Raw genomic sequence first — 143,255 nt, forward strand, 5'->3', positions numbered from 1 at the left:
TTTGGACATACTTGCCAAAATAAAGATGATTCTGATTCTGAATCTGCAAGGACCGCAAACTGCCAGTACCCCAACGGGGCCGGGGTGCGAGGGCCCGATCATAGCTGCTCGCAGCTTTAGTTCTCTTTGGATTTTGTTTGTTTTGACAGCAAACGTAAAGTGAAAGAGGCATTAAACAGCTCAAAGGCTCATTTTGGAAGAATTGTTCACTATCTGCCAAACTGCTGCTTGTTGTCAAGCGAGTCAAATTCACTGCCACTACACAGTGCTTGTATCTCAAATTTTTGCTAGCTAGACAAAAAAAAATAATTCAAATCTGCCCAACGAATGCTCGTATATCAAAACTTTCGTCTCCGTATCAAGCGGCACCACTGGAATTGTTTGACACAATGTGTAAATTGTTTGTTTGTAATAAAGTAAAAAGGAAAGACATCTCAATATTAGTGGATTGATCTTTTTTGCATACTTTCCATATATTTATATATTTTATGTTTTATAAAAAATATTCTTATATACTGTATTGTTGCACTAATGTATTTAATATATTAGTACATAGTACACTATATATGCTGTATAGTTATCATACTGTGTAGTTGTCATACTTCAGTACTCATAATCATAGTCATAGCCTGTACATACAGTACTTTTAAAAGTAGACACTCAGTTGACATACTTATAAATCATCCCTTGCCTTAAATGCTGTCCGTAATAATAGTGCACTATACGGTATTTAATTACTGCGTTTGCACTTCTTGCTTGATGTAATCTGTGTTTTGTTGCCTTTTACTTATGACACATGAAAAGACAATAAAGTTGAATCTAATCTAATCTGATCATTTGTTCACTGATATCAGTGAATAGCAGGAGAAGGGGCAAAGGAACTAGGTAATACATCTGCTTGACTTGGAAATAGTGTTATCCTACCGAGAGAAGAAAGAAAAATAAATATTATTGCAGAGTTGTATGTCAAATTTAGCCTTTAAATAATCTAACGATGGTAACATAAGCATAGCTATACTGTATTTGAGCAGGTTTAACATTCATGATTTTACAAGCGGCGGCACGGTGGCGGCACCAGAGAACCACTCCTACCACTATTTACTGTTTTTTTAATTTTTATTAACTTTATCTAGCCGCTATATCTGATTAATATAATGATGTCTTCATTTAAAAAAAACCCAACAACAATAATTTTCTTTCAAAAATAAGATCATTTCTAAGTTACCCCAAATTATTGAGCCAAAGTGTGTACCGCATGTAGTGGAGCTACACAAAATGGGCAAATAATTACAATCTCCCATCAATATGAAGTGCTCCAGCACTAAAAACCACAATAACAACATAGTAAATGAATACCTCTAGGCAGTATTAAAAGCGGTAATAAAACCTTACGATCAAGCTGCCTCTCACATTTCTGGGCTAACTGAATAAAACGCGAACACTAATGAAGTGTTCCTAAACTAATGAATAGTTATTACATGATAACGACCAGTTGCCTTCTGGTTCAGCCTCTGCTGAGCATGTAAAACACAGTCATGACTTGTTGAGCTGAGCATTTAATAAGCATATTATCACTGTCACATGTCTTTTTTCCCCCCAGGTTGACTCTCTTGGTGAGTAGAATGCATTCTAAACAATAAGGAAGGGCGAAGGAAATGAAGAGGGGAAAACTGAGGAATCCCTGTTTGAGCTTGTTTGTTCGGAATGTCGTGGGGCCGATGTCGAAACATGTTGAAGGTATTGTTGCTGCCGCTCTATAGAGTGTATTACGAGGTCCGTACATAGACCTAAATCGAAATAAGTGCTTTCATTTCCCTGCACTGGACAGTATTGCTCATAACATGCAGGAAATGTGCACCTCGACTGAATGGCTAAAAGTAGCAAGTTTGATCCACATATATGGCATACAGTAATCGCCGCTATATCACAGTTCACCTATCGCAGCCCCGCTATGTCGCAGAATGTTTACTTGTGTTTGAAAAAACAATTAATAATGTGTGTTACAGCATGTGGGAAGGGTATTATAAGGCTTAAACTAAAAACAAATGTTTTAAATTTTTATCCCATTATTAGTGTTTTTATTAATACCAGTCCAAGTCAAGGCAAGTTTGTATAGCACCTTTCTGACAGAAGGAAAATCAAAAGTGCTTTGGACTAGCCTAGGGGGTATCCCGCATTCTTCCCAAATTAACCTTCCTCCCGCACTCCAAAAACATGCATGTTCGGGTCACTGAAGACGAAATTGTCCATAGGTGTGAATGTGAATAGTTGGCAATTGTGATGGTGATCAGTCCAGGCTGTACCCGACTCTCGCCCAAAGTCAGCTGGGATAGGCTCCAGCTCACCAGCGACCCGAATGTGGCCAACTGCTACAAAAGCAAAACAAAACAAAAATGGATGGATGCTAATGTAGGAGAGGTGGCAGTGGAGGGGGAGGGGGTGGTGGCACAGCACTGGAGGTGCCAGTGTGTGGTGGTGGTGGTGGAGGAGGAAGAGTGGTAGCTCCCATCACAGATGGAGGAGGTGGGGGAAGAGGAGCCGTTCCCGCTACAGGAGGAGGTGGGGGAAGAGGAGCCGTTTCTGCTACAGGCGGAGGTGGAGGAGGTGGGGGAAGAGGAGCCGTTCCTCCTACAGGTGGATGTGGAGGAGGTGGGGGAAGAGGAGCCTTTCCCACTACAGGTGGAGGTGGAGGAGGTGGGGGAAGAGGAGCCGTTCCCACTACAGGTGGAGGTGGAGGAGGTGGGGGAAGAGGAGCAGTTCCCACTACAGGTGGAGGTGGAGGAGGTGGGGGAAGAGGAGCAGCTCCTGCAACTGGAGGAGGTGGAGGGGGAAGAGAGACGGGCGAAAAGAGGTTGCTTGATGGTGGAGGAGAAGGTGGAGGTGGTAGTGGCAGACATGTTGGTGAGGCCAAGAAAGGTGGAGGCGGCAAGCCGCTGTCCATATTGGTCGGAGGAGGTGGTGCAGGTGGAGCAGACGAACCGGCGTCCATCGAAGCTTGAAGAGGAGGAGCAGGGAGGTCATCAGAGAAGTTGGAGTCAGCAGGCAAGGTGGGGACAGATGGCAGAGGCACAGCAATGCCTTGGCTCGTTCTACAGCAAAAATGAAAACATACAAAAGACAAAAACAAAAAAAAGTCTGACAAATTCGAGCCACAGCAGGAAGTCCAGCAATGACGGATGGGCAAGTATGGCCCACTCCGATGTTTAATCTAACCCACCGAGCATTTACATCATCAAGAGTCATTTGTTACATTCATTTACCTATTTTGTTCTAAAATTGGTTCATTAAAATTCAATTTTTGGGGCTGATTTTTGCTTTCATTTACCTCATAAATGATTGTAAAATTGTATATATATATATATATATATATATATATATATATGAACAATTTTGTATTTACAGGTACTCAAATAAATTGTGCAACAGAAGCCTGCAGATGGTGGGGGGTTTTGTACTAGATGTGATCTATTAGTTGGAAAATGCAATAAGGACATAGCCTGAAGCCTCACACAGTTCCACTATAAAGTTGAGAACAATAACTCACATCTACAGTCAGCTGCAGGCTTCTGTTGCACAATATATTTAGGTATGTCATCTCAATAAATTTAAATATAGTCCAATTTCTTGAGCTGTGCGTGTATTATTTAAATTGGTTAATCATCCATCCATCCATCCATTTTCTGAGCCGCTTATCCTCACTCGGGTCGCGGGCGTGCTGGAGCCCATCCCAGCTGTCATCGGACAGGAGGCGGGGTACACCCTGAACTGGTTGCCAGCCAATCGCAGGGCACATACAAACAAACAACCATTCGCACTCACAGTCACACCTACTGGCAATTTAGAGTCTTCAATTAATGCATGTTTTTGGGATGTGGGAGGAAACCGGAGTGCCTGGAGAAAACCCACGCAGGCACGGGGAGAACATGCAAACTCCACACAGGCGGGGCCGGGGATTGAACCCGGGTCCTCAGAACTGTGAGGCCGACGTGCCGCCATTGGTTAATCAATTAATTATAAATAATAGAAATGGAAAACAAGAATTTCAAATATTTTATACATTTTACATTCCCTTTTTAAAAGTATTTTTCTCATTAAATAATTGGTCAATTGCTTTATTGTCAATAATAAACTCAATAAATAAAAATAGATGTCGCCATACATAGGGGCCTCTTCATTGCTCTGCGTGCTGTCAGTGGTCCTTGTCCTGCTTCTGAGGGTCTCCTGGGAGACCTGTGGGGGGTGAACAGAGGATGACACACTCTTCGCAGCAATCACATGACACTCGACATCCGACCTTTAAGGTGGACTTAAAAAACAAAACACTGAAGTCCGATCAACCTGGAAGCTGTGCCCAGTGGCGTCCAAGATGGAGTATGATATCGGCACCCGCGAATAGCTTCTGGCTGGCTCCCTGCCCGAAGCGGGCGGTGCCACACGATTGACGCCTGCGTTGCTTTTGGATGTAGTGAAGGTGCTGATCTCTCTCCTGGCCACTTTCTCGCAATGCATACAAACAGCCTGGAACAAAAGGTGGCTAAAGTACTGTGTACTTAAGTAGGAGTACAAAACAGAAGTAATGTAAAGAAATAGACCCTCGAATGAGGTTTCGCTTCTCACCAGCGACATGAGGTTGACCGAGGACTCCATGCTCTTGACCTGCACGGCCTGAGAGTCCAGCACTCGGAGCAACAAAGTGGCCACGCTGTTGATTTGATAAGTCACGCTGGCCAACGCCTGAATGGCCAAAGCCTTGGCCTCCTGGAGCGCCTCGGTCGGGTCATCCGCCTGCAGGATTTCATTCGAAACGAACTTCATCCGCCTTCCTTTGCAGCACGAGGCCAAGGAGGACCCACAAATTCTACTTCACGTCGACGAAATGTTGCCATTTTTAAAATACATAACGTTTTAGGCGCAATGCTGAAGTAAGTAATGCACAGGGAAAATTATGCATGAAGAAAATACAAATATATAAATGAAGTACAGTATCCTGTATAACATAAAAAGAATAGTTCAAAAAAAAATCAACCACGATGTGCAGTTGCCTTTATAACGAATACAGAGCAGTATGACCGTGGCTGGTGACTCTACATATACCTTTCAAAAGTTGTATTTTATTTATTTATGTTTGTTTGTTTCACTTTTATTTAAGGCAAAAGAGAAATTCAGAAATAGAGCCTAGACACCAGTAATGTGGTAAAAAAAACCAAATGCTTTTCTTTCAACAATATGGACTTTTCGAAGTGACCCCAAACATTTGAACAATACTGCATTTTTTGTTAATTCAATTTGCTTTCATGATTATCGTAATTAGGGATGCATTTACTGTAATTTAATTACTTAGTATTTGTTTATTACCGTATTGCAGTTGTCAGTAGCCGATCAATTAAGACGAAGCATCATTATGTCCATTTTGATTGATATATTGTGTGTACCTAATGAAGCGTCCTGCATATTTGAGTAAACATGAGCGCGTGGCAAAAGTTGATTTGTTGTTTTGTCACCTGCAGAAAGTTGTTTTCGCAGTAGTCTGCAACTTGATGCAGGTTGTCCTGGTTCTCAATCAACTGCTTCCTGGCCGTCGGCGCCTCCTGGAAAATCTGAGAAATAACCTGCGAAAAGTTCTTCTTGTCCTCCATTGCTATCTAAAATCGTTTGGAATTTTTTTTTGCTGCTGTAGACTCGTTCATGTTGCCACTTGAAGGAGGAGGATGGTTTTGGTTCTGGGATCTGACTGAGGCGTTGCTCCTGGATGAGGAGGGCGGGACGAGGGGGAGATTTGAGTTTATGCTCCTCTTCTCAAATAGCAAACTTTCTCTTGGGTGGATGCATTTATCATGCACAGAACGAAAAGTTGCAGCAGCACGAGTAACTTTGGTGGCGTGCCAGAGAGCTGCAGAAAATGCACTAAAGAGGCTGGCGTCACTGACAAAGTCTGTCCACTAGAGGTCAGTGTAAACTAAAAAGACAGAGCTTTTGGCAAGTTACTTTAGAGATAATAACTAATGGCAAGTCTGGTACTAATGAACAAAACGCATAACAATATATAAGTCCATCTAAATACATGACAAAAAATATTAGCAATGATACTAACTACAATTCCAGTGAAATATTTTGACTTTATACTTTTAGATTCCTTGTGCAAATCAAAGGCAAAAAACATTGATGATACACTAAAATCATAGCACTTCCAATTTCTGTGATGCCATCCTTATCCTGCTCACAGACACTAATTTGCATCATGGAGACTGCTATGATATACCATGATGCCTTAAAAAGCGCAGTAGTCTGTACAGTGGATTCCCCCGCGAATACAGAAAATCCACGGATAATTGGCGGCCATTAGAATTGCACTGATAAAAGAAAACACAAAAAAAAAACCATTTTAAACCCAAAAAATGATTGAATAAGCAGGGGTAAACCGCAGTTGCATAATGCCATCTAAGTCGAAACGCTTCACGTTTTCCACGAAATTCTGTCGAAACAGTTGGAAGTACACAACATCCCTAATTACAGAGTAACAGAAGGTGTGTCTATGTGTCACTGTCGCTGTTTGGCCATTTTACTCCACAGCTTAAAATAAGATTCCACTACAGTTGGACAGCAGCAGTGCTGTTCACCTGAAAAAGGAAAAGGAAAAAAAAAAAAAAAAAAAAAGGAAAAAAAAGCCATGAATGGACAAATCATGAGCCAGATGGAAATATATTCCCATGTGGGAGTTTATCAAATGACTATTTGGCATCAGGTCTGAATTGAGCCATGTGACAAAGTGCAGTAAAATTTGGTTGGCTAAGAACCAGGGCCACAGGTGTTTAAACACATGGATATGAAGTGCAAGCCGAAAGAGAAAAACAACATAAATGTGTCCAAATGTAATAATTTTCAGAATGATTGCATTCACTTTGTGCTATTCAAGTTTTACCAGATGCATTTTGTGACTACTAACTCCTTGAATGCGCATGCAAATGCCGAACAAGAACTGAAAACCTCTATTGACCTTTTGCTAAGTCACACCCCAAAACACAGACTGACCTAATCACAGCTCGGACGCAGGCTACGGATAGAGTTATGCAACCTGTTGCATAGTGTTGAAAGAAGGCAGTCTTTTTTTGTCTGCTCCAAGGTAAGCTCATTTTAAAGTAATCAAATAACATTATTCTGCTCTTACTAGTGCCATTGCAGTGTACATTTGTGGTCATAAGACTGACGTTAAATGGGTGTCAGTGCACAGCTGCCACCATTTAAAGAGCCTCTGATGAACCCTTAATAAAGTTCAGCCGTTCTCGCAGGCTTTTCGTGACATTTCTGTCACCACATCTTACAGCACAAGCCATGCTACGCTGAGAACTGCCACAGCATCAGACGATCGCCGTTGTTCCAAGGTATCAGTCAGGAAAAAGAATTTACAAGGTATTACCATACCATGTACCATAGAACACAGTGAAGTCAGTCAGCATGAAGGAAATTATGAAGAGTTCCAAACACCAGTCACTCCCTATTAGCACAAATGATTCAGGCTTCTGCTAGAAAGGGAACGCAATTGTCAGGAAAAGCCTACTAGAACAGCTAGAACTTTATTCAGCATTTCAAGCAAATTTTTACTTCCCACCTTTATTTTATTTTATTTTTTAAACTTTTTTTTGTAGTTTATCAACAACACCCAGAAACGCCGCCGGCTTCTCTGGGCCCGAAATCATCTCAGATAGACTGATGCAAAGTGGAAATGTGTTCTGTGGTCCGACAAGTCCACATTTCAAATTGTTTTTGGAAATTGTGGACGTCGTGTCCTCTGGACCAAAGAGGAAAAGAACCATCCGGACTGAAAGAATTCCACCTACAAAGCTCCGACAATTAGTGTCCTCAGTTCCCAAACGTTTATTGAATGTTGTTAAACGAAAAGGTGATTTAACACATTGGTAAACATGAGCCTGTCCCACCTTTTTGGGAATGTGTTGCAGCCATAAAATTCTACGTTAATGATTATTTGCTAAAAACAATAAAGTTTATCAGTTTGAACATTAAATATCTTAGTCTTTAAAGTGTATTCAATTAAATATAGGTTGAACATGATTTGCAAATCATTGTATTCTGTTTTTATTTATGTTTAACACAACGTCCCAAATTCATTGGAATTGGGGTTGTATGTGCAAAACATTGTAATTGAATCATTCATTTTTGTAGTGTTTTATATTTTCCTATAGTGTTACTCTTCAAATGTTACAGTGGCTTACAATAATATCAAATATACCTTTTTACCTTGTTTTTGATCAAAACGGACTTACAAGCTACTCCATTTTAATGTTGCCCGTGATGGTGGTACTTGGAGAGCTAAGTATTTTTTGAGGTGGTACTTTGTGTCGAAGTTTGAGCACCACTGCTTTAAATCATTTGGCCAATGATGAATTATAATAGGTTGTGTTCTTTTGTGAGGCGTGTATTCCAACAGGAACATTTTTGATTATTATTATTTTTTGTCCAACATTACATTTCATCAATGTATCAATGGCATAATATGCTTAATATTCAGAATGGATGTTTCATATTCTGTAATTTATTAAGAGAATTATAGTAAACATGCGCAGCAAACATTGGTAGCATGCTGGCTTTTGAGTATAGCAGCACAGCACAGCAAGTTTTATCTTTAGACTTTAACCAAATTGACCCCTGGTCTATCATCTACTCTGTCTGCGGCTAAAGATCAAACTAAATGGTCAAAAGCACTTTTAAAAGTCACATCTCTTGGTTGTTTGTTCCTTTTTGGGGGGGCTTTTCACCCTAATCTAATCTAATCTAATTTTATCTGCCTCCTCTCTGAGATCAGCGTTGAAAGTTAACCTTTTACCTGAGCAGATGAGACGTTAGACCGTCCGAATGATGTTTAAGAACATTCAAAATGTTTCTTTTAAATGCAGAAGTTCTCCTCAACGCTTTAAATATCTTTACAGTTTACATATTACTCACACTGTATGACCTCAGACGTGACGTCAACCCTGTCAGAGCCACAAATACACAAGCAGAATGTGGTAACCATCAATCATCATTTCACACTCACAAAAAAGCGCAACACAAACGCTGCATTTGTGGAAAATATTAACAAGAGACTGAGCGATCATATGGTAAGATGTTTCCCTTCTTTACTGCCCTGTAGAATTCCCCATAAAATGAATTACAACATACATGGATGGGTCAAGATGGGGTTGAATGGCCACCACAGTCACCAAACCTCACCCCAATTGATTTCTTTTAACCAACAGCAATTTGAACAAATCCCCCGCGATAGCAACGAACGTCCTTTGAGAGGATTTTGCAGACCGCTTCAGAAGTACGATTGCTGCTATTAGATCCAGTCTTTCATCCCAACAAAATGTAGTTTTTGGAGAGTTTTGCTCCGGTTGACAGAAGCACACTTGGTGAAGATGTCTCCCAAGTAAACCTAACAACCCCTCCTATTTACACTTGTGATGCTGGGCAGCCGGCATGGACAAGTTTGTGTGGTCGGCTTCTCTGCTGTGCTGAAAAATATCAATGATGTCATCGATTCATTAACTTTGACCCGACTTGTAGCACATTTTAGTTGGGCAACAAAAATTCTTTAGTTGCACAGCCCCGAGTCATTTGAAGGTCATTCCAATTGCGACTGAAGAAAGCTACCGCATTGCTTTTTTAAATAATAAAATGTACCTACTTTTGCACCTTGTATCCACTATGTACTGTATGATGGCAAACGGTGGATAGATACACAGGTCAATCGTACCTACTGGCATCTCATGGAAGAGCCTTTAGTTGTTTGCCTGTCACTATACGTGGCTGGCAGTACAGTACAGTACAGTACAGTAGTACTTATGCACTACATTACAGTACAGCACTTAAAATCAAACCTCGAAAGACTAATTACTCCATAGGTGTGAATGTGAGTTTGCCTGGTTGTTGTTTCGATACGTATGTGCCCTGCGATTGGCTGGCGGCCAGTCTTTGCGATAGAAAATATAAAGATAAAATAAAAAGAATCGAAATTACAAACCAGGTCATAACCAACACCTCCATGCCAAGGCTCATAAAAAAAACAAGCTGACACGAGGGGCGCCAAAATGACATATGACTGACATCCGATATACACGCACACACGCACACACACGTTATACAGCAGTATCCACGGCCAGCGGTGTGCGACTTACACCCAAGATTGGCTTTTCGAGGCTATCATAGTCTCTTCACACCTCACAGAATTCCATTACAGGGGAAGCCACATTCAATGATTTGGGGATTTGGAAGACTGCAGGAGAATGACTTGGAGGGCAAACACAGACCGACACACACACACTCAGAAAATAAAGCAGCAGTGGACGCTTTATTGTAAGTGGATAGATAAAGTTTTATCATAAAACTTTTACCACATCCCACCTGCTGTTCTGTTCCCAAATGTCAACCCAGATGGCTCCGTTGAACATATCACTGCACGTGTAGATTGAATAGATTGTCTAAACATTTGCACATGATCCCACTTTGAAACGGAAACCGTAAAGAAGTAAATAATAACAACCCAACTCAGCAACTTCTCTTAATCACTAGCCTATCAGCTAAACATCTCTTTGTTATCAGTCACGTAGATTGCGCTCTGTCAATGAGTTGCCATTTTGATGGTTCAAGTGTTTCCGTAAACATCAGCAAGTCAGTGTAGATATCGATTATCTTTTAAATGTGCGCCATATAACATGTACAACTTTACACACATCCAACGGGATGGATGGTCAATGAGTTTTCAAGCCAAAGATAAGCCGATGTGACCATGAACAGCCGAAGGAATATGATAACTTGACACCCCAAAAGAGAGTGAGTACTTCCACAGGTTCAGTTTTAACCAGTTCGTTATCATTTTAAGCACGGCAGAGTTAAATGAATTATACTCGACTAACCAGCGTTTGGCTCCGAAGACAAAATGCCTTAATGATTAATTGTGACGCAGTTGAACAATATGGGCATGATAATTGGAGTCATGCCGTTGTCAAGGCCAGGAAACACTGAGGCTGACACGTGCGCTGTCATCAGTGATATAAATCCATCCATCCATTTTCAACCCCACTTATCCTGGTTAGGGTCACGGCGCGCTAGAGCCTATCCCAGCTGACTTCGGGCGAAAGGAACCATTTTTGGTCACTTGAAGCCAGTAGAGGTTCTCGACCTCTAGGTTTAGTTAGGTAAGTATGGTAGTATAAAGTACATTACAGTTTATGGACAGTATTTAATCAAGGTGGAGCGAAGTAGGACCAGTTCCAAAGTCAGTGCAGTCAGTGGAAGAACAAAACCTTCAGGCTTCAGCTAGGAAGCAAAAAAATAAAAAAATAAAATAAAAAACGCTTACTAGAACATCCGAACATCCATTTTCCGTACTGATTTATCCTCACAAGCGTCGCGGGCGTGCTGCAGCCTATCCCAGCCATCATCGGGCGAGAGGCTGGGTACACCCCGAACTGGTCGCCAACCAATCGCAGGGCACATATAAACAAACCACCATTCACACTCACATTCACACCTACGGGCAATTTAGAGTCTTCAATCAACCTACCATGCATGTATTTGGGATGTGGGAGGAAAGCGGAGTGCCCGGAGAAAACCCACCCAGGCACGGGGAGAACATGCAAACGCCACACAGGTGGGGCCGGGATTTGAACCCCGGTCTTCAGAACTGTGAGGCAGATGTGCTAACCAGTCGACCACCGTGCCGCCCCTACTAGAACACTTGGACTTTATTTTGGGGAAATCAGATGCACTTTAAATGGCAGGTGTGTGCTGACTCCCATTTAACATGAGTTGATTAGTTAATTCTGAACACAGCCACATCCCCAGTTACAAGGTGTGCACACTTGTGCAACAACATTATTTCAGTGTTTTTGTTTTACTTCCCTTCTTGAAAAGATTAAAAACAAACAAACAAACAAAATCAATCGAGTTGCACAGGTTATAGGTCACATTAATGGTGGAAAACCTTTGGAAACGATTCATCTTGCTCTCATTTATTTGTAGCACCTGGCATTTGAATCAGGGGTGTGTATACTTTTTCTGCACACTACAAGTGCTTTTCTTCGAAAAATAAGGACATTTCTAGGTGACTCCAAACTTTTGAGCCCCAGTGTATATTTTTCAACACCCTTTCAAAAAGGAGGAGCTTTTGTAAAAGCTGGTGAACATCTAGAAGATCTCTTCAGCTGGAAAGACAGACTGTGAAATTCAAGGTGTCGTTTTAGTGTGTCTGACGTTTCTAATTACGCCAAGCCTCTGCTCTCTATCCCCTCGCCCCCTTCCATGTCTACGCTCCCCGTTCTCCCCCTCCTCTTCTTCCCTCTGTGAGCAGTGTGTTTGTGTGTGTGTTTGTGCTGCGAGAGGCACCATAGAGCAAAGTATGTCGAGTCCCTTCTCGCGGCGGTCAGGGAGGCGCTGAAAAGTCTCTTCTCCGCTCGGCCGCCGTGTCATCTTATCTCCCCGTAGCCCGTCGTATCTCTAGCCGCTCGGATCGGACTCCAGATGCTGATGCTGCCCGGCTGGAGGAGAGACAGACAAGCAAGCCGTCGGTGTGCGGTGTGTTGAAGGGTGGGGATTACGTTGAGTGTTGTAAACGGGTGCAAGTGCAGGCTGAAGAGGCATGTGGGCTGGCTCATGCTGCTACTTTAAAAGACACTTGCTGAGCTTGGTGACCAGTCCTGGCAGAGGAGCCTGAGGCCACAAGTGGAAGGTGTTCTCTTCAATTTTCACATTTTCCTCCCAACTTTTTTCCCCCTCCTATTTACACTTGTGCCGCCGGGCAGCCGACATGGACAAGTTTGTGTGGTCGGTTGTGATTGTGCTGCAAGCGGTGCAGCGCTGTGAAGCTCTGCCAGCGAGCTGGCAGCCAGGGGAATATTCCAACACGGCGGCTGACGCGCTGAAGTTCCTCGGCGACTACAACAGCACCGCCGAAGAGGTTTTATTCTACAGCGTGTCGGCCAGCTGGAACTACAACACCAACTTGACAGTGTACAACTCTCAACTTCAGGTAAGAATATCCAATCACCAGTTGTAGTGTTTGACTGCCAATATTGCACACTCCAGTGCATGCAAACTGAGCACGGCTCGATTATGAGAATTATATGCAGCCAAGCCAGCTTGGACGCACATGAAGGAATACGTGTGCCGCATCAAGCTTTCGTTTTTGCTGCAGCAGCTCTTTAAAGGCAAGTCATGACATCAAAGATAGAATCCAGTGATTTGCCCTCACATAGTGCCCAAGGAAGATTTCCGTTCAGGAGCAGAGGCACGCACCAATGAATCCAAAGAGTTGCCAAGAAAGATTTGAATGGTAAAATGAAAAATGATAATAGTAATAATAATAATAAGGACTTACTCTGAGGCTTTTATTGTGATGTCCGTGCTTGTACAGCTGTCACAACAGGAATTCTCTATAACATCCAGGATTGGAGAACAGGTGGAGATGCAGGCCCCCGCTGTGCCCGAGGCAACAGGGTCAGGCGGCAGAATGTGTCCAGCTCTTCTCCATGAACTGGAAAGTAGAAAGGATCATAAAGTGGGATACAGGGCCCATTTGGAAACCGCAATAAACTGCAGTTATGTAGATTACAAACATGGAGACTCATCAATGAAAGAGTGTCGTGGCTGCAGCATCGGAGATGAGAAGGATTTGGTTTCAGGGCAAATGAGGTTCCGCTTGGCATCTGAATAAAAGCCATTAACAGGAAACAAATAGATGACAGTGGACATCAATGAAGGGCTTCAGGGCTCACAAATAGAAATGCAGTACAATGGGCCTACAAAGATTATTGTAATAGCGTTAGTTGATTGGCCGTTTACATCTTTGCATTGGGTGCTTTTCCACAGAGATTATACGGTAGGTTTTGATGGAGTATTTTCCTGTGGCAAAAATCAACAACAACAACCTTACGGTTCACGCTTCGCGGTCCCTCTATAGCGCAGATTTTCTTTTGTAAATCTTATTAGCAGTTATTACTCGATTTTTTTTTGATACTGTGTACAATATTTTTTTGTTATCCATTACTCTTGGTCTCTCTCAATGTATGTGTTCTATGTTTAAATATGTTTGTATTGTTTTAAAAGTATGTTTACAGACAAAAGAAATTTAAGAGCTGTAAATGCGATTGCTGGGGTGGTCTGGAAACAAAAACCCAACAATGGAGGGGTAATAATCTAAGGTAATTGCGTTCATTTATCTAAAATACCGGCGAGACACAAAGTCCAAATGTTTATGAAGCTTAGTTGACTAAATAGTTGACTGATTACAACATAAACGCACCAGCCACTTCGTTAGGTACGCCTCAAGAATGTAATGAGAGTCATTACAAGTGCTGTATTCTGCCTTTAAGACAATAATGCAATTGTGGATGCCGCTTTAAGACAGGGACATTATTAATTTTAAAATTCAATATACTACACACTGCATTATAAGATACAGTATTACATGGGTTCCTTATTTTGAAAAAGTCAAAATATTAGAAACAACTCTCAGTATGCTCCAGTGCAGTCCACCACAACTCTAAAGTGTAACCCATCCATCCATCCATCCATCCATTTTCTGAGCCGCTGCTCCTCACAAGGGTCGCGGGAGTGCTGGAGCCTATCCCAGCTATCATTGGGCAGGAGGCAGGGTACACCCTGAACTGGTTGCCAGCCAATCGCAAAAGAGGCTTAAGAGTTATTCTTTGCAACTCCCAGTTGAAGTTTAATTTTCACACAAAACATAAAAACAAAGACAATTACCTCCACATTATGTATTTAAAGGTCCCTTTTTTTCTAGTATTTGGGATGTTATATGGCTCTATGGTCCCTCAGTAAACATGTGAAATATGAGCTAAAATTGTCCACACATTCCTCAGTACCAGTTTTCTGCCGAGATGCCTGAAATCAGGTCATTTGAATTTCTCGAGCTTATCTACGTCACGAGCGAAGATAACCGCCTACCTCTCCGCCCCGAGCCAGCGGTGTCAACATAACAAACGTGTGCTCTCACAAGTGGGTCTTCTACACGGAACCAACCAATCAGAGGAAAGGGGGCGGTCTTAGCCAAATATGGACAAATGGATACAAAACTGGGTCAAACAGAAGTAGCTGTCAAAGGAGCCTTTTCTGGACACTCGTATGACAAAACCAAGGTGTTATTGAAATGAAATTGACACTTTTATACTAAGTCCATGTTAGCGAGTCACTCTATGGAGGCCTAAATAGCCAAAATATGGTACCTTTAAAACAACCACATAGCTTTGTTTTAGTGAAGTATGTTTAGCTAGACGGGCTAACAAATAGCATCGGAGCCACGGTGTTATAATCTTTTCAGCAAACAGTGGCGCAACACATGTAGACAGACAATATAACAATACTCAAAGGCATACAGTATATTATTTGTCCTCTGCAAAGAACAAATAATATTGCTGCAGCTTAGCACTGACTGTCTCGATGTTTTTTGTTTGTTTGTTTTTTTAGGGAGCCTGGAACAGATTAATGTCATTTCCATTCAATTAAATTATCATTTAGTGTATGACCCTTTGCAGTATATTGTGGTTACAAAAATACAAATCGGCAAAACCTGCTTCCTTAATCTTTACTGTCCTACCTCGAAAGACAATGTGCTTGTATGGCTGGATAGAGGCCAGCTGAAAAAAAGTGATCAAGAAAAAAAGACAAAAATGGAGGGGAAGTGCACAAAGGTTGGAGTTAAGGCTTCATCTTGGCGTCACTGCTTTTTCCTTCCAGCCGTCTGCTGAGAAAACCACAGATAAGAGTGCTCGCAACAGAGCTGGCTGGAAAGAAGCTACAGTCCAGCTTAATCACAGTGTGTGTGCAAATATTTTCCCATTTGTGACCGGCCCAGCCAATGTTTGTCACATTTGACCTTGAGCAAAACGTGAGGTGTTGCAACATAGCGAAACATTTCTTTGGCACAAAAAAAGCCCCCGTAAATACAGCATTGGAACGTACAGCGTAATGGTCTTGTGAGAATTAAGGAGGGAATTGAAGTATTGCACCTGCGCAAGCTCCTTGTGCAACAGCAATGCAGTCCACAGACATTCTGGACAAGCAGAACTGAAAATGTTATGTTCTGCTATGAAAATATGTTACTATTTTGTAATAAATTCAAAGCGATTAGTGTTAGGGTGATCGGGTCATATTATATCGGAACATGGGGTATCGGCTCAGTTTGTTCGGAAAAATCATTGCGGGGGATACATTCCAGACCAACCCACTATTCAGTAGTTGTAATCCATTTAAAAACACCCAAAATAGTGAATAATAATAATAAATACTTTTACCCCTCCCACATGCATTAAACACATTTAAACTTATTACAACACACGTTTAAACACATTTTAACGTATTTGAACATGTAAAAATAAAATGCAAGCATAATATGAATCGAAAATACTGTGCTGTCTGTGTGTTAGGTATGTGCCTTTAAGAGGCGGGGCTTGATGGGGTTGCGCGTGACGTAGGCAAGTCTGCGTGTGAATGTCTGGATGTGAGCAGTGGTTGACAGCAGCTCCTACGTGAATGTGCTCGTTTTGTTTGTGTTTTACTTTTCTCCCAGCATTCAATAAACTGTGGCTCTCCTTTCCCATATGCGTGAGCATGACAGTAAGTGCTAATACTGTAAAAATGTTTTAAAACCTCTCTCTATACACCATGGTTTTCCGCGACAGTCAGACAGATACTTTCCCAAAAAATCTGCAATATTGCTGAGTAAGTGAATCACTGCATATTCGCAGGTCTTGTCATGGATTTTTCAGGGGGAACCAAATCTCCGTTATTTTCTGAAAAATTCACCTAGTTGCTGTTTTTGTACTCAGGCCAAAGCCAGGTCTAATATATAAATGTTGCTTTGATGCCATCTTGGTGCTAACCAAGTGAGGAAAGGAGCTTCATTTGGTCAGATCATAGCCTAAAATTTCTGTCATCATGGACGAGTACCGCCATGTTTAATTACGGTTGACTTTGGCTTTCGTGTCTCTGTTATGTGGACTTTTGATGTGCGACCTGTTTGATTTCTTTCTTAAAATATGCTGCGGGCTAGTAAAAAAAAATTTTTAGTGGGACAGAAAGGTCTTTTCACACCCCTTCTGTACTTTATATTATACTGCATGTGTCCCTCCCGGTATGATTTAGGTGAACGCATCCTTGGAGGAGCAGGCCTTCACTGAGGCCTGGGGGCTCAAGGCCAAGCAGGTGTTCACTCGGGAGTTGCTTGACACTCTTGACCCCAAAGATAAGAAACTGATGAGCAAAGTCATGGTCCTCGGATCTGCCAACCTGCCTCCCGAACTAAGAGAAGAGGTTTGTCTGGAATGGTCTCGATTCATCTCTCCTGTCACTGCTAAAAGAATGACCTCAAATTTCCTGTGTGTGTGCAGTATAACACCATTCTCAGCACCATGGACAGTATTTATTCAACCGCTAAAGTGCATCCGCAGCCTAACGTCTCCTGGAGCCTGGAACCCGGTGAGTAAAATCCGAATGATTGCGGAAAGAAGGTTGTAAAGGGGAGGTTTACGGAGCAAAACCTTGTAAAAGTAACAGGATGTGCAAAGTTACTTCACGGAGGAAGTGTTATGGAGGTGATTGTGAGTGTTGAGTAAAAGCCTGGAACAACAGCAGGCTAATAGATTTTAACTATGGAGTGTGTTGGGAACAATGGCCCTGTGTTTTGTTTGCAACATAGTCCAGTGATTCCCAAGCACAATGTAGGAAACAATCCAAATTGCACTTTTCTTCCCGATTAAATTTTTTATGGAAAATATTATTGATTTACGCCAAATAATTTATCCTTGTTGTTACAACTGATCACACTGATTGTGTATAAAGGCACAAAAGTTTGAGTCATAGGTATTCGGAAAGGAAAAATATAGCATTGCAATATTTACTTTAACTCCATTTTCTATTTAAAACTCTTCCTCATGTGTGTTTCTATGCCTGTATTATCTTGCCCCCAAGCGGCCAAGACGCACACCAGAAGGAGCAGCACAATGGACGTTTAATTGAGGCAAAAAAAAAAAAAACAGAGAGAGAAAAAGGTGGAAAATGCGGTTGAATTCTTTGCATTCTAATGGATATTGTCACACAAATTTGTTCTGTTTCCTTTTGGGGAGACTGGAACGGTTTAATGGCATAGTCATTCATTTGAAGAGGGAAGCATGATTTGAGTCATTATGCTAACATTTGTACATAAACATATTATTCAAACATACAAATTACATAGATTCATTTTATGTCAATGGGTGAACAAAAAGATTCCATCAACCCACTATATTGCAGTGAAACTGTTGACGAACACTTAATTACATTTTTTCTTTAAACTATTACCACAGCAAGGACTCATCCTCACAGAAGTGAATTCTTTCGCAAAAAGTTTCAATTTTACAGGCGTCAGTCTAATCGAAATGAAATTGACTGTGCGTTTGCCTTGATCACAGTTTTGCATGATTGGCATTCATTACTCAGAAAACCTGTTCACTGTTCAAACAGCAGGTTGGTAAATACCGAACCACTTTTTGACGTATCATTACACCCCTAGCGATAACACATTTACAGTACAGTACTTTTATCATTATAAAGGAGGACAACCATAACTACAAAGTTGACCTGTGATGAAAACAAGTTTAACAGCCCAGCTTTTTCAAAATGTCACTGCTGTATCATGAGTCCGCTTTTGGTCTTTTCCTCTCATTACATCCTCATACATTACTTTTTGTTTGTGTGTGGTCTTTTGCAGATCTAACGCACATCATGGCGACCTCAAGGAGCTACAAGAAGCTGCTGTACGCTTGGGAGAGCTGGCACAATGTGTCGGGTGTCCCCCTCAAGGGGCACTACCCAAGGTTTGTGGAGCTCAGCAACGAAGCCTCTCGAGCTGATGGTAAGACATTCACACTCAAATACAACAATGTTCATTGTTTTAAAGACAAAGACAACATGTTGTACGCCAATATGAGACAAGGCACCCAGCGGACTTTGGCCGAGAGGCGGGGTACACCCTGGGCTGGACACCAGCCAATCACAGGGCACATAAATACATACAACCATTCACTAACATTTACATCTATGGATATTAACATTAACATTAAATTAACCTAACATGCATGTTTTATGGATTGTGGAGGGAAAATATTCACACGGAAACCCAAAACCTTAGAATTGTGAGGCAGATGTCCTTACCACAAAGAAAGCATACGTTTAATTTTTTGAATAAGACTTGACGTGCCTCACTAAATGAATGAGAAAAGTTGTTTTTATAAAACATTTGTAAATATCAAAACAGCCATTGACTGGCAACTAGTCCAGGGTGTACAGCGCCTCTCACCTAAAATCAGCTGGGTAGGCTCCAGCTCACCCGTGAGACGGTGTAAGTGGACCCCCGCATATTCACGTTTCAACATCTGCTGATTTTATTTTATTTTTCAAGCAAGGCCCCGTTATTTCACTTTATTTTTATTTTTTTGCACTTATTTGCATTTTTTTCACATGGCAATTATAAGCGAGTGTCAATTATTATTTATGGATTTTCGCAATAAACTCTCAGGCTTGGTTCCTCACCCGCATAACTAGGGTCCACTATATACAATATATAATAAGTCTACACTGTATGCTTAATTGTATTAAATATTATTAATATTTATATAATAAAAATATTATATTGTACAGTATTAGTAACACTATGTTGACATTAATAATAGTTACTTTTGTTAATTTTATATATATATATATATATATATATATATATACCCATGCATACATACATACTGCCGTTTACTTTTTTAAAGAAAAGCAGTTTTTCTCTCACGAAGATTAAATTAAATTGATCAGAAATAAAGTCTAGACGTGAATGTGGTATATGAGTAATTCGTTAGTTTTTCAAAAATACAGACACTTCTAAATGCTCCCCATACTTTTGAAAGGGAGTGTATAGCTACAACGATGTGTTTCATGAAAAACATGAAATTGTCTGGGTTACTCCAAACTTTTGTATGATAGTGTATTGATATTATATAGTAAAATGGATTAATTCCTTTACTGATCAGTCCAGAATCCTGCCTCTTAGCCAAAATCAGCTTGGATAGGCTCAAACCCGTGACCCTGATAAGAAAATAGATTGAAGGATGGTTAAATATCTGAAAATCGAAATATTTGCTGCTTTTGTTTTGTAGGATTTAAAGACACAGGGGATTATTGGCGCTCTTGGTACGAGACAGACAACTTCCAGGAGGTCATCGAGCAACTGTACCAAACGATCGAACCTCTCTATCAGCGGCTGCACGCCTTCGTGCGCCGACAACTGTACAACCAGTACGGCCCCAAGTACATCAACCTCAGAGGACCGATCCCCGCTCACCTGCTGGGTACGATTATTATTTATTTATTTATTTTTACACGTTTCCGGCGATCTGCTTGGAAACAATAACCAACGCACTCTACTGCGTCACTTTGTCAGTTTATCTCATGACACTGGATGTTCACGCTTAAAGCAGGCATTTCCTATGGAGCCTGCGAGCCCGCTATCCCATAACGAGGTTGGATTGTTGCTTAAGTGTGTTTTCTTCCTCACCCTCAGGAAACATGTGGGCCCAGACCTGGAACAATATCTACGGCTTGATGATACCGTTTCCTGACAAACCCAACATGGACGTGACTGAAGAAATGGTCAAACGAGTGAGTGAGGGGGGGGAGAGTGCAATATTAGGGGACATTATTCAGGATTACCTCTCACACTATAACTGAAATGCTTTCACACACACTTCGGAAACGTCCTCAGATGCACTACCGATTTTTTTCCCCACTCACATTCAATACTCAAACCCTCTCACACACAGACACACACACACACACACACACTAGTGAAATGCTTTCACACACAATACTGAAATGCTCTCATACCCTCAACTGCAATGTTCTTACATACACTACATAAATCCTCTCTCACAAGCAATTCAAATAGTCTCACACAATAGTGAAACGCTCTCACATGCATGACTGAATTTATTTTGGTCACATACACAGTACAGAAATGCTCTCACACAATACTGAAACACTTGCACACACACAAGTAAAACCTCACCACACAACTAAAATCCTCTCAGTCATCATACTGGAAAACACTCATATAAAATAGCGAAATGCTCTCATACATTCTACTGAAAGCTCTCATGTGATATACTCAAATATGTGTTTCAGTCGTGTGTGTGTGAGGGTGCTTCAGTATTGTGTACGCGAGGTAATCCAGAATTATGTCCCCGACGGCCCCTCAGGGAAGACCCAAACCCCTCCAAAAATCGATGAATTTAACTGTGATTAGCACTGTTTTCTGTTTGTTTGCGTTTGCGTTTGACAGGGCTACAACGCTACAACAATGTTCCGTGTTGCAGAGGAGTTCTTCACATCTCTGGGTTTAGCCGAGATGCCTCCAGAATTCTGGGAGGAATCCATGCTGGAGAAACCCGATGATCGAGAGGTGGTGTGTCACGCGTCTGCCTGGGACTTTTACAACCGCAAAGACTTCCGGTAACCCCGCTTTGACTTTGAAAAAAAACTTTTGGGGTCCGTGTAATAACGCAAACTTTATCACAATCAGTGTAAAGAAAGATCGTGGGGCGCAATACCTTTTTTTTGTCAGTCCATATGTTAGCAGGCTTTTCTTTCAAAAGGAACATTTCTACTGATATTTCGATCTCGTTGTCACTGTCTTCTCCTGTAGGATCAAACAGTGCACCACAGTGACAATGGAGCAGCTCTTCACCGTCCACCACGAGATGGGCCACGTGCAGTATTACCTCCAGTACAAGGACCAGCCCGTAGGCTTCCGTCGCGGGGCCAATCCCGGATTTCATGAAGCTATCGGCGACGTACTGTCTCTGTCCGTCTCCACGCCGAAACACCTGGAGACAATCGGGCTGCTGGATTCCGTGACGTCTGACGCTGGTAAAGAGACACGATAGACATTCGGCTCATGAGATGGAAATAGGGCTGTCACAATCGAATTTCCTTAGAATGGATTATGCTATCGATATTTCCTCAAGTACTCCAGTAATCGCTGACGTCCCTCCACCTGTATTTTATTCTCATTTCTGAGGACTGGACCTCTATCCTTAAACTTGATATGTTGGTACCGGGTCTATGTTATAAACTCTGTACACAATTTGACACAACAAAATCAGCCTTTGCTAAACGGTTAGCATACGCGCTTAGCATTAGCGCACTAGTTTTTAGGTTAAAAAAAAAAGCTAACTACCATTCAGTTCAGTCATACACCATGTTATATGTACATAACGCATCGAATAGTGTCTTAAAAATCACTTACAGACGCTCCTCTGTCGCTTTTTTGTTTATCAGTGGCCCAACGCAAAGTCCGTCTGCAAAACGGTCCGAGCGAACCATTGATTCCTGCTGCGCAAACATGGTTCCGGGCAGAACTTTTTTCTTTTCTTTCTTTTTTTTTTTTTTTTTTTTTTCCTGCGTCGACCTATTTTTGAAGTCGATTTAGCCGAGTTATTAGATTTCTTTCCCCCCCAGCCCTAAATTGAAATATGTTCCACTACACATCCACATTGTGTTCCTCCAGAATCCGACACCAACTACCTGTTAAAGATGGCACTGGGGAAGATAGCCTTCCTTCCTTTTGGCTACCTTATCGACCAATGGAGATGGGGTGTATTTGAGGGCAACACCCCCCCAGAGCGATACAACTCGGAATGGTGGTACCTCAGGTAGGTTTAAGCTTAAAGTTGGCTTTTACTTTCCAAGCCATGTCATGAGTATGAAGCTACAACCTTTGATAGAGAGAAATAGGATGAATACATTTAAGAGAATAGCATCTCTTTCATTGCCACGGCAACTCCGGAAAACCTACTTCTGAGGTCTTCTTTCGTGGTCGGACCAGCCAGGACACCTCTCATGTTGTAGTAGTCGTAGCATCAGTGTTAAAGTTATTTTCCCAAATTGATTGCAGTATGTGGACAAACTTTACCACACACTCACATAATCACAGTATATATTTCGGGTTATATTTTTGTTATATGGGCTTTAAATTTTAACATTTAAAAAAAAATAGTTCTGTTTGCGTCATTAGCTTGGGATCTTTAGCTTCTGACTGTTTATTGCTGTCTATTAATACTTATCACAGTGGGTTGAATGCAAATTTCATTTGATAACTCGGTTATTGTTACTGCACTTAAGTAGTATAAGTAGTTAAGTAGTTTAAGTACGTAATTTAACTTTTTACTTTTACTCTGTACATTAGAAATATATCTGTACCATCTCCTCTTTACTTTCTCAAAATGGGCTTGATACTTCTTGTATGGTTTGCTGTTATTTAAATCATAGCAGAAAGATAATTTTTATAAACCGAGTAACTTTCCATGACTTTTGTCTTGGTTACATAAGCCATGCGATCCATCTGTTTCTGATTTCTTCTCTTAAGGACAAAATATCAAGGCATCTGCCCACCCACCAAGCGCACCGAGGAGCACTTTGATGCCGGCGCAAAATACCACATTCCTGGAAACACGCCGTACATCAGGTAGCATCTTGTTTGAAACACAACAATCTTTAATAGTCACAGGGAAGGCAGTTAAGTTTGCATTGATATGCTGCAACGTGCATCTCGGCTGTCTGATTCATGCATTCATGCTGTCATGCATTCACAGCCCAGCAAGGCAGTACAGTATATATAGTATCACAATTGGCCGCCTGTGGTTTTTTTTTCAGAATGTTACGAGTGTGTACACCTTCAAAGATATTTCATGTGCCTCCACACAGAAACGCACGAGGCAAGATGGGAATTAACACAAACAATGCATTCGAGATGGGAATGAAGGCGTTATTGTATACTGTGATGGCGGGAATGGGATTTTCAACAATACGAAAGCTTTACAATAGCAGGAAACTCGCTGCATGGACACCAGCTGTACTTAGTTAACCACAAAAGAACATGTCAAGTAGAACACAGTTTTATTCCGACCTTGAGGGGACAAGTTTGTTTTGATCCAGGCGGCATGTTGGCGCATGTGGTTAGCCACTGAGTTTGCACATCCACCCTGTTCGCAGACACGAGTATACTAGTGGTGGGCCTTTAAAATGTCTTCTCTGCTGGCCGAAAGACTGTCAGAAGCACTCACCTACATTTGCAACCTAAATATTCATATTTGTTCTATGAAACTGTAATAATTTATTTGAAACAGTATCCTTTTATTTTGTAGCATTTTGTGTATGTGGATGTTAGATTTTTTTTGTCCAATCAGATTTCAGCCTCCATGTGTTGCCATGTCAATTTAATCTGCCCGGTGTCTTCAGAATTAGTAGTGCTGGCGGATGTAACTTCAACTATATTAGCAATAGGACTTTCTTTCACCAATCACATCTCAAATTTGCCTACAAAACCTCTCTCTCATGTTTTCGTCCTCCAAAACTGTTCAACGTTTAAAAAAACATCTGTAGAGATCTGCACACATTAATAAATGAAATTAAAAAAAAAAAATAATAAAAGATCCTGCTTATTAGCAGGATCTTTTTTTCTTATTTTTTTATGTTTTTTATGTTTTTGTCATGTTATTCAATAAATATTGATTCTGAACTGCTCCAGCTGATGTTCGTGGCACAATTACGTGCCATGATATTGTGTTTTTGTTCAGTAGTGATTGTTTCTCTAATTTTGATGTGATGTGTGGTGGTATTAAGAGGCGGATTAAGTTGGGCAAATCCCCACTGAATACACTCAATGCATTTTAAAATCCCGCATTTGTAGTACAGTATGCTTGTAGATTTGCAGGACAATTAATCGGGCACATTCCAATGACAACCAATACGACAATAGCTATACAAAAATTCTGCTTTGACAAATATTGATATTGTCCGACATTGTAATCTACGTAATTCTTTTCTACGGAATTAAGTCCCAATTTTGTCTTCTACAGGTATTTTGTTAGCTTCATCCTGCAGTTCCAGTTCCATGAAAAACTGTGCCAGGCAGCTGATCACTCTGGACCCTTGCACACATGCGACATCTACCGCTCTGCAAAAGCGGGGGCTATTTTAAAGTAAGTTTTATATTACGTGGGGTCAAGTTCCGATGAGGTGGCGATGTTAAATAAACAGTCTTTGTTCTCCAGAAAAGTTCTTCAGGCAGGTTCCTCCAAGCCCTGGCCTGTTGTGCTCCAAGAGGCTTTAGGTACTAACATGATGGATGCAGGCGCACTAATGCGATACTTTGAACCCATTATCAAGTGGCTGGATAAACAAAATGTTAATGATGTGCTGGGATGGCCTGACTTCAACTGGGTCCCACCCATTCCTGAGGGCTACCCAGAGGATATTGGTAAGACGTAAACGTAAATCACAGCACCGCACTACATAGGAATGCTTAATGGTAGCCTTCCTACATCCTGCATTGTAACTAATGTTGTCCTTGCCCGTGCAGATAAAAATACAGACGAGCTTGATGCCAAGAATCTTCTGGATGAGTACAACAGTACAGCTGAAGTGGTGTGGAATGCTTATACAGAGGCCTCCTGGGCGTATAACACTGACATCAATGAAGCCAACAAGCAGAACATGGTGAGAACTTCAACATCAGCACTGCAACACTGTTGACAACCGTCAGCTAAATGAAAGTCATTTTTGTTCACCAGCTTCAGAAGAACCTGGAAATGTCAGCCCACACTTTGAGCTACGGCCAGCGGGCACGGCGGTTCGACACCGCCGACTTCACGGACCCCGCGGTCAAACGCATCGTTAAAAAACTCAGCGACATCGAGAGGGCCGCATTGCCGCAGGCGCAGCTTGAAGAGGTGTGGGGAAGTTTCTTTGCGCCGCTCACAAAAAGCTACTGCTAAATAGGCTTTAGCTAAGCAAATGTTGATCTTCACTATTTTAGTACAACAATATCCTGTCCAACATGGAGACCAAATACAGCGTGGCAGAGGTCTGCAGAGAAAATGGCCAATGCCACCCACTGGATCCTGGTAAGAATGAAAAAAATCATACAGTACATCGTGACATCTGTGACTTGTTAGTTTTGAGCCATAGTGACCGTGTTATGTATGTTTCAGACCTTCAGAAGATCATGGCAGAGTCCAGAGATTATGATGAACTGTTATTTGCCTGGAAGGGCTGGCGAGATGCAGCCGGCAAAGTACTTCGCTCGGACTACAAGACATACGTCGAACTGGCCAACCAAGCTGCCAGACTCAACGGTATGACCCGAAAAATCTTTTGGATCTCAAATTACGCGCATGACTATATTCAGGATATGATAGTTATAGCGATCTACTCTTCTTTATAGGTCACAGCGACAATGGCGCTCTCTGGCGCTCTCTGTATGAAACGTCGACCTTTGAGGAGGACCTGGAAAGTCTTTGGAAGGAGCTGGAGCCGCTCTACCTGAACGTGCACTCCTACGTTCGCAGGGGTCTGTACAAAAAGTACGGGCCAAAGCGCATCAACCTCAGGGGACCCATACCTGCTCACTTGCTGGGTGAGTCAGTACAGACGTTTGGAATACAGTTCCCAATAGTCAGCTGCCTTCAATATTTGGCACTGTGGAAATGTTTCCTTGATTTGATCAGCCTTTTATAACATCACTCAAAACCACAAGCCAGTCAGTACTTCACTTTGGAATTCACACACACACGGACACACACTCCAGCCAAAATGTTTCTTTTGTGTGGTAGCATACCCCACTAATATTCTACAGCTGGCTGCAGATGCCTTTGGAAATGGGAAGGATTTCATTTTCTTTCAAAAGCGTCAAGCGTAAAATTGTGTGTGACACTTCAACACGGTTAGGAATTAAACTTGTCCTCCAAGAATTTAGCTTGTTAAATAAACACAACAGAGCAGAAGTGAATTCTCACAGTAAAATCACATGTCTTTTGTGGCCTCAGGCAACATGTGGGCGCAGACGTGGTCTGGCATCATGGACCTGGTCATGCCTTATCCACACGCCACGCAAGTTGATGCCACGCCGGCGATGGTGGCAAAGGTGAATGCACTACATCCAATCTTATAGCAGGTTAAGATTTAGTCACGGAAATAAAATGATGAGCAGAATGATCTACGACGGTATAATCAAGACGCAGTAAAAAAAATAAAAATAATAATAATATGAATTACAGTAGTAAATGGATATCATGAGAAGTTGTAATGTTATAAGATTAAAGACATGTTTTCCAGAGAATAAATTAGAGTACAAGGAGAATAAAATCTGAATTTGAAGTGAATGACGGGTTCATCAAAATTCTAGCCGCAGTCTTTATCATATGTTCCTCTGCTAATGATAATATTTGTTAAAAATACTTCTGGTTGGTCTCAAGAATAGACACAAACATTTATTGTTGGCGCACTGAAAAAAAAATTACTTACTTTGGACGTGGACAGTACATTAGTTGCACATGATTAAAATGTGGTAAACCTACGTACTTAAGTTCTAATTATTCCTGTGAAATTATCGGTTGCGAGTAATATGAATTTATTATCGTGTAATCCCAATTTTTTTTTCCAAGTAATCTTTTGATGTAATCGTTTGCTATACAGTATTTGTAAAAATTTAACTTTTGAACATAATTACTCAACCTAATTGTGATTTATGTTCTCCTAAAATGCTGACTTTTTCCATTGCATTTCAACTTAATTCCATTAAAATTATGACTTCATTCTCATTGCAATGTGACTACATGACTTTATTCTTGTACATTCCTGACCTATTTTTATTCACTGATTTCTTGTACTACTAAAGTACATTGATCATGAAACATTAAGGCTTTTTATGGAAATTACACACCTGTTTTCATAGAATTACAACTTCATTTGGTATCAGTCTATTTATCCTTTTGTTTAAATATACCTTCATAAGGATAGGTCTACAAAAGAAATTATGTTTGGACTTGATGTAAACAGCAATGCTATAATAGTACTCTGCCAAGGTTGACCTGTAAACAAAAGGGGGGGAAAAATGATACGAAGCCCTGTACTTGTGTTGGTTCGTTTGTCCTTGCGTGCGCAGGCTACCTTGTGAATCAAGGAGAATGATATAAATTGTTAGGAGTAGACAACCGGGCCGTTACCATACTAGGACGTGAGATCATCGTGACTGAAATGGTGAAAATAAACTCCTGGAGTCACATTGCATGTGGGTTTGCACCAAAATGTAATAAACAAATGGCCTCAAAGGCATTAATTCGGAACTTTGCGCTTGGTAGAGGTAATGAGGGAATTAATGTGTACAATATTAGTTAAGTATGTGATGGAAAACGCTTTCCATTTTAGAGCACATATAAAGATTTAACATCTTCACTAATATGGCTTCTTTATTATTATTATTTTTTACCTCCATCAAGGGTTGGAATGCCAAACGAATGTTCCAGGAATCAGACAACTTTTTCACCTCTCTGGGGCTGCTGCCTATGCCAAAAGAGTTCTGGGACAAATCCATGCTGGAAAAGCCCACCGACGGCCGCCAAGTGGTCTGTCACGCCTCCGCATGGGACTTCTATAACAGAAAAGACTTCAGGTTCAACACCATTTTTTTCCTACGTTGAACAGATTATGTTTGAAAATGTTTTTGCAATGTGTCTAAGTGGCATCGTATCTAATATGCAGAATCAAACAGTGCACTGTTGTGACCATGGACGACTTGATTACCGTCCACCACGAGATGGGCCACATCCAGTACTTCCTGCAGTACAAAGATCAGCCCGTGGCGTTCCGTGAAGGCGCCAACCCTGGCTTCCACGAGGCCATCGGCGATGTTCTGGCCTTGTCTGTGTCCACACCCAAACATCTGAAGAGCATCGGCCTCCTGGACAAAGTGGAGAACAATCACGGTGAGTATTTGCACACACACGGCTGACAATGACTCCTACCCGGAAGGTATACTGTATGTCAGGCTGGTGATTTGGTATCAGTGCGTGCGGTAACGGACAATTTTCACCAGTACCGATTCTGTATGTGTGCATCCCTAGTTATAACTCCTTCTTTTGACGTTTCAGAGAGTGACATCAACTTCCTGATGAACATGGCGCTTGATAAAATCGCCTTCCTACCTTTTGGCTACCTGATGGACCAGTGGAGGTGGAAGGTGTTTGATGGACGCATCCCGCCGTCTGAGTACAATAAAGAGTGGTGGAACCTCAGGTAAAGAGAACACCCAAGAGTTAAGAGATTGGGAAGTGGACCGCAGTTTGAGAAGCACTGAGATACATAAATGGATTCGTTGGTTGTTTTAAATGCAGAATGAAGTACCAGGGCCTGTGTCCGCCCGTCACCCGCACCGAAGATGACTTCGACCCAGGTGCAAAGTTCCACATCCCCGCCAACGTCCCCTATGTGAGGTGAGTGCTGTTGTTTCAGGGGAACAAACAACACATCTGATAATTAATCACGGATGAACTGAGACTGTACAAACACATGCACTGTGATTAGAAAAGATAAATAAGGCGGCATGAAGAGTAGCTGACAATGTTCTTCACGTGTCCCAACAGATGCAGTCATCATCATGAGTTGGTTTAGCAAGCACATTTATAACAGAGATATTATATTTATCACCCCTCAGGTATTTTGTAAGCTTCATTATCCAGTTTCAGTTCCACAAGGCCCTGTGCGACGCCGCCAAGCATGTGGGGCCCCTGCACACATGTGACATTTACAAATCCAAGGAGGCTGGGAAGCTGCTGGGGTGAGTGCACACGACAAACATGAGTGGGGATCATAAATTAAGAAGTCACGTGTGAGACAATATCACCATAAAGTGCCTTTGAGACTTGGCCAATTCGCAGAAAAGGTTTTCCCATTGAACTTCATATTCATTGCATGTAGATGTTACGCTGTTACATTTTATGTGACGACTGAGTGATTCTGATGAGGACACCAAAGTCGCTTTACAGTGCTAATATATTTTGACCCCCTGCCTGTGTCTGCAGAGACGTGATGAAGTTGGGCTTCAGAAAGCCCTGGCCCGAGGCCATGACCATGATCACAGGCCAGCCCAAAATGAGCGCTGAGCCTCTTATGGAGTATTTCGAACCTCTTACTAAATGGCTGGAGGAAGAGAACGGCAAGAACAAGGATATCCGCGGGTGGCCCGATTACGATTGGAGGCCTTTGAGTAAGTCTTGCATATTCCTGCGTTGAAAGAAGTTCAAGAGTGAGCACAACATATGGGAGGCACATCTCCAAGTTAATCTCCTTCCAAGAGGAAATACTAAAAGTATTCACTGGAAGACCTCCTTTTTTTCAGTTTACAGTGAAATCTTTCCACTGCTGCTTGTTTTCCTGATGAGATCCAGTTGAAAGGATTTGAACAGATTAGATTGATGAGAGTGAAAGAGAGAGCCAGGGAGCGACAACAGCAGCTGTTGTTTGGAAATGCACACGCACACACACACACACACACAGTTTGAGGTTGGTCAACACACACCCAAACGCATTATTACCTTGCCTTTCACACTTTGCATGGCAAAGCTACTCAAAATATTAGCCATTTAGAATGCTTGCCCCAATTGTGTGTAGGTTGTCTAACTTTTTACTCATTTAGCATCTTACGTTTACTACAAAATGTTGTGATGCCCTCTTGTGGAGGATTATCTTTTTTTTTTTAATGCTCCTAGTTAGAGATTACATTACATTAAAGAGGGACTCAACTTTTTTTTTTTTTTTTTTTTTTTTTTTTGCAAGAATACCTGGTATGTGCTCACACTATTCTAAACACAGTATTCTGATTACTACTGCGTTCGTGAAGTAAGAATTAAACATTATTTAATCAATTTTCATTCATTTTGGTGGGCCGCCGTGTTGGCAATATCGCCCTCTGCTGTCCAACGCAATTTAACATCACAACGTCTCTCGCGCTTGCGTTGCAAATGTTACCAACGTTACCAAACCTCGAAACCTGACAGCGGACTCCCCGTGTATGATGCGATAACAAACAGAACTACAAGCTGATGACATGATAGTTTTTACAACATTTTATCAAGTTTGGTTTCAAACCAACATGTAATGAATTTGCAATTTGGATTTTCTTGCTTTGACTTGTGAACAAATATTTGAGATACGAGTGCTGTATGGTGGGAGTTACTCAACTCACTTCACAACAAGAACTTTAGCAGGTAGTACCCAATTACTCAAAAAAAGAGGCTTCAAACTCTTTAATGTCATTTCCAAGTGACCACATAGGTAGCGTTGGCTTGAGTCTGCTTAGCTTAATGCTAACGAATGATGCAAAAAGCCATAGACAGGCTAATGAATAGCATTTGTGTGGCGATGATATAACGCTTTAAGCGACGGATATTTGAACACAAATGTTGCATCAACACGTAGACAGACAATATACTCACAGGTAAGTATTCTTTATATGCTGCAAAGAAAAACTAATATCACTGCAGCTTACTGAGTCAGTTACAGTAGTGGTGAAACTCTTCGTTTGTATCTGAATGACTGTACTATACTGCCCCCAGTGGCCAAGTCGGGTTAGGGTTAGGGGGCGCTGGAACAGATTCATGGCAATGGCATTCAATGGTGAAAGACGCTTTGAGAGACACGTGATCAAGTCGCATCTCGAGGCACCACAATATTCCTATTAATTGTCACGGGTCATGTCCTGGTATTTTTGCAACCCCAGCGGTGCATAGACAAAAATCAATCATCATAAATGTGTCAAATGAACGGAAATCTTTCCTGACAAAGACCACAGCTGAAGCTTACTTATTGTTCCTTGCAGGTCCACCAGGTGAGCCTGAGGTTAAGAGCAACACTGTGGACTTCCTGGGAATGAACGTGGACAGTGCAGCCGCCATTGCGGGCCAGTGGGTCCTGCTGGGCCTGGGCCTGGTCCTGTTGGTTGCCACTATCCTTCTCGCCAACAGATACAGGAAGTCAAAGAGGTCCAACAGGTCGTTATCAACGATAGAGCTCAAGCAAAAAGACTAAATGGCAATTGCAGCTTGCACAACCCTAATGTGAATCTCAGTGTTTTGTCATTCTGTACAGAGCATCTGATCACATTTGCTTTTACAGTATTTGTTTTGGTCTGCCTCCCTATTAAGTCGTGTATATTTATTGTATACACCCATTCTACTTTTGCCTATGCAAAAAAAAAAAATAATAATAAATAAACATTGCAATTTTGTAATTTATTTGTAATAGGGAGGAAATATTTGTAAAGTCATTGATTGTGTAAGGATTTTTGGTTTTGTTTCTTATTTCTACAATAAAAAAAATGTAAAAATGTCTAACTTTTGCATGAGACATCATCAAACATTTGCAAAGAATAAAAGACGTTCTAAACAATTTAATCACGTTAAAACTGCACAGTATATTAAAAAAATAAAATAAAATCAGAGCACAGATTGTGCATTTTAGGCCTTTCCCTCTCCCATCCTGAGGAATCAAAGGGGCCTCTGTTAAGTTCTGCAGTTCTCAGTGTCACAGAAGAATACCTGGCAGCTCTCAGGTAACAGGAGCAAAAGCAGCGAGGCAACATTTAGTCCCACCAGAGACGACTGAATCAATGTCTTCTTAGTCCAAGCTGCTTTTTAGTGCTGAAAGCCACCCAAAAGCCTTGGATGGCATCCCAAAGTCCCGTACAAATATACACAACAAATGACATCCACTCACTGACCACTACATTAGCACAATGCCATGTAATTTTTCTGTTAACATACTTGAAAAGAGGCAAAATATCAGTATAACACAGTTCTGTTGTCAACGAATGCAAACTTACATCAACAATAATAATTTACACTTGTGTTGAATGGATTTAGAAGTGTCCAGTGAGTAGTCAATGAAAGGTTTATAACATAGCTACGCATTGTCCAGTTGATCACAACATGAAGCATGATTGAATCCAGTGTTGTGACTCCCTGCGTGAGATCATCCGTATAGTTAAACGGATCTCCTGCTATGTTTGGACAAGACTTGTCATAAATAGTCATCAAGTCAGGGCCTCGCGATTAAAAACATCCCCAGCCCAGTGAGACAATGCAATACTCGGTTCCCTCATTAGTACCGTCTGCAGTCCCTGAAAGAAAAACAAAAACAACAACAACAAAAGCCATTGAAAATGAACTCATCACGTTCGGCATAAGTAAGTGCAAGAGACTGATTATTTAAAAAAAAAAAAAAAAAAAATTTAAACTGCAGCGGGCAAAAAAGACATTGCTTACAACTCATAGCAATGACAGAGAAGCACAAATACAGTAGTGCTTTGAGATACAAGTTTTTTTTTTCCCCCCATAACCACCTCTCAAATCAGCTTTCCCCAGTGAAATGAACGGAAATGCCATTAATCCATCGGGCGAACGATGGCTCGTATCTTGAAAAACTTGTAACTTGGGTCACTCGTATTGCAAGGCACCACTGTATTTACTAAAACAAAAAATTCACGGGTGATTGGTGTAAAAAAAAAAAAAAAAAAAAAAAACATCAACATGTGGAAATAAAAAGAAAGCCATTAAAAGCTATCGCACCAAATTCATAACATCAAAATGACGTCCTGACAGTGACAATATTCAATTCACAACACTGCAGTCAGTAAGAATACTCAACATTTACAATCGCCGAGACAAAAATGTTCAATGTATTGCACTGAGAAATCGACGGGAATTTTGTTTTAAATAAAATCTACGCATTTTTATCCACAGTTGGTCCAGACTTGTTCCAAATGTTATTTCGTTTCGGACCATGTCAGTCAGTGGCTGAGGGATGTAAAGTAAAGGCCTCAGTAGTAGAAATGCTGCATTTCTGTCCAGTTGGTGGTCCAATACTTTTTGTGTGGCTCCTCTGGCTCAAATCCAGTGTTGAACCGATAGCGATCGGTCTTGCAAATTTTCACCCCGCGGTGCTTTGGCATTATCCGGTAGTAGAGGGATCGCTTGAAGAATCCAAGCTGGGGAGAAAAGAAGTGACATAAGAGACTAAAGCACAGCAAAGATTTAATGGCGCCTCGAGAACGACATTTAGGAGATTTAGACTCTTTATAGAAACAGAGTTGGGAAAGAGCGAGGGGGGCCTCCAGTCGCCCACTGAGGAAGACGTGGAAAGAGAGCACAAGCAAGGTATACAAAACCACTCTTTGCCATAGAAAAGGCACATAAATGCTGAGAGCTTACGTTTATTATAAAGAAAGAACTGAACGTGTTAATATAGCACAGCATAGCGGCGCAATCCTCTGATACCGATGCACAGAGGTGCAATCTGATTGCAGTCATGTTTTGTATTTTCTAGAAAATGGCAAATATTTACACTCATATGGATAATACAATTAAAATATACAGACTGGGCACAACATTAGGTACCCCTGCACAACCAAAATGAGATCCAATACACGAGCTGTAGAGAATTAATAGTGAATTGTGATTGATACTCTCAGAGAGGTATTCATTTGACCATGAGTTCATAATTATGGTTGTAGATGACATTGGGTAAAACAATGCATCATACCGAGATCTGTTTCTAATATTTTGACTGCCGCGAGATACGAGTGTTTCCTCAGTATTTACTAAGCCGTAGAAAAAAGTACATGCAGTGGTGCCTTCAGATAAGAGTTTCATTTCATTTCATTTTCAGTTTCATTTTCAAGGAAAATAGCAGTCTATAATGATTGTACTTTATGTCATCACATAGTGATAAAAATTAAATAGAATCTAAAGAAAGAAACAATTTGCGCATCATGATTAATTCATTGCGGCTGCTTCTGGTGTGTGCGACCTGGCCGCTAGGGGGCAGTATAATATAGTCATGCACACAAATGAAGAAGTGTTTTACAACTACTGTAACTGCAGTAATTTCAGTCGTTTTTTTGCAGAGGTTAAAGAATATATGGCTGTGAGTATTGTTATATCGTCTGCCTACATGTGTTGTTCCACTGTTTTGTGTTCAAATATGAAATATGTGTCACTTAATGCATTATAACACCACCACATAGATGCTATTCATTAGCCAGTCTATAGCGTTTTGCCTTGTGTGTTAGCATATTGATAAGTGGACTTTAGTTTAAGCTACGTGGCTATTTTAAACACAGAATCTGTAATTCTCTCTCTTTTTTCTGTTTCGCTTGACAGTCAACTTCAACCGGGAGTTGCAATGACTATCGTGAAGCCCCTTTTTTTTTTTTGAAGAATTATTCACTTATCTCCAATTTTTTGCTCGTGAGTCAAATCAAATAAATCAGCCAAGTGATGGCTTAAATCTCGAAATCTCACTCATCCATCCATTTTCTGTACCGCTTATTTGACAAGATATGGAGCTCCCACTGTGGTGCATTTCTACACCAAAGTTGAACACTATACATCTCTATTGGATATCATTAGAGAGGTGCAAGGCTGTTGTTTTAGTGCATTATAACAATACTCTCAGCATTCACACAATGATAAGGAGCTCAAGGGAGAGCCTGAAAACAAAGCAAGATGTTAGACATATTGAGCAAATACCAAGAGGCAGAAAAAGAGAGAGGCCACACCATCACTAGTCAGAGTTAGGGTAAATCCATTCATTTGGTGGGGTGTTGTTATTGTTACCCCAAAAGCCCCACTGGTGTGTGCAGTTGTGGACCCATAGTGGGTCTCAGTAGTCCTCAGTGAGCCTCTCTGTCTCAGAGGGCTGGATCTTCATCTCAGCCTTCTGGGCTTTGGCCTCATACATCTCCCTCCTGCTGGCCCTCTGGAAGAAGCCACACTGCACGGAGGTGGAGGAGGATGTCAAAAGTTAGACTAAATTGGTCAATGTGAGTATCCAGGCAGGGTTTTATGGGAGTGAGAAATACCACGCGTGGACACGTTTTCAACTGCTTATTGTCACGCATGTGCAAGTCCAACTGTGCTGTATACGGTGTTGCCTCACCTTCCAAAGTATAATAATGATGATCCCTAGAAGCAGAACTCCAGCTACGACGGCAGAGATGATGATCCACACCGGAAGTTCATAGGGCGTCTCTACCCGCTCAACTGGTTCTATGTCCACTGTGAACTACATCAAAGTGGAGACAACCATCCTTAGCAGCCATTTGTAGCCACTGCGAAGCTATCAATAACATTAAATAATAATAATAATAATAATAATAATTTGATGTGTGTTACCATGGTGGTCTGCCTTTCCATTTTAAGGGTGGGTCTGTCTGTATTGAGTTTGAGTGTGGCTTCACCTACAACTTTAACCCACAAAGCATTGGCGAAGTCCTGTAAAGGCAAACATCATGTGTCTAAAATTCCTCTTTCACAAAGATAATACTCAGTTTTAATTCCCTTAAATTGTGGTTTGCAGCGGTGAGAACTGTGCTTGATATTTTGCTACCGTTTTGTACCTTAGGTCTTGATTCCTTTTCATTTCATTTTCAAGAACAATTTTATTTATTGACTTCAACTAATGCATCTCTGTTCACCTATCTTTTCTTGCAACATATAGTGACAGGCAATGCCAATTAAATGCCATTAGATGGCTGAAGGTACAATTAACCTGTGTATTTACCTGGCATTGTGTTCAACTAAACAGGTCCAGCGTTCACATTGATGAAGGACATTTGTGAGTAACATTTGAGACATCATCATCACTATTTCAGGATATATACTTTTTGTTTGTTTGGTGGTGAGATTTTCCTAATATAAAATATGTGCCTTGGCTCAACAAAAGTTGGGAAACACTGAGCGCAAGGGAACCAAAACATCAAAATCATCTCTCAGTATGATGTCGTTCAAAACTGGAACATTCTCTTTACAAAATCAACCATTTTTATCTTTGTAAATGTAAATTTGTATCACATCTCTTGTATTTGTGAAGTGAAGATTTACTGCGCCTGTGTAATTATTGATTATTATTGATCCTGAGCCGCGTAGTTGCAGCTGGTGAAAGCACCTCGAGCATAGTGCTGTTCCACAAACGAGCGCGGACATGAATCTTGGCAGAGTTGCTCATGTTCAACAAAGGACACGTAAAGGTCACGCATCGCGCCGTGCCCGAGGAGCATTCCTGCACACACAAAGAGGGTACATCACTACATGGGTTAAACACACACAGGCACACTGACACACACAAACCCACGCACATGCACGTACGCACACACTAAATAACAACAGCGTGCTGATAAGGTGGTTGCTTATGTGCTCACCAACAGATGTGATTCTTTTCGCGGCGTGAGCAGCGTGAGGGTGGCCTGCGGCTCAACAATCTGAGGCGGGGTCGTATCGTCTGGATGGTCCGCCCCGATTTGGCGTTTCACACGTTTGGATGTACTTTCTGACAGCTGCAAGAGGAAAGCGTGGAAGGAAGCAGAGCAGACGGAGACGTGACATCAGAGGCAAAATGAAGGGGTTTGATCAAGACATCAGACTCAGAATAGCATTGTTACTTCTATTTTCGATTTGCGGCCCACTGCGGCTTATATGTGGTGGATCCGACACAAAGTACTTTAACACAGGCTTTGTTTTGCAGTATGAAGCACATTCAAAACCACTGCTCAGACCGCTGCCAGTCACACATAATGCAGTGACATTGCAGATGGGAACCATTGCTAGCTCCAATACAGGAGAGCCTGTCAAAGAGGTGTTCATTTCATAATATATTTACAGCGCCGACATGGAAAGAAGAAGAAGGAGGCCATGCAAGTATTCGCAGTTTACTATTCACAAATTTACCTATTCACATCTTTACTGTGAAACCTTTTCTCAGCTGTTCGTGAAAAAAAAAACAACTTTTTGTGCTCTTTCTATAATGCTCTAAGTGCCACAAGATGGTGCTAAAGCCCTGTCTGTTTGGAAAGTAGTAATTGACCATTGAAAAACATTGACAAACTTTGAGGCTCTACATACAGTACAATATACTATATATACTTTTTTATTGAACCACAAAAACGTGGTGCCATTGTCAAAGAAGAAGCAGATGGCCACAGAGAAGAGGAAACTGGCGAGACAAAAATCTAAGTTTGAGAGACTTTGAGAGATTGCTGCCAATGATCGATAACCCCATTGACTGAGTGCATCCGATTATTTATTATTATTATAAGAGACTACACGCTTGGCTTTCAAGCCACAGGTGCATATTAAATCATAAATATAGTTAAATATTAGCATACTATAAACTAGTTGCAGAACCCTGCACACTGCGCGACAGTTCAGTCAGTTTTTGCCGCGTCACTCGGTGAGTGGAATGGATAAAAAAAAATCAAAATAGACTAACTGTTACTGGGAGAAAAAAGGTGCATACTGTGTCTGTAACGCAAAGCCAAAAAGAAGCCTCACAGTTAGGTTCAGAGGGTTGATGACATCTCCAGGCGGTCGACATTCACTCTCAGACTGCGCCTGAACGATGATCTGAGTCAGGTACAGGAGCCACTTCCCGTTGGACACCTCAAAGGGCCACTCAAACTCCACAGCCAGGGTGCCCAAGTCCCCTAGGGGCGGCCCCCTCATGTTGACCTAGTGACGGGGGGGGGGGGATGGCGTGAAATTGTAGCCACTGTGATTTTTTATTTTATTTGACTCTAAATAGCATCCACCCCCGCATTCGGCTGCACCACAACCCATGACTTGTTTCCCAAAAATAATAATAATCATCTGAAAGTAAAAGGCGTCAACGAGAGAGCACAGCTGAGTGGTGGAGGTGACTCACATTGAAAGTGAACTCAAGCAGACTGCCCACGTCGCTGCTGTTCACCATGGCCGACTCACCCATCACCGTCCCGCCAAATTTGGTCTGAACGAGCGCGTTCTCTCTGCAAGCGGAAGAGGTGAAAAAAAATTAGGGTCAGCAAAAATGCAACGTTTTTCTATATGTGGAAATAAAAGCAACTCACATGGAAAAGGAAGGAATGATGGTGTTCTCGATCAGCAGGGTTACAGGCACAGGAAACAGGTCACTCTGCTCACTGAGACTGAGGGAACCAATCAGATGACAGTTTAAAGACAGTATTTTCAAAAATACACACGCAAAAAATGATTAAAAAATTGCCAAAAAGCTTTATTATTTGTGTTATTACATATTAAGAACATCAACATTTAACCCCTCACGTGGACAGAAGTAGCTGAGACTGGATCTCCTGCGTGTACAGATCTATGCCTGACGTCTCTAACCTCAAGGCGAGTGACACCTGTTGACAAAAAAGAAACCATTTTCATTTGCAGAAGATGCTCCCCCCCAAAAAACAAAATAGAACTAGAAAGGAATGACATATAGATACCGTACCTTTTCCTTGCCTTTGAGTGGATTCCCCAATTCACAAAGGACATTGCCTTCAAAACGACATTCGACATCATGGTCCTAAACCAAGAAACAGTTATTGTACGCTTTAATGAATACTAGCACCAATTTTAATTATTTTACTATAATTTATATACTGCAGATGCACCGATACCATTATCGATATCGGTGCCGATAACTGGCAAGGTTACATGGCATTCGTAGTCCTACTTTTTTACAACCACCAGACTCTACATTCTTTTATTTATTTTTTTTTTCCCCCTTCATCTCTTATCTGTAGTATGTTCATAGTGCTCAACTCCGCTTTATTTTTCGAGAGCAATCTAATGGAGAATGGGAGATGTAGCAAAGTGCTGTACATAATAACGATTAGACATATCAAAGCATAAAACGCAAGATTAAAGTGAAAAGTGAGGCAAGACTGTCAGAGAAATACGCAGTTGGATGTTAAAATGTCAGTAATGACGTTGTTAATAAAAAAAAAAAAGTGTCATGTTTCGAGTGCAACTGATGCCATGTTCAAGAAAAGCTTGTTTTTGTGTTTTTGAACAATATTTGATAACATGAAAAAATAAAATAAAACAAAGTTTCATCACAAGTGCAAGACGTAATGGCATTATCAAGTATCTGAACTTGGTATTGGCGGATATTTAAATGTAAGTACTTGTACTCTTTCTGAAAACAAAAAGTGGTATTGGCGCATCCCTAATAGTTAGGGTTAAACTTAAATTATTATGTTGCATCATTTACAAAAGTGTATACCAACATATGGGGACCGGAGTGCCAATAAAACAAACACAATAAACCAATTACTCCTCCCTACTTTAATTATGTGCCAATTAAAAGCTCTGATATGATTTCGATGCATCACATTAATCTGACATGTGTACGAATACAATAGATTTTATATACTTTTTTAAAATTCTAATTACATTCCAACTTTTTCTACAAAAAAAATAAATGTGATTTTTTTTTTTTTTTTTTTTTTTTTAGTTATTTAGTGGTACACATGGTCGTTATGTCTAATTGGCATTAATAACTATAAGGGGGTCCCTCGATGCCAAAAGTTTGAGACTCCCTACTTTAAAGGAATTCGACCCATTTCCTTAGGTACACATGATCTAGTTTTAATATTCAATCAAAGTTGACGGGGCAGGGGTTAATATTTCTAACAGCAGGAAAAGTGTAGGCGTTGATACAACCACATCCCTGTATGTGTGTCATGTGCTGCCCCCTACTGGTCGCACCTGGGACCTGACGCCAGAGTATTTGAGAGCATCAGGGATGGTGACGTTGAGCGTGGCCTGGTGGGCGTCCTCAGCCACTTTCCCCCTTGTAGGAAAGTTGGTCACCTCCACCATCAGCCTGATTATCTTCATACTGCTGTTGAATTGAAGGACTTGGGATTTGTCCTGCCTGGACACAGGAGCATACACAACATAGCATATACAACATTATCCTTCCATTTTTGGAAACTCTTTATTCTGACCTGGGGAACGGGTTTTCCTTGTTGTCAGCAAAATGAGCCGTCAGCTGCAGGTTACTGCTGCACTTGTTGTCCGAGCCACACTCCTTCTGGAAGTTAATCTGGAAGCAAACCAGCATTGACGCGAACGCATGCACAACTCATTAGGTACGGAAATAATGTAACACAGCCTGTATGTATGCACTTTGACCCCTACCTCGGTTCTTTGGGTGAGTTTCTGGTCGTGACTGAGAATGGGGAATGAGTCCAGGTTCTGAATGGAGCGTCTCAATTTGGGTTTTTGTTCATCTAAGGACATGTTGACGGAGAAGACCACTGGCTCCAGTTTGTCCCTCACAGTTCCCTTAAAACACATCCAAGAATCTTAACATAGCCTGAGATTACCTTGATTGAGCATTTTTTTTATTTACACACTCACTGGCTCATACATTAAATAACATACTGTCTAAGCTACAGTATCACACAGCAGGGGTTCTCAAACTATTTTGGTCCCTTACAGCGGCGATGTTATTTCTCGGAAGCCCTCATAGACCTCTAAGGTCGGGCCCGCAGACCCCCGTTTGAGAACCGCTGCTTGAGACAACTTACCACAACATTCAAGTTGAGACGATGACACTGGGACTTGTTGGCCGGCAGGCTCAGCAGGCCTGTATATGCGTTATCATCGTTGTCCTGGAAACGAACCCGCGGGCTTCTTCTCCTCTCTATGTCGGCCTCCACTGTGTACTTCACCGCTGTAACCGGTCACATGGTCGGAAGTTCATGTGAGACGCACGAACAATCTGTGTGTTCATTTGAATACGGAGGACCGACTTACTGATGTTTTTCTTGAAGTTTTTGTTGCCGTTGCTTAGGGTGAAAGACATGCAGAGAGCGGCCACGATGCTGGGAAACACAAACGTCTTCATAAACACCATGAAATGAGCCACTTTGAATATAACACCTCCTTACCACGGTGTATTCCCTTGGCACTGATTAGGATCCACAATTTTTGGCTCCACATTAAACTCCTTCGTTAAGTGCACGACTGGCCGAGTCCTGTCACAAACAGAGACAGTTTTAATTGAACAAGTGCGCACGATAACGTATGATTTCTGTTCCTTTTGAATGCTGAAAGGTTCCTAATTAAGTTTGATGCGCTAATCGTTCCCTCGTCACTCACAACTTTGCCCGAGAGAAAATAAACTTCAGACGATCATCTTGGTTCTGTTGTAGAGTTTAGTTGAAAGTCAAGCAATGATACAAGCATTGTTCCATGATAAGAAAAATATAATAATGATAATAATAATAATAAGAAGAAGAAGAATAGAAGAAGAAAAAGATGAATAAACCAACTTAACTTCTGTATTTTTATGTATGTATCACTATTCTATAACTTTATGAAGAACTTTTAGATTTATTTTTGTGAAAAGTGCTGCATAAATTAAATGTACTCTCTTACAATATAAAATATTAAACGTTACTAATGATACGCAGACGTTTTAACTGCGATGAATCACACAGTAACATATGACTGACTGTAAATATGAATGATCAACATTTCAATGTTGTTTATACTATAAATAATGTAACACAAATGATCAGAATAAATGCCTAACTTCACTTCTTAACATATGAACTTAAACTGTTATCCAAATATTAAAAATATTAATAGTATTTACGCACCAACAAAGACTATGACATATCACAGAAACTATGACAGCATATCACAGAAACATCCAGGAAAAAAAATGAAAATATGCCCTGTAGTGGCTGTGAGCAGTATAAGCCTTTGATTTCATTTTCTGAGTAATAATTCATTCCCCCCGCCCGCCCCCCCACCCACACACACACACACACACCCTTATCAATACTTACGTATTAATGTGAATGTTTTGTTTCTCAGCATTGAGCTATACATTTTCTACACAACGGATTCAAACCCACAACCCATCCTTCTTAAAAATCCACATCTCTCATATATTTTCTTACCTGAGCAGGGCGATGCGGTCGTCAAGCGAGCCCACCAAAATGTCGGGATAGTTGTTGTCATCCATGTCCATCCCTCCGTTGATGGAGTAGCCAAATGTTTTGAACCCTCCGTTATCCACAGACTTGCCCTCAATCACCTGTCGAGGGAAGCAGTGAGACAAAAATGTTGACACCAGTGAAGAATATAGCTTGAAGTGTTCTAGACACCAGGGGATGTGTCACCTGGCTGGGCTCCTCTGAGATTCCCTCTTTACTTCCCATCCATATGTAGACCTTGCCTGTGCCATGGAACGGAGCTCCGACTGCGAAGTCTGCAGATATGAAGACATGTAATGACGGCGCGAGCCCTGTAGTTGGCAACCTGACACTGTGTAGCACAGGGGTGGGTTCCCCATAGTTTCAAATACAAACCAAAGGTTTATGTTGATCCAAAAATAATTATCTATTCTCATATGACATTTAACTATTCATAAGTAATTAAATTTTGATGAACACATTATTTAATCAAATAAGTAGGAAATTGCTAAATGTGTGTGCGTGTATATAAATATATATGATTGAATATTAGGCCTGGTTCCTATGCTCTCCTACTTCCTTCTGCGTTACAAAAAAAAAACCAAAAAAACATGTACGGTAGGTTCATTGAAGATTCTAAATTGTGCATAGTTGTGAACTACTGGATACAAATTCCTTGCGTGTTTTTAACACACTTGGGAAATAAAGAGAATTCTGATTCTGAATGCTTGTTTGTTCATATGTGCTCTGTGATTGGCTGGGGACCACTCCAGAGCCCCGCCTCTAGCCCAAAGTCTCCTGTGACTTTGATGAGGATAAGAGGTATAGAAGATAGATGGATGGACATATAAAAGATACAATACATGCACATTTTGCCTTTTTTTTTAACCTAACCCAAAAAAATAAGAATAAAATTGAATGTGGCCCTTGAGCTCAAATGTTTGCCCACCTCTGAGCATATAATATAAAACTCAATATTTACTGTGTGTGTATCTGCTCACCTTGGAATCCATCCTGATCGACGTCACCGATGGCGGCCACCGCGTTGCCAAATGCAGACGACGCAGGGCCCTTGAGCATCATGGTAGGAGTCTTCTGGAACGATCCGTTCTCGTTCATATAGATATAAACCGCTCCTCCCTCATCCTTCATGCGGTCAAAATAAAACGGGGCACCCACAATTAAGTCGTTCCAACTGCAGGCACAGGAAACACCAAAATTAATTGAAATGTGAACACGAAATCTATTCTATAATATCAAGGTTTTTCTTAGTGTCAGATTCCATAAAATTTCAACCATGCATTAAAGGGAGAGTCAGAAGGTGATTTAGCCATGATATCATAGCAAACACCTTGAACGGGCTGCTGACAGCTTTTCAACTCTGCTTAGATATACTTCAGCGCACATTCCATAACACAACAGCATTCAAGCGTTGCGCCAGCTTGAAGCTCCGAAATATAACACAGCAGCACGGCCGCCCTTCGTCTGCCTCTGGAACTTGACCGTTTCAAATGGAGCATTTGGGAGAATATGAGCAAAAAATATTAGGATATATTCAACAAGATTTAATCCTCATCATTGTTGACTTTAGACGGTGGTTGGGTAAAGTAGGCTCCGAGGGCCACATGTGGTATTCTACATTCTTTAATTGGGCCTCTAATTTGTTGTATTAACTTTTCCCTAAAAAGCTGTTTATTAAAAAAAATATATGTACATATATATACATATATACATACATATATATATATATACATATATACATACATACATATATATATATATATATATATATATATATATATATACACACACATACATATACATATATACATATATATATATATATATATATATATACACACATACATATATATATATATATATATATATATATATATATATATTATTATTATCAATAATAATAATACAAATTTTATTATTATTATTGATAATAATAATAATAATAATAATAATAAAATTTCTTGCATATTTTACATACATTTAGATGAAGTGTCCTGTAATATTTGTTGCATTTATTTACCCTTTTTTTAAATTCCAAAATGTATTAATTTAAAAAGTATTTATGATTTTATCTGACTAAATAATTGTTTAATAATGTATAAATACATTTTTAAAAAAATTACAGATGCATTTATCCTGTTTGTTATTTTATAAAATAATTGTTTAATTATCATAAAATCAATTATGATTATTATTATTATTTACTTATTTTATTTATGTTATGTATTGTATTTATTTGAATTTGTATTTATTATTAATAAGAACATGAACAGTTATTATTATTTTATTTTTCTAAAAAACCTGACATAACGTTTCTTTTCTTTTTTTACCTCACCTACAAAAGTCCATGAAAAAATAAATCAAATGTGGCCCTTGCCTTAAGCACAAAACCTTGCTCACCCCTGCTCTTGTGATCATTTTATCCATCTGAAGTCACTATTTACATTTGAGTCCATTTTTGTCCTTGTGATACCGAACAGGGATTATGTGCAGTAAAGAAGAAATACTTTTTCCGGACGTACTTGTCGTTGTTGAGGTCTGTGACAGCCAGACTGCAGCCAAAATACGAGCCCACTTGCTCCCCGGGGATGATGAGCACCGTCTCGATGTTGTTGTCAGACTTCACCGCGAGGACAACAGAACCCTTGGACTCATACCTGGGAGCGCCCGTCACCACCGTGTACTTGTCAATGCTCAGCAAGCCCTTCTCTTCAAGAACGGAATAACCTGTATGGGACAGATTTTAATTTGAACAGGTACCTAAAACCTGGCGTCAATTATCCGCGCATCTTCGCTGTTCGCGGTCGAGCCCGGTCCCTATTCCCCGTGAATAGCGGGGGTCCACTGTAATTAGCTTCATACTAATATAGAATAAAGACAAATTCTATAAAGTAGAAAGAGATATTTACCCATGTAGTAGAGTTTATATTGTTTTTTCAACGATCCAAAGTCTTTGTTAAAGGAGTCCCATGAATTGGCAGGATCAGGATTTCTCCATATTACGTGGACATTTCCTATATAAAGAGAAAAAAATGATAATCTGCATGCGTAATAGCGTGAGAATAATTCATTTTAATCCCAGTGCCCACCTTGCCACACGTAGCTGCCCGGACTGCCCATGTACATCTCATTCTCCGTCATCCCGCCCGAGATGCCCATGTTGCACATGCCCTCAACCTCCATGTCGAAAGTGGGGTTGCACACTTCGTAGGTGTGAGTCTGCCAGTCATCGTTGGGGTCGAAGGTCAGGTCATTGCTCCTCACGTAGCACTTCCCTATCATCCGGCGCTGCTCCTCGGTGCCGCTTCGTACGATCTTGACGTAGCGATGGCCGCATGCCTGGCCCGCAGAGAAGATAATTCATCAAACCAGTTTCCAAAGATTCTCTGAATCAACAGCCTCGAGTAGAACATAAGAAACTGAGTCGCAGAAATACTGCAGAAAATTGGAAGTTGTGAGCACGACATTTTATAAAGTAAAATACATGAAATCGAGGTCATAAGGACCCTGAATGCGTCCACATTTCTTGTATGCGGAAGTGTGTTTGAGTGGGACTTTGGCTGAAATGGGAGACAATCAAACATGGCGGCCCTCTCACCAGTATGCGGCCGGCCGACCGTAGTCTCTGACTGGCCACAGTCACGCCCAGCCACATGCCCTCCACCATCTCGGACGGGTTTGCTGGAAATGTGTCATCAAAGTCCCACAGTTAAAGGGGCTTTAGTCAGTCACGTTCACACAAAATGGCAAACTAGAGACAAGCACATGCACGCATGTAAAGTGAATCACGCCTTGACACACAACCACCAAAAATGCAGAAGCACTCCAGCCTTGATACAAGATAACGATGAAGAGAAAGGAGCATCGTTATTTTCATCGGCGAGGATTGCGTGGCAGTCGGTCAGTGGCGGGAGGTAACAATATTTTGTCTCTGTACTTTTGTGTGCAGTTACTGGAGTGTACTTTTCTGTGCAGATACTAAGTTTCGCACTAACTTGAGCTGACAAGGTCCAATCTGGAACAGTCCGAGGCATCCGTGGTAACGGGGCAGGAGTAGACAGCACCTGTTTCACTGACGTTCGTCAATGCTAAGGCTTTTTCTTTGGGCGCTCCCGCTAGAAGCCTGCGCACACACACACACACACACACACACACACACGCACACACACACAGGAGAGTGGCAGATAAAGATTACAAGATTATATCGCAGCCTCCTCATGGTATGTGATAGCGCACAAAGATGGTAGCGGCATGAAAAATGAGCTAACATGTAAAAGAATGCGAAAGAATACCACACTAAGTAGTACAACCATGTGATTTCTTCCCTAATTAGTGAAGAAAGGTAATGATAATGAAAAAGTAATAAGATCACAAAATGTTTTTTTTAAATAAATCATCTGCTAGTATAGAATTTATAATAATAGTAAATAAATATCATGCTTGCAAACTTTTTGTTGTTGTTGCTGAAATACATTCAGGTGTGTTATAACACATTTCAATGTGTTTAAAGCATGTGTGTGTGTGTGTGTGTGTGTCTGGGGGGGGGGGGGGGGGGGGATTAAACTGTGAGGGATAGTCAGAGCTTGACCCTTGGCAGGTATGAGCAATGACACACACTGTGCACACTCCCGGTTGTTGTTAGTGAATCTCAGTCTTTTTTGTCTTGTACATAGGTATACACACGCCCTGTATCGGCACCTTTCAACACAGCGACCTTTGAAGTGGAAGGATTAGGTCTTGGTGCCGCGTGCCGGGGCACACTATTGACTGTCAGCAACAGATTTATTATCTGCACATGTAGGCGGAAGGCGTGGACAAACCTGTTTACGGTGGCTGACTGTTTAATCATGCGTGAAGAGGAAAAGAAGTTGCGCAACCAAAGTTAAACGTTTTGAGACAAAAGCCTCCACTTGTACACCATATTTTCGGTAATTCATTCCTCACAGTCTATTCTCCACATTTTGTCATCTCTGTACTGCACTGCTTCCAGTACATGTGGCTGTTATATTTTTTGTCCACTCAGTTTTCAGCCTCTATGTGCTGTTATGTCAATCTAATCGGCATAAGGCCTTCAGAAAACGTAATGCTTGCCAATGTAACTTAAATGATCAGGTTTTATATTCCATCCTCATAGGGTCAGAACACTGGCCCTCGATGACATCGCTATTTTTCCGTTCACTGATTGGTTGGTCCTAGCAAAACTTGTTCCAGCCAAGTTCAACGATCAAAACGTGTCTGGAGCGAACGACACATATTGAAAAATGTAATCATCGGGATTACTGGTGACTTTGATGTATTTCAATAATTCTCAAAGCGTGATACGCATACCATTACTGGTAGCCGGGCTCCCTCTGGTGGTATGTGAAAGAATCGCTGCCTATGTGCAGTTTAGTTGTATTTAACTTTTAAGTTCAATACATTTGCATTCAAACTTTAATAACAGTTTTTAAACATTTATTGAGGTGACATTTTTATTGAACTTTTATATACATTTCAATTGAATCGTTAAGTAAAATTTTTTGATTTTCCTATATATAAGGGCACGTGTTAATGTACAAACTGTGCATACATAATGTTACATTGGCTTACAATAACTATATAGTTAATACAAGCTTTATGATGGTGAGAATTTGGATCTAATTATTTTCTATGGTAAAATTGGTTTCAGATTAGGATTCAATCAGAGGACCATTGTCCCATAGTGTTTTTGCTTACATGTGTTAAATTTTCAATGGACACAGTGAGGTTCTGTACTATGCACTAATATTCCATCAGTCTATGTACAGTCTTAAATAAAACTGCCCCCATAGACACCTGCAAGCTTATCAGTTAAACATCAACATGCCGCCAGACACAACTACGTCCTCCCTGATGTCTCCCCCTTGCAATGCTGTGGGAAAAGAAACAAATGTGTTAACTTTTTGTAATTAAAAAAAAAAACAATCAAAATCAAAATCAAACAGAACCCATTTGCTGTAAACACATAATGCCGTCCTATTTGAGTCATTTGATTCAAAACGGGACAATTATCCTGTCACTCTGCCAACAGACGTATATTATCAGCTCAGAATCAATTATCTGACCCGAGTGAGTGATGACAACCAGCTGGAGCCGAGATGGCTTCGAAAGGGCCGCCAGTGGTGATAGGAGCGTCCGATAAATGAGATTCCACAAAGGTTTGTGGACATTACTAAAAGTTACAGTTTGTAGAGCGTCAGAGCCACAGTCTGCGCATGTACGTGTATAGTTCTGTTTAATAAATTCTAAAGAAAGTGATTGTGTGCTTTACTCCTCCTCTAGAAGCACAATGTGCCTCACAGCACAATGTTATGTATCAAGCATTAATGTGGTAGATAATCTAAAGCCCTAAGCCTTTTCAATTCGACACTCAAATTTGACGTTTGCTTTGTGCCAAAGACAATCATGTATTAACAATAGCGATGTAAAAATACAAAGTAACCATAAAGAACACAACAAGATTCATGACTCAAGTAGCCAAATGTGTACCAGCATGCCAAGCATTTTACTCTGGCAGTTAGTGGCCCAATAAAAGCTGACCTGGAACCAGTTTTGGTTCCCCACCCTAACTTTGGGAACCCTGGATCCAAAGCATCCAATGGGAGCACAAACAACTGCCTTCTTTGTAAAAAAAATTATAATTCTAACATAATGCAATTTCTGGTGAATAAAACCTTCAAAAATAGATTTGCTTCACTTCAGGGAATCCGAGGAAAGTCCTCACGCTGTTGATCAGGGGTGGGCAGAGTATGGCACGTAGGACCGGATCTGATCTTACATTACATCATTTACATTACCAGCCCTGGAATATTTGTTGCGTTCATTGAGAAAGGTTTTTTACCGAGAATTTGGTAATTATTATATTTTTTATATATATATATATATTTTTTTTACAATTCTTTTACCACATTAAATAACTTTTTGTTGAATTATTGAAAATAATTCAAAAAATAGCTAAATAAAAACATTTACATATACAGTAAATGAATTTTTATTTTACCAAATAATGGATTACATTTTAGTTTAATTAATTATAACTAATACAGTTTAAAATGAGCAAAATCTGTTATTTCTTAAAATAAATAAATACATTTTCTGTACCATAAATAAACAAATACATAAATAAATTGTTGCATTAATGTTGTCGATTTTCCCCCTTAATTTGATTAGTTAAAGTTAGTTTGATTAGTTCTCATTAAACAATTTGTTATTTGATCCATCCATCCATTTTCTGTACCGCTTCTCCTCACGTGGGTCGCGGGCATGCTGGAGCCTATCCCAACTATCTTCGGGCGAGAGGCGGGGTACACGCTGAAATGGTCGCCTTCTTAATTGACTTTAAATATCAATACAAGGATATTAGTAAAATAAACAATTTGTTTTATTTCATTAAATTAAATTGACTATCCATCCATCCATGCTTCCATCCATTTTCCGAGCCGCTTATCTTCACAAGGGTCGCGGGCGTGCCGGAGCCTATCCCAGCTATCATCGGGCAGGAGGCGGGGTACACCCTGAACTGGTTGCCAGCCAATCGCAGGGCACATACAAACAAACAACCAGTCGCACTCACATTCACACCTATGGGCAATTTAGAGACGTCAATTAACCTACCATGCATGTTTATGGGATTTGGGAGGAAACCGTAGTGCCCGGAGAAAACCCACGAAGGCACGGGGAGAACATGCAAACTCCACACAGGCGGGGCCGGGGGTTGAACCTGGGTCGTCCGAACTGTCGTACAGCGTTCCGCCTTAAATTGACTAATTAATTTCAATGAAATGAATTAGAAATAATACAATTAAGTATGCATACATTATGGACAGACTCTCATTTAAACTGGGATGTAAACATGTTTTATGAAATTCTTACTATAAGGCTTGATTTATATGTATAGATAATAGTTTGCCCCGACATGGAGCTTATCTTCAAACCTTTTTGCAAAGAAGAGAATTGATCTGGTCATTTCAACATAGTCATGTGTATGTGGACTAACTGTCAGTTGAGAAATTGATCCTCCATTGGGGTTTGTTCTATTATTGTTTGTTTTTGTTTTGTCTTTTTGAAAACAACAATAAAAAAGTATCTTCAAAAAGGGAAAAAATACAATTACAAACGAGTATGACTTATTTGTATTATTCAAATAAAATATTTGACATATTCCACATACCCATTTTAACATTTTCTTTTTCTACAAATGAGCTCGCTCATCCATCCGTTTTGAAAATCAGTCCAGTCTGTAGACTCATCACATCAATTTAACACGTAAAGGAATGACTCTACTTTACCTAATCAGACCCACATACCTTTTAAAACCATACTCATAAAAGGCTCTGATAATCTACTTTTTTTTCAATAAAAGTAATAAGCTTTTCCTAAGCCCTCTGCGGCAAGCCTCTTTCTACTTCCATAGAAGTGCCTGACTCAGCCATGACACCACAACTCATTTCCTACTCGGTGCCAAGTCCAACAATGTGCGTTCACCTCCCGTGTCCTTGCCAGCTCATCACCCCCCCTCATAAACATGCTGACAAGGGCCCACGGAAGGCATAGCGGGTGGGCACCGAGCTTCTGCATTCCAAGTGAGCGTACAGGACATGTTGAAATCTGCCCTCTTTTACTCAGCAGGTGATGTGAACGTCTGCTGGAAGCTTCTATTTAGTGTGGCTAACACGCCCAGGTGAGGTGAGCGTGGCTGCATTCGTCACATCAGGAGTAAGAGGACTTGCATACGACGATACGACGATTAACCTTTGTGGAACACGTAATCGGGTAAAAGGTGCTTCTTTTCAAACATAGGAGTAGACCGCACTGGTTAAAATGAGATAGCTGGGATAGGCTCCAGCCCGCCTGCGACCCTAGTGGGGAGAAGCGGTACAGAAAATGGATGGACGGATGCTTAAAATGAATTCAACTTCACTTTTCCTCACTGATATCGTTTCTCGATGGCGAGTCTTGCTGATGAAAGCCTCTACCGTAAAATTGCGGTAAACTTGGGCAGGAGTAACCTGTGCTAAAGGTTGCATCGAGGCACCATTTGGCAGCATTTTTAAATTTCGAACAACCTTTAATCCAAGTACGTGTGGGTCATCTCGCTCAGATAGGAAAGGAAAGGAAAGTTCCTCAGCAAAACGCAGAATTAGAAGATTTTTCCGTCTCAGTACGGCCACACATCACAAAACAGATGAACAAAACAACTTTACTCATCATTAATATTTATCCTGCCCATCTAAAAATATATATTTTAAATGATTTCCATTTTAATATTTCAGCTGTATTATTATTATTTTTGTGTGGCAATTGGTGGGGTGGCGCCCCCGCACCCTCTATTGGGCAGCCGCCATTATCTCTAGATAAGGTAGAGGAAGCAATGAACAACAGTTAAAAAAAATAAATAAATAAATTTAAAAAAATGCTAACGACGCACAGCAAGCTTCCACACAAGTGCAAACAAGGAAAACCACAATAATTCCTAAATGCTCCCGATACACACCCAGATACACAAGACTTTCTTGCTTGATTGTGCTTGTGTTGTTATTCGTCAGTGTTTAATCATGGACTCTCATTAAGCATACCCTGTACACCTGTACATTGAGATAATAATTCTGTTCTTAATAAAGAAGAGAATGACTGGGGTCATAGGCATTGTGCGTGTGTTTGATGATTTGACTGTGTATTCAGGAAACAGTGTCATAAAGCAGCAGGAGAAGGTAAATAGACACATTGCTATCAGACTAGTCAGAGCAAGCATGCCTCGCTGTTAACGCAACGACTGTGAACGCACACAAATACAGAACATGACTCACACACACACACACACACACTTGTTACCATGGACAAACAGTGACGAAGCAAGCAATGGAAATGTAGCAATGGAAAATGTTCATCATAAATATTAAGCATAATTAAATCTCCAATATCATATTCATTAAAAAAAAAGAAAAAAGCCTTCCGAGAGCAAAGATTTCCACCGAAGCTGAAATTAATGATTGAATAACTACAATCTATGACTAAAAGGAGGTCAAACGTCAACCACATCCTGAATTTATTCTGGATCAAAGATAAGTACATGTATTAAAATCATATTTGATCAGATCTGGCAGAGACATTAAATTGTCTTAATTTGGTCAATCTGATGATCCATGTTAAATTTACATTGGATTGGTTCGTTTGAGATTTCAGAAAATACTGAGCAAATTTATTTCAAATTGAAGTTTTGACAGATGTTTTGTGTGCGTGTTTGTTTGAAACGTTTATCGTTTATTCTGACATCATAAAATTATAATATAATTATAATAATTATAATTTGAAGAATAACTAACCATAATAAATACCGTACATCAAAGTTCATATAACATATTTTCATTCATAATGAGGATCATGAATAATTACCCATCATACAAAAAAACCCAAAACAAATTCATGCTGGTACGTATACTGTATGAAAACTTGTCAACAGGAAGTTGGAAATAATACACAAACTCACGGTGAGTGAAAACCTCAAGCTTAGAGTTGAAGATATAATCTTTAGAGTGATTCAATTCAGTTGAAGGTCAGATAAACAATAACAAGGGATTATCGCACAAACAGCAGCATTCAACTACAAAAATATAATCTTTCCGGTCATCGGCGGAAAAAAATAAACTGAATAAAGTAGGGGTGCGAAAGAGAGCTCATAAAGTGTAGATCCCCTTGTAAAACTGCCAGTGTAATCATCAAAACAAATCTGCACAAAAATGACGGGATGTAAGTACTCAACTGAAGTTGTGTGTGCACTCAAACTGTGTACAAACACAACAATAAGTAGTGAGATACAAGGTAGCCATCACCAAGAACAAACTTAAAACCATGGTCACAAGCTAAAGAAAAAAGAAAACTACCCAATTATTGCCATTATTAAATGAACTTATCTGTGGTCATCTAAAAATGTAAGTTCCAAGTACAACAAATGAAAATATATATATATATATATATATATATATATATATATATATATATATATGCATGTGAGTATTGTTGTTTTCAATGTCTGCATGCGTTGCTATTTTTTGTGTTTAAATATGTTATTTAAAGGTTTATAACAACTGCGATATCAATGCTAGTTTCGCTAGCCATCTGTGGCGTTTCTCATTATGTGTTCGCATTCAGACTTTCGTAAGGCATATTTTGGTTAAATATGCAATGTGATATGTTTTGTTTAAACGTAACATTCAACTGGGATTCGAAATAAATATCTTGAAGGAAGCAATTTTTTTTTTTTTTTAAAGCAAAAAGCTGTGGAAAGTTTCCACAAAACGAAAAAACAACTAGGAGGGGGGTTCACTGTATTCGTGCCAACGCCAGCAGCCCAATACGCGTCCAGGCTGGTCCACCAATATTATAAGTGACCTGTGGTCAGCCATGAAAACAATAGTGACGCTTTTCTACTTTCAAGTGATCCACATGATTTTTAAATTGCCATCCTGAGGTAAGGGTACAGTACCTCTGTTGCGTTAGAACAGAAGGGAGATATAACCCTATTCGAATAAATTGTGGTGCCAAAATAAATCAAATCAAATGGAAATTTTTTTTTTACGTAGAATTGAATTCTAGGATTAACAGTTGAGCACCGGTGTTGTTCCCAGCCTTTCATACAAGCAGACATCTCAGCTGGCCAAACATCCTCTTTGCAGACCACCACCTGCCACTGGTGAAACAGTAACAGGTGAGCAAACTCATTTCGGGCCTGGGCGACATATGAAACATGGCGGGTTTCCCCCTGATAATAAACTAACTTGCTTTTCATTAGCAACTAGTAAAACCTTGTCTTACAGGGCTGGTTAATGTTTTTTTTTTTTTAGGGGGACTCGAAGGGAAATACTCCGAACTGGGTGCATATGATCATAAATGTGCAAACAAACATTATAACGTGTGCTTGAGTGTAAGGTTGACTACATTATTAATGGGTTTTTCAAATCACATTATATGCACATATAAACTGCAGGTCCAGAGACACATATGGAGTGTAAGCTAACACTTGTGGTTCATTTCCATGTCAACGATGAAAAATGGTCTGAAAGGTTATGAAGCATATAGTTTTTCTCGAGACAGGTGACCCTCATCCACCCCGGAGGCCAGCCAATTTACACCAGCTTCTTTTCCGCACAGGAGCGAAAAGGAAAAGGATCTCTTACAGTCGTGAAAACTTTACTCTACAGGTAGTGGTAATGAAAGCCCTGCCAGAGAGAATCTTCTCCGTGGAGAATAGCAGGAGGCGCAACATCCTGCTGGGATTCATTTCAACAGGTTATTAGAGGCCGTCATTCATTCTGTGCTGACACAGAGTGCAGCATACTGATTGGACACACACAATAAATACCATGAGGGTGAGCAGCAATCACCATGGACAGACCTACACTTGCACCACCTTTCACAGTTGGTCTTCTTTAAACCATATTTGTCTCTTTAAAAAAATAATAATAATAAAATTTAAAAATCTGTAAGCCTTTTTTTTTTAAGGTTAATCTTATAAAATGAGTTGAGGGAGGGTAGAAATGAAAATCAGATTGTGAAATTTAACAATTTACACTACAAACAAAATATTTTTTTGCCAATGGATTTTTACATTCTAATTCATTTGCCAGCAAATTTGGCTAACAGGAGCTCATATCACGCCCCAGTCATGTGAAACACGAATGAGGGTGTAATCAACAAGAGTGGATCGTTATCTTAGTGTTTCACTGAGCATGACAGTAGCTCTCCAATAGGCCTCCTTCTGGCACAAGGACCACCAGCACTTTGGAGATAAAGAATGTTTGGACCTGTGCCATGTTGGAAATCTCAGTTATTTACTTTAGTCTGGTAAATCATTGAGGATGCTGGATGACATTCTTAAAAGGTTAAAAGTTTGTGTTTGGCTTTGTTGGGGAAACACATGTAGACCAACAGACCGACAGACATATTGACAGACCGACAGACAGACAGACAGACCGATAGACCGACAGACAGAGTCACATTTGACCTTATCCATCCATTGGACCTTGTTGAATTGAAGTGCAAGTACACCTAATGCTGTGGCCCATGTGCGTAGACTCTAAAGTGCATTCCCAGTCAGTTTGAATTGAACTGAAACTTCTTGATAGAAAAGATGCGCAGAGTGTTACTGCACATGTTGCACAACCATCATTGTCCCAGATGATCGCACTACTCGTCACTTTAAACCGCATACACTCCTTGAAGTCTCAGCGCCCTTTGCACAATGGTCATTGCACCGGTCTACTGCAATATTAGTCATTCGAACTGCTAAGTGCTAGAGGTCTCTGCATCTTTTTGCACAATTGTTTTTTGTCAATGTCTTTATGTCTCCAAAGTGTTCTGTAAATTGACTGTCTGTTGTACTAGAGCGGCTCCAACTACCGAAGACAAATTCCTTGTGTGTTTTGGACATACTTGGCAAATAAAGATGATTCTGATTCTGATTCTGATGTTGGAAACAGTCTGCTTGAGGTTGTTTGTGTTGGTAAAGCTCACAGCATAGTTTGACCTTCCTAATCTGTTCTCACAATAAAACGGGGGCGGCACCGCCTAATTAAGTGGCGGACTTTCCTAGCCTGGGGCTGATACAGTCAGACAGAGGTGGGGGGGGGGGAAAGCAGAAGAGCTTTCAATTTGGATTCTATATTCATCTGTCAGAGGAATTTAATTTGAGTTTAATTAGGCCACTTTGACTCTTGACTACAAATTGAATGAATTGTCCCTCCTGGAATATAAAGTAAATTCCAGATTTGAGTGGCTTCGTGAATGTTTCCTAACAGATCATCATCCTGACTCCTGTCTTGTCTCAACCTGAAACCCGGCAGGTTGTGACTGTGCACAGAAGGCTAATACATTCCGCACATACCGTGGGGTCAGGGGACTGGAAGAGCCAATAGGTGGCCAGCTGACTGCCCAGTCCCTCCTCCTGGCTGCAAGAGAGAACAAAAAAGCCCTCAGAGGGACTCAAATAGCCAACTGGAAATGTAGTAGGTAGTGTAGTAGCAACCTGTACAATCTAACCTCAGGTAGATTCGTATTCGCTCAACCATGACTTCGAGATAGTCCAAAATTTGCGACTCCGACTGAGCCAAGATACACTACTAGATTCAAACTAATTGGTTGATGGTGCCAAGGGTTCACCACGTTATTGCATTTACTTTATCGCAGAAGTGGGAGGGGCAATCGTCTCCCTTGACTTTCATCCCATCGTCAACCTGACTCATGCGTGCACAAAATAATGCCCACTTTAAGCGCCGGGACTTGTTGAAGCTGGTTCATATGCTTTTATTTTTCAAAAGTGCACTCACTAGTATTGAAAGAAGAATGTGACTAATCACAACTCTGGCACAGCCAGAAGACATTTGTGAACCCCCTCAGCAGACAGAACACGAAGCATGATTGTAAAAAGTCAAACATGGGAGACTGTCAGTGTGTTCTAATGCATCTTGAGATGAGACTGAATGTGTTGGTTCACACCTACAATTAAGAATTGCTAACAAGCATGAAGCGAGAAAGGGTTATAAAATATCTTTAACATATTGGCGGCACGGTGGTCGGTGGTTAGAGCGTCTGCCTCACAGTTATGAGGACCGAGGTTCAATCAGTGAGCTTTACATGCGTAGTTGCACAGTAACACAGTAATCACAAACGAGAGTGTGGGGAGGAAATGGTTTTCTTTTTGGAGACAATTCTCTAAGATGTTGGTGAGTGAGTGAGTGACACTTGTTTTTGAATCACCAGTAACAGATTGCCATTCAAATCAGTCTTCGTATATTATTTTATCAAAGCTAAATGTTTGTTAGTTTGATTGTTTGAAAAAAAAAAAAAAAAACATAATAATAATAATTTAATCGTTTTCCATGACATTTGAAGATGGGCCAAGCAGGAATCCATTACATTTTCTGAAAAACAGGATAAAGATACTAATCCAGGAAAATAACTTTATGTTACAATTAAACTTGGGTTGATATCGATCGATGTCAGAGACATTTCTGACCACATTACACAACTCTAAATCCTTATCAAATATCTTGCATGTCTTTAAATCTTGCTATATTTTAGCATACCAACAGTTAGCATTGTATCAATTCGCATTGGACACATAGACAGAAATGTAAAATCCTTACCAATGTGACGTTGACTCTTGCTATATATTTGCATACTATTAGCATCTGAACCACAATTTTAAATCCTTATCGATCTGTTTTGGTGTTCTGTACTCAGGTTGCTATCTTGCTAAATGTTAGCATACCAACTGACCTTCAAATTTCCAAATCCAAGTCGAACCTCCACTAAATTTCAAGCCAGTCGAGCGAAGTCATTACCTGCGTAGATGCAAGTCTTTGCTGATGTCAACATATATTTAAGTCTCAGTCCAAGAAAGGCTAAAAAAAGGCAATTTGATGTACCTATAGACAGAGAAATACAGTAACGAAGGGATATGACTGAAAAGGTAAAGGGGAGTAGTAAGACCCTCCTCAGTGGCACAAGCATGTGGTCCACTTCTTGGGTGTCAGTCCTGGGAGGATGATTGCATCTCAGTTGGGACTTGGCCAAGATGGCACATCGATCACATGTCATCTGGAAAATGCTCTCCATTCTTCTCACGCCGATGCACATCTTTGTCCCGCTTCGCAGAGATCAGACTGATACAGGTACTAATAATCTCCCACTCTGATGTGGAGCTGGGAAGGAAGTGTGTCCCGGTTTGCCACATTTCGTCACGCTCGACTGTGTGCGCAGAGTGCGATCGTGGATATCGTGGATGCGGAAGCTTCGGGGGTGGGGGGGGGTCTGACATTAAATAAACAATGACATCATTCATTTGGAAAGTACAGAGAAACCCCCCGTCCCACTCACCAATAAATGGCTTAAAAGTGCACCGGCGACTGTGGCTCTCCTTTTCCCCACGTGCGAGGGCATTACAGTAAGTAAGTACAGCGGTACTTTGACCATAGCATTAATCCGCTCCAGCGCCCCAGAAAACACCAACAACATTTTTTGTAACTTTAAAGAAGAAAATGAGCACTCTACAATATTGTACTTCATAAACTATACAGTAAAAACATAATGGAATGTAAAGAATTAAACAATTTGTGCATCGTGATAACTCACTGGACATTGTGCTGCTCATTATGGTGCGCGGGCCATGGCCATCTGAGGCCAGTGTAATACACAGACATACTACATGTAGATTTGATGATGAAATACAGAAGACTGTACCAACTAAGATGCAAAAATGTTCGTCTTTTTTTTGCAGCGGATAAAGAATATATGCCTGTTAGTATTGTTCAATGCTCTGTGTGCATGTGTCGTTACATCTTGTGTTCAAATATATGTTGTTTAAATGTTTACAATTACTGCAACATTGATGCTAGTTTATTTAGCCCGTCTATGGCATTTTGCATTGTGTGTTAGCATTAAGGCAGCGGACTTTTGCAAGCCAAATTTAATGTGCTTTATTCAAACACAAAATGCGTAATTTTCTTTTTGTGTGTGTGCTTGTGTTTAAGTTATACAGCAAACTTCAACTGGAGCGGCAAGGAAAGGTTTGAGTCAAATCAGCTGTAACTCGCAGCCCCACTGTACAGTGTAAAAACCCATAAAAATGTATTGCTGTAAACTGAAGATTTCCGCAATACAGCGAGGATTTCCACAACAGACGTTCAAGCGGGGGCATGAACAATAAACCGTGATCTAGTCGGGAACACCGTAATTCTAAATACAACAACCAAGAAGTCACAATCAAACAACCCCATGAGTATTAAAGAGGTTGTTAACCCACCCAAAAAAAGTCTTTATTACAAAACACAAAGCCACTTGTGTCTTAGCGAGATGCCAGAGTGCAAAGTCAGGTGGACAGAAAGTAGGACAGGTTACGCGTCACAAGTTTGTGGACTCCACAATGGCTGAATATGCACAAAGAAGAGCTAAAGGCACATGTAGACATGTAAACACTTTACTACATGCCTCCGGCTATACAATTGGCCCAGCTATTTTCCCTGCACAAACAATGCATTCTCTTGCAGATGAAGTCATTTAACCTGTTTAAACCTCAGCTGTGAGTTATGATGGGCGCAACAGTCTAAGGAATGTGTTAGACTGAAATGTATTTCCATAAAGTGTGCAATTCACAAAGCCTCCCAAAACTCCCTCCTTTATAACGCACTCATTTCTGTGGTCAACACAACAAATAATGCCTGCATAGGTGATCGATCTATTTAACGGATTTATTGAGCTTTGAAAGCAGGGCTTGTCAAACGGGAGAACATTTTTCCAAGGACCCCTGATAATACTAAAACCGATTAATCAAAACTACCATGAGTACCCCTAGACGTCATCGGACGGGCAAAAAAAGTTAACTATTTTTGAGAAAAATAAGTCAAAATGTTACGTTGAGAAATCCATGTTTTTGTTTTGTTTTTAGGGGAAAAAAAGTAAAAATACAACTTTCTTCATATTATTACTCATTTTATTCTGGAAAAATATGAATTTTGTTTCAAAAGAAACTCCGATTGACTTACAATATGCGATGATATGTCACAATCAAAGCTTTCAATTGGTTGCGAGGAGTGATTGGCTAAGTATGTTTGTTTTACTGGTGCCCCGGTCTTTAAATAATATGTTTAACCCATTCACTTAATTGTGCATTTTTGGGAGGAATCTTCCATTATTTGCCTGGAAAAAAAACAACATTTTCTGTCTTTACGCACATGCTTAAGCAATAACATTATCACTTTGGCACCATCTAGAGGCATGTTGGTGCCAAGCAACTATATTGACCTGACTTGACAAGTTTTATGAAGACAAAAGTAGTGCTTTGTCACCATCTTGTTGCCAAGGAACTATGTTGAAGTGACTTGAGGAGTTTGATTTCAACAAAAGTAGTGCTTTGTTGCCATCGTGTGGTATCACGGTGCCAAGGGACTGCTGTATATTGAAGTGAGTTGAGGAGTTTCATGTATGAAAGTAGTGCTTTGCCATCATTTTATGTCTATATTGCGATTTTTTTTTTTGTGGGGTTACTCGCAGATTTTCATTATTTACAGCAAAGCTCGATGCCTATGCACTTAATGCACTTTTTTTTTTTTTTTTAATGATACAACATAATTTATGGCAAATTATTTTTCGGATACCCTGTGGGCCCGAGGACCCCACTTTGAGAACTGCTGCTTGAAAGTTCCTCTTACAGGTGCTTTGCAGCGTGGAACTAAAGTGCAACAAGTTTTTTTTTTTTTTTTTTTTTTTTAAAAGGGGGGGGGGAAAAGAGGAAATGTCTTTTGGAGGTTGCAGGAAAGCTGCTTTTCTCTGTGCACAGTCAGCCATTGACTGAGAATGAAAACGCTGTGAGGCGGTAGTATCTGGTTCCGCCCACTGGGTCAAAACAGGTGTCAGTTGTTTCCGAGCTACGAGCCATCAAACGTGAAAGAAGTGGAGGGGGGGGGAAAAGTAACTTACAGGTATTTCCTTGAGCCCTCTGTCTGTTCGTGCATGGCCACGGACAATCCAAAGAAGCTGCCTTTGGTTTTGCCCTCTTTGATCACGGGGAAGCGTTCGTCTATGTTAAATCCACGGCAAACCGGCGGCGCGTGGACGAAGAGCAGCCAAGCGGGGAAAAGTAGCCTTGGAAACATTTTGCGTTTTGGAGGAGCAGATCCACGATCGGCGCGTGGATCCGACAGGTAGACGCGCAGCAGCGACCTCCCCACGCAACAGCTGCAGTCTCCACGCACGTTTGCTCACTCATTACGAAGGTGATCTCGATCTCTCTCTCTCTCTCGCTCTCTCTCCCACACACACACTCTCTCTCTCTCTCTACCTCCACGCCCACTTGCAACAAGTTGACTTGCCACCTATGCACCAGACTGTGATTATGATTGTGACATGTCACATAAATCTGACATCTCTGCATCAATAAAGTTTTATCCTCTTCTTTTTTTTTAAGAACAAAAAGAGTACAATTACAAGAATAACATTTCTTTTAAAATTAATTTGTTAAAATATGACTCTCTTCACTCTTCGTTGACTTCAATATTATGAATTTATCATGGAATAATAACACTTAATTCTCATAAGATTTAGACGTCTTTTTTTTTTTTTTTTTTTTTTACCCTGGCAAAATACGAGCTAGTTCTTGTAAAGATTCAGACTTTGTTTTCTTGGGGGGGGGGGGGGGGGCTATGATTTTATTCACATAACATGATAATTCCCCCCCGTGACCTGAGCCTGGATGAGCAAAGAAAATGGATGGATGACTGGATAAAAGAAACTGTTTTACATGTTTTCAAAATCAAAATAAAATAATCATAATTGCATCAATCATACATTTTATTTACAGTTTTTTTTTACATATACATCTTTTTCTTTTTATTATTATTATTATTATTATTTCCTCATCTACAAATGACCTGGCCCATCTATCCATTTTAAAAATCTAACTAAGCCATGGAGCACAAAAGTTTGCCCACCCCTGACCTTAAACCATTATCAGCGTCTACATTTCGTACTGTCTAGCTTTCGAGCAGGATTATCAGCCTGATGGTGAGTGCACAACATGCCAGTGTGTACACTGGCAACATCCTGTCGCCTGCTGCCCTAATCAAGGCACGCATCAACAGCGCTGACACAGAACAGCGCTATGAGATTGTGTTTTTAGCAGGGAGGAACTGAGAGTCTGCCTTCCTTTTCTTTGTTAGCAATGATTGATTTGCATGTTTTTTGTTTTTTTTGGTTCTCCTTAAGGGTTTGGGGGTTATCTGATTCTTAACCCGGGCTCATCTCACATGCACTCCTTTGGATAGCAGACAACTGGAACTCACCAAAATCACACCGCAAATGAAAAGTTGCCATTTAGGCACAACCAAAAACAACGACCTCTGATATTAAGTGCGTTGCGGACCTGAAAGCTTTGCTGTTGTTGAGACCACAACTCCAGAACCGTCCCACAACAGTCCACACATCAAACATGGAATGTAATTTGCAATCTATCTCCCAGTTTCTTGTTTCTTTCCCCCCACACCACCCCAGCCGCCATACCGAAGAAATCAGGAAAGGTTCTCCTCCTCCTTCTGTCTCATACTTTGCTCGAATTAAGGTTAAGCCTCCGTCTTACAACAGCTTCCTGTTCAACTCTGCAGCTGTTACTGTACATTGCAAAAACAAAAAACTAGCCAAAATTAAACCTGAGTGAGTTTAGCTGAAGTACCATAATTCTATAGGTGTATGTAGTATAAATACACTAGTTTTAAGACATCTGTGTGGGTTTTTTTAGACTTGCTTTGTTCACTTGTTTTAAGAAATCTTGTCAAGTCAAATCTTCCTTTTCTACTGGCAAATGACTTTGCTTAAACTAAAAGGTAAGTTTGCACACCGCCCATCAAAAAAAAAAAAAAAACAACCAAAAAAAATTCACCTTTTGTCATAGTTGTTAAAACAGTCATTATGATTTGACAATAGTACATGATAAATATGATCTGTGGAAGAAAATCGCCCGTCTCTGGCCCCAACCTGTGATATACAGTACAAGAAAGTCTAAGGAAAAACAACCAATGAGAGACATGACAAGGTGTCAATCATTTGTTGTGCATTCATGAGCAGCCTTATTGCAGGCACACCACTGCAGCCTCACAAAAAAAAAAAACTTTAAAAATGAAACATTCAGCATTATAGTAACACTGTTACGAATAAGGTGATTTTTCTGGAGTAACAAAGTAACAGGTCAGCGTGAGGTCGGCGAGGGGTGCTATCATAAGCCACGCCTTCTGCCGCTGATGTTTTTCCTCAGGCAGGGTGATCTCTTCTCTATCAAATCTAATTTGATATACAGAGTATTTTTTTCACAGATCATATTTATCATGTACCACTTATACCAGTGATAAGGACTGATGACTGATTTAAGGAATATGGGGAAAAAAAGTGTTGTTTGGAGTGTGGCATCTGTTTGACTCATGGGAAATTGTTGAAGGCCTGACGGGATGGTGGGTGAGTTCTGATCTGAATGTGCGATAGCAGAAATGGGTTGGCTGTTCTCGGACCACAACAAATGCACGCACTATGCTCCATTACTGTCCCTTTCCTCTCCGACTCTGGAATAGGTTTCGTGTAAAAACTGAGAATAAAAATAGAGAAAATAAATCTGATTAAGACATCAGTCCTGTGTTAAGTATCTTGTGAATTTTAATCCACAGTAACTGGAGAAAGGAGAATAACAGAGCGAGCAGGACATTGGATGAATATGAAACACAGCACGCTCTCGCTCAGAGTACTCGCTCCTCTGCGATGACATAGGCAGCCGTTACCATGGCACCGGGGGTTGCTACGAAGCCAGTATGTTCTGGGCAGCAGGGAGACAACGTGGGCTGTTTCGACTTCAACCAGTCTGACCGGGCTCAGATGACCTTTTCGCGGGAATCAAACTTCATCATCTGAAGCCGGTCTGCCACTTGTTACACAGTAATGGGAATCAAATGCAGGTCTAGACTGCAACACAAACAGAATTTTGGGCATACTCTACTCAGTCTTCTCTTGTTGTAACTCGATCAGGCTGGCATGGATGAAATCTAATTTTCTGAGAATATTATCAAAGATTAATGAGCTAAATCGAATAATTTGCCAGTTGCTTCTTGGTTTGCACGGAATGGGATTACAGCAAGGTGAAATGCGTCTTGTAGGGGCTCTCAAACTTTTTGGGTCCGCGGACCCCTTACAGTGGATACATTTTTCTAAGGGCTGCTCAACGGCAACTAAAAATAACTACATTGTGCACCATTAAATGCCATGGGAATTATCTTTTTTTTAATGTTCCAAACTAAATATATGGATATTTAGAACTGGTTAATAGAAATAAAGTTAATCAAATTCAGTTGAACTAGATACTATATATTCATTAATCGTCGCCAACAAAATGGCTGTGACAGTCGGTTTTGCCAGTGTAGCGATTAGGTTGATATATTTAGTGACATTTCCAAACGCTCTAACGACAATATTTTAAAAAAGTGATTTAGATTCCTGCTAAGAAGGAGACAACGTGAGCAGAATCATTTTCACATTGTTTTCCGTATGAACATGAACGAGCTGTTTGGAAGGTTATTGCGCTGAACATTGCAAAGACATAGAGCACGGTACCCATATGCCCTTTTTTTGTGTGTAAATGATATGGCATAATTTATTGCAAATGATCTTGCCGGCCCCCGCGTTGAGAACCACTGACATATTGCATCCATCTGTTCACTCACTATAGCGACAAATGTGCATGAGAGTTTATCTGACAATCATTTTCAGTATGTTACGTGGAGTAATCGAGTTATTTGATCTGATTCAATGCAAAATGGGATTACCATTATGATATAGATTTGTACAATATTTAAATATTTATTATACAGCAACTGTTCTCACGCTATATGATATGTCTCCATAGAATTTCTCTGAATGGTGTTCATGACTTTTGAGAGTTTCTGGCTATTGGGTGTTGTTAAATGCGTTTAATGTTCAGTCGGGGTTGGCACATGAGATGTACAATATACAAGCGTGCGTGAGTGTGAAGGGGGTTGCACATCTACATTTACGTTTTGTGCCGTTTGTCTGTGTGAGTGTGGAGTAGGAAGGAAAATGCAGCATGCCAGTTTTGGGACCCTCACAAGGTATCTCGTTTGCTCTTCGGGTCTCAGGTTTGTCCAAAGCCCAGGAATGTATAGCCTGAGGAGGAAGGCGCGGCAGCATTTTAAACCAAATGGAGACCAATAGGGAAGACTGGCTGACTCCAAAGTAAAGTGCATTTCCGTAATCCAGCCGAGATGTGATCAAGGCATGGATTACTGTTTCAAAGTGCTGCTGTGGAAGAAAAGGCTTCATCTTTGCCAGCTGCCAGGCCACTTTAAAATGGTTGCCCAAGTTAAAGAGTTGGCTTCACAAAGTGTGCCAACGGTGCCTAAATTAAGTGGGGAGGGGAGGGAATTTATAAGGGCACTGGGACCAAACTCCATCACTTTGGTTGTCTCTTCATGAAAGGTTAAGTTCAAGACCATTAATGCGTTGTCTCTTCAAGACATAGTAAAAGTGTTTTTAAGGAAAAGGCATCATTCTTCTTTCCTGGCACAAAAATCGGACTATCATCAGCATAACAGTGGAAGGAAATCCCATACTTTCTCAAGATGTAACCCGGAGGAAGCAAATATGACAAGAGCAGCGGCCCTAAAATCGAACCCTGTGGTACCCTAAAAGACACCGGAGCTGAGGTGAACTCAGAACTACCAAGGCAAGAATGAGGCAGTCTAAATATGAAAGCCATTTTTTTGAACGCTCCCGTTAGTAAGAAAAAATAAGTTCCTGCAACAGAAGTCATAAAAATTGTGGACCACCATATTTTGGTGTGATTGTTCGTTATTAGGCTTCTTTCTAACGGTTCACAGAGAATGCTGTCATGTCTGGCTTAGATGGAAGCCATTTGCATTCTGGGACAGAGGTAACAGTTCCATTGTGACCCAAAGGGGAGCAACATATAATACATTCCTCAAATCAACGTAATACCCAGAATTGCAGCAATGTTTTGGCACATGCACAAGTTTCATGAAAATCATGTTTTACTTTTTGTATTTTGCTAATACCTCTTGTCACCGCACTTTTGATGTGGATAATAAGTTAAAGTGCATTCGAAAAGGATCCCCGACTTCCTTGTCTTTCACTGCATTAACGGTGAAAAGAATGTCATGAGTTAATGATTTATTACAGGAGAAAATAATAACTGAACACCTGATGTGCTACGGTGCATTGGAGTTGGTGTTTAATCATTAAAAAGAGTTGCTCAAGACCACATATCTCCTCCTCTTTTTTGAAATGAAGCACTATAGATTGTTATGCGCAGAGGAGTCACAGTTGTAAAAGAAATAATATTTGAGGGAAGGTTTCATTTGGCTTTGGACATAATAGTTGACCAAAGAAAGTAGCTCTTTACTATATATTGTATGTACTTTCTGGCAGGAGTTGGTGGTAAAAAGGGTCCGTTGCTGTGAAGCGTGACACCAGCTTGACCTTTACCCGGAGCTCAATCGTCACATGGACTCTCGCTGTGTTCTTGTCTCCTTCACAACATTTCACTTGATTGAAATTGCCTGCTGCGCTGAGAGCAATAGTTCCGGGTCAACGTCGTAGCCATCTCCTGTGGGACACGTTGTCTCAGAACTTGATACTTAACTTAAGTCTAGCGTGAAGCCCACACAATGACTTGCGTTGGGAATGTTTACTGAAGATCAACCCAACTGGCTACCAACATTAATACAAACCAATTAATTTAGGTTTATCTAATACTAGTAATATGTCTTGTCTTGTCTTTCTTGTTTGGTTTTATTAGTAACAAAGCAATACAACTGCAGGTTTGCGGTTCGGCATTTGCAAATTCACTTAGCTGCAGATTTTATTTTGGAACCTAGCCCCCCTTATTTGGGATTTTCTCATTCACAATTTTTTTTTTAACCCGATGCACCTCTTGTGCTATTTGCACTTTTTAAAATATTTTCATTTTACATGGCTAATTGCCAATTGCTAAAGGCGAGTCAGTTATTGTTGCATTTGCGCCAGTGGGAGTCCATTGTGTTCCTTAATGTTACTTTAAACCAGTGATTCCCAACCACTGTCCCTGTGCTGCAGGAAAATGATACAATTTCACTTAATTAGTCCAAATATTTACGATAAATTATGTATCTTTCTTCATCTATCTATGCCAGCAATGTATAATGACTGGCAGAAAAATGTAATTATCTAGCCACTAGATTGCAGAAGGTTATGCCACATATTTCCATTCATGCAACAAAATAATAGCTTTGTGTTCAACTAGACAAAGGCAGATTTCACACCAAGGAAATATGTGAGTAAATTTGTAAGATTTGGTTTTTTTACAGAGTATGCAGCGCTTTACAGTCACCACATTTGTTAACATTCTTGAATATGAAAAAAAAAACCTAATCTGATAGTATTCCCCATGCGCTGTGCATTCATTGTGTGTTGTGCTTGCTCTTATCAGTGAGTGTGGAGAGAGGAAAAAAAAGAAAAAAACAAAAAAGAACTTTTGTTACCTTCCTATGATAAGTGGAGCAGAGCGAGGAGAGTGAGAAAGAGCGAGCGATGCCACAGACGCGCGCATTTTCCACTCAATTGAATGCCCTGCTCAGATCATTAAGCGTCCTTTCATTAGTGGGGGACGCTGGCAGGGGCTCAGCACTCAGGGGCCTTTCTGAGAGGGCACCGTGGCACTGTGGGTGGTAGCGGCCTTTGAATTTCACCTGAGGTAGTTGTGTTAACACTCATCCGATGACCTTACATAAGTTATGATCAATTACTGTATTTCTGGTAGTCTAAATGAGCGCTTCTCAAATGGGCATCCTCAAACCCCCGGGGTTCTGCAACCCATAGCATGAGGGTCCATAAAAGTATTTGCAATAAATTATTACGTCGTATAATTTTATAAAAGTGGGAATAAAAGAAACATACTAAGCCAATTACTTCTCCCTACCTTAACTTCAGACCAATTAAATGCACTGATGTGACAGTGACATGATTACAAAAATCTGACACCGCTTGTTTTTTTTATTTTATTTTATATATATAACAAAAGGCATAATATTAGAAGTTAATGTCCCATTTTTTCGAGAACATAAAGTGTATTTCTACAAGAATATAGCCAATTTTCTTTTCGGGAATAAAGGTGTCTTTTTGTGGAATAAAAGATGCAATATACAAGCAATAGTTGTATTTTTTTATTTCACTTGTTAAAATATAGTTAGCCTAATAATATAAGGGCCTGTATCATTTTTAACTGTCACCATATCAATAAAAATACCAATGTGCTTGCTAAAATTTTTATTTTTTTTTTAATGTCTGGGTAGATTCTTAAGACATCCTGGTCATGGGATTCCACAAAGGCTGTATCAAGGCCACTGACTCTTTTTCATTTCTTGAGTTTGTTGTTTTTTTTCTTGTTGCTGCAGGAGACAATAATGCTGGCTAACAAGACAAATTTCTTCCCTTTTCTAATCCTGACAAAAACATCATTGTTCCTGTCAAGATTCTGACTTGATTTTCTTTTTTGTCATATTATTACTTTTGTTCTCTAAAGATTTGACATGTTTTTAACATAACAGTTCCTGTCTCAACAATAGGCAACTTTTTAATACCCATTTAGTGGTATGCATGGAACTATGTTTAATTTTATAAGTGGCTGGGCGGGGGAGTCCTTGGAAAACTTTCCACCCAGTAAAGGGTCTCTGGACCCAAAATGTTTGCCAAGCACTGTTCTAAATACTCGACAGCGTGGCAGTGTTTTTCTTTCTTTTTTTTAATCTTCGTCACGTCATCCTATATTGAAAGGTTATGTCAACTCTGTGCTTTCATGTGTATTCTTGGATCCAACATTTGACTTTTTTTTTCTGGAAGCCCCCCTGTGAGCAGTTACTATTAGCCCCAAAAGTCATCAGTGTGTCCTCGTGGGTTGTTTTTATCCAGGACAAGCACTTGAATTCATCATCAGCTGCCTGAGGACGACAGAAGCTAAGGAATGTGCTCATAAATGCTTCCATTCGAAGGCAAAACGCAAAATATTCCGTGACGTTTCTGCACACTAATGCAATCAAACTCCCTATGCCAATTCACTTCCATTCAAAATTGCATGTTTCTAAAATGGAGATGACAAACCAAGGCGGGAGAGAAAAATGGGGGCAGAACAGGAACTCCCCAAACAGGCCAAGCTCAGGCTTGTCTGGATAGATTGCAAGTTTTCACACTTTGTTTACAAGCCCACCAAATGACGAGGTGCTTGTGTGACTTTTGCGTGATTTATTTTTTATTTTTTTTAAACTCCCTACAAAAGATTTCCAGCTAACAGCCAATGGAGGATGTGTGCTGTCTGGAGGATCAATTAAAGCACATTGACATGTGTCAGTTACCGATCATTGTTCAGCTATCTGTACTTTCCTCGAGTATTTATTTTTCTGACAGCTTTTTACTTTTACTCCCCACGCTTGAGAAAAGATATCTGTACAAAATAGGCTGGTTACCATTTTCAAACTTCCACGGATGATGACACCATGTCAAAAAAGAAAATAAATAGTAAGTCGAGAGAATCACGACTTCTAGTTTGACCAGAGTCAGAATTAAGTACAGACTGTGAATAGTTTCGCCACTTGCGGTCAGTTAATAGTTTGAAGAGCTGAGAATGTTTGTTCAAGCATTAAACCTCTGTATGTAACACTTTTCTTTATGATGGAATGTTCTTACGTGGCAGTTTGAGGACATACAGTGGAGTTAAGATGTTCCCAAGACGTACGGGTGCAGTTTCATCTTGTCTCGAGTCAAAACACGTTCAGATTTAGGGTGGAGTTTCCTGCTTGAACCACGGGGGAGACAACATTAAGATGTCACCACGGTTACGCTTCTTTTCTGTGATGATCCCCAAACAGGATGGTAACAAGGAGGTCAGGGGTCAAGACGAACTCTGGGATGGTGTAGGAGATTTAGTTAGTACTGGAGCGAGATAGTTTGGACTTTGGAGATGCAGAGTTGCAGCTTCATTCCGATGAAAAGGATTTCCTGAGGTATTCCCACGCTGAGCAGCAGCTCTACTCTCAGAAGCGGCCTCCTCAGTCAATACGCAAGTTGAGTGGCGGGCGGACAAAGTCGGCGTTATCAAAGACGTCCCTCCCGGTCTTTTGATCAGCCCGACCAACAGGTGTGCGGGCAGGCCGCTCATCCTGCCAAATTGGAGGCGCAGAATAGAAGCGTTCCTCTTAGTGAGACTGCACAGACTAATTTGCTCTCACGTGAATTAAGAAGGAATTTGTACAAAACAAGAGAATGCAATTTCGGCGGAAATAAGGCATGAAGGCTGAAGAGCTGATGCTAGAATGCATTGAATTGTCGAAATGAATTGGTAAACTGTACCCCTAACCCTTAATTTGGATATTTTCTCATGGGAGGTGCGGAATTGTGTGAAACTGGAGAATTCGGGATTATCACAAACAGTAGCCAGAATGTCCTGAATGACCGGAAGAATTTGGGTTTGGAATGGTGTGAATCAGTGGAGAAATCTGAGAAATTTGGAAAGACATGATACAACTAAACTGTGTCCATTGATTTCAATTCTAAGGAAACTTCCATTTTTGGAACGTGTAAACTAGTTCCCAAGATGTGCCGGATGAGCCGAACTATTTTGACGTTGAAATGGTTTGAATTAGAAAATAATTGTGGAATTCAAATAAGGATTCTTAAAACTGCACTGTTACGGTAGAGAAAACTTTAAAATAATAATAATAATAATAATAATATAGGGGCCGCTGCGAGTGTGGGCGCTGGCCACATGATTCCTCTACCATGTTTAATTATTATTTTTTTAATTTTCCTCAAATTAATAGAGGAGCCACTCCGAGTGCACCAGTTGCCCATTCCTGATATATACAATTATTTCACACTGAAAATAATTCTAAATGAATGTATTCCTTAACCAATATGTTTATCATTGCAGTTGCAGTTTGCAGTGGCTTTGTTTCATTGCGGCGAGTGATGTTTAAAATGTTTTGAAGCATCTATATTGATGGAGTTCCACATAGATAGAAGCCCTTAGTGTTCTATTAAAGGCTGTAGTTGTAACCCTTGCTCACAGAAGAGTGGATGTGGCCCTGTAGGGGAGCATTAAGCTGTAGAGCTGTTTAGGATATGTTTACGTCATGTCCGTGTATGTGCATGAGTGTCTGTTTGGACACGGCATGCCCTTTAACATGTGGTTACATCTGTCTTCCATTACCTTTTGGCACCGCGTCGGCAGCTGCAGGGCCCTGCGGGAACACTCGACACACAAGTCTTACCTGGACTCTTGCCTCTCATCCGTATCACTATGCAACACACGCATCTCCGCAGAGAGCTGGCCCCTGGTGCGAAGAAGCCTGAGAACATGGACGCTTCGGTGCCACACAAGCAACTGCAGTGATTTACAACACCTGCTGGGATCATGAAACAAGGTGAAAAATTAAGTTGTATTTTTAGTTTGGAGGGATGTGAACATTGAACTGTCAAAAAAAATAGAATAGTAGAAAGGCCTTCACAGTTACTAAAGATTGTGTATTGCGATGAATGCGTCGGATTACTTACAATAAACCAACATTCATTGCGAAAGCCATTTGTCAACAACACAGAGACACGCCGAGGGCTTTTCTGTGCCCTGAGCTCGTCTGAGATGGACTGACACAACGTGGAAAAGTGTGCTGTGGCTCTGACGAGTTCAAATTTCAAATTGGTTTTGGAAATCATGGACATCGTGTCCTCTAGGCCAAAGAGGAAACGCACCATCTGGATGGTTATCAGCACAAAGTTCAAACGCCAGATCTGTGATGCTATGGGGATGTGTTGGTGCCCATGGCATGGGTAACTTGCACATCTGTGAAGGCACCAATAAGGCTGAAAGGTACATACAGGTTTTGGAGCAACATATGCTGCCATCCAAGCAACTTCTTTTTCACGGACGTCCCTGCTTATTTCAAGAAGACAATGCTAAGCCACATTCTACACGTTACAACAGTGTGGCGAGTATGAGACTGGCCTGCCAGCAATACAGTCCTGTCCTCAGTGAAAATCTGTGCCGCATTATGGAGCGCAAAATACGACAACAGAGACCCCAGACCGTTGAGCAACTGAAGTTGTACATCAAGCAAGTATGGGAAAGAATTGCACCTACAAAGCTCCAACAATTAGTGTCCTCAGTTCCCAGACGCTATTTGAGTTGTTAAAAGGAAAAGTGATGTAACACAGTGCTAAACATGCCCGTGTCCCAGATTTTTTGGGAACTTGTTGCAAGCATCAAATTCAAAATCAGCGAATATTTGAATTTTTCTTTTTAAATACCTTTATTTCTGTAGTGTATTCAGTGGACTATAGGTTGAAAATGATTTGCAAATCATTGCATTCGTTTTTTATTTACATTTTACACAACATCCCAACTTCAATGGAATTGGGGTTTGTAGAAGCTCAACATCCTTGACTCACTGCCGTCTTCTCTTTTTATCTCAGGTCAGAGCCAATGACGGAGGAGTGCTAGGAGAGGTGTGGGGGAGAGGGGCAGAGATAATGAGAGAGTCTGCAGTAAATAAGACTTGCAGCTCTCCCACTCAACAGAGAGCCTGACTCCTATTCAATCAGATCAGCCTAAACTAGCCCGTGGCGCTTCATTATGGAGAGTTGCTTGAACTTTTCAAAGGGCGATGAAATTGCGCTGATGTTTGCTGCGGGGGCCTATAGGAAGCAATTGTGCGGCCATCATCCCCTCGTAATTAGGACGTGTAAACATCCTCTGGAGCGTATGCTCCATGGAATTATACATAGTATGTCTATTATTAAGTTTGACTCTTGTCAAGTCACTTCTGCCATAGAAAGTGCTGGATCTCCTACGGTGCCCGGATGCATTTATTTACTCAACTGCATAATGTATCAGGGATCTATCGGGGGTAAGGCGTTCATTTACCTTCACTCCTAATTAATCGGCGGGTGCGACATCCATTTGAAATGACTAACCGCCTAACCCCAAACAGACGCCTCCTTTTTTTCCCTTCAGAAAAAAAAAAAAAAAAACGGTGGTCACTGCAGTTCAAAAGTTGATATTAAAGAGTAAAATGCTAATTTGAGATCGCTGGCCACCATGTGAGGAAATACAGATATGTACGTAATAAATTGATGTCTAGTCAAGCAGAGGCCGCTATTGAAGGAAGTACATGGTATGTATTTGACCCTTTGTTGGTCTTACAATAAACGACAGGTGCAAGGCATTTATGCGTTTATAAAGCCATGGAACAATAGAGTACACTTCCCCATGATAACTCTCTGTCTTCAGTAATCCGCTCAAGTGGTGCAATAAAACAATATGTTACCTGCAGGCTGTACAATATCGTACGGGACAACCTGAAGGAGACTCAATTGAAAGTGGAATGCAGAAGCTGGTATTTTGAAATAAAACCACAACAAAGATCAGAGACAGAGACAGAGAGAGAGAGAGAGAGAGAGAGAGATACATTTTGTTCTCTAGTGTGAAACTTTTGGTAACTCCAGTGTTTATCATCCAAGGTCCTGTGAAAATACTTTCAACTGTGTCGTGTGGGGGCTCAACTGAGGTCCCTCTTTAACACTAAATATATTCCTTTAATCACGATGACGAGCACCGTGTATAAGAAATATAGGAAAATGGTATATAGTGCAGTGATTCCCACCCGCTGTGCCCATTCATATGTTAAATATCATTAGGCGTGCTCAGGGAAATGATTAATATGATTATAATATTAAAATGTCCCGACGCATTTTTGTTCGTCTCTCTATGCCGGCGACCTGTAGCGCCAGGCAGAAGAGTTAACTGCTTTTCCACTCGACGGCAGAGGGTACAATTAACGGGTTTGTCTCGACCTGCTGCTTTGTGTTCAACAAAACAGGCACAGATTTAACAATAAGTACATTTGTGAGGACATTTAGATGATATCATCATTATCTTAGTTCAGTTTATATACTTTTTTTTTGTTATGACATTTTTGTTTGGTGGTGTGTGCAAAATATGCGCCTCGGCCCAATAGACGTTGGGAAACTCTAATATAGCATCCCAAATGTTTGTTGTTGTTTTTTTTTTACAAAACTTCTGCCAGTATGTTGTTGTTGTCGTTGTTTTAGTAAGAAACTGCAAGTTAGCTGAGCTTTTGTCCAGTGCTGAAAGCAGGCCAACAGCGCCACTTCAATCTACTTATTGTGTTAGTTAAGCACCCAACAACAATGTTCCCTGAAGCCATCTCATGTTACCGAGATACGGAACTTTGATTGGTGGGTTCACTGATAAGGAAAATAGGAATTTGTTTTCTATTGTCAGACATGCAATGGAGAAAGGCTGTATGCAATGTGAAAGGACAAGTGTTCATTTCGTACCTCGGAACAACATGGACTCTTCTCATGGTTGAATCCTAAAGGCAGTAAAACACAAAAACAAAAGGGAAAAACATTGTTATTTGTGTCAAGTCTTCCAAGGGCAGGCCTGTCCTATCTAACAGAGCTGGAGCAAAAAAGAACTCTGCCTTGACAAAGATAATAATGCTCAGTTTTAATCGAAAGTGTCACAGAGGTATTAATAGAACTTATTAATAGAATTAATAGAACAGTGGTGTAAAATTACACTGAATCAGAATCAAATATTTGAAACATTTTTCCCCTCTTGTGCAGTAAAGTAAGGGAGTTACAATCCAAATAATACAAATACTGTTAGATGAGTACCTTTCTGGGAGTTCCCATAAAATTTGACATGTTTTTGATGAAGCTCTTTTATTGGATTTCAAAGTAGCAGGTGGACATCATTTTCGAGACATGGCGATGATGATTTATGATCTATGATGTATAAGATCTATGTTTAAAGGTAGTTTGCTTATTTGAATTAGCATCGCTAAGGAAGTCCTGTATTGTTTTTGCGTGGTGTATTAGTGCAAATCCATATTTGGGCCATCTGCACCATCTACTGGATATAAGTGTGAATGAATGAATATGTGTCTTTGTGCGACCAAATTGCACTCAGTAAATAATTTTATGATGGAAATCAGATGAGCATTTATCTACTTTACCACACTTTTCCAAAATATAAACACTTTACTCACAAAAAGTTAAGAATATTAACTGCAATGCTTCAGGGAGAACATAGAATGCACTCTAACCTTTTACAAGTTTAGCAAATTTGACATTTGCTAAACTTTTGAATGTCCCACTGTTTAAAAGTTTCGATACTTTTTGCACCATTTTCTGTTCTCTGAGGAGCTCACTGGCAAAAGTCACAATCCATGATTGAACTAATAAATTTGCTGGTTCAATTGGAATTAGTATTTAGACCGGTTAATTACAGTTCATTGCAGTTATTTTCCATTTTTCTTGTAAACTCCACACAGGAAGCTCAAAGTCGAAATCGTGAGTCAGATGTGCTAACCACTCGTCAACGTGATGTCCCGATTTACACCAAAAGAGGGCGCCAGAGTATCAAGAAAGAACTTTGAGGAGGCAACATAGGTAAGGGATTTTATGCGCTATGAAAACAATGTCACCTGGACATTGTGGGATAGATAAGTAAAGAAAATACATCTTATTTTCAATCATCATTGTATAATTCACAGGTTAAAAAAAAACAAAAAAAAAGTGATAAGCATCATATGCAGCAAGGGGGCATTCTCGGTCATAATTTCACCCTAAAAAAAAACACAACAAAACCAATCCGGTTTAAAACTCGAAATATTATTACCAAAACTCAGTTAAAGTGGTATAATCCATGTATATTGTTTTCCCATTTACACCCCAATCCCCCACCACCCAAAAAAAAAACACAAAAAAAACGCATAGTATAAAGACTGCAGAGGAATTCACCCTGGGGGCTGCATCAGCTGCAGCAGTCTTTTTTTTTCTTTTTTTTCCTCCCCCACCTATCGTTCCTATCTCTCTTTTTTTTCTCACCGAATGTTGACTCCTGGGGCTCGCCAAACACTTTTGAATGACAATTGGCAGGCAGCGGGGAGCCTTTTCATGTGTGATCTCCAGGCAAAAAAAAACATTGCATAAAAACATTAAGGAGACCGGTCTGGCGATGGGATTAGTCTATTTAATTGAAAAAGATAAATAAAGGAAAACAAGAAGGAAAGCACCGGGCTACTATATTGTGTGCCCCCCCAAAAAAAAAATAATATTAGAGTGGTTGTAGTATTTTGGGGATGAAGTTCCTAAAGAGTCTCTAGTATTGTCTTTTCTCACCGCGAACAGGTAAATGCAAATGTGTCATTAAGATCCCTAATTTAAAAAAAAAAAAAAAAAAATCAAGGCGATGAGGTTTGAGTTTAACGGGCGGGAGGGGGGAGGGAGGGGGTGCACTGGGGCCAATGGGAACGCAGCACCCCGCCCATTTTTCTATAACTTCATGTCACAGGCACCCAGTCATGCCACAACCAAGTTCTTGCAGCTGGAAGACTAAGTGGACTTTCCTCCAAAAGAAGCTCTTCATTCCTCCATCCACGCGTGGATTTACCCCTTGCGAGGGAGCCCCCCCCCCCCAACCCCCCACATACACGCCCCACACACATATCCCAATTGCAGCCTTCCCCCCCCCCCCAAAAAAAAAAAAAAAAAAAAAAAAAAAAAAGCATGAGTACCGAACAGTTATACGAGAAGAAAATCGCCGGTATTCTGACCGACCTACCCGGATCTATGAGCTCCCACCCGACCTCCAAGGACTCCCCGACTCTGCCCGAGTCCTCCGTGACGGACATGGGCTACTACAGCGCGACGCAGTCGGCCCACGGCCATCACGAATATTATCAGGGCCAAGCGTACGGACAGCCCGTCAACTCTTACCACCACCATCACCACCACCACCACCAGTTCAACCTGAACGCAGTGGGAGCCGCTGGAGTGTACGCCGCCAAATCCGAGTACCCTTACACGAACGGCTACAGACAGTACGGACATTACAACAGAGATCACCTGCAGGCATCACCTCCGAGCTCGGGTAAGGGCATTGCCATTACAAACAAAATATTTAAATGCTCCTGAAATGACAAAGACAGCAATCTCATTAAATGAGAAAAAAAAATAAAAATAAAAATCAGTCCAAGCCACGTGTTGCATTGTTTAATATATATTATGAGTGAGTGACTCATGAGTGACTATGTGAGTTATTATTATCATTAATTTCTTGCATAAAAGGGGTAGCAATTGAGCGAACGCGCTGGGGGGAAAAACATGAATTTAATCATGGACTTCGGTTGCACATGATTCAAAAGTGGTTCAAACTGGCCTAATGTTCTCCTCGAAAAGAATCCAATAATAGTTGTGAGTCGAACACATTTGAATCGTGTGCAACTGTTATATGCTCCAATGAAGTGAATTCAAAGGATTTATTTGTTCATATTATCAAATATGTATCATTTATACCATGTTTCCGTTTGCAGTTAGAAGTATTTTAGATGTATTTTGTAATGCTGCACAAGTCGCCATGTTCACACTTCCCACACTGTTTTTAATCTATGATTGCGATTTGCTTTAAGTGTAATCGAAATTGATTGTATTTTTATTTGGGGGGTTTTTTTTGTTTTGTTTTTTTAGTAAAAGAGGAGCCCGAGCCCGAGGTCCGCATGGTGAACGGCAAACCGAAAAAGATCCGCAAGCCCCGGACCATCTACTCCAGCTACCAGCTCGCCGCCCTGCAGAGGCGCTTCCAGAAGGCGCAGTACCTCGCCCTGCCCGAGAGAGCCGAACTCGCGGCCCAACTGGGCCTGACCCAAACACAGGTACGCCACCTGGGCCCAGATAGTCCATAAGAAAAACCTGAACGTGCGTAATTACGCACGACGGAGACTCCAATTTCTCCTTTTAACAGTACAATCTCCCCACCCTTTAGGTGAAGATCTGGTTCCAGAACCGGAGATCCAAGTTCAAGAAGCTGTACAAGAACGGCGAGGTGCCCCTGGACCACAGCCCGAACGCCAGCGACTCCATGGCGTGCAACTCGCCGCCCTCCCCCGCCGCGTGGGACAACGGCGTCAGCACCCCGCAAGGCAGAGCTCAGGTGCCGCCGCAGCCCACGCACAGCTCGTCGCCGCCCTACATGGACGATTACAGCAACCACTGGTACCAGCAGCAGGGATCCCACCTACAGCACGCGGGCACCGTGCACCACCCGGTGCAGCCGCAGAGCATGGGAGCTGTTTATTAACAAGGACTCCAAGCCCACTCCTTTTTAAAATTAAAAAAATAATAATAATAAAAAAAACAAATTAAAAAAAAAGGATTTGAGAACGAGGTCTACCCAAAAATGACTGTGCTCAAGACGTTTGGACCGGGAGCAGGCCTGAAGAGATGATACAGACCAGAACTTTTTCTTCTTCCGTTGACAAAGCACATAAGGGATTTGTGATCACTTGTAACGACATATTTAAAGGACATCTGACGGTTTTGTTTATTTTTTATTTTTTAAGTTATTCATCTCCTCTGTTATATTCCCCACGTCTTCCTTTTATAAATCGATCTGAAGCGTTATTATTATAAATATTATTTTGTTCAAACAATAACCACATCATAACGTCAAAAAAAAGTGCAGTTAGTACTTTCAAATAATAATAATTCATGCCGAGCGTCACATTAAACTCAGGTCATATTTATAAGGATTTGTACAAAACGTCGAAGGCTGTAAATATGTGTTTATATAGAACCACTGCTATGATCATATTTGTTTGAACGACTCACTTGTGGTTCTCGATGCAGAAGTCATTTTATATTCATGTAATTAGTTCCCTCCTTGCCTTCTTGTCCTTTGAATAAAGGTGTTAATTGCACTTTGTGTGTCCGGACCCTTTATAAACGTCGCCCCATTCAACTCCCCAATCGAATGAGAACCAATAGGAGAGATTTTCTTTTATTTCTCCTACTTGGTTTAATCGCTTAACTAATGCGATTGTAGTGGTGTATACAGCTTGTGTTTTTAAAATGTCGTCATCGTATTTTAAGTACAGGACAGAGGGAAATATTACAAAAAGCAAAAAAAAAATAAAATAATAATAATAAAAATAAAGGCATGATCATTCTTGATATAGCTCTTATTAAATTGTGCAGGCGTACGTAATGAATTGTCCCGTGAGTGCCTGTTCCAATTAAAATGAATACTTATTAGAAAAAAAATAAATATATATATATATAGATATATAGATATATATTCTTCTTCTATTCTACCTCTCAGTAGTGGCCCTATTTAAAAGGATAATAATGCACCATCTCTACTCAATTATGAGGCAAATGTGTTGATCAGCCAACTACCTCAACTGGTTGTTGACAGCACTGAACAAAAGTTGTTGACGTCAGAAAACAAGCAGCAAAAAAAACAAGTTGTGCAGATGAATGTTTTTTTGGCAACATTGACGCGCGCTGCAGTAGGAGGCGACGCCATTGCAGACAAGCTGGAGTCTCTCGGTTTTATTGCGGCTCTGTTGAGTGAGCGTGTGTGTGTTTGTATGTGTGTGTGTTTATGGGGGGTGCTTTGGAGGGAGGGGTGGGGGGGGGGGGGATCTTAACTGGACGAGCCCAACAACAAGCAAACATTTAGGAAAATTAACTACGGTGGGGAAAAAATTTAATAATTTGAGACCAAAAAATAGATAAATAAATAAAAATTAAAAAAACAGAATCATCCACTCGGACAACCAGCCTGAGGTCTTTGTGTTTTCATGATTTAAAAAAAAGATTTTAAAAAGATTTTAAAAATATCATCCTAGATGTGTAGATGATTGCAGTTGGTAAAAGTAGAAAACAAAAATATTTTTAGCATTATGTGAAAATGTATTACACGAGATTATAAACAGGTTATACAGTACACAGCGAGTTAATATTTAGTGTTTGACTTTATTTGGCTCATTGTCAGCTTGCTCTGAATTCACGCTTCTTCACTTCGGTGAATATGTAAACACATTTATTATGTTATAACATACATTGCAATAGAAATATAATTGTGATATACATGTATTCATCTTATTTAAAACTTATACCATTCAAATGTTTGTGGTCGGCAAAGAAAATTTCCATGAAAACACACTGTATTATATATATAACGTGCATTACAAATATCCTTATTGAAAAGAAAAATAAATCTTACTCAGGAATGTCTATTTCTTAAAAAAGAAAATTAAAATTAAACAAATCAACTTTTTTATCACAGCTAGAATGTCAGGAATATTTCTTTTTATTCATATCCTCTGTTTTATTGTCCCATTAAGTTGAAAACAAAATGCTGCAATGAAGAATAAGCAAGGGAGCAAAAATATGATTCTGATTACATTCAAAAAGAAATAGCTTGTTTGCTTTCAGTTATTATTTTTTTTATTATTATTGGATGATTTTTAAATGTTGCCCTGAGAACTTAATATTTCATTTGGCCAAATGAGAGTTGTATTGATTGTACTCCAAGCAGTAATCGCTCATGACTTCAGACACATTTTCCCACATCACCACACCGAAATTCACCATCAGTTGTTATGTTGGTGCGTTGCTTTAGCTAGCAGATGTGAATTGGGATTTGTACTTTGGTATCAGTGCGTTCTCATCCAGAGGTCATGTGATCTCCCTGAGGTGAAAGTCACAACCGGGCCGCCATGTGTGGTCCTTGGCCGCCCTTCATCGGGGGAACCATTTGTGGTGAAGACAAACGCGCGTGAGTGTGTGTTATCGCTAAAAATGAACAAGTGGACGCAGCCAACGGAGGTGAACTATTGAACTCGAATGTGATCCCGCATGGCGAAAAAAAAAAAAAAAAAAAACATAACATGGCTCCAAACCGAAGTGGTGCTGAGGTCCCAGTGAGGCCTTTACCTCGTTCAGCAGTCAACAGGATGGTGTCAGCGCTCGTCTCTGGGGGTCAACAACGCGGGTTAAGGTGGAGGTCGAGAGCTCTTCGACGATAGAAAGACTTCCAGCAGCTGTCCGACACGCAGACCGGGTCTGGACCGAGCCTCGGCTGCATGGGGCTCACTCATATGGTCCCGTTTGCTGTAAACATAAATGAAAGATATTGGCAAGGACGGGACAGCTGTGGATTTGTGAACTTTGGCTGACTCTGCTGGGCCTGAGCTCAGCTGGTCAATTCCACGTCTATAGTACGACTTGACCATGATCTTCAATCTCCTATACCGCTTCTCCTCACCACAGCAACCTAAGCAGAGTTCCCGTAACCACTTCATCCGAGACTTTCTTAGCCCAGCCAAGTGAACGTCTCTCCAGCGTGTCCTGGTTCTTCCCCAGGGCCTCCTACCTGTGAGACGTGTCCGGAACACCTCACCAGGGAGGCGTCCACGAAGAACCCCAAACAGATGACCCAGTCACCTCACCTGGCTCCTGGTTTGCCAGAGGACTTTGGAAACAAACATCACGCAAGCGCGGTGAAAACATGCAGCTCCACACACGAAGACAGGCGTCAGATTCGAACCCTCAACCTCAGAAATGCGAGACAGGATTTGCTAACCGCTTGCCTACTAGCAGCACATATATTAAAGACATGATAAAGATTAACGAGTGTGTAATTCTTGCTATATTATGTCCATATTTATTTTTTTTTTGTCAATGTCTTTATGTCCCCAAAGTGTTCTGTAAATTGACTGTTTGTTGTACTAGAGCGGCTCCAACTACCGGAGACAAATTCCTTGTGTGTTTTGGACATACTTGGCAAATAAAGATGATTCTGATTCTGATTCTGATTCTGATATGGTGCCCAGGCTCCAAGTCTGTAGAGTAATGATGTGTGTGTTTGTTTACCGCTTCTTCTTCTTTTCCTTTGGGCTTGTCCCTTTAGGGGTCATCACAGCGCGTCATCCTTTCCCATGTAAGCCTATCTCCTGCCTCCTCCTCTCGAACACCAACTGCCCTCATGTCTTCCCTCACGACATCCATCAACCTTCTCTTTGGTCTTCCTCTAGCTCTCTTTCCTGCCAGCTCCATCCTCATCATCCTCCTACCAATATACTCACTATTTCTCCTCTGGACGTGTCCAAACCAGCGAAGTCTGCTCTCTCTAACTTTGTCTCCAAAACATCGAACCTTGGCTGTCCCTCTGATGAGCTCATTTCTAATTTCTAAATTTTATCCAACCTGGTCACTCCGAGAGCGAACCTCAACATCTTCATTTCCGCCACCTCCAGCTCTGCTTCCTGTTGTCTCTTCAGTGCCACTGTCTCTAATTCGTACATCATGGCTGGCCTCACCGCTGTTTTATAAACGTTGCCCTTCATCCCAGCAGAGACTCTTCTGTCACATAACACACCTGACACCTTCCTCCACCCGTTCCAACCTGCTTGGACCAGTTTCTTCACTTCCTGACCACACTCACCGTTGCTTTGGACGGTTGAACCCAAGTATTTCATTACTTCATTCTTCTGTTTCCCAGTGCATGCCTCCATCTTTCTAACTGTTCCTCCACCTGATCCCTGCCTTTTCTCTGCAGATCACAATGTCATCTGCAAACATCACTGGTCCACGGGGATTCCAGGTCTAACCTCATCTGTCAGCCTATCCATCACCACTGCAAACAGGAAGGTGCTCAGGGCTGATCCCTGATGCAGTCCCACCTCCACCTTAAATTCGTCTGTCACACCTACAGCACACCTCACCGCTGTTCTGCTGCCCTCGTACCTGTCCTGTATTATTCTAACATACTTCTCTGCCACTCCAGACTTCCGCATGCAGTACCACAGTTCCTCTCTGGGTACTCTGTCATAGGCTTTCTCTCGATCTACAAAGACACAACGTAGCTCCTTCTGACCTTCTCTGTACTTTTACATCAACATCCTCAAGGCAAATAACGCATCTGTGGTACTCTTTCTAGGCATGAAACCATACTGTTGCTCACAAATACTCACTTCTGTCCCGAGTCTAGCCTCCACTACTCATTCCCATAACTTCATTGTGTGGCTCATCAACTTTATTCCGCTATAGTTCCCACAGGTCTGCACATCACCCTTGTTCTTAAAAATGGGCACCAGCACACTTTTCCTCCATTCCTCAGGCATCTTCTCACGCGCTAGGATTCTATTAAACAAGCTGGTCACAAGCTCCACAGCCACCTCTCCTAGATGCTTCCATACCTCCACAGGAATGTCATCAGGACCAACTGCCTTTTTTTTTTTAATCTTTCATTTTTCATCCTCTTTAATGCCTTTCTAACTTCCCCCTTACTAATCATTGCCACTTCCTGGTCACTTGCCTCTTCCACTCTCCCTTCTCTCTCATTTTCCTCATTCATCAACTCATCAAAGTATTCTTTCCATCTATCTAGCACACTATTGGCACCAGTCACCATATTTCCATCTCTATCCTTAAGCACCCTAACCTGCTGCACATCCTTCCCATCTCTATCCCCCTGTCTGGCCAACCTGTATAGATCCCTTTTCTCCTTCTTTATTGTCCAACCTGGCATACATGTCATCATATGCCTCTTGTTTGGCCTTTGCCATGTCTACCTTTGCCCTACGTCGCATCTCAATATATTCCTTTCGCCTCTCCTCAGTCCTCTCAGTGTCCCACTTCTTCTTAGCTAACATTTTTCCTTGTATGATTTCCTGTACTGTGAGGTTCCACCACCAAATCTCCTTCTCTCCTTTCCTGCCAGAAGATACACCAAATACTCTCCTTCCTGCCTCTCTGATCACCTTGGCTGCAGTGGTCCAGTCTTCTGGAAGCTCCTCCTGTCCACGAGAGCCCTGTCTCACCTCTTCCCGAAAAGCTGCACAACACTCCTCCTGTCTCAGCTTCCACCACATGGTTCTCTGCTCTGCCTTTATCTTCCTCCCCACCACCAGAGTCATCTTACACACCACCATCCTATGCTGTCTAGCCACACTCTCCCCTACCACTACCTTACAATCGGTAACCTCCTTCAGATTACATTGTCTGCACAAGATGTAATCCACCTGCGTGCTTCTACCTCCGCTCTTGTAGGTCACCCTATGTTCCTGCCTCTTCTGGAAAAAAAGTGTTTACTACAGCCATTTGCATCCTTTTTGCAAAGTCTACCACCATCTGTCCCTCCAAGTTCCTTTCCCGGATGCCGTACTTACCCATCACTTCTTCATCACCCCTATTTCCTTCACTAACATGTCCATTACAATCTGCACCAATCACGGCTCTCTCTCCGTCTGGGATGCTCAGAACTACTTTGTCGAGCTCCTTCCAGAATTTCTCTTTCACCTCTAGGTCACATCCTACCTGTGGGGCATAGCCACTAATCACATTATACATAACACCCTCAATTTCAAGTTTCATTCTCATCACTCGATCTGATACACTTCTCACCTCCAAGACATTCTTAGCCAACTCTTCTTTTAAAATAACCCCGACTCCATTTCTCTTCCCATCTACACCATTGTAAAATAATTTAAACCCTTCGTCTAAACTTCTAGCCTTAATGCCTTTCCACCTGGTCTCCTGGACATACAATATGTCAACCTTTCTCCTAATCATCATGTCAACCAACTCCCGAGATTTTCCTGTCATTGTCCCAACATTCAAAGTCCCCACATTCAGTTCTAGTCTCTGTACTTTCCTCTTTCTGCCGAAGAACCCGCTTTCCACCTTGTCTTCTTCCTCGACTTCGACCCACAGTCGCAGAATTTCCACCGCCGCCCTGCAGCTTGACGGCGCCGGTGGCAGACGTTGTTAACCCGGGCCACGACCGATCCGCTATGGAATTCTTTGGATGAACGCTCATATTTGTTTGGCAAAGTTTTAAGCCAGATGCCCTTCATGACGCAACCCTCTGCATTTATCCGGGCTTACGACCGGCCTACAGTTTGCACTGGTTTGTGCCCCCCATAGGGCTGCATTGTGTGTTTGTTTACCGCGTTTCCTCATATTGTGGGGACTTGCCCAAGATAGGATTTCATACAATATGTGACTTGAAAAATAACACGCCTTCCTCATAACGCTATGGAAAAATACAAAAACAAACTTGCACAAAAATCTTGCCTGGCATGGAACCTTTGACCTCGTTTCACAGTTTGTTCATTATTGTGGTTTGCATTGGTGTGGAACTTCGGGGAAGCTGTGGGTATGTTGTAAAAGTGGGTCGTCGACTAACCGAAGGGTCCGCTGTTTGAATCCCGGCTCTAACAGTCTGCTGTCCAAGTGTCCTTGGGCAAGACACTGAACCTTAAATTGCCTCCAGGTCGGCATTGTAAATGAGAAACTGTTCTCAACAAAGGAATAATTTAAAAAACTGCACTGTATCATGAGGAACATGTATTTAAATCAAAATATTAGAAATGCCCTTCTGTGTCAAGTCAATTTTACATGGAAAGCGCCAATTCACAATAGAGGTAATCTCAAAGCATTTTACAAATTGAGATCAAGAACCACACTCCTCATACATTAAGAAAACCACCTGAACGTCACATCAGCAAGCACTTGGCGACCAAGAAATCTCAAAGAGAACTCAAGCTCAGTAGGGAGACCGTCTGCCTCGGCTGGGTGGTCTGAGATGAAGAGACAGAGTAGAGCGACAGAGGGGCGATATTGCGGGGGGGGGGGGTTGGTAGGATAGACAGGATAAAAGACATTGAGCAGCTGTGGGGGGGGGGACGAGAGAACAATGGGCACAACAACAGCCGTATCAACAGCAGTAATAATTCCATGATGACAGCAACAATGACCGCAAACCATACCGTTAAGTAAAAATGGAAACCTTTTGTTCCACATAAATCTTGTCATGGGATCTCAGCCTGAGCACATGGTGATAATGCTGGAGCAGATTAGTATGTTTTATGAAATACTTTTGTTATTTTAAATTGTAAGTTTTGGGCATTTTTTTTCCTGCAGTGTGTTACATCAACACTGATGTATTGAATGCCTGCACATTAGCTATAGTTTGATTTTTTTTTTTTGTTGGAAAACATATGAATTGCTCAGAATACAGTACGCTGATCCACATCACAGTGACTCCAATGCAATCCTTCTGGGAACAAAGAGTGAGTCTCTACCTCATAAATCATTACATTTGAGGGTGAAGACTTGAGTTGGGGATGCAAAGTAGTGATTATGGTTTGGGGGAAGTCTCCAGAGAGTGAGTATAAGTCAACATAATGTCATCTGCAAGGATGTAAACACAATAGTGCGATTGTGTGCGCCTCGCTTGCGAGCCTGACGCCTGCCAAACTCGATTCACCCTTTGAATGTCGGGAGAATGGAGCATCGTGTCTCGTGGAAGTGAAGTCAGGACTCGCTAGAGAGGAAACCAAAACTGCGTCACGTGTCACATCACTGCAATTAATGATAATCACCCCCAGTGGCCTGCTTCGCCACTGGCATTCTGGACGATATTTGGCCTTTTATTGCCAATGCACAATCAAAACCCAACAGACCTTGTATCTACTGTCCACTGCTTTATTTAGAACCCTTCTTACGCAAAGCTTTTTGACCGTCCCCCTTCACTATGCCTGCACGATAATTGGTCGTGTTTGAAAGATTCACCCGTCCAACTCCACAAGCTATTATTCTAATCTGGAGATGTGAAATTGCCGATAATTTTCCCAGACGTCCAGTCACAATGCTCAACAAGGCGGGTAATCGGCATCAATGACGAAAGGCCTCGCATATTGCAGTGCAAATATAAAGGGGATTGTAAAAGGGTGAAATTTGGGGGGGCTGCTTAAGTGACTTCTTCAGCTCTTTCTCTCCTGGCTTGACGCAAATAAGACACAAATGAGCTCCAAACAAGGTGAGGATTCAGCCGTGAAGAAATTTGGGTTTAAATGCAGTCAATCAACAAAGCGAAGTGAGGTACTGTCCTGTATTTTTGTGGCGAAACAGCAGTGGGGCAGACATATTTTATTGGTTATATCATTTTTATTTTTTTTAATCGTAATAGGCAGAAAGTACTGTGACGATTGAAAAGTGTGTGTGTGGGGGGGGGGGGGGGGGGTGACTTTAAACAAAAATGCCGTATTATATCTTTTGAAGGGATTTAGACAATGTGTTTGGAATGGACACAATTACATACTTTATCTGAAATTATTTGAGCCAAACCTCCACGGTTGATTGTGGGGAAATCACATTTTAACACGGATGAGGTTGCGGAGTTTCAGGTGCTCATTCAAAATGAAATTGATGGAAAATGAAGTTGAAAAAAGGTCTTTTTAAACTGCTGTTTTCCAATAAAATTGTGCTGCCCATTTCTAATATAATTATTGTGATATAGACATAAATAAAATAGAATAGTCTAAACCTGATCGTATTGTACGTAAAAGCACAAAGCTTCTTTTTTTCCCTTCAACTGTTATTTTTAATTGAATTTAACTTTTATGATATAAAAAAGGTAGCATCCAATACAGTTTCTTTAGTAATAGGGGGCATCATCAAAAGTCATAGCGGCAGTTAACCAATCTTTATGTGTTCAATTCAAAACACAGACAGTGTTTTTTTTTTTTTTTATTATTATTTGCAGCTCACACGGATTTGTTGCACTGTTTCGTTCGAATGCGCGCTTGCACTCGCGACGAAGAAGCAACATTTTGCGCATTTAATGGAGCCACCTCTGCAATAATTAGAAAGTCACAACAAGGCTCATCCAACATGTGTTTGTTGGCTTAATACTCAGAGACCGTTTTGTCTTGCAATGGAAAATGTCTCTGGTAATAATCATGCACAGAACGTGCAAAAAAAATTGCATTTATCCAGACATTGCGCACACACTAAAGGTCCTCTTCAGTGCCTTTTGACAATAAATGTCCCGTCAAATGACGCGCACAATTAGCGGATAATCCAGCCAGAAAGCACACGACTTGGTGAATAAATTCATTGCTGCGGAGTTCATTGGGCCCGCGGTAGACAATCCGCTCACATCATCGGATGCCTGGACGTGCCGTCCTGGTGGGGATGCTGGTTGGGGTACCAGTGGCCCAAAGTGTTCATGTAATTGTTGGGGTACACCGGCCCCCCCGCTTTGTTGGCCGCGGACACGTCCCAAAGTTGGGGCATCCCGTGAGGTGAGCAGGGGGAGGCCGAGCTGGTGCTGCTCAGGTGTTCCCCCTCCTGTCCGCTCCCGTGCCTCATGACCTTTTTGTACTTGGAGCGCTTGTTCTGAAACCAGATTTTCACCTGCAAGGAGGAGATAAAAAAAAAGAAAATAGAAAAAGAAAAAAAAGACAAAGTCCAATCAGCTTCAGATCTCCCCGCAGGTGGTCGTCATTATTTTATTGGTGGACTAAATCAGTGAGTGCGCATGAGAGGCGCTGTGGGAAACGATCCAATTTCACTTCGTTGGTAAGAAAATGATCATTCACCACGAATGATCTTTCTTTGTTGATCGATCTATGCCAGCGACATATTGTCACAGCCAGGCAGAGCCATTAAATGCTTTTCCGCTCCCACATATCATCGAATGGGAAAGGTTGGGAAACTAAAGCACATAAAACGGCCATAACATTAGGTACACCTTCAAAACGGTGCCCCATACAACATTAAAAGTCCAATCCAAATATTCTTAAGGATAATAATGGTGTCCTATTTGTGATTGGCACCGTTAGAAAGGTACTTATTTAACAATATCAAATATTTTCGTGTGCTCGTGGCAGTGGTCTAGAACTGTACACACCTTGGGAAAGTCAAAATATTAGAAACAGCTCTCGGCGCATCTGCTGGTGTCAAAAACGTCGCTAAATTGTTATTGTCATCATTGTGATGATCATTAGCATTATTATTTGAAAAATGAGGATTACTTCGAGATTTTGGAGGTTGAAATCGGTGCAGCGAGAGTGAGATTTATTGGGGGGGGGGGGAAGAGAGAAAGAACTGTCTTAATGAGAAGATTTATAGCCTTCAACGTTCTTACACGTGATCAAACTTAATGTTCAATACATCCCCCCGTAAAAAAAAACAAAAAAAAACCTTTCAAGTAGCAACATGTAATTGAACTGCGTCTAATTATCACACCTGGAAACAAAACCACCGGATCTTAAGTGTCATGTATTAACTATTTTTGTATTTATTTTTGTATTTATTTTGAACTTGTAGTCTCAAATTAGAGTGGTAAATGAGTCAGGCGTTATAAACTGCAATTACAAAACACAACAATTATGTTTATGCCCCCCCCCCCCACACACACACACACACGAACTCCAGACGTATTTTGACTCGACAGGTGAGTACAGTTTTTAATTTTTTTAATTTTTTTCCCCCAATCGTCAATTCGAAGTTTATTGATTTATTTTTAAAAAAAAATTTAAGATTGTGAATGTACGGCGACGGGCACCCACCTGCGTCTGGGTGAGTCCCAGTTTGGCCGCCAGGTCGGCGCGCTCCGGGAGGGCCAGGTACTGGGTCTGCTGGAAGCGCTGGTGCAGAGCCTGCAGCTGCAGACTGGAGTAGATGGTGCGGGGCTTCCGGATCTTCTTCCCTTTGCCATTCAAACGCGCGTCCCTGTTCTCCAGCGCGGGGGACTTGTGGTGATCTGGGAAGAAATTCCTTCAATGTCACCATTTGGACGGATGTAGTGCAAAAAGGGACGATGCAAGTGTGAGGCATTACTGGGCATAATAAGAAAGGTTCCCAAAAGTTAATAGAAATATGCACGAAGGAGTTCCTGTGTTTTCTGTGAATTACGGTGAAAAAGGTTTTTGGCTAAAGATGCCTTTGCTGTAAAACATGGGTATCAAACTCAAGGCCCAGGGGCAAGGTTCGGCCCATGACATCAATTATTTGTGGCCCACTGGAACAAATCAGCGCTTCATTTTTGGGTTTTTTGGACGGATTTGTTATCGTTTTTGTAGCTTGACCTAAATTGCAATTTTTTTGTCTTTCATTCCATTTTTCTTTATTTAATTTTTTTTTTAAACCAAATCTCTCGGACACCAATTTCCCCTAAAATATTTGCTTGCCACTATATTTACCATGACTTCTTATTTCATACTCATTGTTAAAAATCCGATCTAGAACTACAGTCTAAAAAAAAAACTGAAGGTGCTTCATCGGTTCTATATAGCACCATTGTAGGAGGCTGGGGTCCTTTGGGACTTCATTCCTGGTTCTTTAGAACCCTAACCCAAGATGCGTACGATGCCGGTGCTATATCATTGAATAATGCTCGGTTCCATGAAGAACCACTAAGAATCGGCGCTAAATAGAACCCAAAACAGAGCTCCTATATACGAGTTTTGTACTAGAACTTTATTTTGTATTTATTTTTTTATATTGTACAGTTTGGACGAATGGGTTTGACAGCCTGGCTACTGTATAAACCATTCAATGTTGATATACGGGCCTTGTCAGGTATGGTGACTGAATGTGCTTACTAACATAAATAATTTATACATATATATATTTAAAAAATGAGCAGTTTTCCATCATTTGGATGAGCGCAAATTTGTGGAGCCTGTACGTGCGTACCTGCGTGCTCCGATCGGCCGTGCAGGCTCAAAGTGCTGCTGCAGCTGCTGCTGTTGTTGTTGTTGTTGTTGTTGTTGTTGTTGTGCTGGTAGTGCATGTAAGCAGACGGGGGGTGCGGATTCGAGGCGCCGGGGTAGGCGTAGCCCAAAGAGCGGCCATAAGACGACGCGCCGGCGGGGAAGGAGCCGTCGTGCTGCGAATGGCCGGCAGCGTGGAAGCCGTGCACGGGGTAAATGTGAGCCGGGAGCCTCGCTGGGGAGCGCTGCTGGTGAGCCGGATGGCCGTGACCAAACTCGAGAAAGGCCGATTTGGACGGGTCGGGGCCATTGAGAGTGTCAGGCATGAGAGCCATAGACATCATCGGAGCGTCCGCACCGGGAAGAAGATGCTTTCATGAGTTCTACCTGGGCAAAATCAACACAGAAATGGCGACAAGTTCCAAGTGTGCGCGTCCACAGCCGCTGGAGGCTCCCTCCAAAAAAAATCCAATAAAAGCGAAGTTTATTATATATTTAAAAAAAATCCTTCTTCCCAGCTGACAAGGCTCGTCAAACACCTCCTGCGTGCACAACTTCAACACACTGCTTGTCTTCTGTCTTTGCAAGCTCTCAGCTCTCCTTCTGATTGGCCTTCAGCCGCAAACTGTCACTGGAGCCGCGCGAAGCTCATTAACATGCGCTAAGATGCGCCGCTCTGCACCCGCACGCACGCACGCACGCACGCACATAGCGACCTCCTTCCACAATTTTATACAACAGCAACACACTCACTCATGTTCGTCGTGTCATGCGCTGATTGACAGAATCGTTGTTCAAATAGCCATTAAAAAAAAAAAAAAAAAAAAGATTCATTAAAAGATTTCCTTCTTCTATTCCCATTGAATCCCCCCGTTGAGAAGGTTTGCTTGAAAAAGATTTGAATTGAATATTTGCATCCAAACTGAGCGACAAATTCGAATTCACCGTCACACATGACTTCATTTATACTGAGTAAAAGGCGGATCAAATAAATACACGACTGTATTTATATCCTGCGAACTTATTTGTATTTTTGTTATTATGAATCGTTGAAAATATTCCAAATGACAAGTATTAATAGCCAATCGTATACCGGTTTCAATTTTTATACCATCATTTCAGCATGACTCCACAAACGAAACCATTTGAAAATAGCCGTTAAATGAAATATTAGACGGTTCTGATCATGCATCGGACATTTATTATTTCCAGTTTTCGTTTGACAATATTTCATTCTCACAGATCTATATGATCAGCCGCATACTAAATGGCATAACGTTGCGCAAATCCGCAAGAAACACTTCTTATTAGCAGCCACAGGTCATAAGAAATATGGTATTGAAATATTTAATTCCTCACTTTGATTCATACGTGGATCAATATTTAAATATTGCCATTAAATGGGGGGTGGGGGGGGGGGGTGGTGGCAAACTCACAGATAGAATTGCAAGATTGCAAATAGACACAAAAACACGTAGCTGCGTGCATTGCTGTGACTAAATGTCAAGGTTTCTAAAGTAAACAAACAACGATGGGAAATGTGGGAAAACACGGATATGCCAAGAGTGGGAGCCCTTTTGAAAAAATACAAATAAAAAGTGCGCACACACACAAGTACATGAGTGAAAACTATAACCTGAGGCATAAAAAGAATAATCCTGTCTTCAGAATTGCGTTGAACTCGATCAAATATGCTCGGAACAACCAAAAAGTGCATTTCTGAGCGTATACATCGAAATAGAGCCATCACGCGTGAGCTCGTATGTACAGTAAGAAATGGTCACATCCTAAAGAGCGTTTGGTGGGTTGAATGTGTTGCTGCAGTGCTGTCCAAACCCATCATTTTGGTCAGGTCCTGCTAAACGCCGCCTGCAGCTCCACAGTCACAGTGAAGGCCTGCCTTGCATGCTGGACTGCTTCCCGATCCCCACGCAGCCAAAACAGGCCGCCAGAACAAAGCCACAAATTATTATTATTATGGAACAATTTCATTCACAACTAGAAATTTTATATCCCTCCGAAACAGAGTATGAACACTGAGATATCCTGTCACTAAAATGACATGCCAAAAAGGAGACAGTCATCCAGAACCATAATTTCTAATTCAACGGCATATTTTAGCAATATCTGTATATATATACAATGAAAATATGGGCCTCGGGGATGACAGATGAAAATGCGCACTTCTTAATCTGTCACATGCATAGGTTCGTCTCGAGATAAAGTACACGACTGCCCAGAGATATGAAATAAACAGCACTTTTTTTCTTCTTCCAAATATACCTAACGTACTGTCTGTTTTCTATGTTGAAATATGTCACAGTGACTTGCCAGAAATCCCAGTTTAGGATTGACCACTTGAAGAGTTCAAATGCAAAAAGGAGACGTTCGTTTTCTGTGAATTGAGTTGAAAAAAAATCTTTTGGGAAAGAAAAGTATGGCTCCATGGTAAAGCAGATCATTTTAATTTGGGACATTCTAAATTAGTCTACATTAAGCAATTAAGAGGCTAATTTAGAAAAGAAAAACAAACCAAAAAAAGAGGTCTTCGATGTAATTTAATCACAAAACCAGACAAAGCCAAGAACATTTCATTTAATGAAGTCCAAAGTTTTTAAACAACTATAAAATGACCCTAAAACGCTAAGTATTATGCTTTGTAAACAAAAAAAATAACAACAGGTGAGTGTGCCAGGACTTAAATCTCGTGAAGTAACTTAAATGAACCCTTAAAGCTTGCTAAGCCTTCCAAGTCATTGATTGCGTTAGTTAGCTACAGTATCGTCTTCGCCGCGGCGATCTTCGAGATCCCGTCGACTTTGATTGCGACCAACAACGGCGGAGGCTTCCTCCAAGAATCTACAGACACCAACACCAATCTCACCGATTTAGTGATGAGAATTCCGGCGCTTCTGCCAACTCGGCTCCCAGTAATAGTTAAGATAAACAGTTGTTTGGTTTTCGCAGGATCAGGAAATGCACGAATCCAACGATGTCGTGGACGGCAGTCTGCTCGGCATTGTTCCTGTTCCAGTTCCAGTCTAAACGGCGTTTGACGGCTCTTGCGTTTAAACCTTTCACGTCTAATGAGTTCCGATATTGTTTTGATTGGCACAAACGATTGTGCAGGGTACTTATCAGCGTTAACTGAACGATATGTTCAATAATGTAGTTTACAGGAGTGAATTAGTACGCCGCTGACAGCGTCAATCACAGCTGAGTCCCAAGGTAGAATTTTGGATATGACGGTACTTGTAGTGAATGTAATTTGACTGTGCAAGTGGTTACTAATGTTGAAATTAATCATGTACGTACAGACTCTCTGTTGTCAAGGTTGTAGATAGAATTTATAGTGTGGCGTGTACGTAAACATATTAGAGCAATCTGAGGGGATGCTGATGGAAGTAGAGTATGATCTTTTGATATTTTGGTGACAAGAATTGTTTTCCTATCCCTCCGATTGTTATGAGATTTTGGTCCTGATGTGGCACAGTGCCATAATATTTATTTAAAAAAAAAAAAAACAGAAGGAATAAAAATTAAAAACAACAACTTTAGCGTGAACTCCTAGTTTACAAAATAGGAGAAGAAAAAGGATCGAGTGGGTATAAATTGTGATTTGGCGCCTCCCGGCTTGATCCTCACTCTGGGCTCATGAAAGAAGAAGAAGCTACACTGCAACATAAGTTTCATTAATTTGCATAGTTGTAGTTGGCCACAGGCATGCGGCGGATTGCTTTATTGACAAATGAAGAAAAGGTATTGGCTCAAAATGTTCTGGCTTCAACATCCAAGGAGCTGTTTTTGTTTTTTCCCGACAAGGACAATGTCGATCAAAACAAGAACAGCCGATTTTTTTTGGGGGGGGAGGGGGGGGGGGGGGGTTGGGGGGGGCACTTATATGTGTGGCCCCTGAGCCGCTGAATTAAGAAGGTAAACGGACAATAGATGCGGGATACTTTCAATTTATTTTTCTATTTTTAGAAAAACACCATTACCATGAGACAAACGACAAAACACAGCCAAGAACAACACTGAACCTATTTCATGCAGTTTCGCATTGCACTTACATGAGGCCACTGTTAGAAGATATATGCCTTTGCACTCATAAAATGGGTTTCATGTTAACTATAACCTCATGAAGCAAGGATAAGAAAGTACACCTTGTTCCTCTCACTATGCTGTGAGACAAAGCAAGATGTCTGTGGTTGGGGGGAGGGGGGTCACCAGTTGCACAAGGCAGATGATAACTGCATGTTCACGTGCATAAAGTTAGTTATTACGTTGCATTTGAACCGTCTCCTTTTGAAGCAAGTTATGATTCAATTGTATCGCTCGTTATTCTCAAAGTGCGTGTCCTCTCTTGTCCATTTGGGGTTAACATTTTTACCGTTGACAGCCACGGCGTTCCAAGTTACGGCTCTTCGACTGACATAAATCATTGGCTTCCCTGATTTGAAAATATTAAGAGCCGCCACTCAAATGTGTGCTCCTTCTTGAGAAAGAGGTGAAAACACATTTGTAAAATGAGCAGACATCTTTTAGTTTTATTACAGTCGAGAAAAGAAGCATTGCATGAGAACGTGCGTGCACACACACAGACAGAGGACAGGAGGCCCTGCCAGGCTTGTAATTACGTCTGTACAACGAGCCAAGAACAAAGGCGAGCCCTGCAGTCATGGGGCAAAGGGATGGGTCCTCGCCATGTCTCTCTTAATACAAACATTCTCAAAGCATTCAACGCTCTCGAACGCAGCCCAGACTCGGTGGCGTCTCCTCCACGCCACACACAGGCCTGCGTCGAGGCGTGTTCTTCACGCAGGTGTGTGTGTGTCGTCAGCGAAGACTCGTACGCACAAACACACACACACCAGGCAAGTTTATCCGTCGTGAGGCCGTGACGCAGATTGACAACGTTCATTGTGGCGAAAATCAAAGAGCGCATTCCCGAGCGACTGCACAAGCTCTGATCTTCCGCACTGGCACGTCACGTTTTACAAGACGCCCTCTGTTCGGGGGGCCTGACGGGAACAGGGGCACGTGCGTGCGAGTGACAGGCCGCGGGCCCCCGATGACGTGCCGGGATGTATTATCACAGCTTCGGCTCATCACGACATAGTCGCAAATAGGAGACCCACGTGGAGGGATTTCAGCAGGGGGTTTCAACATGAAGGTGGGCTTTGACGCAAATGACTCTGTAGACAATTTGCCTGAAACATAAAACCGAACACAAAAATGTAGGTTGCGCCCTCAGAAACACGGGTAAAGCAGAAAGGATCCACGAGGAGCGCCGTAACCGGAGACGAGGCAAATCCCAAGCCTGAGCCACTACTTTCATGGAAACTGTCTGGAAATAAAGCAAATAAGGATTTCCTACATCACAATAGAAAATGACTCCGCTGAACTCACCTCTAATTGGGAGAGTCAATTCTCCACGTCACAATGACACCGATCTTAACACCAGACTTACCTTGGCTTCACATGGACGCCTGCTCTAAGAGTTTGGAGTTTTCATCAGTGGGGGAAGTAGTAGCAGGCCTTCCACTGTGTGGTTTGTGGAGAATACATCTCGTTTGGAGAAACTTGCCACGGACAGCGTAAATTGTAACTACACGTTGGAGCTGTGTGACGGCCATAAAGCTTCTCAAACTGGCGTTGAACTATAGTCGTGGACAGAAAAACGTCTTGCTGGGAGGCAATTTTGCAACGCTGCTCCAATGTCAGTTGGCGAGCCATGGGCAAGGAAATGAGATGCTAAAAAAAAAACAACAAAAAAAACTTGCAAAGCCTGAGCTGTCAAAAGTTGATGGCTTCCCCATCTGTCTGAATGATACCTGAAACAAAACAGGAAGTGGATAGTGACTTTTGGAACACCCTGTACATACTGTACAAATGGGTTATAAAGTTTGGCAAATAATACAGGACCTTAACTACGAAGCGGTTCCTGATCCAAATTCGCCAGCTGAGACAGAAGATCGAGGACCTGACATTGAAGCAAACGGTCGGCAGTCATCGTTTTGCGTGCTCGGATGACGACAGACGGTTCTGTGAGAAAATGAATGCATCAAATGTTACTTTGAAGTTGCTTTATTGGAAAACGGGAGAGAGTTGAGTTTCGGAACCTGTAGGCATTACCGTGTCCATGCATTGGAGATTCATAGCTATGACTATAATCTGACATTTACAGTTCGGAATTTATGCTTTTGTATGAATTGCAACAGCTGGACACACAGGTCAAATGTATCTTCTGATATTTAGTGGAAGAGCATTTCATCGTTCTGCATGTCACTACATGTCGCTGGCACAGATCGATGAAGAAAGATATGTTATTTGTAAGTGAAAAGAAAATCATTTCACATTGCAACAGGACATTGATAGTTTTGGGAATCATTGCCATAAGGTATCTTGTTCAGGTCGAAAAAAACGTACGTTCCCAAGCTGTATGAGTCAAGGGTCAACACTCATCTATTTGATTTGTGAGAGTGTATCCAAGCTTAAGAGTTTTGTCCTATTGTGACACACCTGCATCCACCTCCATGACGATGTCTCACTTTGCTTGACAAGCATCTGCATTTTGCCGATTGGCTCACACTATTACATCCTGTGTGTGTGGTTTTTTTTCTGTCTTTGTGCATCAACAAAGCCAAAGCAAACAATCAGATCTGTGCTTTTGTCTTGACTGCTTCATGCCTGGGGAAAGGGGAAGAGGAGAAAGAGGAGGAGTAAGGGGAGGAGGAGGTGGGGGCCCGCTGCAGAGGATGATAGACCAAATCTTTCCTCTAGGCGCCCGTCATAAAGGAACACTAGCAGCGCCAGTTTGTCATTCCTCAAGTGTGCCTGTGTGCTGCTCATGTGTGCGTTGGCAACCTCACAACGCCGGCAGAGTTCAGGCCAGCCACATGATCTCGCGCGGGTTAAATGTTTACACACCAAAAACACACCTGTTTATGTAATTTTCGGTCTTTACATTAAAAATGATCAAACAGCGAGGGACTTCTTTGGAACATTTCCGGCTTCTCATCTGCCATCCACCATGCTGTTTTCTTGTCTGCTGGTATGTGGCAATGGCGACACCAACTTAACCGAGAAACGATCAAACTTGGGGGAAAAAAATATTTTGGGTGAACAGAATTTAGAATTTGAAAGAATTATTAGGCTAACATTGGAACATTGCTTGTAATGTATTTGCTTTTAGCATGATAACAAAGTGGTCGGCACGATGGCCGATTAGTTAGCACATCTTTAATTAAAAGTAATGTCATGCAATATTTTGGGTTACATATTTGACTACATTTTGGCATATTTAAAAACTGAGAAAACACCATTTAGATGATCAGAACTGATGCCCTTAAAAAGCACTGTTATAGACAGAAGCTCATGTTAAGCTAACACCTTGAATGACTCATTTGCATAATGACTGCCAGACAGCAACATCACCCACTGTCAACTTTTAATTGATTGGTTCACTCGAAGACTTCTGGAATCATTTAAGCACAATAAGGAGGAAAGAAAAAAAAAAAAAAAAAAAAAAAAAAGTCCCTCTTGTGCAATAATGAGCTTACTAGTGTCAGATGATCTTGTGCGCTTGAAATAGTGACAATTAGAGAAACTGCATTCTGGCTAGGTTAATATCTAGCTTCCACTTTGTATGCCTGCTTGTGTGTGCGCACTTGGTGCCACTTCTGACTATGTGGAGGTGGTGGACACACACATTCACACACACAGTTTACTATACAGTGTCCAGGGGCCAGCTGATGGACAGGCAGCAGGACAGTAGTGGCAGTGTTTTGTGTTTCTGCGCTTGCTGGAGTGTAGCTGAACTAACACTCATGCATGCATCCTCCACATCTGGAAGAGAGAAGCCAGTCTGAGTCCACACAGGGTGTTTACAGCTCTGTTGTTTTTTTTCTTTCACACTTCTCGCAAAATCTTGCCAAAGCACACATTCCAGATTCACCAGCTCAGCATGGGGGGAAATATATGTACTATGTTTTTCCATTGTAAATCCTGGCCACAGTGCCAAGGGAGGTGGGTAAAAAAACAAAAGCTGGCACCCATCGCTCCCAAGTGGGGGGAGGCGGGAAAGCAGAACTATGACCCAGAATTGTGTCTTTTCTAAAGCCTGCCATGGTTTATGGGTGGCATAGGAGGTCATGCGAGGCCATCATGAGACACGATAGTGATGGGTTAAATAGGGGGGGGGGGGAGAATGTGCAATGCATGGGGAAACAAACAAGAAAGTTGTCAGTAATTGCGTAATTCAAACTATAGTCTTGCATTACTTCAGAAATGAAACAAACAAACAAAAAACATTGTCGGGCCATAAGAGCCATTATAATGACGAATTCATAGTGTGAGTCAGCAAAATGCCTTACAGATAAACATGCAAGACAATTCATTTGGTACTTTATACAATCTTTATAGCAATATCCCCAAATTCTGCTTTTACAAAGATAATACTTTCATTGACAGTGTAAAAATCTACAGAATTTCTTTACTTTTATGTGGTTTAAAATAATGTGTCCTTTTAATGTAGCTGAATAATGTTACAAAAATATGAGAAACACCTTTCAGTACTTTCAGTAATTCAGTGATTCCCAACCAATGTGCCGTGGCTCATTAGTGTGCCATGAGCGATCTTCAGGTGTGCCGTGGGAAATGATCACATTTTACTTAACTGCTCAAAAAAGTATTCATTTACAAGAAATAATGGATCTTTGGTCATCTATTCATCTAGTAATTGTATACTGTATTGTACTGATACAGTGTATCTACGTTTTGTGACATTTTTGTTTGTCGGTGTGCCGTGAGATGAATAAAGAAAAATTATAAAGATTTTGCACAATAATGCCCCTTAGCCTCAAAATAATAAAATCAATTAATAGCACCTTTAAGTCAGCAAATAATCATCCATAACACGTTTAACAAGCTGCAGGTGTTTTGTACATGTAAAATAGGGAGAGGTTCTCGGGCTTGGTCATTTATTTTCATAAGCTGACAGATGGAGTTGGAAATAGCGAAGCAAGCGGACAATGATTTACCCCAGGGAGTCACACATCCAACCGCACACACAATGAAACACGGCTATATGTCAAGCAAAAGGACCGGTTTACCAGGTCTAAGGATTATCCTTCTGAAGTTACCTGGCCCTCTGGGTAACGTGAACCCACCTTTGTGGTCCGACGGCCGACAATGTGCGAGATAAGCGTCAGTTTGAAATGCCAGAGGTGAGGAGGATGACAAGGGAGCATCTGTCTGGCCTTCTGGACAAGTGACAGTTGTGAGGAACAGTGGGTAAACAATGTTCCAACCGCGTCCCCTTCATTTGACTTCAAATGGGAGTAAGGGAGATGTCAAAACATGTAGAGAGACCTCTCAAACATGAACATTCACTCAACTGATGATTTTTGGCTTAATGGAGAGCGAGGAACGTACAAAGCACGGGCGATAATATACAGCTTTTGAGAGCATCGAGAGCGGTCTGTCATGCAGTTCGAAAAACAAATACAACCTTAGAGGAACGGTTATAAAAATGCCCCCAAAATGGAACGTAACACAAATTTTAATAAGCAAGCAATATAACAAGAGGAAGTGATGTTGTACTGACCAAACCAAGCTACAAGAGACGTTAGTTGTTTCGCTCAACTGGTGATTTATTATAGACTTTGAACGCTATTGCGAGCTAGCTAGCGCAACAGCTAGCTAGCTAGCTGCTTGTGACTCAAGGATAATATAAGGGCGTATTCTTGTGCATTATTTTCATTCACGTCTCCTGTTTTTGCCATCTCCACGCTCTGCTGTTTTTAAATAAATTGCTCTGCGTTTAATTCTCCCTCTAGAAGGGTTGAATCAAATAGCCTGACGTATAGCTAGCAGAAACTGGCCGGTTAACAGGAATACGGTTTATTTATGTGTTTCGCCTTGATCAACACCATACAGCAAACTTTAGAATCATCCATAGACTAATAGCAACATTACCACTAAATCAAAAATGTTTCTTTTTTTTTTTTCTTTTTTTTTTTTAAACATCGAATAGGCACCAAGTTGCCAATCGTCCACTCCATCGAAGAAGCTGACTAAGAAGGATTATGTAATCCAAGCAGCAACGTTTCAAATTGCTTGGTCAGAAGTAACTGCTGTATTATATCGCTGGCGTCAGGCCAAAACCACCTATATCCAAATTTGGTCAATTTAATATTTTTTCACAAATTGATACCATTTGTACCCACGTCTGTGTGTGCCTATTTTTTTTATTTTTTTTTCCTCCAACAAATTATTGACCAATCTGAAGTGTTGAAAATGTCTTGCGCTCTTTGACGATGCAATGTTTATGGCTCGACAAAGATGACGTTTTGGGGTTTCCTGAAAAGTGATGGTTTTGGAGATGGAAAGTTTCCGCCGGACGGCAGCAATACAGTATAAAATAATGAACAGTTGTTCAATCAATGAAATAATCTTTCATAGATTTTATATTGGTCCTCAGATACTGTAAATCAAAACTTAAAGGGCCCATGATTTAAAAATAAAAGGAGTTACATCTCTGTGTGTCCCTTTTCAATAAGAACAAGTTGAGGGGATCAAGTTCAGCTGCTGACAACAGGCCTTGGTTCTGTCAAGTGTTAAGTTCCGTTGTGAGGTACATTGTGACACAAAGGCTCAGCAACAACTAGACTCAACTTTGGGGCCGATCAAATGACAATGTTTCATAGAGTAACATGGCGAGCAGATATCACAGTGCGGGTTTTGCGTCTCTTGAATGCTTTTGTTCTTCTAAAATGTTTGAAAATAAAATGTTTTAAAGAAACCGATGAACACAATTGTTGTAAAAACAGGACGACTGATTAGTAAAAGTCCAACAACATACTCTAGCAGAAACCCAGATATGACGCCATTGCATCCAGTTATAAATCCATCCCTCCCTTTTCTAGAACACTTGTCCTCATCAGGGTTGCAGTTGAGCTAGAGCCTATCCTAGCTGACTTTAGGCAATAGGTTGGGTAAATCCTGGACTGTTCGCCATCCAATTACAGGGCATGTACAGTATAGTGTAAACATTTTTTTAATTCTCATCGTCACACCAATGGATGATTTAGGCCAGCCGCACACCATGCGACGTGCCCGAATGCAACTGAAGTGGTTCACTGACACAAAACTTCAGTTGGCGACTCACACCTTCACACCAAGCGATTGAACACCGCACACCTGCCGACGCGCTGCAACAGGAAAAACTGTGACCCTGTATCGGGTCCTAAAGATCCACATACAGTACACTGTACTGTATGTTTGTTTTTGTTTTGTGAAGCACAAAAACATGGCGCGATTGTCAAAGAAGCAGCAGATTGGCACATAGAGTTTGAAACAGACGACGATAAGGGAGAGAGGAGGGATATTTTGATAGGCTGTTGGCAATTATCGATTGCCCCATTTACTGATTGCACCCGTGCGTTTCGGTGACAGAGACTCTCTAGGCTTTACTTCCGAGCCACAGGTACACGTACGGAATAATTAAATATAGTTAGTTAACAAGTGAGGAGGCAGTTTTCCAGTAAAAAAAAAAAAAAAAAAAAAAAAAGAAAAGTGCCTTCAATGATTATTTATTTTTAAAAATGTAAGCGATGGTAAAGAGTAAAGGTTCATACTGTGAATGAATGGCTGTGCAGTAAGTGCTGAATAAAACATGGCCAAATTCAAAGATGACAGCCATGTGTAAAACAACAACTTGAACACAAAGTACAAACCATTTAAGGTCTGCTTCTCTTGATCTGAACTTCGTCATGCGCGTTTTGGTGCAGCGCTTCAGGTGTTTACCCTTGTCATATTAAAGCGCTTGTCACTGGAGGGTGAGACGACCGGGGCCAGGATGGGCCGGAGGTTTAAAAAGGTTGCCTGCGATGCCGCATCATCAGCCTGTCATTGTTCGTCTGAATCCCACCAGTAAACATCAAAGCTCCGCAGAAATGTACGTCACTCCAGAACCGCAACACAACAGACCACCCCCCCCCCCCCGCGCTCTCGCCTATTTTCTTTCAAGGTTTCACACTGAGTCGGCAAACACGAAATCAACAAAGCGACTAAATTGAAATTTATTGAAGAGCACTTGTTCCACGTTGCGTGTATGGCTGACACATCACGCCAGCCCTCTTGTCGAGGCGAGGAGACGGTCTGAGTCTGAGCAAGCCCGTTCTCAGAAAGGCGCAGCCTCCCATCAGCTCGAGGCCAAGATTGACAGCCAGGAAAGAGCGACCTGAGGCAGACATCAAAGTCAGACAGGATACATACGCCTTGGCATTTAACTCTTTCATCTCCAGCCTTTTCCACACAAGTCACGACCCCTCACCTGTCTATCTTCTTGACCTCAGAATGATGAATGGTGAAGCCTATTGGGCTACGTAAAGGTGATTTTGCACGCTGAGAAAAAAAATCCAGGTATAAATACACCTCCGCCAAGGCTAAACAATCCTATCCGATTTCGGACTCCAAGAAAGATAATTCCGCTCCAGACAACACTGCTCCACTCCAGTCCCGCAGGCGGTAGTCATGCGCATTACAAAGTGGTTGCCGATTTCCATAAACCTCTTTTCAAAGCAGCTCAGTTTTAGAACGTCACTGATTTCACCAAAATTTCACACTGTACACCATTGTAGGAAAAGTTGCAACCTATTTGTGGGAATTAATGTGAATCTTTGGGAGTGTAGAGAAACTATGAAGAATGAACTGGAAATTTGCGAAAGCTAATCCATAATAGGGAACTTAAATCTAATCTATTTTGTATACCACTTATCCTCGCCACGGTCACGGATGTGTTGGAGCCTATCTCATCTGACTTCAGGCAGGAGGCAGAGTACGCTAGCCTGGACTGGTTGCCAGCCAATCGGAGCGTAGAAAAACATGGGCGTAATTATGCTAAAAATAACCACATTTATTTGTACTATGCATCCCTCAGTTCCAAGCACACATTCAGAACACAACATCCTGCAAGGCTAATGAGGCCACCGATCAGTATTAAAACATTGACACCACACAACTGCATTTAATAATATCTTTCATTATTTACCAACAGAAATGTATTGAAGTGCTGTATTATTCATAGGGTGGCACGGTGGACGACTAGTTAGCATGTCTGCCTCTCTTTTCTGAGGACCCGTGTTCAAATCCGGGCTCGCCTGTGTGGAGTTTTTGCATGTTCTCCCCTTGCCTGGGTGGGTTTTCTCCGGGCGCGCCGGTTCCCGCCCACATCCCATAAACATGCATGGTAGGTTAATTGAATACTCTTAATTGGACGTAGGTGTGAATGTGAGTGAGAATGGTTGTTTGCTTAGATTTTGCCCTGCGATTGGCTGGTGACCAGTTCAGGGGAATTTGAAAATTGTTATTAGTTTGTAAGAATGTCTGCTTACTGCAAATCATATTTCTGGGTATGTATTATCCCAGTTATTATATTTTATGCTGTATATTCCAATTTACTTCAAACCTTGTCAAACTTTGAATATTTCAAATTTGCTCTGCTAAACCTCTAATGCAAAATGTCTAGTTCTTTTCTTTGCTACGACGACGTATTAGGATCACCTAGTGAGAGAGAGGAAAAAAAGCAGAGGCGATTTAAAGTCGTCATGGCGACATTTTTAAAGTCATCAAGATTTTAAATCAACAATTGATGTTGATCCCGGTTAACAAAGAGTTAACCTATACAAATCAACAATTGGTGAGAGCGTATCCTGGCGTAGCAACCAAGTCCTACATGACAGCCGGTCATCAATTGCTGAGTGGTGATAAAACATCACTTTTTATCAATTTTAAATGAACAGAATAGTTTAGTATAAGGTAGTGATTTCACATGTCTTTTCGCCAAAATAAGGAGAGAAAGAAAATAAACGCTGCTCCTCAGCGTGGGGTTTTCCTCGTCGAGGAGGCTAAGCAGTGGAGGACTATTTGCATTCCAGCAGTGAGAGTGAGGACAATTAAGCCATTTCCCCTCCAATCTATCTCCCTCCAGCCAGGCAGCCATCCAGGCAGCCCGCTACATCAATGGGAAGTGCAGCTGCTCGGCCCATGTGTGCCAGGCTGGGAGACGAAGGAGAGGAGAAGATTGGGGTTAAAACCCTCCTGGCCCTCAGATTGGCTCCATACCTGAGTCAAAGTGCAGATGAATCAACAGCTGTTGCAGAGCGAAAGAAGGGAAACGGAGACTCTAACCCCATCTGTGAAAGCATTGAATGGTGGCCGCTTCCAGCTCACAGTTTATTTTCCCAACAGCACAAGCAAGGAGTTTGCATCCAGCATGCATCATTTTGGATCACAAAGAGGGGATCATTTGAAGCAGTTTCAGTTTACCACCACAGGCACTCTGAATTAGCCACTCCAAAGTCAATTAGCCAAATCGCATTGCACAAAAGTAGCTCAGATGTGCCTTCACCGGTCAGGCCCCTCAGGTGTCAAACAGTTGGCTTAAAGGTGCGAGCATCTAGCTCGCACCTTTAAATTGTGTGGGATTAGACCAAACAAAAAGCCACAGACGCCCGAGTCACACCTGTGGAGCTTGCTCCTCAAAACCACTAAACGGGAGAAACTTTGGTCCAAATGGCAGGTGCTCAGCACTTAATCTCCCATTTCACGGGCCTTCACAGATATCGCTTTCAACTGTAGCCGGCAGCGGAAAGAGTGTCCTGAACTTGGACTTAATCACAGGACCATCTTTGTAACAAGGACCTCCATCTCTGCTACCTCCTCGCCAAGACCAGGTGATCAATCATTTACATGTGTAATTAGGAACGGGTGTCAAAACAGAAACTGTACACGCATTCAAGGACCTTGTGCGCTGTATGGACTGACATCAGACTTGGCAAAGAAGAAGTTACTGAGAGAGAGAGAGAGAGAGAGAGAGAGAGAGAGAGAGAGAGAGAGAGAGAGAGCGCGAGAGAGAGAGAGACGATAAGGCAAAGATATTTTGTTTGCCACCCACGGAGAGGCACGCTGCTTAAGTTTTTGTGTTGTGTGAATGTGGTTAAAACTAATCTGCGGGGTTACAAACATGTCCCCAAAGAATAACAAATGAGAAACTTGGCTCTGGAGATGAAAAGATGCTTAGTCTAACCGAGCTGTTTACTCAGGCTTTAGCACAAAAAAAACTTTCGTAAAGCGCTATCAAAATAACGCGTGCCACGTAAAGCTCATCACAGATCATGAACAAACAGCGCTTCACTTCCACCGCATGGGTCAAGCCGCTTTTGTTTTCCTCAAGTGCTTCAATGGCCTCCTGAGGTCATGACAAAGGATTACCAAACAAAAACAAACACAGTGTAAGGAGTTGTTTTGAATACGCTTGACGAAAGGGAAAAGTATTTTCTATGAATTCACTCTGACTACACCAGTATTAAAGATCTTAAAGTGTGTGGCTACTATATAGTCCGGTATCGTCTAAAAAAAGGAAGTCTTATGATAAATATTTTTTTGTTTTTGTGACATTTATTGGTTATCCTCACTAGGATCGCGAGTGTGCTGGAGCCTATCCCAGCTGATTTTGGACGAGAGGCGGGGTACACCCTGAACTGGTCGCCATCCGATGACAGGGCACATATAAACAAACAGCCATTCACATCACAGCAGGAAGACTCTTACAGTGGCTCGTCGCTCCTCTTCAGCGGGTCGTCAGTGCAATGCTGTGAGCGGCCACGGCAGCCAACGCCACTCCCTAGATGTATTATCAGTTTTCTTACATATTTTTTTATGTATTATTTTTTATCTCTGTTCAATCGACTAAAAACATAAGAGAAGTTATCAACTTACCCGACGATTCAGTGAGAACGGTGACGTGACATACTGTATTTAATGATATTTTAACAATGGCTGGGGGGTCAAAATCTCATAATCCTGTTACCTACCTAATGTTTTTCCTGTTACTCAAATGGGGAGTTTCAGTACAATTAAACCATGACATAAAACAACAAAATTGCCTGAGATGGGCCAATACACCTTTTGAGTTTAGAGTTGAAAAATGACAGACATTTAAGTTTGTTTTGAGAGCGTTACAACAAACAAATGGCACCGATTCAGCCCGCAATAGGGGTCTCAAATTATTGCCTCAAATAAACACCTTCTTTTTCTCCTCTTACAGTATTATCAAAAACAGTTGATTCCACTGGTGGTTATAATTGGCTTGACTATGACTAATACCAACATGTGATGTGGTCGTGTGGTAATTACCATTGTGACCAATTTGTAACTAATAGAATAACCCAGTATAATGACATTATTCTATTACTGCAATCCCACATCACATACTGTAATGATATATAATGTACAGTGTTACAGCGCAATCTAATCTGAAGACCGAAAACTCAACTTCAGGGCTGCAACCTCACCAGATCTTTCCCGCAGTTCACGGGCGTGTTTAAAGATGGGCAGGAGAATGCACAAATACCAGCGCCCAATAATCCACCTGTCACCTGAGGGGGATAGGTGTGGTGCTGCAGGCTTTAAGGAGGGGATATGTGCAGGCCACCGTGACTTATGTGGACTCATCCAGCCACCACCTCAGCGCCCGGGGGAGGGGGTTGAGTGGGCGTTTAAAGGAGCATGTCTGAGATGTGAGTTTAGAATTTCTCGATGCGGAGTGGCTGAGCTTTGAAGCGGCAGCTCCGGTAATGAATTGCCGTATTGTTTCCCTCCAAGAGACAAGAAGCCTCTGGGTGGGACATCACATCAAAGGCTGCTATTTTATTACTTATAGCATCAGTTCAGGTATGCAAGTTGACACAGAAGAGGGCAAAAAAATTACCCTTAAAATTGACTTAACATGAGACTCAATCAGTCAGCTAGATGGTTATAACATTATTGCATATTTATACTAAGTAGAATTGGTTATACAATGGTTGCGATGTATAGCTTCATTTAGCAAATGAATTCAGTTAGATCAGAGGTTCCCACACTTTTCATTTCTATTTTTAGTGGGTCACCAATTGTCAGCGTAAAATATTTATCGATCATCAAAAACGGATGCCTCTCCTTGGCAAAGTGATTTGTATACAAATTTGCTGTAGTAAATTAATCTTTATAATTTATGCAGAGTATACGCAGTTCATGACATATATAAGGACTTGGAATTTGAGATATTTGAGTATTGCGATTGATGGATGCAGTAGTGATGTAGTGAGTAAGGCATACGGTTTAACTTGAATTATTTGCTGTAATTCAAATGCCTCACTAGAAACAGTGTAATCTAAAAGTCAAAGTACTTCCACACTTTTCTCAAATGTAATGGTTTTGCACCTGGGAATAACCCGATTACGTGTACAAGGAGAACAAGATATTATGAAGCTGGTGAATCACTAAATATAAATGAGACTTTTTAAACCTTCAATCTCAAATCTCTGCTGGATTAAATGGTTACACCCCTTTGCGGTGTGGCATCACCCCCCCCCCCCCCCTCCCCCTCCCCCCCAGGCACATCAACACAGTCTCCATACTGTATGTGCTGGATGGCCTTCCGGTGGGAACACTAGCTCTCTGCTGGCCCTTTTCTCCCTTCTGTTTGTCACCAGCTGGAACGCTGTTCAGTCAGCCAGCCGTAATGTTATAATTGTCTTGTTCCTCTTAAGCCACAATGCACGTACGGCATTAGGTGAGGGGTGAATAGGGGCCCTGGCAAACTGGGTGGGAGCGAGATTATTCCCACACCTGTTGCTCTCACCTTGGCAATCTGTCCAGTGCCCCAGTTCAATGTGTTTTAGCGGGCAGTTTTGGGTCAATTTTGCATAATCCGGCACAACCAAAAATCTTAACACGCTCATTTCTATCGGTCGGCAATAAGCGTCTCACAACCAAGATCCCCAGGTCTCAAATAGCCCTGATGACTCCCATAAAGGGAGCTTGTGTTCAAATAAAGCGCTGTAATTTTTGCCATGGAGGCAAAACAATTGATTTGGGCGCCCTGAACCACAAAGTAATTACTGATCACTTATTTCTGTTTGTCAGGTATCGCAGCACGGTTTTCAATCAACCAACTCGAGTCGAAAACAAAAGTGTACCTTTAGGGATGACGTCTCCTATGGGAAAAGAAAACTGGATTCAGCTTGTCTGCAAAAGATATACGTATAGAAGAGTGTTATTTTCTTTTTTCAATTAACAGTGCAATAGCATTAACAGCGATGTCCATGCCCCCCCCCCCCCACCCCACCCCAATCTCTTTTGAGGTATATTTTCCTAATCCCCTGCTTATTTGCATGTTTTTGATTTGATTCGCTGCTTTTCGCAACTCATCATGAGAATAACAAAAGCATTTGTGCTGTGAAGTTTTGCGTAACAGTCGGTGAATATCTCCTTATAAGTCAATGAAGCTGGCAACATCTCGTGTCGGACGTGACCGGTGTTGGCAGTGGTGCACTTCCTGTGGGTTTCTCCCCCAGTCTGGCCCGTGACGAGATCTCACGATAAGGTTTTGGGCCCGTTTTCCCGACAGCTGCCTCCTCTGGTTGCTCACATTAACTTGGAACTCATTAGTCATAATCAGCTCCCTGTAGACCAGCCTTGAATAACCTTTGTCTGGCGAAGGCATCGCTCCAAATGCTCCAAGCGAAATGCGCTTGACCTAGATACAAAAAAAAAAAAAAAATGCTTATCTTATGCATGGAGGTTTGGAACATTTCCCGTATGGAAGTAGATTACAGATCTTTCTTCTGAGAATAAAACTGCTGCTTTGCAAAAAACTGCACATACTTGCAATCCCTAGGAGTGGGAAGACTGTTTTGCAATGAGAACTTAATTAATAAGCACAAACGTATGCATAAATCCAGTGTGAGAATTGTGGCTTCAGCGCCTCTCCTTTCCACCAAGCCACAGAAGGAAAGCGATGAGCAAGCAGTAACCAGAGGATAGCAACTGGTTTGAGGAATTTGGCCACGCTTCACCGTGACATGACGAAAAACGCCATCGACTGATCCTACTCATACCAAGGCATGTAACTTCTGAGCCGACTGTGTACGGGCTAGCACTTCAAACGCATCCATATTTCAGTGACAGCAGGCTCCAGGGGAATACAACCCATTTACCTGTAATCTGTTTTAAAAGCCGGCTAGGCGGAGCGAGGCGGGTCCGCGGCGACGACAAAGCTGTCTAAGAAGAGCGCTGCCTTAGGAGACTCTCGTCAAGTGTTGAAAAATAGAAAGACGAGAGGTTACGAGAAGCTTCAATTGACCACAGCTTGACCCCATTTGCTCTGGCTGCATCCTTCAGGCAAACTGTAACATTGTTTTCATGTTGCTCAACTCTGAGGCACGTGTTGACCCTATCAACTGCAAAAGGTAAATCAAGATGTGACGCAAATAGGTTTGGCATTCTCAATCAAGGTACAAGAGCCTTGCAATCATTGACAAGCCAGATTTTGTATCCGTGTCAAATTCGTAACATTCTGGCATTAAGAATCATGCATTTGCTGAAAAAGAAAAACACTTCTGGAAAAATATTAGCAAAGTGGAAAGAAATTAAAATATAATTTTTCCTGAAGCTTCCATCCAGTTATGGAATTTTGTTGAGTACGTTTTAAGAAGCATTGGCTAACTGTGATGAACACAACCTCTTTTCCAGGGGTGACTCGTAATCTCCAAGAGGTAAGTGCACTAAAGTCTCGCTTCGGTTTAGAGTGGCCTTTAAAGAAGTATGGCCTCAGTAGTAGCAAAAACACTGAAAAAAACATTGCATTGAACACAACAGTCACAACAAAATATTTCAACAAACAACAATGGAGGAGTACTCCTGTATTGGCTTCTCGGCATGTAGTAAGGAGACAAACTGTATCAGAGAGGAGAGTGAGGGCAGCAAGAAACAGACAATTCAAGCAAAATGGAAACTGTGTAATATATTATAACGGGGATGACTTGAGATACAAGTGACCCAAGCTACGAGTACGATACAAGCTGTCGTTCAGCCAATTATTTATTTTTCGTGTTTTACTTGCTAGCAAAAATGTGGTCGCAGTGAACTCAACTCACTTCACAACAAGCCGCATGTTTGACATTCTGTTATTAGTAATAATTCCAGCTGTTTAAAGCCACTCTCAATTGAAATGTAATGTCAAACTAAACATGAAACAAAGAGCATTACAGGTGTATTTTAAACAACCACACAACGGCTTCAAAGTCCGCTATCTTAATGCTAACACAATATGGGTAAAGCCATAGACAGGCTAAAGAATAGCATTTACGTGGTGGTGTTAAAAGCATTTAAAGGATATTTGAACACAAACAATGCAGCAACACATGTAGACTGACGATATGATGATACTCACAGGCATGTATTAACAACATATTACTGGAGAGTCACTTACAGTAGTTGTGAAAGTATTCATTTGTGTCTGCATGACAGTATTATACTGCCTCCGCTGGCCAAGTAGTGGACACCAGAAGGAGCCGCAATGAATTAATCATGATGCACAAACTGTTTAATTCTTTACATTCTATGTCATTATGTCTATATTTTTGGTGATAAAGTTCAATATTATCGAGGTTTTTTTCATTATTAAAAACACATTACAAAAATGTCTGTTGGGTTTTGAGGGACAAATGTTGTCACGGAACAAATTGTCATTTCTTGCCATGTGCGGTACAACGACGTAACCAGCAATGGTTTACTTTATGTCACCCAAATAATATCAGATCAGCACACTGGAAACAGGCCTGCTAGGTGCTGTACTACCTCGTAGTACCTTGTTTTGCTTCAGGGGTCTGCGTCTGCTGTTTGCAAGATTTGAAAGCTCGTCTTTTCAAAGGTCACTCCCCCACTCGCTTCTACCGCTCTGCTGTATAAACGGGCTGTATAGCCAGGAGGAATGGTGCATTAAACTGCCCAACAATGATGACAAAACACGTCAACAAAAGAAAAAGGGCCAAACTCGACTTAGGTACCTACTCTGGACATACAATGCACTTGCTTACCTCAATATTCAACCTGCCCCTCCAACGCAACCCAACCCTTGCCCCCCTGCCAAGCCAAGAATGCTGGAGGACAGTGACCTTTTCATCAGAGAGTCCCACCTTGGTTTCTCAGGAAGATTAGGAATTAGAACAGGAACAGGGTGTAGCTGTCCCTGGCTGGAGAGTATCCAAGTATTTTGGAGGGGGACCAGACACCGAATTAGGAGAACCTCATGTCTTGAATTTCATGCTGGATTGAAACAACCTTGCAAGCTTTTTATCATTCACTGGTTTGACAATTATTCAAAAATGTGAAACCAATTTCACAGCGTGACAGCAGTTTTCTATTACTAGCCCTTCCATTATGAAGAACCAAACTCGGCCTCATTGAAGGGGCTTTTCCTCAATGGTAGCCGATGTCACAAACATAAACACGACTGGTGAGGTGCTGGGATTTATTTTCAATGTTCCATTGACTTCTGTGTTGCTGCTGTTGTTGTTGGACTGATGCCCAAAACATTTGGGCCGTCTGGGAGGCTCCTATGAGGACAGAACCACAGGGGTGCCGTCAGGTGTGTTTGCCCTGCTTAGGTGCTCCTCAGGTGGCCCACAACATCTGTCCAGGTGGCAACAGTGATCCACGACTGGGGACCCCAATTTCCCCAAACACATACACATACGTTCCCAGGAGGTATAAATCCAGTGACGTGCGGTGAGTGTTACGGCTGGTGAAGCACTAACATAAGAGTCATACAAATTTGTGAGCGAAACAGAGTGCCGTGGCATGCTGATATTAAAAACTAGTTTTAAAAAATTATTTCAGCATTCTCTTTACACACAAGGACCCGTTGCAGGTTACCCATCACGATTTATTTCGTATTCAATAGGCTACTCATTAAATTAGTAAGTCGTGTTGACAAAATGAATTTGATCAAGCCGGTTATTTTCTGAGTGGATGTTTGAAGCAGTTTCTTTTTTTTAAGATCCAGCATTGCTCTTCCTTTATCAATGAGATCCTGTTTCAATTAGTAGTCCAGATTATAGACATTTTCTATGTTGGATATATACCACCTTCAATGGCTTTCATTTGGACAAAATATGCAGATTCGCGGAGCCTCTGTTTGAAGAATGGTAGCAACTTAAACATGGCTGCTACAGTTGCACTGAAGAGGATGCCATAGTGTGGAGGCAGAGTAGTACCTGCCTCGCCTTGCACTCTTTTTTTCTGCAGTTTTATACGTCATCAAAACTAATATGTAACACAAACACATTAGCCTAACTATGGAATATTATAGTAATTAAAGTTTTTATTAGAAGTGTGTGAAAACATTGGAGACATGAAGTGAGACAATGAAGTGCCAATACAAGTCTAACCCCAACCCATTTAGTGAGGGATTGCGCAATATGAGGTGAGGTGAGGCTGTTTGCTGCCGCACTTCGCATCTTGCCCATGTATTTGAACAGAAAATATGCAAATTCAGTAATTTTGACTATGAAATCTTGGATGTGACGGAATTCACGTCCCTGTACAGCTGGATGGTGGCAAAGAAAGTCTTTCACTAAAGACCAGACACTAAAGTCTACTGTACAGCTGCATGGCACATTGAAGGATTACCTCAACCACATTAAATCACAGCAGCAGTAGAAAAAAAGCAGAAAAGACAAACAACAGCAAAAAGTGATTAGAAAAGCTCCTGAGACACTCCAGAAATTAACATTGCGCCAACAGCTGGGTGTTACCTCAGCAGACCAAATCAAAAAGCAAAATCTCCCCCCCCCCCCCAAAAAAAAACAACCTCTTTCCTCAATTAAGGCTTTCACAAAGCAGAAAGTTTGAAATTCCAGAGTTGGGATAAAAGCCTAATCCAGGCAGCTCAGTCGTGATAACCAAAGTTAGCAACCATTACTGCAAAGTGTTCCCAGGTGCTTAAACAGCACAACCAGCGCTCGATCCTATCTTTGCTTTTAAGTCTTTACATACACAAACAATGGTTATATATGGAATATTAATAATTCAGATTAATATTACTACGAATGAGTGTGACATTGTTTCTGTTGTCAAATGTAGTTACACCCGAGGACTTCAAAAAAAAAAAAAAAAAAAAAAAAACAAACAAAGTGCAACCAGGTCATAAAAAGCCTCCAGCTCCTTACATTGGCAAAGTGCCATCAACATAAATGAAACGCTGAAGCTGCAAAACCCACCTGTGCTACCACCATAAACCATCATATCTGACTTACTGCAGGCGATATGTAATTTATTGTTGGCAGAAAACAAACAGTCGCACATTGGACCGTTATTAAATATTTATTTGGAAAAATATAATGCAAATATTTTCCCACTTTTTTTTACATTTATCACAAGGTTCTCGCTCACTAATTTCCAGAGGTTAAAGAAGGAGCTGTTGAAATTTTGTGTGGATTGAGAATTTTTTCCCCCCTCTTTTGTTAGTATTTTTACATAATTTCTGAATGAAACGTATTGATAAAATATACTGTAAACGCATTGGCGGGTATCGAAGAAGCAAACAAATGAAGTGCCAGTCTTTATTGATATTTCATTGTTTGAGTGTCTTTTTGGATACAGAGCGTGAACAGGTGTGCCGTTTGGGTTCCCCGAAGTCATTTATACGTTCAGGAAACATCACATCATAGCTAACTAGCAGGTCTGAGAAGAAGCATAAAGTATTGTTTTCTTTCACTCGGTGATTCATTTCTGCAGGAAGTTGCAGGTTTGTGCGCATCGAGGTGCGGTGGAAACCTAATCCATCAGGGAAGATCGAGGCGGGTGGGCCTGTGCTGTGTGATACTGGCCAGGCGCCTCTGAGACAGCTCCTGCTTCAGCACTGATGCGTGTGTTACCAGGCAACATAGGCCAAAAGAGGACTGCCACAAGAAGATATGGGGGGGGGGGGGGGGGGAAACACTAATTAAAAACTAAACTGAAACGATATACTTTTGTTTCGTAAATTTAGGTAGAAAGATTCAAAGGTTCAACAACATTCAGTATTGTTGACGAAATGTCGAGCTAAATGAATAAAAATTCAAACAGTCCACATGATATCATTTTAATGATCCAACTGATAATTTTTACTCTCCGCTGCTAATTCTCTAACAGCTCGGTAATGGTCAGATCGAATGTCCGCAGTGCCAAACAGAAGCATGCGCTCTCTTTGTGCTAATCCACACAAGCAGCTTCCTACTCCAATCAAATCTTTTGTAAACTTCACAACTTCAGCAACACAGCCACCTCAGCTGCTTTATTTCAAAGCTCCTTCAGACCACAAATAGGCCTAAATCGATCCAATTACTTAGTGCCTCTTTAAATGCTTGTACCACATTTAGTGATCCTTTCCAGCAATGGCCTCTGTGATTGCACTCTTCTTTATTTGATTTCCGCTTTCGAGCATCCATCCAGTATCACTGGGATATTTTGCTAAACTCTAGGGTTTATTTCTAATATCAATTGAAGTGTTTTTCCTGAAAGAAAAAGCAAATCATTTCAAGACTCTGCATTAAATGTACACTGTTGTCATGCACAACAGCAGTAGTTGTCAAACATTTTACATCCAGCACCACCATCAAGACCAAATGTAAACTATAGTAGCGTAGTAAGTGTAAGTGTTCATCAAAAACAAGACAGACCTTTTATTCCTAAAACAGTTCAAACATTTAATATTATTGTAAGCCACTGTAACATTATGCAGGGTTTGAACATTTACATTGCGCTTAAACATGGAAAAATCTAAATATTTTAATGAAATACTGCACATGAAATTAAAATGAGACTTGTACTTAAATGTTTAAAAGCGCATCATCCTTTTCCATGTGTCCGCTCGAACACCAACTGCCCTCATGTCTTCTCCCACGACATCCATCAACCTTCTCTTTGGTCTTCCTCTAGCTCTATTGGCTGGCAGCTCCATCCTCATCATCCTTCTACCAATTGACACGCTCTATCTCTCCAATGGATGTGTCCAAACCATTGAAGTATGTGCTTTCTAACGTTGTCTCCAAAACATCTAGCCTTGATGTGTTCGTTTCTAATCCTGTCAAACCTGGTCACTCCTCGAGAGAACCTCAACATCTTCATTTCCACCACCTCCAGCTCTGCTTCCTGTTGTCTCTTCAGTGCCACTTCATTCCGTACTTCATTCCGCTCCTTTCCAGCGCATGGCTCCACCTTTCTAATTGCTCCTCCACCCGCTCCCTGCTTTCACCGCAGATCACAATGTCATCTGTGAACATCATCGTCCATGGGGATTCCAGTCTAACCTCATATATCAGCCTATCCATGGCCACTGCAAACAGGAAGGGGCTTAGAGCTGATCCTTGTTGCAGTCCCACTTCCTCTGTCACACCAACGGCACACCTCATTACTGTTCTGCTGCCCTGATAAGTCCTGTACTATTATAATATACTTCTCTGCCACTCCAGACTTCCTCATGCATTACCACAGTTCCTCTCTGGGTACCCTGTCATTGGCTTTCTCCAGATCTACAGACACAATGCATATTGCATATTGTTATTTTATGTTTACATTTATATTTATTTAATATTTTTTACACGGCTGTATTTTTGGCCCAATCTTATAAACATCATATATAAAATACAAATAGTCTATTATTATTTTACTTTACACCCTATTACTTAGCCTTTCTATGTATTCTGCTATGTAATCAATTTGTATTTGAACCTCTTCAATGTTGATTACCATTGAGTGTTACCCATATTAAACAGAGAAATAGGATAACATAGTAAGTGCAAAACTTTCATTGGCTCTTCTCCATGAAATTCAGCACGTCACTAATTCCAGCATTCATTTGTAATAATGCAGACTTTGTGCAAAGTGTCATCCTGCAGCAGCACTGAGAGACAGTGAAGGTGACAGACGAGACTACGCGCTCTGAGTGGGCTAGCATGTGGTAGCAATCAGCAAAAGTGAGGGTCTGCTGGCCCAACGGTAATTAGCACATGGCCTCATGTTCATGTTTCTTATAATAGCTCAACACAGCCCGGTGCGGACTAAAAATAAACAGGGCAATTAGGGGTGGCAAGGAAGGTTGTCATTTGAGGGGTGTGACCTTTGAACCCAGGTCAGAACCCGTATAGAGGTGTCCATGTGGACCACCTGCACCCCTCTGGGTTGCTGGGGAAAGGAGCCATGTCGTGTTTATGTTAGGGGTCAGGCGCAGAGTTAGACCGTTGTGGGCTAAACTGGACGTGTGAGTAAACATTGTCTATTTATATCAGGCGGCTAAAAGCGGGCTATGTTTGGGATGCAACTGTGGCACCAAGTCTTTATGCTCTTGGCTATAGTTAATGCAAAGAGGATATGGTCAATACATATGGATTCTGGTTCAAATTGATGGGAGAAATGTGTGATATGATAAAGATAAACATAAACAAATAATGAGCAGACTTCCACCAATCAAGGCCGAACGATCCTATAATTTGGATTAGTCATTATATTGTTGAAAAACGGGGGTGGGGGGACTGTGCAACTGGCATATATAAAGAATGTTTTAATTGTAGCTGTTAACACAAGTGAGCAACTGACGAGTTTAAGCGCAAAAGCCGACAAGCGGCATTTAGACAAAAATAGGGCTGCCTGTCACAGCATCGTTCGATGTTGCATTTCCTAACCTGCAAAGCTAAACAACTTCTATGCAAAACATAAAAAACCAAAAGGTTTTAGTTCAGAAACCGACAAGTGCCGTATGCATTTTACTGTAGCTAACGGCATCTCCATTGAAGCCAGTCACAAGCCCATATGGATTTTCGTCATCACAAAGTTGTCACTCATCACATACGTCCTCGAACATGTTTGCGCCCGTTAGTTCTTGTTAACTGGTTGTTTATATGGCTTTGATTGTGCTCGAAAATGAACATAAAATATGATAATTGTGTGAAACAGTCCATCTGGGTAATAAACTCTATTATGTGGGAAGACCCACAAGCAGCAACTCTGAGCGAGGCGCTGATGCAATAAACGACCCTGCCGCCGTCGAGCGAGCTCCTTAGCTCGCTAGCCTATTAGCTTGCGGGCTAACGAACATATTAAACACTTAACTTTCCCTTAAGTGTCTCTGTTGTGTGGATGCATGCGCGGCGCATGGAGCAAGGCTGTGGAGTATTGGACGGAGCCGCCGCCGGTCCACGAGCCCATTAGCGGCTGACACGTACTAGCCTAGCTGCTGGTAGCAGGCCACTTCACAATGGAGCCGACCATTGTGGTCCAACTACAGAGACGCTATCCGAAATAATATACAGCACTTCTGGGAAGATGCATTTTTTTGGTTTGTAGGAGTAGCTTGATGGCTAACTGCACGATGCAGTGGTGATATAAATTGCTCCCGGGGAAGAACCAGACCAATTCTCTTCCTGATATATTGTCTGATTTCTTTTCAATTTCCCATGATGTTACACAAAGAAGCAGTGTGTTTCCGGTGTACCCAGTTCAAATACATCCACAGGTGTTTCTCGAATGAACTCAAATCTTGGTTCGCTCAAGTTTAAAGGCATCACCTTACTATAAGTAAACTTCGGACTTTGAAGAAATTAGTGAAAAATTGCCTACAAAAAAAAAAAACTCTTTAATTGGGCATTTAGCAAATAGAAACAATTTTGGTAATCCTAATTTACAAAAAACGAGAAAAATTGAGTCGGATTTTATGTCAGACAGAAAAAACAAAAGTGTATGTCTTTTTATATAGTGTATGTAAACAGCAGATTTCAACTGTAATCTGATTTACATGCAACCTGTGCAGTTATGTGAAGAAAAACTAACCCCTTGAAGGGCAGCTCAGCTTTTTTCTTTACAGGTAAATTGTTGGTCAGACTTTTAAAAATCTGCAAAAACTAAGTGTGTTTTAGTCTAAATGAGTCCACATTTGAGCTTCAGCGTGAATCCTGCGTCCCTTGCACTGGCTAGATGTTTAGCGCAGATGTTCACATCACAGTCCCGCCTAAAATACAAAAACCTTTCACACCTGGCAACTCTCAAACACAACTTGGCACCAAAAGAAGCAGCAAAGGTTGTCCCACACTGACCTTTCACCTCTTGTGATGTCAATGAACCTCTCGTCCAATTAAACGATGGAAGCGTCCTTTGGAGCTGTCAAGCACAAAGACAAATGATTCTATTAGATTTGTTTTTTTCTTAATGGCAAGCAGAGAAGCACAAAAATGTTTCTATTACTGGAAGTCATTTGTGTGTGAAGTTTTTTTTTTTGTTTTTTTTTTTTGGGTGCCTGAGTGGCTCCAGAAAAACAGCAGCACAAACCCCTCAGTATGTCAGCGCTGTCCTATCACGGACTAAAATGTGATTGACTGTGAGCAGAGCTGGCAAGCGGTGATGACAAGGAATCATATTGTGTTGCTTTGCATATGAAGCGGATTAATGGCAGTATGTTGGGGCTTCGACGGGCCAAGAGAAACAGTGCGAGCAAGCCGCACATCCACAGGGCTCGCTATTTTTAAACCCACATTTGGCCTCGGAGCTGCGTGCCTACCACAGCAAAGGCTGCTCGATCCATCAGGGAAGCCAAGCACAAAGACAATGTCAAAGGCTGGAGCCTCAAAGCAGCAAACAAGGCCAAATAATGTATTTTTACTTTCCGGTTCTCGCCCACACTGACTTGCAGGCTTGACGGACTGAGCTGTGACAGTCTGGATCCGTGAACACTCGCACTTTGTCTTAGTTTTTTTTTTGTTTTTCCAAAAATGTTTTAACAGGCCAACAGGGTCCTTCATGAAGCTTCAGTTTGACCTGGTCAGTGGACGAGCCCCCCCCGCCCCCTGAGAGAAGAAAGACCCCTGCACCGCTTACCAAGTGTTTGTTCTTACTGTCAGCCTTCAATTGAGGATAATTGTCTCTTTTAGATCTCGAGGGCCTGTGATCTGCCATCCATTGAGCCCAAAAGGAGGTTATGTTTCACCTAAGGAAGGGGGAATGTGGGGGATTCAACAAGGGCCGCCTTGACATTGATGTAAACATTGCATCGACATCAAACGGTTAATACGAGATTCTTCGGACAAATAGTTGTATCACGTTATGTGGAATGCAGTCCGTCATTCAGTATGCCATATTAAATATCGAAGATATTTATTTCGAAGGATAAGAACGTAATGAGTCATGCTTCTGTTGTCCAATCAAAAGCATGGACAGTGGTGTCTTGAGATACAATTACGATTTTTTTTCCAAAATACTTGTTGGTCCTTGGGACAATGTTTTTGCTTTGACTTGCGAGCGAATTTTTAGCTAGAGGGCCGTACGGTGGCAGCGGACATTAAATCACTTCACAATAAGCAGCAGTTTGGCAGACATGGAACAATTTTGAAGAAGAGGATTCAAAAGTGTTCAAATACTCTCAGTTGACGTTCACTGTCCCACTACATATAAAACAGAGAGTTACACGAGGTGTATTTAAAACAACCACATATTTCTCTCTGAGGAAAGTCATCTTAGATTAATGCTAAATAAACAATGCAAAACGCCATTGACGGGTTAACGGAAAGAAAATAAAAACTATATTGCTGTAGCATATTGAGGAGTTGTGACCGTTTTGATGTATATCTGTATTTTATACTGCCCCCAGGTATCCAAGATGTGGACAATAGAAGTACAATATTGTGTTATTTTACCTCTATTCCCCTCACACGCAGCCAAAATGCATATTTGCCCATTTGGTTTTAGTTTGCACTTCATAACCACTGCTGCTGTTTCCTCTCACACGCTGTAGACCTGCACAGTTGCTTGGGTCACATGCATAATAAGCGGCCAATAGCACAGCTGTTGTACACCAGTGAATGCATCAAGTTGAGAAAAAAATGCATAAAATGAAATAAATGGAAATGCCATTAATCTGTTCCAGCCTCCCAAAAAAAGCAACAACAAATTTGGTTTAAAAATTCATAACACAATAGAATGTAAAGAATTCAACTGTTTGATCATGATAAATTAACTGCAGCTCCTTCTGGTGTGTGCGACGTGACCACAAGGGGGCAGGATAAAACCAAAATGCAGACACAAAGAAGAGTTTCACAACTATTTTAAGTAACTCAATAAGAGGCTGTAATAGTTGTTTTCAGCAGAGAATAACGAATATATGCCTGTGAAGATTGTAATATAGTCTGTCTACATGTGTTGCTCCACCGTTGTGTTCAAATATCAAACACATGATTTGATTGGCAGAATGTGAACCAAGAAGCTTTAAAAACGATGACGCAACAGATTCGGATAAGCCAAATATTTTCTAGCCATGGCCTTATTTAAAAATTTTTTTGAAGTTATTAGCTCCAAGAATGAGTTGTATCAAATTGGTTTGCGTCTTGTGACAACCGAAAAACCACAACTTTCTGGCAATAAAAAAAATCTGGGAAAAAAAATCTCTTCTCAGTTCGAGACACTATGCAATTTGATTAAAGAGGGAAATTTTTTTTTGCACAGATTACTTTTTTTGGGCCAATTTATCAAAATAAGAATTGTATATAGTTGACAGTAAAATTCCGTTGTACATTTACCAAAGGAGTTGAATTATTACTTTTATTATTATTTTTTTTTTTTGAAAAACATGTTTCTGTACTAGCGGCACGGTGGGCGAACTGGTTAGAGCGTCAGCCTCACAGTTCTGAGGACCCGGGTTCAATCCCCGGCCCCCCCTGTGTGGAGTTTGCATGTTCTCCCCGTGCCTGCGTGGGTTTTCTCCGGGCGCTCCGGTTTCCTCCCACATCCCAAAAACATGCATTAATTGGAGACTCTAAATTGCCCTTAGGTGTGAATGTGAGTGCGAATGGTTGTTTGTCTGTATGTGCCCTGCGATTGGCTGGCAACCAGTTCAGGGTGTACCCCGCCTCCTGCCCGATGACAGCTGGGATTGGCTCCAGCACGCCCGCGACCCTAGTGAGGAGAAGCGGCTCAGAAAATGGATGGATAGATGGATGGATGTTTCTGTACACTACTTAAGTTCAGAGTGGGAGTACTTTTGCCACCTCTGATGAGCATTTCCAAAGTGTAGACCGAATTTCTCAAGGATCTCACACACTATATCTGCGCCTGGCTGTCACACGCTCTTCCTGGCTGCTAGGTCAGTGCCTCATGTGGGGATGGAGGGGGGGACAATGTGTGCGCTGTGCTGCGGCAGAGGAGACAGCCGTCACTCTGTAAAAAGAGGAAGTGGCGCTGTTTACCCCAGAGGAGTAGGAGTGTTTATCCTGACTCGCTGGCTTTGATCTTTTACTGTTAATCATTTCCTGCAGCCCACTGTATGTGAACTACACCGAGGGCTCGGCCGCCATCTTGGGTTCCTTTTGCGGAGGAGGCAAAGAAGCACTGTCCAAGTATTAGATACCCTCTAGTTGTCACATATTGACAGGTCTAAATGCTCAGAACAGAATCTTGACATTTTTTATTTTGTATGCTCTGACTTGGAGAACCCTTAGACAAAATGTTTGGTTCCGGGAAGATCAAGCACAGACCATCGAAACAAAGGAAGAGGTCCAAAAAGTCAATAACACACTGAGTTTAGTTGCGCTGCTGCTTTGGCATTCAATCGGAATGCGGAAGTTGTTCAAAATAAAGGTCAAATTACTGAGAAAGTAACCTCGAGTAAGAAATGCAAAGTTTGTATTTGGGGTTTTTGAAAAGCTTAAAGATAACAGTATTGTTCAAACGATCCCCATTCAATAAGATCTGCAAGAACAACTGAAAATGCTGTAAACTGCCATTGTCATGTAAACAAATGGCAAAAAAGTGTTTTTCGCTGGAACAACAAGAACAGTGGTATATAATAGCAGAATAAGAAATGCAGTTGTGCAAATGTGGTATATGGGTACCACTAGCCGCTAGTGACTAGCGGTTTGCTGGCTCCCTCTAGCGGTAAGTGAAGAATCACTGAATTACAGTGGCTAAATCTTTTTTCAATCCAACAGTACATTTGTTAAGTACAGTTCACTTGAATTCACTTGAATTTAAATAAAAAAATATTCCCTCTCTGGTCCTATTTTATGCCCTTATTCAACTGGTCATGGCGAAACAAGAACAGTCAGAGACTGACTAACTTAATTGTGTGTCAACCGCCGCACACAGAGCTTTGCTGGGACACATCGCAGCCTCTCACAAAGGAGACTCTTATAGTTTCTTGGCCGGATTATTTAACCGCGGTTAGCAACAAGAGTTAAAAAGAAGGAAGTGGACAGTTCTCGAGAGAAATAAAGGGCAAACCTATACTGTATAACGGTGGTGTCCTATACGTAGACGGCTGCAGCGTTTGGCTTGGAAAACCACAACATTCTCACCGGGTCGTCAGGTAAGTTGATCACCTCTCTTATATTTTTAATTGATTGTACATTCCCAAAAAAAACATTAAACCAGTAACATTTTGTGCTTGCTAATACTCCATCATGAATAAGTCATGCTAACAAAATAGCACCCTTGGCGGTCCATAAACGTGTGTTAATGAGCCAGAGACACGAGGGGGTGGAGGCGGGGATTGAAGAGAGGCTACATTCAAATCTTGCTAGCAGTTTGAAAACTGCATACTCCACCTTTACTAGTTTATTGTCAAACATTTATTTCGATACAATTTTTATCTAAATTATGTGCAATTCATTTTAATTTAACCATCATTTAAGTACAGTTTTTTTCCTGTATTTAAGTACAGTATTAATGTTCAAACTTTGCAAAATGTTATATTGGCTTACAATAATATTAAATGTATTTTTTAGGAATAAAACCTCTTCCTTGTTTTTGATGAACATTTGGGTCTACTACGCTACGATAATTTAATGTTAGTCCTGATGGTGGTACTTGAAGAGCCAAGTATTTTTTGGAGATGCTACTTTGTGTTAAGATAAATACTAATGAATTGTACGGAGAGTACGAACACAAGAATTTGTGCATATCCGTAGTGTGCGGAGGTATCTCAATTTCCGGCCCCTTTTTCTAATCACGTTTTTTTTTTTTTTTTTAGTTAGTTTTAGTCATCATTGATCTTGCTTTCAACTGTCCATCATGGGTTGCAAGCCCACCTTCACCCCACCCCCCGAGCATCTGAGAGCATTTAAACAACTTTTGAAATCGGAGGGTTTAAACCCCACAACTGCAGAGTGAAATTTAGCTGGGCAACCAAGGACTTTCTTCCCCAAATAAGACAGTGTCTGACCTCTACTTCGACCCTGGCATGAGGGCTAGCCATGCATAGAAAGGCAGGTTTGAAAGACCCCGCTTGTCCGGCTCGCTACGGTTGCTTTGTGTAGTCAAGATGATGAAAAATAAGTTTGTCTGTGCGTGAGCTGCTTAAATTACGTGCTTGCAGTCGATGTCGTGCAGCATGATGTCAAGTTCATGAGAGGTTAGGGAGATGTGCCTTCTATTATTTGTTGATGCTGGGGTGGTGCATCTTTCCATTCAGACATTGAGCAATGGATGCCCTTCCCCGAGGTTGTTTTGAAGCACGCTGCCAGCTTTGCTTTTACTGCTTTGTTTTTGTACAATTTGGCAAGCCAGAAACTCAACGTAGTGCCATCCAAATTAATCAATGCAATACACAACTGAAAGGACATTTTATTAGGTACACATGCACAATAGAATGAGAGCCAAGACATGTATTAAAGATTGTGCCATTACAAAGACAACACTGCTAAGATGAGAGATGGGTATCCATTAAAATGTGGTTGTAGTATGCAGTTGTCTAGAACTCCACTGTATCATATTAAGAGCTTTCTAATATTTTTAGTGCTGTCCAATGAAAAGAATGTGACTCCAAATGTTTTTTATTTTTTTTTAGCCTACACACACACGAATAAAATCTTTTTAAAAGTTTGTCACATAAAAAAAACAAAAACAAAAAACTTGGAGGAACAGGGGTTCCTTGATATTCGAGTTTAATTTATTCCATGACCACGCTCATAACTTAAAACCCTTGTATCGCAAATCATCTTTCCCCACTGAAATGAATGGATATGCCATTAATCCATTCCAGCCCCGCCCCCCCCCCTCCTAAAAAACAAAACAAAAATGTTTGTATAAAACGTTTGTCGCGATAATGTTGTACTTCATAAAAAAAAAAATATATAATAATTACACAATTAAATAGAATGGAAGCAATTGTCCAGTTTTTGCACAAAATATAATTCATTGAGGCCCCTTCTGGTGTGTGCAACTTGGCCACCAGGGGAAGGATAATAGAGTTATGCAGATACAAACAAAGAAGACTTTCACAACTACTGTAAGTAACTCACTAAGCTGTAGTCGTTCTTTTCAGAGGATAAAAAATATATGCCTGTTAGTATTATTATATGATATGTCTACATTTGTTGCTGCACTGTTCATCGCGTAAAGGGTTGTAACACGACAACGTTGATGTTATTCATTTGTCTATGGTGTTTGCAATTATGCGTTAGCATCAAGCTAGCTGAATTATGTGACCGTGCTTTTGTTCTGTTTAGTTTGACAGTAAAGTAAAACTGCGCGTGGCATTAAACAGCTTGAAGCCTCTATTTTGTAATTCTGTCAAACTGCTGCTTGTTGTAAAGTGAGTTGAGTTCACTGCCGCCATACAGCGCTCGTATCGAATTCAAATAAAATCTAAACAAAAAAATCTGTCGACTGGTGTCTTGTATCTCAAGGAAACAGCGCCTCACTTAGACCTTTTGATCGTGCAGGTGTCTCAAATACTGTGTTGTTGCAGTATACACATACATATATATTATTGCATTTTGCTAATTTCAACACACTGTCATGCAAATACATTCCCTCACATGAAATGACAGCAAAACTTCTGAATCCGAACATCAATTGACTGCAAAGCAAATGTAACAAATACTCAAGGTCACCCACATATTTGTAACAGTAACTTGTGGTTAGAATTTCAAATCGCCACATAAAACACAAACACAACCTCCCACAATATGAGACTTCACCATCCCGGGTTGCCACTGATTCATTCTGTTCGAGTGTGAGGTTTCGTCTGTGTGTTTTCCTATGACTCCTTATGTGTGTATATCTATGTTTGTGTGTGAGTTTGATGAGGCTTGCGTGACTAGCGTAGAGTGTGAGAGCCGAGAGTGGAACGGTTCCTCATCTCCCGCCTAAGGGAAATAGTGCGTTGTGTGCGTCTAACTTCTTTTAATCCCGCAGAACGTTTTAAAAGGCCGCGTAAAACAAGCAAAGCGCTCTGGAAACTTCACATAGCATACAGGTATTACGATTATGTTGACTTTCATGAACACTACTGTTCCAGCAAATCCTCTGTGATATGTCAACCAAGTGAATAAAAAATAAATCAACTTCAGTTGGCTTCATTTCAATGCATATTTTGAGGAAGGCTTTTTTTGTTTGTTTGTTTCCAAGCCAGGTCGGGTGGAGTTTGGTGCGGTAGAACTTTACTTGGTAACTAGTAGAACGGAGTTTGTGAATCAAGACTCAGCGTGGTTGCTGGTACAGTCACAAAGGGCGGGTTAAATTGGGCCACCCTAAATAATCACAATAATAATCGGAATTCTTTTTCTTTATGCACGTTAGCAGGTAACGCCATGCAGTCTCTCCACTCAACAGGTTTCTGGAGCTGTGGAGCAGCTGAGGTGAGTCAGACTCACTACTTGTCATCTCACCCCCAAAACACTATTTGTTATTTTAACTGGCCTTGTTTGGTTTTTAATGGTGGAATTGACTGTCTGCCACCTGTTGCACATCGGCAAGGCAGCAGCCCACGAGGTTGTCGTGAATGAGCGCAGTCGTGTCGCTCACGGAGGCAGCAAGGGATTGAGGTTGCCGTCGAGACGTAAGGAGTTGATGGCAGGATGAACCCCCCCCCACACAAAAAAAGTATTATGGCCACAGTGAAAAAATACAAATTTAAATTAAGAGCGCCACCTTGTCAACCACGAGTGCATGTACATCACGCACAGAAAGGTGTAAGTGTGCACACTTCGCAGAGAGAAGTCTGAAGCGCGAGTGAAAAAGTGGCATTTGATTGACAGTTGACAGTTAAGAGGGGAGGGGACACCCACAGCGTTTGAAAGCGCAGAGAACGATTTTTGACGATTTTGAAGCCTCATTTTATACACTTGGTGATTCTTCTAACACTCCGATATATTAATTATTAAACAAACAACAAGGAGATTTTCAGTGCTTATAGTTCCCTCATGAACAAAAAACTGCTGATACTGACGATTCTGTGCCAAAATATTGATTGTTTATGTTGATAGGGATAGGAGTAAATATGTTTTTAGTTTTCAAATATGTACAATTGTACTTTTATTTTTATAATTGTATGTCAATTGTGTCCATTTTGTTGTTCTTGTTTGCTATTACTCTTACATTTTCAAAAGAAAAATTCAATTTAATTCAATTTGATTGTCTTTCGACACTCAGATCCTCAACCGTCGTCTGCCGAATGCTCATTTATTCTTGAAACATTTTGACTTCACTCTCATTCCGTTGGCTTGATTCTCGTAATTAGAAGACGATTTGACAAGGCAAACTTCCAATGTGATGCTCAAACGAATTCATCAATAATTTTGAAAGTGTCAAGGATTTCACTGAGCCTGGCCCACAGTCAGATGTCAAACAACATGAAGACACCACAAATGAGTACTAAAGAGAAGTTGCTGGCTCTGTCACATGATGTCACAAAGGATTCCGAGTCATCGATCATGGCAAAGAATCTATATGATTACTGGACTGAAGTCCTGGTGCCGAGCATTTCTGTTGTTTACAGCAATAAAGCAACGTTCACTTAGGAATCAAAGAGTGTGGGTGGAATAGTGGTGTCTTCCTGGGATTTTCTCCACATGTTGTCTCTCTCTCTCATTTATCTGTCCAAAAGTAGCAGATGTCACTTCTCATGCTAACTGCCGTCACTGACAATGAGATGCAGCAGAAGTCTGCCCAGAGAGTATCTGTTGCATTTTCGCTTCTGCTGGCAAAATAGAATTTTAAAAAAAAACTAACTAAAGACATTTGCTGAAGTCGGAAAAGTTAGTAGCTCCAAGCATGTTGGATCTGATGTTGAGGTGAAAGAATTAATCGACAACTATTTTGAGAATCGATTTATCGTTTGGAAACCTTGTTTAGTTTCAAATTGTCCAAAGCCTCGGAATTTTAGCCTCTCAATAGTAGCAGTAAATATTGTCACAGTTCTGCTGATTATCTTTGTTTTCAATCACAGTAACGCATTTGCAAACATCTGATTTTACTTTGGGATACAATGATCAGTATTCTTGCCTAATCTCTGACATGTCACGAACCAAACCAATAACTGAATCATCAGGAGGCATCCTTCGCCACAGCTGCCCCTCACGTTGTCCAGCTGCCTTGTGTCAACCGTCGAGACCTGCAAGTTCGTGGAAATTACAGTCTCTCGGGACCTGAAGTGGGCGACCAACACCAACTCCGTCCTCAAAAAGGCCCAGCAGAGGATGTACTTCCTGCGGCTTCTGAGGAAGCACGGCCTGCCACGGGAGCTGCTGAGGCAGTTCTACACAGCGCTCATCGAATCAGTCCTGTGTTCTTCCATCACAGCCTGGTTTGGTGCCGCTACAAAAAAGGACAAACTCCGACTGCAACGGTCAATCAAAACTGCTGAAAAGATTGTCGGTACCCCCCTACCCACCCTTGAGGACTCGCACGCTGCCAGAACTAAGACAAGAGCGTGCAAAATCCTCTCGGACCCTCCGCATCCCGGTCACCGGCTCTTCCGGCTCCTTCCCTCAGGTAGGCGCTACCGATCGATGCAAACTAGAACTAGCAGACATTCCAACAGCTTCTTCCCTCTTGCGATCAACTTCTTAAACAGCTCACCTATAATTCCATTGCAACATGCTGGCAATGTTTTGACTTGCGTTCGTTGTCACATTTCTGTGGGGCCAATTATATACTACTCGTGCACTCACTGTAGTAGTCTCGCCACGCTGCACTATTTGCATATCTGTAGTTGACCAATATTGGCCACTCATGCCAGAGTACCGGCATTACCAGATAACTATTAACTCTTTATTGCTCAGTGACTGTTTTTTGTCAATGTCTTATGTCTCAAAGTGTGTTCTCTGTCAATTGACTGTCTGTTGTCGTACTAGAGCGGCTCCAACTACCGGAGACAAATTCCTTGTGTGTTTTTTGGACAAATAAAGATGATTCTGATTCCGATAACCAATGTATGTTTGTGCATTTTCTGCACTGTCAGTTTGTAATAGGCTGTTTTTGACTAAAGGAATGAAAATAGTTGTTATTCTATTCATCGACTAATCGAAAAAAATAAGACAATTTAATCGATTATTAAAGTAATCTTTAGTTGCAGCCCTAATCTGATGCATTAGGAGGTGGAGTAACATCAATAAGAGGAGGGGTAAAACATTTCAGATGCTCCCTGCTGCTTCCCAATCCAAGTGACAATGTGACAGGTGGAGGGGGGGCTGGCCCATTTGTGTGTTCCTGGCACGGCCTCGGGGACGAGCGTCACTTGTTGCACTCGTGTCCCGACAGGTACGACCCACCCTCCATCAACGAACCCCCGCCCGCACAACCCCCCAACAATTCTTTCATTCCATCCTGGAGTTCAATCTCCCTTGTTCAGTCCCCTTGTATACTTCAGCTCACGGGCGGGTGTGCGGCAGCTTAAAGATTCCCATCTGTTGTCCTTGAATTGGTGCCGGAGAGAAGCTGGGAATGGCAGGAAGTGGAATTGTTGACTTTTCTTCCATGATCAGGCTTAGAAAGTCTTCAATGATGTTTGTGTTGGAGTAAAAGAGAAATATTGATACTTGTCATTGCTGTTGGAATATCCAAATCTTGCTTGTAATCATTTCTTGAATGTTTCCATTCTCATGGTTGCACATCCCATAAAAATAGGGATGTGGCTTTGTTCAAAATGAACCAATCACATTCAAACTCATGTCAAATAGGAGTCAGGACACACCTGCCAGAATTGAAAGTGCATCTGAGTAACCCCAAATACATTTTTCACTCGAACATCCTTTGGCTTTTGGGTGTTCTTTTTGTGATCAGCAGTGTTGTGTTTGCACCAAACATAGCTTTTGGAATTACGACCAAAACCTTGGTTTCATCAGACGGTAACACATTTTCTTATGTGTTTGGGAGATTTTGTTGCGGTCCAATAAAAAAAAGCTGACATTTATTTAGGGTTAATCAGATGCACTTTAAATGGTGGCAGTTGAGTCCCATTCAACATGAGCTTGAATGTTATTGGTTAATTCTGAACAAAGCCACATTCAGTTTATTGTTATTTCCCCCTCTTGAATTTATTTTTTTTTCCCCAATGGAGTTGTACAGGTTGTAGGTCACAGGTGGAAGCATTTTGAAATGATTAATTTTGGTCAAATGTTTTTATATCACAAAAACCTGCCATTTGAGCATGTATGTGTAGACTTTTTCTATCCACATTCCACCTTCTGCCATCTAATGGAAGAGTATTTCATTGTTCATGCGTGTAATTGTTCTGTCGCTGGCATTAATAGATGAACAAAGATAAATGATTTGAAGTAAATAATCCTAATTTCCCGTGGTACACCTGATGATCATTTACTTCCAATCTATCTTTATATTTTTTGCTGCCCAAAAGGGCAGCGATTGCTATACGCTGTGCTTTACCAATGCACTGTATCGGCTTCCATTTTGAGCTTTCTTTGGCATCTCTCGCCATTTGATTTTTGACAAAGAATCCTAATGTGTTTCGAAAATTCCGCCTCATCTTATGCTTAAGTATGATAGCTGGAGGACGCATATATTTACTGTCACATATTGTATTCTTGTTTTATTGTTTTAGTTGTAACTATATGACAACAGGTGATATCACTTTTATCAGCTATATCGCAAAATCTAGCCAGAAAAAAATACCTTTAAAAATATTTAATTTGGAAATAAAGGGGGACTTACAGTGACACCATTAACAAACAAAAAAAAGAATAGTCTTCACATTATCACGTGGAAGGTGCTTTATCAAGAAGTCCCGTCTGTTTCAGTGGGCTCCCTTCTGCAGGAGACATGGAAGTGGTGGCCTGGTGCCAGTAAACACAGAGCTTTTGTTTGTGGGAACCGGCCTCAGGTGCAGTTGACCCCTGACCTCTAAGCCTGCAGGTTGAACAAAGGGCCATTAAGGAGAGCTGGGATCTCTCCACTCCAGAATGACTAAGAGTGACTAAGAAACGCACTCATAAAAAAAAACTATCTAAAGGGTCAGAACTTCTACATAAGGAAGGCGTCTTTTGAGCTTTTTTGAAAAAATAAAAAACACAGGAGCAAAATAATTACGTAAAGGTTATCCAAAATAAATGGGACACTTCAGAGTCATGTAAAACAGAGACAGTACACAAAGCCTTTTTCTACCCCTGATTTCGATCATCTATCAATCCGCTGGCCTTTAGGAGAAACATCAAGCATCAAACAAGCGCCGACAGCCATCATCGACGCTTAAGAATCCGGAGCAGCTCACTTCATCATCATCTGATCAGGGGGAAACAAGGTCCCCCTGTCGCTGGCAAAACAAAGTCGAGACAGCGGCGTGTCCTCTGGGCTACTGCTGGTGACAGCAGCCTCCCTGCAGACTCAGCAGCAGCGCACAATGCCCTCAGTCTCTTGCAAGACCCTGACCGGGACAATGGTCTCATTCAGATCCAAAAGATTGTGTTGTGTGGGCATCCTGCATACTGACTGCCTTTACACCTGAAACTGACAGGTGGCTGATGGGTGAGGCTTGCTTTTTGCATCGTCCCCAACAAAGTCACCAAATCTTTACAGCCTCCCAACAGGATAAGGTTGCCAACTGGTAGCTTACAGTTGCTCCATCCAGTGTGGAAATGTTTTGCTGTGTCTGCATGGCATTTTGTCCCCTTTCCCTCATTTAGTCCTTTCTGGCTCAAGACTGCCCCCTAGTGAGATTTCCGAGAGAATTAACAGTCTGTGGTCTTGCAGTAGACAACATCACCTCACTGTTCCCAAAAAAAAAAAAAAAAAAAAAAAAAAAAGAGAATGGGAGGTAAGCCTTTCCATTGCACCCTAAAGGAATTACTAAATCACTCCCCAAAAAAAACTGTTTTGAATGGGGAGAAGAAATTGTGTCAAAAAGTCTCTCCAAATGAAAGTCTTGTTACTGTTGACTAATATGGGTGGAGGATGCAGAAAAGTTCCTTCTTCTTACTCTGATCTTCTAATACATTCCTCAGCAATGACTGTCTGTTAGGCCTGTGACCAAGTATGATGCGTATGACTGCTGTGGCATCAGAAAGTAATTGAGCAAGTTCCTTCTCTCTGATGTGCAATAAAGGCAATTGTCAGCGAACAGAAAGTAATTGAGCAAGTTCCTTCTCTCTGATGTGCAATAAAGGAACGTGAGCATCACTGGGGACAATTGGTCAACTGTTGCTCCTTTTAATGTATTTACTAATTGTCTCACAGAAAATGTATTTTTACGTCGAACTTCAATGCAGAACAGGGGTAAAAATAATGACAAATGGCAATGTTCACTTATGTGGAGGATCTGTAAACTCAGCAAGACACAACAGCAGGTAATTTGGGAGACATTAACAAAATGGTTCCTCCTTCAAAGACTGAATACATTGTCGTGTGCTATTATCCTAGTAGAAAGCACTTCATTAGTGGGAAGGCAGGCGAGCTGTCAGAATGTTGCTGTAATTAGTAACGAAGGAAACAGGAGCTGGAGGGGGTGCAGGAGATGTGAGTTGGTAAAGGTGGTTGAATTATTCAAAGTGGACTTCTGCTCATCCCTCCTCCTCCTTGTAGTTTACAATTCGAAATATACATAATCCCACATTGATTGAAAAGGACATCAGAATTATTAAATGGGATTTTTTTTAAATCACAATTTAATGTGTGTGGTTTACCAAATCCCATTAAACGTAGTTATTTGCATAATTGTTCCAAGTGTTAATTGGTGACATTGTGCTTTTTATTGCACTTTTTAGACTCGCTCACCCTTGGGTATATTTTCTAATAATGTATTGTTGTTGAATATCTTGTTGGCCAGTGTTGCTTCTGAGCAACATCTGTCTTCTGCAGTTCAACTGCAACTAAATGAATTGAACACACTAATTCGCCATGGGAAATTATCAATTTTACTTGTCAGAAAATTATCAGTAATTCATTGCAAATATATATTTGTTCATTTATCTATGCCAGCGATGTACTTGGAACTGCTCTAAGTGCTAGAGGACTCTGCATCTTTTTGCACAATTGACAAAAAAAAAAAAATGTACCAGCATTACCAGATAACTAGCAACCCTTTATTGCTCAGTGACTGTTTTTCTCAATGTCTTTATGACTCAAAAGTATTCTCTGCCTGTTGTCGTACTAGAGCGGCTCCAATTACCGGAGACAAATTCCTCGTGTGTTTTTTGGACATACTTGGCAAATAAAGACGATTCCGATCCTGTATAGTGACAGCCAAAGCTAACTGGCTTCCGGGTTGCCTCTCGGCCGAGCGGCCCGGTAATAATTAAGTAACTCGCAATTGCGCTTCACACACCGTAAGTAAATTTGTCAGTGAATTAACATGAGATCATCATTGTTAGTAGAGTATTTTTGGGGGGACCTGGGTGTTGTGCTTGAAATAGTTGGGAAACACTGCATTCATTTCCTCTCAGCAAAAAAGAACAAACATGCAACAGGTCTAAATCCTAACCGTCTGGCTGAGACGGTGTGGCGTGAAGTGAAAATGGAGCCTGTTGATAAATAATGCACAAGGTACACCTCAGAGTGACTAATCCAAACCTCTTGACACGCGTTGGGCATGACTGACAACATTAACCTTGACAGTGACACTTTTTGTTTTTTGGGGTGTTTGGAGTAAATGTGCATTTATTTGTTCAAACTACAGGGAGCGGCAAGGGTACAGTCTTGTGAAACCTTCGTATATTTTATGCTTTGTTTTACATTTGAACTTTAAAACCAGTTGATCAAACCACAGTGACAATCTGGCAGCACAACACAGAAACAGGCAGTTAGAAAATGGCTTTAAGCAGCATGTCATCTCAATGACATTAGGTTTGGCTGAGATGAACATTTGCTTCCATATTGTCAGTGTGCTGGCTTAGAAATGGCGTGACACCCTCCTGTAAGTCATGAGACTTGAAAATGATCATAACTTGTTTGGTTAGGTCTTACTTAACCTGTGTAAAATGCAAATAAAAATAGTATTTAAAATCTAGCACCGCATCATTTTAACTATAATGACAGGTGAATCTGAGCTGCACTCATTTGTAAGTGTTGTAATTTGGTAAGAATTTAATGGCCCGGTTAATGTTATAACACTCGACAGAGATCTCTGTCCATGCCACCACCTGCTGGAATGGAGGTTTCCCTGAGTCGATATGAAATAAAGACTAATCCAAAGCTAATGTAAATAACTGACGGGAGAATATGAGGAGCCGTTAGGGACATTATTCAGGATTAGCTATCACACTTACTATTCAAATGCTTTCACACACAAACTCCCGAAAGGCTTTCATAAAGACAACTCAAACACTCCTACGCACAAGTCTTGCGCTCATCAGAATCAGAATCAGAATCGTCTATATTTGCCAAGTATGTCCAAAACACACAAGGAATTTGTCTCCGGTAGTTGGAGCCGCTCTAGCACAACAGACAGTCAATTTACAGAACACTTTGGAGACATAAAGACATTGACAAAAAAACAATTGTGCAAAAAGATGCAGAGTCCTCTAGCACTTTACTCAAACACTCTCATTAACACTACTCAAACACTCTCATACGCACGAGTCTTGTTCTCATTAGACGACTCAACACTCTCATTAACACTACTCAAATGGGTTCACGCGAGCACGTCACTCACGTTCTCGCACACGCCACTGGCATTCACGAGGTCATGTCAATTATGCTCACGCGTGAATAGTGTAAATCTTTTATGAGGTAGTTCAATTCAAAAAGTGAAATTACAGAGATGCACTGCACACTGCACACACTCAGAGTGAAGTATTTCATATTTAAAATATGTATTATTTTGATGATTATAGCACATAGCAAATAAAAAAAATCCCACATTGAGAAACTAAAATATAACGTCAAACGAAATGGTGAATTAATTCAAGAAATAAAGTTATTTTTAATGTAGAAATTAGGCTGGAATCTGCCCTCAGAAAAGTACTTCAGTGTTTAATCACTATGAGTACTGAAGAAAAACTTTTCAACTATATTCTACATTATTGAGATGTACCTATATTAAAAAAAAGTCATGAAATATTTGACTCTTGAGTGTGTGCAGTCTGAAGTGCGTATCTATGACACGAGTTTCAGTACGACAATTAAATTCCTTCATTCCCTTTGGCCACCTCTTGGTACACCGGCGCAGGGGAGCTTAAACGCGACTATCCGGGCATCCTGCCTGCAAGGACCCGTATACGTTTCAGATTGTAACGTCGCGGTGTTGAAACTCTGTTTTGAGTCCAGGAGTAAACACACGTCCACTGCGCTTTAGCCCGAAAGGCACATTTTTTCGGCAGCATCCGCGTCCGATTAATGGCGTCTCGCTCTTGATAGACGAGCCAGCCTAGCCCTAGATCATACACGACACGGCTTCTGATTGGGCGACCATTACGTCATATCCTACAGCACAGCAGCCATTTTAAAATCAATGAGGAAAAGCGTTACTGTAACACAATAATCAACAAGTATACGACATATACACATTATAAATATATATGTACTATACAATATAATGCTATATAGTGAGACACTTCATTTTCCACAGGTTTAAAGCCTCATTTTACATATAAAACTGGCAGTTTATTTAATCATTCAAATTTAGCAGGGCTGTTAACCACACTTTTCTGTAGTGTCACATTTAGGAGACATTTTCACTTAAATGATCTTTATTGCAACGTATCACATTCTGATAGGAAGCCTAAAATTCCATGAATTACCTCTCTCACGGCTTGTCTTTTCTTTTTTTTTAATTTGTTAAGAGTTTGGATTTGGAGTTTAACTGTTGTTATCTTTGTAAAGGCAGAGTTTTTGATTCAGCTTTTACATTGACTGTCATTAGAATCTGCAAGAGTACCTAATGCTGTGGCAGGTTAGAGTGGGAGGGAAAGTTTCAACACGACCAAAGCCAACAACATGAGACGTAACAAAAATCTGAGGCCCAGATAGTAGCCTTGGGGTACCCCTTGGATCCAGTGTCTCTTGTTCTGTGCTCTTATTTTCTAGTACACAGTGACAGAGACAGCAAACACAGTATTGTCAGTGTTTTCTCAGGCAGGGCCTAAGCTCCTTAGGCTCTGTTAGCCCCTTGACGTGTACTCGGGTTCCTCAGGTTCTCAGGGTTGGACAAGTTGGTCCTTGGTGGCCACAAACACAAACCCACACAAGCACGCACATGAGCGTACACGCATGGTGGTACGCGCTTGTTTTGCATAAAGAGAGCATCTCGTCGGAATGGCGTGGCGCATGTGCGTCTGACGCCACTTTAAGCCACCCCAGTCCTGCTGAGGAGTATACTTTTGCAAGCCCTGTCGTCTGTGTCTGGCCATCAACAATCCTGAGAAAATCACCAGGTGGCCCCAGGGTGCATCACCCGGGTTACAGGTATGCCTGTTGACAGATGCCAAATCCTCCTCTTTCTCCCAGGTTTGTGGTGAAGAAACTGGAACGCCCTCTCTAAAGCTCAGACATCACATGGGCCAGCAAGCACGGCAGAACATGTTGGCTTTAGAAATGGAGCCAGAGGCTGTGTCAGGGTCTTCGCTGAGCACGCGCGAGGGTAAACCTGTGTGACGAACGGGGCGCATACACGTTGCGTGGCTGTTTCACCAGGTAAGGTGACGCTGCCCTGGGGGCGACTGAGGCCTACATTGGGTCACAGTTATGCCTGTTCTAGTCGCGTTGATGGATGAGAGCCCTGGAACATTCCGTTGACAGGTGAAGGGTACAGCTCTTATTTGATCTGGCAGCGAGTGCTGAGAGAAGAGGAAGAAGCAGAGAAAATAAAATTCCTGTGTATACATCTATGCGGCTGAAGCTGGAAACATGGCTAGCTTGTAGGCCGACAGCGAGTGGAGATAGAAATGCTCATTAGGTATTAAAGTCAAATGAAATGAATGGAAACGCAATTAATCCGTTCCAGCCTCGTCCCAAAAACTAAAACATTTTACCTTTTTCCAGAAATAGCACTCTACAATATTGTACTTTATAAAAACATGCAGACATTATGTAATTCCATAAGAATGTAAGGAATCATTTTTTTCCACATTTTTTTATTTAATTCAACGGATTTTGTGCTGCTCCTTCTGATTTGCAAGTCTCGGCCACCTGAGGGCAATACAGACAGACTTGAAAAGGAATTTCTAAACTGATTTAGTAAACCGGATCAATATTAGTCAACCATTTACCATTTAATCTTCGTATGCCAAACCAAAGCGCTACTTTCAACTGCATCCACCATTTGACGTTACTTTGTTTTCCACTAAAACAGTGTTGTCACAACAACCTATAAGACTTTGGACCCACAAAGGCAAACAGCGCATCCAGTTCAGCTTAATTAACCATTGTTTCCACTGTGAAACCACAAGATCCCTTAATGTGGGTCGAAACACACTGTTTTGAGATTTAAGTGCTAAAATTGTTTTACCACAGAGTGAATCAAGCTTTAGGAGGACACTCAGGAGTAGGGGGCAAAAAAAAAAAAGAAGAAGAAGAAGAAGAAAAAAAAAAAAAAAAAAAAAAAGACGTTTTGCACGAAATAACCAACCATCAGTCGTGTACAAAGCACCTGAAAGCAAGACTTAAATGTTAACATAAAATAACTTTTAAATTAAGTTAGGTAATTATGGGAAGTGCCATAGAACATCTTCCTTTATTGTTGTTGACAAAAATATTCATCACTTGCGCCTTGGACTCAGTTCTGACGAGACTAAAATGATGTGCTTACCTAAATCAAGGAATACAGACGATGTTCGACAGATTGTGGCACTGAACGAGAAGCGGTTTGAACGGGTTTCTGGAGACAAACACCTAGGATTTCACTTGGATGAAACACCGAAAACTCTCATTTAAACACCATATGGAGAAGTCACTTTTTTCGTGAAATCTACAAGTTCATTTGATGCATGCTAATAAATGAAGGCGGGCTGGTAATTATTTACGGGGAATCCTGCTCATCTCATTGAATGTTTGTGTTCGAGCTAAAATGGCAGCTTTTTTTTCTGGGCAGTTTCTTTATAAATTTTAAATTATTTCTAGATCATAAGTTGTTTTATAAAAAGGTACAGTAAATAGATCCACTGTGATCTGTTCATGAAAATGTGTACATTTTCAAGTTGAGATTCCACTTTTTTTTGTTAAGAAATTTCAGATTGCTCATACGATTTGAAAGATTTGCAACAAGATAATCAATATATGTGATTTTTTTTCCCCCCCCCTAAATGTACTGCACTGAATTATTATTTTTTTTTTAAATGTGGAATCGATGTTATTTATAGCTAATTAGGCCACTGCGAATATACTAGTCCGGCCCGCTTGAGATCAAATTGGGGTGAACACGGTCCCTGGGTTTGACACCCCTGGTATGTAGCATCACCAAGTAACAATTAAGGGACACATACAGCAGCAGAGCACCAAAACAAAACCAAAACAAACAAAACAAAAAAAGCGGCGGCACATGAAAGGTTCTCTGTCATCGCCGGCTCCACTTGTTTGCTTTGCCCTTGTGTGTCTTCATAGATGACAAAAACAAACGTACGGCCTGTTCTTGTGATGGCTCACACCCATGGAGACACACAAGCAAGTTGAGATAACTGCACAATCAAAAAAGTAAAGCATCAGGGTTAGATTCGTTCTAATGAATGAGACACTCTTGTGGCACCAGTCTTTCTGTTTGCAGCATACCGTCCTGTAAACAAGGCCGGCTTGTATTTCCTGTTGCCTGCCTAGCATGCCTCCTCCCTGGATCCACATTCACCTGCAGCGAACAAATTAAAATGTTGTAATATGCAAACATTGTGCATTCGCACCAACTGCGTGTCCTCCCCTGTCTTATCCAACATCTTATTTTTGCTACACTGCTATATTTTTGGGGGAGTAATGCATCACCGCTGGTCACAGCAAATGTACACTTTGTAAACCTTTTCAAGATAAGCAATTTTTTTTTTTTTTTTTTTTTTCAAAATAGCTTTGAATACCGTGAATAAAAATATTACTTTTGAGATGGAAACCATAGTTTGAGGTTTGGGGACCTCTGCTTCTACATGCTTCTTAATTACGCTGCATCATCTCCTCCAGTAGACCTCAGTTCTGCCCGGCATGTTGTGGCACAATGTGGTCGGGTACTGCAGTGAAGATACACAACTTTAACTTGCCTCTATACTGTAAAACCCCTTCAATAACAATCACTTAAACATCTGCTTTATAATGGGGGGCACAAACGATGAACCATTATATAGAAAGGGAAAAATTGTATGTGACAGATATTACTAGTGCAAACGTAACAGTAGACTTGTCTATTTTCATTCTGGTTGTGACACTCACACATGAACCCGCATATATTCTGAATTGTTTTATGTTTACGATGCAATCCCATTTTTAAAATCAATTTTACATCATATATAAAGAGAATGTAAGGCTTACTGTAGTGTAAACTCCCTCAGAAGAGGTGCCAAACATGAGATTGTGTCTGTACTTGAATGCTGTAATATGAAAATGTGTGTGTTCACTTTAGTATGTTTGTGTGCGTGCGTGTGTACATTTGAGGAGTGAGATGGATGTTGTGGAGGAAAGGTGGTTCAGCCACCGCCCTGACTGACTTCCAGGCTCCCCGGCAGAACCGCAAAACCCCACTCCCCCCGCCCGCCCGCCCGCCCCACCTCCCCCAGAGGGCGACGCCAGATTCAACACTGCGTCCACGAAACAAACACAAACTCCCACTGTTCTCCACCATGCGGTTGTGCAAGACGTTTGGTAGAAATTCCTTGTTTATATCGCAACCATAATACAGCGCGTCTACAAAGAGCCACTCCAGCCTACAAACCCGAACCATTCAAAACATTACTGACCACCTTTTAAACACAGAAATTGAGCCTCATTGCAGTGTAACGTTTTGAGGCTACTGAGGTTTGCGTCTGCCTGGAAACACGGTGCGCATGCCTTCTTATACCAACAGATTTGAGTCATTTCACCGGGTGATTTGTTTGCAGCTCGTGTTTGCTTTAATGTATTTTACGCCTACGTCGTGATACTGTATGAAGGTGTGGTATTCGTGTCTATATGGCAGGTTGGAAGGACTATTTCCCTCATGTCCCCCCTCCATAAACCTTCAGCACGCCTCCCAGTCTAAGCACCGCCACTCTGTAATTGTGGAGAAACCACAGCACACAGCCCCATGTATAAATACCCTTTTCTTCCAGCCTTGTCAAAATAAAGGTTGTGCGGGAAGAAAGAAATAAGGCTTCTTTTGGTGCCCATCTTCCCCACTTTGTTGCTATTTTGGAGGAAACTAACATTGGGTGCAGTTGCAAAGATATGACAAATGAAGACATACTATATCTGAAGAGATGACTTCCTTTTTTCAAGTGTAGGTCAACACCAAAAGATCTAAAAATGACACCCTTTGGTTCCAAGGTTATAAAACTTTACAAGTGAACAAGTGTGGCTGTCACACGTCAGTAGTGTATTTGACACGACACCTTTGTCGCATAACTCACAGGTGAGCTGACGTGACGCCTATATGGAGCAAAGGCTTGCCGAGTATGTGTATAGAAGTGCCATAAGCTGCGCGCAGTACACTAGATACTGTTGATGCGCGATCGCTTTGATGTATGCTTTTAGTGGGCTGAGACTTCCTCGTTTTCATTGCACTTTACCTGTCTGTGTCTACAGTGCGTGTCTAGTCGCCTCTCAAAACACACAAATGCTTTGAAAGGGCTCTTGCCACCTGCTTCTGACACGTAAATTATGACTCGGCTTAAGACTAAAACGTCATTGAGAGTCATAGAAAAACTTGATTCAATTGATACTCCGAAATGTGGTTTTATGGCAGTGTATGTTTTTCTTATCACTATTAATGGGGATGGGAAATCGGTTCATATTTTTTTGATTTTTCTCTTTTTACATACTGGTTCATCTGTGTACTGCATGTAAAAAAAAAAAAAATAAATAAATAAAAAAGAGAGAGACAAATCAGCTAACTCTCTCTTAAATGCTAAACTGTAGTGAAAAAGTGCAAACAAAACCTCTCTTCCCTCACTCTGCAGGGGATGTGCGGCCTTTTGTCCCTTCAAGATTGAAACTCTGGATGTTTTTATTTATTTATTTTTTATTTTTAAAAAGACAATAACAGGTGAAAAGTAGTTACGTCAGATCCGTACATTTGAGTAAGCCTGTTTCGTTAACCATGGACCGCTGATAATGCTTCAGCGCAGAAGGTACTTTTGGCCACGAAGGTGCAAGTGTGTAAAGATTCAGTTCTGCCGATTAAACTTTTATTTCTAGTATCATTTTTGGCCCCGAGACCTTTAAGAAAGAGTTTGGTTTGAGGATGTAAACACAGTTGTTTGCATTTGGGAGCTATTACGGGCTTTTTGTCTGGTCGGGGATGGGGTGGGGTACAAGAGCAGACTTTGATGTGGAACAGCAACACCTCTGACCATTGCAATCAATGACATCGTAAGAAATTTGTGATTTCTTTAGCATACTAAATTGGCGATCGAACATAATTTTGGCGTGGTGTTGTGTTGATGCCAACTTGACCTATGAAGTGCTCAAGCAAGATGGTGTTTGTTTTTTTTTGTTTTTTTTTAATTATTGTTGTTACCTTTTCTGTTAAGCATTATGGGAAAGCTGGAGCTTAACCCAAGTTGATTTGGCAAAAGGCTCACCACCTAAAGTTACTGAATGGGAATTGTGTACCACTACTCTACCAGAAACACGATTTGTGTTTTCCTTATTGGTATCATTATATCTATATATTGTTTTGTTATATTTGACAATATCAGAATGAAAAACATTGAGAGCTTGTGCGTTATTCTAGTTTGAGTGACTGATGGGAAAAAAAATAATTCATCCATACTGTGGTTGTTATGCTTCATTACCTGAAAGTCTAGTTATAAAAGTTGTTCAAAGACACACGCACACACAAAAACACTACAAAACTACAATTAACTTGGTTGGTTGCCTTCCAAAGCCACTCCCTGACATCTGCAGTAACGATGGAAACAAAACAAGTCACTAGTGGAATCACGCAATGCTCAGACATCTTTTTATTTTTTTTGGGGGGGCCACACCTGCCTTGGAAGACAACATGGCGGGCGGCCTATTTGGATTTGGGAGCGGCGAGGAGCCAGTCTGACTGGCAGGTGAGGATGACTTTATGAACAATAAACTACGACTTGAAGGTCCAATGAGCCGCCAAAAGGTCTACTGGATGATGCGGAGATGTGTGTCCACATACCACTGAGGGACAAAGTATTTGCCGTTACAGTTATTTTAACACGAAACTGGAGGATAAAACCCACCAATGTTTCTCTAAATTTAATTTTTAAAAAATTTTAAAAAAAAATTAAAAATTAAAAAAAAGTTGACAATTTGGGAATACGCGAACACTTACTGGCCACAACATTAGGTACAGGTAACATTAGGTATAGGTAAAAGTAGTAAAAGTAGGTTGCAACAGAACTGTTCAATTGTCCCACGGATTTAAAAATAGAAAATTGCTGATGGCACAGATAGTACACAGACACACACACACACACCTTTAAAAATCAGAATGACGTGTCCTGTTATGTAATAGCTAACAAATATATATATATATTTTTTTGTTTTGTTTTTAAAAACATACTTTATCACAAAAGATTTGAAACTTTTAGGTTGTAGTCAGACCTCCAAAATGAGTGACATTCAACTTGCAATAACTCTGCGAGATGTTTCCACTGGTAAAACATTGCCAAGAAGTTACTAAAGTTGTCCAAAAAAAATTAAAAAAATAAAAAATTATATGATGACATCACATGGCACGCAGTAATGCCGCCCTGGGTGTAACACATGCATACAGTCCAGCTGTGTACATGCACTAATGCATATGCACAAATATCGCTTCTTTCACTCGTTTCCTTCCCTTACTCGCCATTTCACACACATAACCACACGCACGCACGCACGCACACACAGAGAGAGAGAGAGAGAGAGAGAGAGCGAGAGACAGGCAGCCATTGGAGGAGGGAATGCAAGGAATGCTCCAAACCCCAGGCTGGTGTTCTGACTCGTCCCAGACTTCATGCCGTCACCGCCGGGGTCTGTGGCCAGACCTCCCTGTGCCAGACCCACTGGCTCCAACACCCGCCCAAGCCAGCCGAGCTGCAGCTTGCGACCCATAATTAAGCAGCCAGCCACATCGCAGCGCACATCCTCTACCCCCTCCCCACAGTACTGCGAGGGGCCCCCTTTGAAACACAGACAGAATATATGGCCTAATGCTGCAGCTTGTAGAAGAGGATGCTCCGGACTCATATGTTTGAACAGTATGTGTGAAGGGAAAGTATTATTTGTCTAAACTTGCCGTCAGACTCTCTTAAAAGGGCGTGAATTCCTCAGAGGCAAATTAGCATGCAATGGTGAACAGATAATCACAGCCACAAACATCAAAGCGTTGTATGATAATGCAAGTTGTTTGTGTATTAAAAGTA

The 143,255-nt window shown here is 41.2% G+C and overlaps 5 protein-coding genes and 1 long non-coding RNA gene across 7 annotated transcripts; 2 read left to right on the plus strand and 4 right to left on the minus strand.

The window, feature by feature from the left end:
* Positions 1-1,436: 1,436 nt before the first annotated feature.
* On the minus strand, positions 1,437-15,840 carry abi3b (ABI family, member 3b). 2 transcript variants are annotated; one of them, XM_061663931.1, is made up of 9 exons: positions 15,611-15,840; positions 13,611-13,700; positions 13,373-13,528; positions 12,382-12,533; positions 5,502-5,745; positions 4,618-4,785; positions 4,339-4,518; positions 4,160-4,230; positions 1,437-3,089 (listed from the first exon to the last, which is right to left on the minus strand). In XM_061663931.1, exons 5-9 carry the CDS (start codon positions 5,634-5,636, stop codon positions 2,405-2,407), a joined length of 1,239 nt encoding a protein of 412 aa, XP_061519915.1. In that variant the 5' UTR covers positions 5,637-5,745; positions 12,382-12,533; positions 13,373-13,528; positions 13,611-13,700; positions 15,611-15,840; the 3' UTR covers positions 1,437-2,404. The 2 variants fall into 2 exon arrangements, with proteins under 2 accessions (XP_061519915.1, XP_061519916.1); XM_061663932.1 differs by lacking the exons at positions 12,382-12,533; positions 13,373-13,528; positions 13,611-13,700; positions 15,611-15,840 and having other exon boundaries at positions 4,618-4,858; positions 5,502-5,547.
* ace (angiotensin I converting enzyme (peptidyl-dipeptidase A) 1) lies at positions 12,347-32,261 on the plus strand. The gene is made up of 25 exons (XM_061663929.1): positions 12,347-13,024; positions 17,158-17,325; positions 17,403-17,490; positions 18,761-18,904; positions 20,193-20,384; positions 20,597-20,694; positions 21,374-21,543; positions 21,737-21,960; positions 22,601-22,745; positions 23,459-23,557; positions 24,951-25,073; positions 25,146-25,351; positions 25,454-25,590; positions 25,665-25,823; positions 25,910-25,997; positions 26,085-26,228; positions 26,318-26,509; positions 26,919-27,016; positions 28,371-28,543; positions 28,633-28,856; positions 29,022-29,166; positions 29,265-29,363; positions 29,585-29,707; positions 29,952-30,136; positions 31,748-32,261. Exons 1-25 carry the CDS (start codon positions 12,803-12,805, stop codon positions 31,954-31,956), a joined length of 3,855 nt encoding a protein of 1,284 aa, XP_061519913.1. The 5' UTR covers positions 12,347-12,802; the 3' UTR covers positions 31,957-32,261.
* A 41-nt stretch (positions 32,262-32,302) lies between these two features.
* itga3b (integrin, alpha 3b) lies at positions 32,303-61,495 on the minus strand. The gene is made up of 26 exons (XM_061663930.1): positions 61,196-61,495; positions 46,702-46,829; positions 46,305-46,387; positions 45,796-46,045; positions 45,616-45,720; positions 45,229-45,433; positions 43,687-43,880; positions 42,893-42,981; positions 42,671-42,807; positions 41,651-41,737; positions 41,517-41,584; positions 41,288-41,433; positions 40,896-41,042; positions 40,703-40,800; positions 40,461-40,629; positions 39,199-39,273; positions 39,024-39,103; positions 38,810-38,887; positions 38,626-38,728; positions 38,256-38,432; positions 37,127-37,261; positions 36,874-36,987; positions 36,102-36,200; positions 35,866-35,991; positions 35,544-35,700; positions 32,303-33,913 (listed from the first exon to the last, which is right to left on the minus strand). The coding sequence occupies exons 1-25, from the start codon at positions 61,369-61,371 to the stop codon at positions 35,590-35,592; spliced, it is 3,180 nt and encodes a 1,059-aa protein (XP_061519914.1). The 5' UTR covers positions 61,372-61,495; the 3' UTR covers positions 32,303-33,913; positions 35,544-35,589.
* Positions 61,496-76,691: 15,196 nt separating this feature from the next.
* dlx3b (distal-less homeobox 3b) lies at positions 76,692-79,095 on the plus strand. The gene is made up of 3 exons (XM_061663933.1): positions 76,692-77,270; positions 77,867-78,051; positions 78,162-79,095. The coding sequence occupies exons 1-3, from the start codon at positions 76,907-76,909 to the stop codon at positions 78,474-78,476; spliced, it is 864 nt and encodes a 287-aa protein (XP_061519917.1). The 5' UTR covers positions 76,692-76,906; the 3' UTR covers positions 78,477-79,095.
* Positions 79,096-87,563: 8,468 nt separating this feature from the next.
* dlx4b (distal-less homeobox 4b) lies at positions 87,564-91,765 on the minus strand. Its single transcript, XM_061705969.1, has 3 exons — positions 90,674-91,765; positions 89,545-89,738; positions 87,564-88,387 (listed from the first exon to the last, which is right to left on the minus strand). The coding sequence occupies exons 1-3, from the start codon at positions 91,032-91,034 to the stop codon at positions 88,127-88,129; spliced, it is 816 nt and encodes a 271-aa protein (XP_061561953.1). The 5' UTR covers positions 91,035-91,765; the 3' UTR covers positions 87,564-88,126.
* Positions 91,766-94,639: 2,874 nt separating this feature from the next.
* On the minus strand, positions 94,640-97,295 carry LOC133418145 (uncharacterized). The gene is made up of 3 exons (XR_009770420.1): positions 97,213-97,295; positions 96,161-96,735; positions 94,640-96,037 (listed from the first exon to the last, which is right to left on the minus strand). It is a non-coding gene; the product is annotated as an uncharacterized LOC133418145 (long non-coding RNA).
* Positions 97,296-143,255: the final 45,960 nt, after the last annotated feature.

Source organism: Phycodurus eques, chromosome 19 (genome assembly GCF_024500275.1).
Source record: "Phycodurus eques isolate BA_2022a chromosome 19, UOR_Pequ_1.1, whole genome shotgun sequence".
In the NCBI taxonomy this organism is placed as follows: Eukaryota; Metazoa; Chordata; class Actinopteri; order Syngnathiformes; family Syngnathidae; genus Phycodurus; species Phycodurus eques.

Coding starts and splice junctions, on each gene's coding strand:
- dlx3b (XM_061663933.1), top strand. CDS start 76,907: ATGAGTACCGAACAGTTATACGAGAAGAAAATCGCCGGTATTCTGACC. Junction 77,271..77,866: donor GGCATCACCTCCGAGCTCGG/GTAAGGGCATTG, acceptor TTGTTTTTTTAG/TAAAAGAGGAGCCCGAGCCC. Junction 78,052..78,161: donor TGGGCCTGACCCAAACACAG/GTACGCCACCTG, acceptor CCCACCCTTTAG/GTGAAGATCTGGTTCCAGAA.
- itga3b (XM_061663930.1), bottom strand. CDS start 61,371: ATGTTTCCAAGGCTACTTTTCCCCGCTTGGCTGCTCTTCGTCCACGCG. Junction 46,388..46,701: donor ATTGGACCTTGTCAGCTCAA/GTTAGTGCGAAA, acceptor ACACATTTCCAG/CAAACCCGTCCGAGATGGTG. Junction 38,433..38,625: donor TGCTTGAGTTCACTTTCAAT/GTGAGTCACCTC, acceptor CCCCGTCACTAG/GTCAACATGAGGGGGCCGCC.
- dlx4b (XM_061705969.1), bottom strand. CDS start 91,034: ATGATGTCTATGGCTCTCATGCCTGACACTCTCAATGGCCCCGACCCG. Junction 89,739..90,673: donor CGGCCGATCGGAGCACGCAG/GTACGCACGTAC, acceptor ATTTCTTCCCAG/ATCACCACAAGTCCCCCGCG. Junction 88,388..89,544: donor TGGGACTCACCCAGACGCAG/GTGGGTGCCCGT, acceptor TCCTCCTTGCAG/GTGAAAATCTGGTTTCAGAA.
- abi3b (XM_061663931.1), bottom strand. CDS start 5,636: ATGGAGGACAAGAAGAACTTTTCGCAGGTTATTTCTCAGATTTTCCAG. Junction 4,786..5,501: donor GCGAAAACAACTTTCTGCAG/GTGACAAAACAA, acceptor GAAATCCTGCAG/GCGGATGACCCGACCGAGGC. Junction 3,090..4,159: donor AGCAATGAAGAGGCCCCTAT/GTATGGCGACAT, acceptor TTTTTGCTGTAG/AACGAGCCAAGGCATTGCTG.
- ace (XM_061663929.1), top strand. CDS start 12,803: ATGGACAAGTTTGTGTGGTCGGTTGTGATTGTGCTGCAAGCGGTGCAG. Junction 17,326..17,402: donor CTCCCGAACTAAGAGAAGAG/GTTTGTCTGGAA, acceptor GTGTGTGTGCAG/TATAACACCATTCTCAGCAC. Junction 27,017..28,370: donor CGCCGGCGATGGTGGCAAAG/GTGAATGCACTA, acceptor ACCTCCATCAAG/GGTTGGAATGCCAAACGAAT.